Below are 120,932 nucleotides of genomic sequence, written 5' to 3'. Positions count from 1 at the left end.
ACCATGGACAGGAAGCTGGCCGCCTAACAGGTTCCCGCAGGGCTTCAAAGCTCTGCTCTGGGGGTTGGGAGCTGACATCACGCAAGAGCTGAGTGGACAGTTGAGAACACTGTTAACGTATCTCTGTGCACGAAGTTATAGCCAAGGGGCAACGCCACTTGTGGAAAGAAGACACAGAAGGAGAAACCGGCACTGAGTCCAGTTACGAGTTTTCCAGAGTAACAGGGTTGTGAAGACTTGGAGGAACGGTTCAGAGGCAGGTGGGCAGTTGAGTTCTGGTTGACCTGGGCTTGGAAGGCAGGCCGAATGATTGCCTTTTCCTTCCTTCCACATCCAGGATCAGTAGGCAGCCCTTTAGGGGACCCCTTCCCTCCTACTGTCAAAAATGGAGCCAACACCTTGGTACAGAAAGGAGGGAAAACACTCCCTGATTTTTAATCTGACTCCGATCACAGCGCAACGGGCGTCACACATACTTCCAGACCCTGTGGTGGGAAACCGGGGGGGTGGGGCAAGGAGAAGGACAGAGACTCAGAATGGGGGTGAAAGGAATCCAAATCAATGACCTGGGGTACAGTGGAGTGGGTAAGGGGCCAGCCAGGCAGTACATTCCAATGGCTCCCACAGGGGCAGCCAGAGGCCCGGGGCCCCCACCCCACCTCAAGTGCCTCAGAACTGGGGGTGACAGTGATGGAGCAAGTGAGATGCTGCCATCGCTCACCCCATCTCCCTGGTGAGCCAGGGGGCAGGCCCTCTTCCTTACCCTCCCAGCCACCTCGAAGTGTGGGGAAGGGGAGCCACTTCCTCTGTTTCAGAGGGAGGCTCAGAGAGGGCAGGTCACTTGCCCAAAGTCTGCAGCACAGCAGGGACTAGATCCCAGGAGTACAGGACGGCCCAAGGCTCAAGCAGTCCTGCAGGGCTGTGCTCACCCCAGTGGATGGAGGGGGGAATCAGCTGGGGAGGCAGAAGAGAGAATCATGAATTCCCTCTCACACTGGTCTGGATGATAAATTCCCTACCCATCACCCCTCACCCGGGCTGCCCTCCATCGCCAACTGGGCTCCCTAATGGCCTAGTCTGGGTTGCTCTGTCCTCTTCTAACAAGGGACCCTGTCGTCCTCCCACCAGACCAGGGCTGAGGGCTCAGCTTCAAGGAGAACGTGGCCAGGGGACACACACCATTTCTCCCTCTCTCTGTAAGTCCCCCAGAAATCCCTCACGCCACTCCTAGTAGCTTCATTATTTTTTGTTATTTCTAAATCGGTACAAAACTGACAGTGATCAGCTCCGGTGACGAGAGGTAGAAACCCGGCCAGGCGGCCAGAGAAAATGGGGTGGAGTGAATCAGGGCATGGGCCATCTGGTGTTGGGATGAGGGGGTGTCAGATCCTGAGGGCCTCCATCTAGAGGTGGGGATGCAGGAGTGTCTCCTCCAAGCACAGGGGTCCTCATAATGATTTGTCTGGCTCTGCCCCGCCCCCAGATTAATCAAGGTAATCTGAGATTCAAGGCAGGTAGCATCTGGGGCAGTCAGATTGGGGTGGGGTGGGGAGACAGAGATCCTCCCCCTGGGCACCACCCTCCCCCCACACCAGACCCCAAACCCAACATCCCCCAATCTGGCAGACCACCCAATACAAGAGGGAATAGAGGACCGGAACCTGTCACCATGGAAATAAATCTATCCTTTGGGGGGTTCCCTCTCCACACTGTCAAAAAAAAAAAAAAAGTTTTAATCCAGTGGATGATCTGGCTTTGGGGCTAGGAAGGGGTTAAGGGGCACCCAGCAGGGACAGACAGTCAGAGTTAAGGCTGGAAGGTAGGTTGTTGTGTCTCTGGGGTCTGCTGGGCGGGGAGGTCTCCCTGAAAGGGGGAGAGCTCAGTCTTCTCCCCCTGGCTGATCTGGGACCTCAACCCTCAGACCCCGGCTGTGGTCCTCGGGGCACCCGCACCTCTCGGCCCTGTGCCAGGGATGCTGCCGGTCAGAGGGCTGGCCTCGCAGAGAAGCCGCCAGGATCTGCGACAAGGGACGGGGCGGGGAGAGAGCCCTGTGAACGGAGCTGGAGGCGGAGGGCAGGGCGCAGAGAGGACAGGCGGGGTAAGATGGCTAAGGACCGACGGACGCTTGTTTGGCAGACAGACAATGGAACGGAGGACGCGGGGCAGTGACTGACACACTCTCAGGAGAAGATGGATGGGGTCCGGCCAAGGCAGCACCTCCCCACCCCCGCCCTTTTCCACACGCGCACCCCCCAATCCTCCAAGGCTGTGGCGCCGCCCCGGGGAGCCCCGCGCGGGAGAGGGCGGCCTGGGCAGTCGCGGGGGGCGCGTGGCTGCGGGGGCGCCTCAGGCCCGGCCCCCCAGGGTGAGTTCCCGCCGATCCCGCCCCTCAGTCCCGTGGGGAAGGCGCCCCGCCCGGGCCTCTGGGGGTGCAGCCCGCGGGGCGGCGTCACATGATGGCGCAGCGGTTGCGGCGCAGCGCGCCCTGGAAGCGCAGGGCGGCGTGCACGTGCTTGCAGCGAGCGCAGCCGACGCTCTTGAGCAGCTCGCTGAAGAGCAGCAGGATGTGCCAGTTGTACTTGGCCGAGCACTCCACGTAGCCGCACTTCCAGGTCTTGCGCACCAGGTGTGACACGTTCCAGCGCGGAATCACGCGTCCGCGCTGCAGGTCCCGCTTGTTGCCCACGATGATGATGGGCGTCTCTGAGGTGCCGATCACCCTGCGGGGCGAGGTGGGAATCTCAGAGCTGCACCGCCTCGCGGCCGCTGGACTTCAGGAGGGGCAGGCTGTGCCTGGACCCCTACCCCCTACCTGTGTTCCAGGAGAGGCACTAGGCCCTTGGGGTACTTGATATTCTCTTACTGTCATAAGTGATAAGAGGTGGGTACTATTGTGACCCAGCTTGACAAATGAGGAACGTTGGCCAGTTAGATTTACATGTTAACTGGCCTAAAGTCATGCTGTCCAGCGGCTCTGGCAGTCTTGTCCCCAGAATCCCTGCTCTCACCACTGCGCGAGACTAGCCACCCTCTGGTAAGGCATGCACACAGAGTTAAGAGAAAGCGGAGCAGGAAAGTGTGGTGGGTGTGGGCCTGCTGGAGTGTATGTGTGGATCCTGAGGGTCCTTCACCTCTATTCCACCACTGTACCCTTTTCATGGGAACTGGATAGCAATGGGATGCCCACTGAGGTGCAATATACTGTGCCCCCACTGCCCCTCACCTGGTCTCTAGGATCTGCTGGCGGATGGTCTTGACGTACTCAAAGCTGTCAAAGCAGCAGATGTCGTAGACCAAGATGTAGGCGTGGACGCTCCGGAGTCCCCTGCAGCAGGTGTCTGCCCATTCCTGCAACATCCCCCGACCCCCAGGGCCAAGGTCAGAGAAGCTTGAAGGGCTCTGCTTGCCCCTAACCACCTCCAACCACAGGCTGGCAGCACTCTTACCTGCTACTGCTCCCCAAGCCTGCCACGCATCCCCAGGAGACCAGGTCCAGGGGAGAATGGGGGAGGTCCGTGCTGCAGCTTTCCCACCCTGGGCCAGAATAGGGCAGGTCACACTGTCTGGCCTGCAGGGTCATTGCACTGTCTGGAGCTGACATCTGCCTTGTCTCATTTGGTCCATCCACCCGGTCCTTTGTTCAACAGTGTATTTATTAAGTACCTCCAAAAGCCTAGCCCTGATCTAGTTATTGGATCTGCTGAAATTCTCTTCCAAGGCTCAGCTCCAATGCCTTCCTGCAAGCAGGGAACTTTTACCTTCATCTCCTGTGTTCTAAGAAACTTCTGATGTGCCAGTATCAATACCTTAGCTAGAGCTGTTTCCGTCCCCAGCTCCTCGCTTCTGCTGTGAATTCCTGAGAGGGCTGGAGCCAGGTTTTCCTCAATTTCACATTCCTCCTTCTCCTCCCTCAACACAGTCTCCCACTATGCTGGCCTTAATCTAACCACCTACACTGGTGAGCTGTCCATGGTCGGAACCCCATTTGGTGCAGGCTGGCTGTATGCACCTCCTGCCTGTAACACTGCCCTTATAGGGGGTACCTGATATGCCCTTCTTTAGGCCCCACCGTGCCCTCAGGGTTGAAAGGAGACCTGATGAGAAAAAGATTGAGAAGGGGTACATAATGGGGGCTGATGTGGAGCAGTGCTCCAGGGCAGCTGCAGGAAGGTGGAAGTTCCTGAATGCTCTGGCAAATTCTAAGGGAGGAGCTGCAGCTTAAGATGAATAGGCCCCCTGGAAAGGCTGAGTGCACTAAAGAGAAGGTGCTTTAACAGATTAATTAGCTAATTAATTACCCTGCCAGCAGATGGCAATTGCAAGAGTAGGTGAAGGCAGCCAGTGTATGGAAATCAGGGGTCCCTGAAGTTGGAGGGTGAGGGGCATAGGGCTGCAAAGACAAGGGAAACTAGGGTCTTCTCCCTGGAGGGTCCAGGTATAACCTAAGGAGGCACAGGTTTGTCTCCTGCATCAATCTATGCGCTGAGTTGTGGCGGGGGCCAGGCTTGAAGAAGGACTACAGCTGGTTTTCCCTCTCAGAGGAGGAGTAAAGAGGAGAAGATTGGTGACAGTGCTGGCGAGTTAAGTCTGACTCCAGAAAAGCACTTTCCCACTCAAAGGCTTAGAAGCTGCTGCAGTGGGGCTCCCCAGGGAGATGATGTGGCATCTTTTCTTTGTGCTGAGTTTTAACTTTGGTGCAGGGGGAGGATGCTGAAGACAAATCTAAAACAGGAGGAAACCATTAACTATCTTCTGGGTCTGGAGAAGGTTGCATTCTGCTGGACAGGGTTGCATTCTGCTGGGGAGCTTGGGGCCACAGTGCACAGGGTTCTTCCCCCATCTTGAGCAAGGTGTGGAGATTAGTGGAAGCAGGTGGGATGGGGAAAGAGCACAAAGGGGCTGCTACCATCTTCCAGCTCTGCAGGGGAGAGGAAACAGCTGCCAACCTTCAAGGGTGACAGCTCCACCTCTCCCCAACATGCAGCCTCCAGGAAGGGGCCTCAGGGCTGCCTCCCACCCATTCCTCTCTGGGGAGAGGAGGAAGGCACCTGACTGGTTGGGTGGTTCCTTCACGCCTGATTGAAGGGAGGCAGGGAGCAAGAAAGCTCAGCTTTCCTTCCAGCTTGCTCTAATCAGGCTTTCCAATTGTAAAGGACCATCCCGCGGCAGTGTCCAGATAGAGAAGGAATAATGAAAACTGAGTACGTTCCAGAGACTCAGAAGCCAAAGGGAGGTTCAGCCACCGATGTGGCAGCCAGGCATTACTGCTCACTCCTCACTCCTTTGGTGAGTGAGCATATGCCCTCTCACCACCGCTTCCTTCTCTGAAATGCCACTCCCATCTGGCATTGGGAAAAAGTGTATTTTACTTAAAAATGGTGGCTGTCAAGATTCTTGGTTTTAGAGTCGAGGCTTTCAAAGTCCCTTCTTAGTATCTCTTTGCTCAAAGTCCCTTACTTGTGCTCCAGGAGTGAAATATTGGACATTCCTAGAAAGCCTAGAACTCAGGGTCTGTGAGGAATAAGAAGGTTAATAATTCTATAGAAAGGTGGGCAAAGAGCATAAACTGCCAGAAAAAGAAATGCAGAGGCCCTTAGACACATTGAAATGATGCTCAACTTCATTCATAATCAGAGATGGAAATAAATACTACATGGAGACTAGCATATCTCATCTGTCAGATTTTTTAAAAATCTAAAAGTTGCCCATACGCTTTGCTGGCAAGACTTTAGGGAAAGCAGTGCTGATGTACACTCTTCACAGGGACACAAAATGTGCAGCTTCATAGAAGGGGAGGGGAGTCTGGTAACACCTCCCAAATCCAGTTTTATTTACCTTTTGACCTAGCAAAGCAGTTTCTAGGAATCGATCCTACAGATACACCTCCCTGTGTATGAAAAGACTATGTATAAGGCTATTCATTATGGCCTTGTCTTAAATTGCAAAAGATTGGAAACAAGTCATTTATTCAAGAAGGGGGGACTCCATGGTAAATCTCTCCAAATGGACTACTATGAGCCTTGAGGGATGAATGAAGATCTCTAGATACTGACCTGGAAACATCTCTAGGTTATAAAGTCAAAACAAACAAAAAACAAAACAAAACAAAAAAAAGCTCAAGGTGCAGGAGAGTGTTTTCGTTTAATAATGTAGGATGTGGGTGGAGTAAGATTACATTTTCTTATTTGTGTGAAGGAACATTGGAAATACGATAAAAGCAAGGAGAAGGGTTATGGAGAGTGGAGCCGGCATGGGGTGAAGGGGGTGGGGAACACCGAGATTTCTCCAGGTGTGCCTTTTGACAAAGTCTGAATTGAATTGAAATTCAAAATAAATACAGAGCAAAACGTGTATTTTGGGGCCTCAGTGTGCAGGCTTGGCGCAAACTCTGAGCCACTTATGCCACTGATCATGTCCCCCTGGAAGAGAACTCGAAGGCTCTGGCCCTACACTCAACACAGTGATTGGTTCAAGTCTCGCTGTTTCCAAGGGGTGGGTGGGTGTGAGGATCGGGCTTTTGTCTTTGGTGCTGACCTCACCCCCTGCCTGGAATGGGAGAGAGGAGCGTTGCTGGCACACTGGCACGAGTTGGTAACACACTGCTGAGCCTGAATCCCTGCCCAGCCCCAGATTGTATTTGTAACTAGAACTGCCCCAGCCATAGCCCCTGCCTTTGGGTCTCCCGCACTGCACCTGACCTTCATGGAGAAGCCTCTGAACACTGTGTTCAAAGCCTCCTTTGGTGAGCAAATGTCTCTTAGAGCTCAGCCTCCCCACTTACAGGATCCCTCTCAAGCCTGAGGTATGGAGGGGGAAGAAGGCCTCGGTCCCTGCGCAGTGGGTCTGGGGGTGGAAATGAGCACCGTAAGTCACAGAGCTGGGGCATCTGAATCCAAATCCTGCGGGGGGAGTGCCCAGAGGGCCAGTCTGAGGTTGAGGGCAGAGCATCACCTGAGAGCCAAGACCCTTGGTTAGGAGACTTGACTGGGGTCTCCAGAGTAAGGACACACCTGCCCAGGTCACAGCCTTTTCTTCCACAGCCCCTTCTACAGAGGATATAGAAAGGGGGCTGAGACCATGGCAGGTTCAGAATATTAAAAGGATTTTTTTTAAAGATTTATTTATTTATGTATACAAGAACTGGGGTGTAAGCCAGAGGTGCGGGGGGACGGGGTGGCGGAGTGTGTGAGAGAGGATTCACCAGAGAGAGTAGGTTCAGAATATTAACCTGCCTTTCTCTCCACTGCCTCCTACCTGCCCTGATCCTACTTAGTTGAGACGTGGCCTCTGGTGGCCCCCTCCACTCACACACCTCAGAGCAGGCGAGATGTCCCCTTAGGGCTGCCTTAGCAACCTGCTCCCCCTCCACCACACTTACACCATGTAGCAATTGCCTGTTTGTCTTCTCACCTGACACTGGGTTCCTTGAGAGCAAATTGCACATCTGTTTCAAGCAAGCACCATTCTGCCCCAGTGCCCATCATGAGCCCGGCATACAAATGTTCATCAAATATTTACTGGATAAACTACAGCACAAATGAATGGGAATCCAGGTATGACTCAAAGCAGGATTTCCCATAGTGCAGCGCAGAGCTCTCAAGGCTAGCACAGGGGCTTGGAATAGGGCTAGGGGCTGGAGAGGGTTGAAGATCAGCCTCTCCTTCACCCCCCACTCCCCTACCGCCCCACTGCCTCCCTACCTGGAGCGTGTTGACAGGGAAGGCGCTGATGGGCGGGAAGTCGAGGATCTGGAGGTCGTGCACGTGGCCGTTCATGACGACAGCAGGCAGGTAGAGGCGGCGGGCGGTGGTGGGCACGCAGACCTCGCTGAACTCGTTGTACAGGAACTGGCGCACGATGGCACTCTTGCCCACGCCTCGCGCCCCCAGCACGGCCACCCGGTAGGTGGAGACCATGCCTCCCGCCCCGCTCCGCCACCTCGTCCTCACCGCTGCCTGGGGCACCCCCGGGCTGCATATTCCAGGGGCTGGGGGCTCAGCCACCGTCAGGACCAACCATTGCTGCCCCTGCTTGCCCTGGGCCCTCTGTGGCCTCCACCTGGACTGTGGAGACAAGAGATGGGTTTGGTGAGCTGGTTATTCCAGGACATGTCCCACACTTTTCCACCTGGGGGGATTTGCTGAACTGGTAGTGCTGTTTGGAATGCCTTTCCTTTCCCAGAACCCCTATGCGATCCGCCCCAAACTCTCCGTTTTCCCCCAGTCTATCCCTACCAGTGGGAAGCCATCTTTCCTGACTTATACTGTGACCTGACTTTTGGCCAGGTCTGACTCCCAAGCCACGGCAGGCTGCAGGGCAGGGTGGAAAAAGCTCCAACCGCAGCCTTCCCACGGAGCCCAGGACAAGACCGCAACTCCTAGAGTCTCGGTGTTGAGGGATGAGACTAGGCCAGTATCTCAGCAGAGGCGCTCTGGCATTTCCTGGAAAGAAAATTGGGCAGGAATGTCTGAGCACTGCAGGACGTTTCATGTCCCTGGCTGCCACGAGGTGCCTGCCAGCACCCTGACAGCGAATTGAAGCCTCCAGTCACCAGGACCAAAAATGCCCTCCCCCCATTTCTAAATGCCCCTCAATTAATCCCTTCGGCTCCGGAATGCAACACCTGTTGATCACTTACTCTAAGTTAGCATGCCCATGCGGCTACCCTTAGCACAACACCCTGAAGGAGAGGTATCCCCACTTTAGCCAGAAGCCTCAGGAATATGAAGTGTGCCCAAAGTCACACTGATGGGAACAGCAGTTCATCTTTCTCCAGCTTCCAAGTATAGTAATTCTAGCGGCTGAGTGCCCACAGGGCTGTGTCTGAGTCCCTGCATCCTCTGGTGCCCAGAGGGCTGGGTGCAGAGCAGGCAGAATCTTGCTATGGGTTCACGAGTTCCTTGCCTGCTCAGTGTCAGTGGCCTCAGAGCTCTGGGAGAGAGCCCAGCCCTGATGTTTCTTCAGTGGGCAAATCACCTGCCCGATCTGAGCCACACTTGCCTCATATCTAAAATGGGGTGAACAGCCCCTATTTCTGAGAAAAAAATCTAAATACATTACATCTCTTAGCTAGGTGCCTTCTCTTCTGTTGGGGATGGTGACCCGAGAAGCTGGTACAAGCCTGAGACCTCTTATCCGGGGACTGTTTGCAGGAGGATGACACCAGTGTCTGCTAAATGGGTCCAGGGCAAAGGGCTTGACTGGACTCCCACAGGGCCATGCATCCCCATGTGTGTGCATGCATGCTCTCTCCACGTGTGCACAGTTCACATGTGCCCCAGCGTGTCCCGGTTCAGAGTGTCCAATCCACTGGACATACACCTATACTGTGCATATACAGCATACTAAATAAACGGCAGGATTTGGAGTGAGACTCACCCACCAGGGTTGGATTCCCAGTTCTGCCACCTAAAGTGCGACTTGGGCAAGAAACTTCAAAGGGTGTTGCAAAGTTACGCACATAAAGCTCAGTGCTAGCACTGAGTGGGTGCCCGGTATATAGTGGCCGTCATTCACCTATGATTCTTCCATGATCTCAGTGAAGCCTCCTGGCAATCTTGGGCTGGGTCACTAGCCGCTGTGCAGTTGCTCACAGGTCTATAGCGAGTTCAAGTGTGTGTGAATCTGCCCATTTTATTGAAAGTTAAAGCTAAAACCAGATACTCAGGGAACTGAGTCATAGTCAACTGAGCTCTCCACTAACACAAGACCCTGATTTCTTCTGCCTCAAGCAGTGTCCTTTCCCCAACAGGTGTTTATCTACTTCTATGGGCTTCCAACTGGGGCAAGAACCAGGACCTCTTCCCCATAAATCCCTCCAGACCCTGAGCCCCTCGGGCATCCCTGGACATTGTCAGCTTGGCAGCGGGCATCCACTGGGTTAATTACATAACCAACGCAAGCAGGTGGGGAAGGGGCATCCTAGGGGAGAAAATGAGGGCAAGATTGCTAGACAAGTCCCCGACTCTCTCCAGGTGTGGCGACTTAGAGGCATCTAGGACGTACCTATCTACACATTCTCCTGGACATCACACTTCCCGCCCAGAAGCCAAGCCCTTCTGGGGAAGAGCAGGGAAATAAAAGCCTAGCACAGTGCTGGAGCCAGGGAGGGGGTGCCAGAGAGGCCCCTAGTCTGGGGACAGCCTATTGGAACCCACAAGGCCCAAGTGTGGCCCTGTCCCTGACTCGGAGGGGTTGGTGCCTGCTCCCTCTTCTCAGGCAGGGGCCGGGGTTTAAGTGTTGATTAATCCAACATCCCTGGCTGGGTGGGGGTGGAAGGGAGCTGTCTCAAGAAGCAGGGCCCACCCCCTAAGCACTCTCTCCCCAAGGCCTGCGCTCTGCAGTGAGTCTGCAGACAGCGTCTGGCAAGAGACTGGGGACACAGACCGGGGCCAAAGTCTGCTTCTTGTCCCCTCCCCTCAGCCTGGACACCTGAGCCCTGGTCCAGACTGAGGGATGGGGCTCGGCTGTCTCGTGGGCCGAGTCACACGCCTGCCTGCTGTCTGTCCTCGCCACCTTCATGTGGGAGTGGGTGGGTGGGGGCGTCGGAAGATGCTGGTCTCCCCATGACCTGATTGGTAGGAGTTTGGGGGTGGGGGGTGAGACGCCGGGGCCCGGCCTGCGCTCCTGCTCTCGCGTCCAGCACCTCGCAAGGCAGCCCCCCCACCCCGCCCCCAACCCCGCTCCAGTTCTCACGTGGCTGCCCCGCGCCGCTTCCCCGCCACCCAGTTGGCCCCCTCCTCCCTCTTCGCCCTGCCCCCCACCCGCACCCCCTCTCCCCGCCACCCCTGCCCCGGCCCCGCCCGCTCCCCGCCTCACGCCGCTTACCCGGGGCCGTCCTAGCTGCCCCCAACCCTGGCCGGCCGGCCGGCGGGGCCGCGCTCCCCCCGGGCTCCGGCGCTGTCCCCCGGCTCCCCGGCCCGGGGGAGAGAGGTGGGGGCGCCCCCGGCTGCCCAGTCGGGGCGGGCTCAGGGGCGGCGCGGGGGACAGGTGCGGGCGGCGGCGGGGGTAGGAGCCTCCAGCCCTGCTCGCCTCTGGAGCGGCCGCCCGCTCGCCGGGGAGGGAGGGAGCAGTGCGGGAAAGCTGGGGGGGGGGGTGCCCGGACGGGCGTTCCGCTGGGTCCCTGAGCCCGCCATGTCCTCGGGCGGCCCTGCGCTGCTTTCCTCGCCAGCCTCGACCTTCGCTCTCCTCCTGGCTCCCCGCCGGGCCTTCAGCGCCCACCTGGAGTGGGGGGGAAGGAACGGAGGGGCCCGAAAACCTTTGCTTCACTCTATATCCCTAGCCCCACGGACACCCCAACTCCCCTCTGGGTCTCTCCCCTGGTCCTCCCAGCCCAGTGCGACGGCTCCTGGGGAGGGAAGGGCGCGGGAGGGGGATGCCCTCGGCGCGCCCAGCCGCCCTCCGCCTCCGGGGAGCGGCCGGGTGGCCTCGCCTCGCGCGCGGCCGCGGAAGGCTGACCTGCTCTTGCAAAGCGGAGCTGGTTCCTGCCAACTAATGACCTTCACAACGCGAAAACTACTTCTCCCAACTCCTTTGGTGGACGCGGAAACTACCAGCAACTGCCAAGAGTTCAGAACCCCCGCGTATTTATTTGAAAATAAGTCATAATATCATTCATTATCTCTGCTAACATTTTTTTTTTTTTTTTTTGAGCGTGGACTATGGGACAACGTGCTGATCTTTGCCGGCATCCTCAAGCTTAATCCTTACAATTCTGAGGTAGATTCTATTTCAGATGAGATAGCTAGGGCTGAGTAACTTAAGTGCAAAATGTGGAATGCAAAAGTTGGGAGTCTTTAGCTGGACAGGCCCTGAGAACGAGGCATGTTGCTCAGTGCAGTGGGGGAAGCCGAAGCAGATGTGCAGAGCTCAGGCGTGCTGCGGCAAGGTCAAGGTCCTAGGGAGGGCAGAGGCATGGGCCAAAAACAGTCAGTGGAGGATTCAGAGAAGGGAACTTTCAAGGAAGGAACCTAGAAAGAACTGGAGTGGGGGGGGGGGCTGGGGACTGTGGGAGAGGTGGGCTTATAGGCAGGAGAAGTTGGGGTCCACTACAGAGGCTTGAGGGGACTGGAAGAATTGGAGATCAACAGGTTGGCTGAGGCGAGTCCCAAAGGCCTTGGTTGCCAAAGTAAGGAGTTTGGAACTGGGAGTTTGGAACTGGCCCTGTGCTGCCTAGGAATGCACTGAAGAATTTTGAAGCAGACAGCAACTTGGTCAGAGGGGCATTTTAGATGCCTGCAGGGCTGGCCTGAAAGGGGGTGGGGGGAAGAGGAAGCCAGGAGGGTTCCCTCAAGTGCTTTTACTGAGATGCAGCACCCACCCCCCCCCCAATCTACTCCTCGATCTTTGTGGGCTGGCCTCTCTTTGTGGGCTGCTGGGCTCGGCTACTTCACAAACCTAGCTTTCCTCCTCCCTTGTGCTCCGTGTTTTGGGCACTTTCCCAATTGCTCCCCCTCCCTCTCCTGCCCAGACCAAACGCACAGTGATTATGGGGTCTGGGCTTCGGAATCAGGCAGATCTGGATTTAAACCCTGGCCACCACGTGCTGGGTGACTGAAGGGTACTCTGTGACTGAAGGCAAATGACTTGAACTCTCCACATCCTGTTGCCTTATTTGTAAAATGGACATGTGATCTTATGTCCCCAGGGCATAAATGAGCTACGGTGAGTAAAATCCATAATGTGGTGCCCAGCTTGTTGTGAAGTTTCAAAATGTGACCTTTACTTTTTCATGCCTTTTTTAGACACACAGCCATTCTTAGAGGAGGCTTACCGCAACCTCAGGAGAGGTTCCCTTTATTTTAGGTGGACTCCCAGGGGGTAAGGGTATGAGAAGGGCCAGGAGAGTAGCTGGAAGCTAATGTATGGCCAAGGTGAGTTTCCTCTGGGGGGAGAAATCAGATTTACTGATCCCATGGGGTTACAATGGGGTGGCCAAGAGCCTCCTGCCGTGACTAAATGGTCCAAGGCACTATACTGCCTCCATCTGAAAATCTTTAATTCTTACTCTACTGAAGGGTCCCTGCTTTATGTCTGTTACTCCAGGCATGACTCTCCATTCTGGTTCTGTTTCAGCCCAAGGTGGACTAGAGATAAGAAATAGCACATGTGGGCCTCCCTTGGTGGCGCAGCGGTTAATCGCTGGGCTGCGAATCTGCCCGCAGCCTCTGAAGCACGGGTTTGATCCCCCGCTGCTGGCTAGGGTCCCACATGGCATGGTAGTCCTCTCCTGCTGCTGCCCGCTGCTCCCCTCAGCAGTGTATTTCGTCAGTCTGCCTGTTCTGCTCCCTGCTCTGGCTCTGGTGAATCCTCTCACCCTCCCCTGATTCTGACTGTACCTAGTGCTTGTATAAATACATAAAATCTTAAAAAAAAAAAAAAAAAAAGAAATAGCACATGCTCACCCTCATACCTTGGAACAGGCTTCTCAGCCTCAACTTAGTTGTACTGGAGGAACACAGTCACAGGTTAATCATTAAATTTCATACTGGCCTTCAGTGGTAGGTCATTTAAAGCATTATTTTTATATAAAAACCAAATAGCCATAACACTGAAAAACTGCCTAAATTTAAGATTCCCTTAAGCCATTTTGATTTGCTGAGAGTCACTTTTGGTTAAGAACATATACTCCAAGAGTCTATTCACTGTCTATCATTGATATGGCCTTGGTGAAAAAGTTGGGAGAGGCTTGTTCTAGGTCTGCCTGACCTTGAGCCTCACATGGCTGTGGTTCAGCAGAGGGCGCCTGATGGCTGAGCCGCAAGCTGAGTTTAGGGAGTAGACATGTGGGCCCTCCTGCAGCCTGTGAGGCCCAGATGTGGTGGAGTGGGACAGAAAGGATCAAGAACATTCTGCTCCGTCACAGCTGAGGACCCCAGAGGCTGCTGGTCAGATCCCAGGGCCTCCGACCATAAGCGGAGAATGAAGGAAACAATGAAAGGTAAGCCAGAGGCTAGATCTGAGATCTGACTGCCTCCCACCTAGTGGCAGCGCCCGGCCTGTGAGAAGAGTTCTTTCAGAAGCAATGTTGGGGCAGTTATGCCTCAGAATGATACTTTTGGAAGTTAAGACCATCTGGGTCTAACCAGCCCCCAAATTAGCCTTCTCCTGTTGGCAGCATCAAGAACGGCAGGGCAAAAGCTAAATGAGAAACTGATGGCAAGTTTTGAGCCAACTCGGAAACTTTTCAAGAAACATCCTTGTTGCTAATAACATGTCTGGGGGCTGGTTGGGATTCTAGGATTAGTGTTCAGGAGATAGAAATGGGTAACAACGGGGGAGGTGTGATCTTTCCCAAGTGCCACACCAGGTATTAAAATAAACAGGCTCTTGCCTCCTGGAGCTGGGGGTGGCAGGGAAAAAGAAATCTGGGTCCAGGCAAAATCAGAAAAAGCATCAATGCATGAGGTGGGAGTAGGAAGGCTCCAACCTGGGAGTCCTCAGCTGTTTTCTGGTCTCAGAAACAATGTCCCTGAGCTCTATTTCCTAGATGCTTTTCTGGGAAGTACAAGAGGGCCGTGCAACCTCGGCTGGGAGTATCTTGGGGGCTTACCAAGGTCGGTTATTGGCCCGGCAGTGTGCACAGCCAGGGAGGGCCTCTTACAGAACTTTGCGTGGAAAGGAAGGGGAAGACACAGACCGAGTCAGAAGAGTGGCTTTGCCACATCTCACCTGAAAAACAGGGCTAATGCGCCACTGCTCAGTTCACAGGATGGGCGGGAATCATGTCCATGAAAGTGCTTTACCATTTTTTAACTACCACAATAACGTGAGGATTACTGTGGAGAGGTAGGTGGGCAAATGGGGCAGTTTGATTTTTAAAACCGTAGTATACGCATTACAAACACTCATTGAGTTTTTAAATTGCAGGTTCCCCAGGCCCCACCCCAGACTGGCTGAGCAGAATCATTAGCCTTTTTTGAAAGCTCTTAGCGGACATTAATGTACACCCAAGAGTTGAGAGATTTCCTAGTAAGGATTTTCTTTGCTAAACTGACATTAGCTGTCAAACTCAGATCTCAGTGAGGCTCGCCGCTCTTCACCTTTGTCCCTGAACCTCAACAAAGACCACCCAGACTCCACGCCTCCCAGTGTTATTCCTATTAAAGTCTGGACTAACTGCAGCACAGCAACATGGAGACAACCAAAAAGATCCTAGTTGCCAAAGGCAGTTAGTTCATTCATGGCATCTGGACATCCAAGTAATAAAAGCAACTATTATTCTGAGCACCCAAGTGCCAAGCCCGGTGCACTTTACCCACACCCACCCTAGCGGGGCGATTCGGGGCACGTTGCAGTTGGATCTCTCAGTTGCTTTCCCCCGGTCCAGGCTGAGAGAGACTTCAGAAGGTGGTTAGAACCCCGCAGTGGGACCCTCTTGCTTAACACCTGGGCTACATGCCTCCCACACCATCAGGTGACTAGACTTGAGTCCTTGGGAAGCCTGCTTTAAAGCAGCATTAATTCCATCCATTTGGGAACAGGTAGAGAGGCTTTCATAAATTGAGAGATTACCAAAAGGCCCTGAGTAGTAGGAAACCGATGAGCAGCTGCTGTGCACCTTCTGTCCCTGGGACTATCTGCCTGGGGCCCCAGCAGGGGACCTGCCAGGCAAGATGGATCAGCTCCTGCAAGTACTCCCTGCCTGTGGAGCGACGCCTGCGGCAGCAGTGGCAGTGATCTGGGGCTTGGTTACCAAAGCCTCAGTGCAGTATAGGATTCTTCCTCAGGTCAACCTGAGCTTCATCTGGCTAAATCCCTGGCGGTAGGGATGGGGACGCAGGTTAAGTCGAAAGAAAAGTTTCAACGGTGTGTTTATTGTCTCTAGCTAGTTTGGTTTTGCCCTAGAGAGCCAGTATGGGGAACAAAGTACATATCACAAACTTTGTGTAAATGAGAATTTATTGACGAAGACACAAGGTCAAGCTTCCCCCAACCCCCACCCTCCCCAAGAATACAGATCCCAACAACAAAAGAATGGTAAGTATTCTTAGGGCAACACGTACCCACCTCCCACCCCACCCCCCCGCCCCATTTCTCTCCAGAGTCCCACGCTTCACAGCACAGACACACGGAACAGGCTCGGGCGAGGACAGACACTCAGGGAATCTCTGACCAGCAAGAGTTCTGGGTGTGTGCGTGCTTCCCTTGCCCTTTGTATGACACCAGCTGACGGTACAAAGACATACTGAGGCAGAGGAGAGGGGAATGCAAGGGCAATCTCCACAAGTTTCCCAATTCAGCTATGCTGACCAGGGCCAAAAGGGAAGTTGTGGTGGAGACAAGAGGCTGTCTGTCTCTTCAGGGGAGGTCCTCTTCTGTGAAACAGAATCCTTCCCTAACTGCTTAGGGGTATAACAGGAGGCAGCCTCTCCAAGGAGAGAAGAGTTCATGGATTGGCTCAGTCAAATCAGCTGAGAGCAGCAGCTGTTACCGTCACTGCTGAGGAAGGTTGAGAGAAGCCTAGTTTCAGGGGTAGAGGGACATATTCTGGTACAAATTGGGTTGTCTGCGTGCCTTGATACACACTCCTCCTGGAACTACAATTTGCTTTGAGATGAGAACACTGTGTATGTAGTGTGAACCTTCTTCACTGCTTGTAGCCAAGGGACTCCATGAATGAGTTCCCAACAAGGGAAAATTATCAACCTGATTTTCCACCCCACATAACTGTCAACCTACCCACTTCCCATATTCCTGTGCTATTTCCTATTCTCCACCCACCGGCAAGGACAATTCCTTCCCCTACCCCAGAAATTCTTCTCTTAGAGATTCTCCAGGTTTAAGAGACTGCATTGGGGAGCCCCTCCTACCCCAAGTTTTGTGACTGGTATGAATGAGGGTCACTTCAGGCATGACAGGGATGGGGAATAGTTTCTAATCTTGTTTTCTAGTGATTCCTCCTTTTGGACTCACTCTTAGGTCTGAGTCCAACTTGAAGCTTTGGACCCAGAAGTGCCTCTGATTTGAGCAGGGGCATCCAAGAAGAGCAGTGTTGGTCAGGACCCTGAATACCGGTGCCAGGCAATGCAAAAAAGTGTCCACAGATGAAGCAGTGTGAACACTACCTGGTGTTTTAGGCATGAAGCATTCTTTGACAAACCACACCCAGTGCATTAAGGGAGGGAATTTCACGTCTCCCAGTCTTTTCACAGAAGACAAGAACTGCTTAACCCTCTGAGGCAATCTCATTTGCCATGGAGCCTAAGTAACACAAGCAAAGAGCAGATCAGAGAGCTGCAGGGGTAAAGTGAATGTGTGACATCTCTATGCTCACTTCATCTCTGTACCTACCCTGCTGGTCTCAAGAACTGCAGCTCCAGGAGCATATGGGGAAACATTAGCTACTCCTCACTCTGGCATCTGGATTTACCTTCAAGTAATTGAAAGCTACTCTGCTCCCGCCCGATGCCAATGAATGGAGTGCCAAAAGCAATATGGAGTATGAGAAAAGCCACAAAGAAGCAGGTACAGAAAAGGCAGAACGGTATTGAGAAAAAGAAAATTAATGAGACTCTTGCAGTGAAAACATCATTGATAGGGATTTAGAGGAGACCCAGTCCCCCAGTACTGCTACTAAACAGCTAGCAAACAGGCCCCAGGCAGTAACACTCTTTTTGCCTTTTATCTTTTTCCTTTTTAGAAAAACAGGATTGGATAATTACTAAAGTCTGTTTCAACTCTAAAACTGAAGTGGACCTGAAAATTAAATACAGGGAAGGAGCAGAGGAAGGGCATTCTGGCTCCTGCTCCTCGGGCCTACTCACATTCCGTAGTCAGTGTGTTACCGGGTGATCGGAGGAAAGGATGTCGTAAGTTTCAATTTTTCTCAGCTTTGGTGCTGACAGGTCCAATTTCCTGCACCCTGAAACATCACTCAAGGAAGACTATAATTCCCAACTGCAGAGCAGTGAAATGAGATGGAGTAAGGGGAGTCACAAGGAAAAGGGGTTTGGAGAGAAAAAAGTGAAAACGCACATGACCCACAAGGGTCCAGGTTGTCATATGCAAGAGAAGCCCTACCAGGGTGGCCAAGTGGCTGTCTTGGCCCTCCAGGACTGTGCGCTTAATGACAGTCAGTTGTTCTAACACGTTCTACCAGTTACACAACTCTCAATTTCTCATATGTACAAAAATATAAAACAATAAAGTGCAGTTTAGGTTTCAGTGACACTTTTCCTTGCTTTAATATTTTTTGTCTTTTTCTGCTTTTGAAATGAGCTTTCGATTACAAAATATCAAACTACACTCAAAAATGCCAGTCGTTGGCACAGTATGGAGAAGCCCACAAGTAAGACAGATAGCAGCAGGTGGCAAGAGGTGGGAAGTGACTAAAGCAGTGGTTACAAATGTTCACAGGAAGCTATAACTATCCAACAGATCGTGCCCTAATGTTAGCACAGGTTAGACTAGTCACTACCTTGGTGGGTGGCCTCAGTGTGTTTGGGTTCAGATTCTACATGGCAATGCAATTTCTTCCAGTTTAAGAGTTCTTGGCTTGCACCGGATCACAGGGTGGCCGGAGGGCACCAGACCAGTTTATTAGTTTTTCAAAATGCTGTCGTAGACCTGATAGATGTACTGAGAGACTTCAGGAGCTCTACACTTCAGCGACAACTGTTAGGAGGAAAAGAAGAGATATTAGCAGGGAGGCTGGCATTCACTGGAAAGGTATCCAAACATTCAGTTCAAGAAAACCTCTTTCTTACACAAATATCAAACCATTATGTTGTATACCTAAAACTACAGTGTCAATTGCATCTCAAAAAGCTAACCTTTTTCTGATATAATGGGAAGGGAGGTTCTATTACAAGCAGAGATCCTGTTACTAGGTACTGTGAGTTTCAGAATTTTCAATTTAATTAATTTCAAGTTGTGCTGTATTTCCACCTACATTCTATTTGGTCTGTAAGGTTAGGAAATAATCCATACTAAAAACATCAAAGCCTCTAACTGCAGGGGAACAGCTGCTCATATGTTTTGCTAGAGTCATGGGAATGATAAGGGAAGAGCTAAAACCCTTAATTTTCAATAGTCATTTTAGCTACTGGCCTGTTTCTCAATCCAACAAGGATGACTATCTTAGTCCTGATTTTAAGAGACTGTACAATCAAGTAAAATAAAATATTAAGTTAGGTAGGTCCAAGGTACTAGTCCTTTTTGTATTATATTGAGGAGAGCGTAACTACAAAAGACATTTACTTAGTGAAAGTGGACAGCAATTCATGTCAATAGCTTAATCTTTCCTATCGCTAAAAATGGACAAATTAGGGGCCTCCCCGGTGGCGCAGCGGTTGAGCGCTGGGTTGCGAAGCTGCCCGCAGCCTCCGCGGAGCCGGTTCGATCCCCGGCTGCTCCCAGGCCACCGGAGGAGGGTTCCACATGGCGCGCAGACCTCTCCTGCCGCCCGCTGCTCCCCTCAGCAGTGTACTTCGGTCCTTCTGCCTGCTCTGCTCCCTGCTCTGGATCTGGTGAATTCTCTCACCCTCCCGCGCTTCTGACTGTACCCAGTGCATGTATAAACAAACAAACAAAATAAATAAATAAATTAAATAAATAAAGCATGCCTCTATAAAAAAAAAAAAAAAAAAAAAAATGGACAAATTAGATACTTCTACTACTCTATTCATACTTCTTCTAGTTTAATGATTACCAGATTAAAATGGAAACTTTTTTTTTAGATTTATTTACTTACTTATACAAACACTGGGTATAGTCAGAAGCGCGGGAGGGTGAGAGAATTCACCAGAGCCAGAGTGGGGAACAGAACAGAGAGACAGATGAAATACACTGCTGAGGGGAGCAGCGGGTGACAGGAGAGGTCTGTGCACCATGTGGGACCCTCGCACCGGCGGCCGGGATCGAACCAGTGCTGCAGAGGCTGTGGGCAGCTTTGCAACCCAGCGCTCAACCGCTGCGCCACCATGGAGGTCCGTTTACGTTTCTCTTTAAGTCTATGACCATACCACCCTGAATGCACCCAATCTCATCTAACATTTATAGTTTTAATATTTAGTCTCAAAGGCATTTCCAAAATAGCTCCTTGATATTAATTAGGCAGACAACTCTGATAAATGTAAAATCCCTCCAAACTTTGATCAATTTAAGAATATAAATATGCAAAGAAAATAGTTCTCTGCTTTGGACAAAGCTGCAGTTACAGGCATTTCCCTGACTTTAAAACCCCCTATAGAGACAGTTCTTGTACCTCCTCCTCCACAATCTCTCCACTGTCAATTTGTGGAAAATTCTAGTGGGAGAGTATGTGGGTTCAGAAAAGGAGAGAAAACCAGAAGAGTAAGAAAAGTTTATGGGAGTTAACTTGCAGATTAAAGAGGGGCAGTTCCTCTTCTCCCAAATACTGTTCAGTATTAATTTTTACATTTTTGTAATAATACTTGAAGTTCTACTAGTTGGATGTTAATTTTTTTTTGTTCATGACTAAGAAAATGTTAACTTCCTCAACAAAAGCCCAATATTCCAGGGTTGCCACTGCAGAGAGTCTCGAAGGGACTCAGAGTTTCAGACGCTCTTTGGTAGAGGGGAAGGGACAGAGGAAGAATCTCTGGATTCTTAGTATGTTCCCTTCCCTCAACAAAGTGTCATCTTTTGATTTACACCCATCCCCTGTAACTGAATAAGGTGTAGTTAACAGTATTATACCACAATCAATTTCCTTGTTTCAAAAATGGACTGTAGGGAGCCTCCCTGGTGGCACAGTGGTTGAGTGCTGGGCTGCGAAGCTGCCTGTGGCCTCTGCAACGCCGGTTCGATCCCCGGTGCAGGGCGAGGGTCCCAAATGGCGTGCAGACCTCTCCTGCCGTGCCTGCTGCTCCCCTCAGCAGTGTACTTCGTCAGTCTGCCTGTTCTGCTCTCCACTCTGGCTCTGGTGAATTCTCTCACCTCCCGTGCTTCTGACTGTACCCAGTGTGTGTATAAATAAATAAATCTTGAAAAAAAAAAAAAAAAAAGGGCTATAGGTATAGGTGTGAGATGTTACCAATGGGAAAAACTGGCTGAAAGAAAACTGGGAATGATATGTAACATTCAAAAACTTTATGTGAGTCTTTATTTCAAAATTAAAAGCTAAAAAAATTTTTTTTTACATTATATTTAGGGCAGTGAGAGGTTCTTCTAAAAATTCTCTACCTTATAATGAATAGAAAGGGGCCTTCCCTGGTGGCACAGGAGGTTGAGTGCAGCTCTGTGAAGCTGTCTGCAGCCTCTGCAGTGCTGGTTTGATCCCGGCTAGCTGGCGAGATACCCACATGGCGCAGCAGACCTCTTCTGTCTCGCCCGCTGCTCCCCTCAGCAGTGTATTTCAAGTCAGTCTGCCTGTTCTGCTCCCCTTCTGTCTCTGGTGAATCCTCTCACCCTCTTGCACATCTGGCCTATACCCGGGTTCTTGTATGCATGAATAAAATAAATCTTTTTAAAAAAATGAATAGAAAGAATATGATAGTGTCAAGTGATACCCAAATTCTGAGCACAACTTGCCTACCAACAAGTTACGTGATTTTGACTGAGTCGCTAATCATTTTTTTTTAAAAAGACTTATTTATTTATGCATACAAGAGCTGGGGTACAGGCCAGAGGTGTGGGGTGGGGGAGGTGAGAGGATTCACCAGAGACAGAGTCGGGGACAGAACAGGCAGATTGACCAAAGTATATTGCTGAAGGGAGCAGCGGGCGAGTCAGGAGAGGTCTGCTGCGCAATGTGGGTTGCTCCCTGGCTGGCCAGGAATCAAACTCCTGCTGCAGTGTCTGCGGATTGCTTCATAGGTTGAGTCTTAACCCTTGCGTCACCAGGGAGGCCCCACTAATCACTCCTAACCTTGGTTTTCCCTATCTTAAACTGAAGGTAATCAAGTTTCTCTAATCTTGATGAGCCGGAAGTTTGTATACCATAAAATAATTAATACTAAAAAATAAAAACACACACACACACTTTGAGCCAATTGTTAGGAAAATAAATGAAATTATAAGACCTTGATTTTACAGTAAAAACTGCCCCTCTAGGAACAGCACACAGAGGGGTTTTCCTTTCTTAGATAGCTTGAGGTAAATGACAGGGTAGCGTCTGTCCAAAAAGACAAGGGAATGATGGTGGAGGAGGAGCGTGGGAGGAAAGCATACTTTATGGGGAAAGCCTGAAGCCTCTCAGTTCACAAATGCTTGGGTAAAAATCTAGCTTGATAAGATACAGCAGCTCACATACACAAATGCTCTTCCAGCTATGACAAGGGAGGGATCTAGTGGGGAAAACACCAAGAAGTTTCAGTTCTGGGTGGTACTATTCCCTTACTGTCTGCTAATGAAAACAGACTTAGCTGTTAAAAGCAAAGAATGGGGTCACAGATTTTTCTTACCTAAATGGCTAAAAAGCTCCCTTAATCTACTGACTATCTGGCTTCCTCTGTCACACAAATGCCCACTGCCTAGAGTTAACCATTTTTGTTGTTTAACAAGGAAATTGTTGCCACCCTAAAAATATTATCAGAATTTTATTTTTAGCTCAGTGTGATACTGAAGGAAAATATCCAAACTAGTTTCCATAAATAGGCTGCCAAAGGTATGTCCTATTTTGCCTTGCCTTTCACAAGCATTTCAGGCTATACAACGTCACTAAAAAAGGCTCATGTGTCTATGACTGATATCCTTAGATGATGAACCCCCAAAGCAGAAAAGAAGACCTTCTAGAAATGAGCTTGTAAAGCAATCCTCTTAGCATATCGTTACAGTATCATATGCACAGATAGGCTAGGAAGCATTCACTGGTCTTGATGAAGTTGCCAAGTTTTGGGAAGGAGACTCTTTACCAGGGGAGTATGAGACACTCCTTGCTACCAGAGACCTGGTGCCTGTTGGATGGAACAGAGAATGCAAATAGAAGGGCTTCTATGGATGCACCAAGCGACTTTTTTATTGACTGCTTGATTTGGCTACCTGTGGTCTTAAGTGTCTTTACAAGGTGCTAAAAAAAAATAAAAGTGACCTTACCTCCTGCTCAAACTCATCTCACCCATTCTGAGAAAGGCCTTACCGTATAATTGGGGTTTCCTGGCTGGATGCGTAGCTCGGCCAAAATCCAAATGCCATTAGTGAGCTTCAGGGATTGGTACAGCATGTCCTGCCCTTCCACATTTCTCTTGGCAATAGTATAAACATTGTTGTTTTGCAGCTTGCTGGAAACAGTGTCTAGAAATACAAATTCAAAATCCAACACCTTCAGTTAAAATATCAAATAAATGCATGCTAACTCTGCTGACTAGCCTTGTGTGCTTAAGCTCCTGACAAGTACAACCAGACACACAAGCACACCATTTCAGGAAGCTCTTCTCCACACATAGCACGTGGTAAGGAAAAGGTTCTTGAAGAGCCTATGTATCAGTCAGATTTCAGGACAGAAAAAAGAATAAGGTAACTCTAAGCATTAGAGTACGAAATATCTGTGGAGACTACAGTGGGTGTCTAGGAGTTGATAATCCTACACTAAAGTGCCAGGGAGGTAAAAATGCTCTGAAAAGGACAAAGACAAAAAATGGGTCTATGGATGTACCACAGTGACAGAGATTTACAGACTGACAATCAAATCTGTATCACTACTTCCTGAGTCACACTTATTTCTCTGTAAGTCACCCTGGTCTCAAATGCCAGAAGCAGAAAAAAGGAAAAGAGTTACAGAAATCTTGTAAGTAAAATTTATTAACAAGAGTGTTTTAAGATTTTTTTTTTAAACTGAAGCTACACTGCAGTATAACATTAAGTTTCCAATATGCAAGTTTTCTTAAATAGGTAAATAATTTCTTAGAAAATACCATGCCCCCCAAATAATAACGAAACAGACTCTCTCAACAAGTTATGCCAAGGTGACTGCTACAAGAGCATATGGGGGCTTTCATAGTACCAACCCAGGGTAAGAACAATTTGGTGTTTATGCTCCTCATCGAGGTAAGACCTGATATTCCAGAATTAAAGGTTATTTTTTTCCCCTTGTACTCTCTCTTACTATGAATGATGTTGCAGAAGAAAAACCTTAAGACTAGAGATAATAAACTTTAAGGATAGAGAATAGAGATCTTTTGTTGACAGTTTGTTATGTTCATTTTTGATGAGCATTCAAATTACTCATGCCTACTTCAGGAACTAAATTTTCTCCACACAGAAATCTGTCATATTCTATTGTCCTCTCTAGGAAAAGCTTGACATGACAGACAGTCATTCTGCTCTCCCAGGTAGTAAGCTCTCTGAGCACAGGGATCCCAAATTTTTCTTCACTGTTTCCCACGGTATCTGGGACATGACGGATACCTGTTATCAATACTTGGAATAAGCCTCTCACTCAGGTACTAGGGATGCCAATATATATAGGATGTCATAGGCATTAAAAACTGTCCACAGTGAGTGTTCACCTAATGTTGTAGAAAGGTTCCTAGAAACCACATCTTTAAATCAAACTCTGAATAACCAAAGTAGGTCTTGAATAAATAACATCACTTTGCTTAACACTGGCTGATTTAGGTTTTTTCCCCCATCAATGTTATCATGAAATGACACTGAACAAAATGACATTATTTGAGGATCCATCTACTTAGTTGTAAGGCCAATTTGGGGGGCTAATCACCCTCATGTCTTTCTCCCATACTCAAACCAGTGATAGCTCATATTCAAATTTTATAGTTGTGAGGCACAAAGGCCATTCATTAAATATTTTCACCACTCTTAGTTATTATTTACTTTCCCTCTTATTTCCAAGGTTTTCACTAATACCAAGCAAAGTAGTGATAACTTAAGATCTGATTCTTTTGAGGAGTGCAAAAGGATAGTTGTTGGAGGAGGGGACCTTAATATGGTTTTTAATCACTTTCTGGGGGGTCAGGCAGTTCTGGCTGTCACTTGGTTCCTGAAATGAAGGGCCCTTGTAGCTTAGACTGGGTTGCGAGGCAACATCACCAGCTGGAGTTTGGCTAATGCCTTTTGACAGGACTTCTTTAACAAATGGGGGCTTACTTTAAGCTGTAAAAAAACCAATTCTAACTTTCTAAGCTCTTGCCCATTTCCAAGGAAACAGAAAATACACACAGTAGGAGCCTTTGTTTAAACCACCTTGTTGCACAGGCACAATCACATACTAGAATGTATACATATATATCAAACCCCAGATTCCTACTTCTTTTTATGGTAATATTACCACCTATGCAAGAGATGATAGGCTAAGAAATGAAAGCATACAATCACACAATCTCACTCACACACACACACACACACACACACACACACACACACACACACACGAGCGCACTCTCTCTCTCACCCTTTCTCCCAGAATTAGAAAATATGGCAAACAGGTAGACTAAACAAGCTGACACATGTGGAAGCATATGGCCATAACCTGGCTCTGCTTCTACAGAATGGCTGTACTTTGGTTTCTCTAAGAAGACTGAATGAAGGGAGGGCTCTATAATGTACGGATGTGAGTCAATTTTTATAAATCTTAAATATTAGGTTTAAACTTAGGGATGTGTAGATGGTAGGGTAATCAGACTCCGCTAAATGTACATTTTTTTTTTTTGATTAAGAATGCGGTTTTTATTTGTGTCACTAACAAGGGGGCAGCTCTTCTGCTCTTATGAGTGCAGGGCCCGCCACTTGTCCAGGGGGCCTCGATTTGGGATGTATTTGACACCACAGCCATCTGGGATGAGCCACTTTTCAGCTACCATGTCTTCAAACTCATCTGCATTAAACTTGGTAAAGCCCCACTTCTTGGAAATATGGATTTTTCTGGCGGCCAGGGAACTTGAACTTGGCCCTACACAAAGCCTCGATGACATGCTCCTTATTCTGCAGCTTGGTGCGGATGGACATGATGGCTTGGCCAACGTGGACCCTGGCCACGGTGCCGAGGCTTCCCAAAGTCACCCCGCATACCTGTCTGGAGCCTATCGGCCCCAGCACAGGACAGCATCTTGTTGATGCGGATGACATGGAAGGGGTGGAGCTGCACTCGGATGTGGAAGCCATCTTTGCCACAACTTTTCACCATGTACTTGTTGGCATAAATACGGGCAGCCTCCAGGGCTTCGGAGGAGAGCTGCTCATATTCATCTGATACCATGTGGCCACAGAGTGGGAACTCACCCACTTTTGCCTTCTTCCGCCCCAGGTCAAAGATGCGAATCTTGGCATCAGGGACCCCGCGGCAGAAAAGAGACTTTGGGTAGGGCTTGTTCTTACAATACTGGTAACACTGGGTGGGGCAGCAGCCCATAGCAATACCAGGATCTTGGGGGGCGCGCCGAAGGCAAAAGATAAATGTACTTATTAAAAATGGCAACAGGAGGCAGAAGTAAGGAGGTTTCCCAGCTAGACTGAGACAGACTTATTGACAAAATACAGCTTTTTACACACCTGAGCTCCTGGGAAACATGATGGAATCTTAAAGTTGTGAGACTTTGAGATTGAAAATGTAAATTGTTTGAGTTTGTGCTGATATCATGTGAGGCATGAGACCCTGCAATCTGCCCCAAGGATAGAGTAAAAAAGATGATGAAATATGATTACATTTGCTTCAAGATTCATTGCTCGTGGTTGATTTTTCTTCACCAAATGTGGCTCACTGAGTCTAGGGCCTAAAATGTTAGGCAATATGGATGTGGTCCTCCTCTATCTTTTGTTTCAGCTAAGGTCGCACCTCTTCCAGCAGCAATACAAGTGAATAGACTCATATTAGAGAGCGGGAATGAGGGAACTTGCATTTGGGGTCCAGTTGTAGTATACATTAGCAAGCTCAAAAATCACTGATTGCTGAAAAGAACACTTTTTTTTTTTTAAACCATTTGAGCAACCAAACTATATTTAAGTGTTGACTGGCAAAATGTTTCTACTTATGAAATGTTCCAAAGGATATGGAGAACCAAGACAAAACAAAGAAACGGAACTTACCTTTACCTAGTCCCCAGGCTAGAAGTATTTGCCCCTTACCAGTGCCTAAACTAGTGAAATAGATATGCCATTTCTCTGAGCTTTTCAGAGTGTAAAAGTAATAAACAATTTAAAAAACAGGTTTGTAGATTGTTGACCAAAAGAATTCCTTTCTGATATGGCTGGAGATACAACTAGATACAACTATTTGTACAGATAAGGCAGTGGTACCAGACACGTTCTAACTCCACATGTAAATATAATGGTAAAATGCAAAATAGATTCAAATCTCTTGACACCAGTAGAGATGACTGGTGCTAGGAAGCAAGTCCTTCCAGTGCTAGGAAGCAAGAAGACCCATATGTTAGTGCCTTTCTGTCCTAATATTTTCTACTATTTATACAACCAGTGGTACCACAAGCACCCCTATCATATACACCTTTCTATTAAAGTCTGCTTAATTGTGAAGGCTTGGAAAGAAGGCTTCTTTCATCTTTATTCTCTAGAAAGAAATGGAGGAGCAAAAGTAAAAGCTCAATGCTAGGTTGGTAAGTCCTTTGAGCCTGTGACTTCCTACAGCCCTCAGAGTGTTAGTTCCATCTGTCAAATGTCTACTCTGGCACAGAAAAGCTATTTAAAGTGTTGGTGCTATTGTGATTAGGGCAGATCAGCTGGAAAGGATGGTATTTTTAGCTCCCAGCTAGACCCAGGGTGTTGAATCAGAAGGCACTAAACCTGAAATTGTTCATGTTAATAGAGGCCTCAAGACTGGAAGGAAATATAAAAGCTAGGGCACTCTAGATTTTGGGATGGAGGCAGGAGAGGAGCTAGAAAGATGAGTTGCAGGAAGAGATCTTGCAAGTTTTGCAGAGTGTCAGTGTGGGAAGCAATGGCCTTGGGTCCTGGAGAAAATGAAATGACTGCTTTTCCCTCCATGTGCTCCGCTACAATAGAGCAGCTTGTCACTGGAAAACTGGCTCGTTGGTATTTGGAGCACCCAATGCAGGGAGGAACTGGCATGAGGCCATGGCAGGATTTATCAAAACTGAATTTGCTGAGAAACTGTTCCAGGCTTCATCAGAGGACATGGTCCCACTGGGAGAAAGGCCCAGACATCTCTTCTTTAGCAAAATCATAAATGGACACCAAGGCACACCAGGGTTCAAAACTCCAATCTGGAAGGAGGGCGAAAGCCCTCATTTACCCAAACTTGCATTTCCTTTTCTGAAAAAGAAGTCTCTTTCATACTGAATGTCTGAAACAAAAATCATAGCTCCAATTACTCAGGTCTTTCTCTGCTCTCTATAGGCCAGTTTCTCAGATCATCTTTTAGGAACACTGGTGTTCCATAGATGTTAATGAGAAGTATTTTATTATTTTAAATCCAAAGTCAAATAAATTCACCTAGAGCTGAGTTAAACAGGTTTCATCAATGTAGGACTTTTCAGTTTTTAATGTGCTAACGTGCAATGGGAACCTCTATGAGGCATACCGCACCCTGTATTCTTCATCTTTAATAAACCACCCAACTTTAAAAATATATATATTTATTATGCGGTTAATTACTGGACTCAAGATGCACTGGATGTTCCCACAGCTGCCTTCTTGGGCTATAGTGTTGTTCCTTCATGGACATGATGCCTGAATCTGCAGTGTACACTTTTCTGGTGCCTCACTTGGCCAGTCCCAATGGTATCTTGTCTTACAGTCTTGCTCCAATTACACCTGCTCTTCTGCTTGGAAGAGAGCAACTATACTAGCCACAGGTCAACTTCTGAAGGTAACAGAGCCATGGCCACAGGACATGGGTCTTATTGTGATGCTTTCCAAATGGTGACCTTGCCTTCATCCTCTGGTTTCTGTGGCCAAGACCAAAGGGGCTTGGGCCTCCCCCGTGGCTCAGTGGTTGAGCGCTGGGTTGCGAAGCTGCTCGCAGCCTCTGTAGCACCGGTTTGATCCCCGCCAGCCTCCGGGCGAGGGTCCCACATGGCGCGCAGACCTCTCCTGCCGCCCGCTGCTCCCCTCAGCAGTGTATTTCGTCACTCTGCCTATTCTGCTCTCCGCTCTGGCTCTGGTGAATTCTCTCACCCTCCCGCATTTCTGTCTGTACCCAGTGCTTGTATAAATAAATAAATCTAAAAAAAATAAATAAAAATCACATTCCTTAAAAAAAAAAAAAAAAGACCAAAGGGGCTAAAAGAGCCACAACTCTATTCTTGAGGGACAGGGGTTCTCCAAAACATCTATATGAAATGCAGCCACAGGACTAACTGATACCAGGGTGACTATAACAAAGGGCAAGTTCTCTCCTGAGCTGTGTATTGAGACTATATCTTTAACACCACTAGCCACTATGGATTCTGCTCTATAAGCTGTTCTTCCTGAAGAACAGCTTATACCGTGGAAGTTACCCAATACCCCCATATTCACCAAATGAGTTTCATGATAACTGACCAGTGAGTTTCAGAGAGGGGGCAGATAACACTGTAATCCACCTAGAATATGGCACAAAAGGAAGCTCAATTTGATCTTTTTTGTGTGTGTGAAAATTCAGTAAAAACTTTGTTTAATGATACATAACTGATCAGGATGAGAAACACAGATCTAGACTATGTTAGAAAGAAGTTAGATTTGTGGTCCTCCCAAAGAGAATCACTAACTAGTTAATACAATGAAAATTAAAGAAGACTATTGCCTTAAACACTTTAAGCGTTCAGGAGAAGCCCTGTAAGAATCATCTGAAGTATAGGATAAATAAATATCAGAGCACCCTTAAAATTAAAAAGCTGCAATGAGACAAACAGCAAGCTTTTTTTCCCTTTTCTTTGTGTAGCGCCATACTGCCTCTTCCTCCCAGGGCTGTGCTCCAGCTACAGTGGGAGGAAGGCAGCATGCTGAAAAGACGGAATGATGGGCACATGAACAAACTGGGGACAGTGACCAAGCACCTAGACTCAACTGCATTCAAACTGATAAAGTCTTCTACCAACCTAACAAAAAAGAAAGAGAGACTGGGCAAAATCAGCATGATTCTGAACAGCTTAGGGTTCCTTCCACTCCTGAGGAACACTACAGTGAAAAGAAGTGTTAATTCGTGCTTTGGGGTTACTTCTTTGATGTTCTAGTATAGTAAAAAAATAAATATCTCAGAAAAAAAATCACCTTTTCTCCAATATTGAAGGTAGCACTTTCAGTTCTTGGGAGAGGGCATATCCTCATGTGCCACTTCAATTATCTCATGCTTATAGGGTGTTCACTCAAGAAATATGGCTATTGATGAGTTGTAAATGCATACCTCTTAAGTCATACACAATGGTGTAAGCCAATGTTAAACAATCCTTAAAAAAAAGGTTAAAAAGATACATGAGTAACATATGTTCAGTCACTGAAGAACTGGGTAGATTGAGCCATTCTACTTTATCTCTTAAATTTGTTATCTTGTAAGTAACCTACTACCTCTATCAAAACATCCCAAGTTTTAGAAAATACATTTGAAAGTAATATTCCTACTACATATCCACTAGAAACAAGGCAGATGTGGAAAGAAGAGGCAGATAAAGAAAAGACAAAAGTTTTCAAAAATCTAATTTGAGTTACTAGGATAAAAATGAAATTTAGTCATTACTCACCAGCATTTAAATGGCATTCCTTAATCTGAAACTGAAGTTCATTTTCATTGGGAATATCCTTCCATGTTGCAAGAAAGACCTGGCGCTCTGTATGGGGAAGCAGAGGGAAAGGATGTGCACAGTCTGTCAGAGTTATTCTCATTTCTGATGCTTTACATCACTTCGCCTTTAGAGTTCTGGCTCTTATTATACAGCAAGCAGCAGCATGGGACTAGAGCCAATTCTTAGTTATGCAGTAGTGCTATACTCCTGCTTACACAATTCCGTACCAGAAGCACTAAGATAAAGTGGAAGAGAGTTTACATCTAGGGTTTAGTTTTTTGTCCACTGTTTTCCTGCTCAGGTGACAGTGCGATCTTTCTAATCCTTAATTTCATCATATCTGTCCTGTCTACTCAAAGACCCATAGTAGGAATCAAATCAATTAAGTGCTAGTGCATTTATATGTATCAATATGTCAGTTTTATTATACAGTGATTTCATAAGTAAGGGAAGCAAGAATATCAACAACCACATGGTCAGTGCTAATGGTTTATTGAATTCTTATCTGCAGACAGTAAAAACAGTACAGAGCTAGGTGTTAAATTTGCATATATTATCTAAGTTATTGTAAAATTTGTTTCTATTTTGCAAATTTGGAAACTGAAACTCAGAACTAAGTTAAGCACCCTGCCATAGCGACATAGCTAATAAACATCCAAGGTGCTATTCAAATCATCTACTTGTCACTAAACCCTTACATTGTATCCTGGAGTGACTGAATTATTTAGATATAGGCATTGTGATTTAGCAACATTTAGAGACCAAAAGCAAAGCAAGATCAACTGTGACTCAGGCAAATAAATAATTAGCAATTATAAGAGCTTTAGAATGGCCTTACCCCATTTTTTAAAACCTAAAAATAACTTGTACTTCTGGGGCTATGCTCTGCCTGCTACTGAGATGAAGGGCAAAAGTGTATCTGGCAGAAGAACAAGACGACATACCCATTTTGCCATCTTCTACAAAAAGCACATTCAGTGGGATGAGGCAGCTGAAGTAGAAGACATCAATATTGTTTTTAACAGCCACCTGCCAGGAAAGTAACAAGGAAAAAATTAGGACATCACAGAAAGCCAGGTAGGAGGGAAAGAACAGTTAGGTATCTATGAATACATCACCCCATTTCCTTCTTCTTTTAGAAAATGCAGAACTCCCCAAATCAAGACACACTAGAACCGTATACTGCAAGCACATCCTTACTCACTCATGGTCACTTACTCACATCCTTACTCACTCCACGGTGATAACCTGCAACTCTTATACCTGTCTCAGGATGAGCCCCTAAAGGGATGAATTCAAAGCAAAGTTCTATACCCAGAATAATCTATACAAATATTTTACATTTCTGTGTTTACTAACAGTAAATGCCGCTACCACTTATGAAGTATCTATTAATATTTCCAGTCTTCATTGTAACTATCCCAAACAAAATAGAAGTCACTCCCCTCTCATTTTATAGATAAGGAACTGAGATTCAGAAAGATTAACAGCCAGAGGTCACAAAGCTAATCCACAGAGGAAACAGGATCAAAAGCAACTTAATCCTTGATTCCCTCCCCCCATGATAATTGATAATCCTTTATCTTTTTAAAGTTACTAATTTTAAAGTGGTTTGTTTTTTAAGATCTTATTTGCTTAAGTCCTATAGTTGGAAAAAATTTATAATCTGATGATTATAAGAAGGAAAAACCTTTGCAAAAGCAAATAAATAACTTCTCACAGTACAAGCTTTTGATTTAGGCAGACCATGAATCTACCATGCTGTTCAATTCAGAGCCTGCTGTTTATATGTTTTTAAAAAGCTACAATAAGTACTTTTGTGTTCAGGGGCAACAATGATTGGTGTATATATTCAGAAATAGGCAGAGTTTACAGTGGCACACTTCAGAACCATAGACTGTAAAAGGAGAGGAGGAGAATTGCTCTAAACCACTACTTCCCACTGGTTTCTGCCACTAGTGACTGTCCTAGCTATGCTTTGGCACTGCAGGAAAACATTTCTCTGGGCAAGTTCTAAAATCATTAACCAGGTCTTTTTCTCTCTTGTTTTGCTCAAAGACAATAAAAGCAAAAAAAGTACTTATCTAGCACCATTTTTTTCTCCTTCCCCCTTTTATGGGCAAATGTCCACACTTCAACAGGAAACATAGCTCTTCTGACTGTGAATTCTAAATATCATCCTTCTGAAGTACTTCCAGTTCCTTTGTATTTATTTTCAATTTACTTTCCCCACCTTAAATTAAATCGCACCTTTGTTTCCTTCTCTATAATTTGGTATGGTTATGTCTACTCAACAGTAGAGATTCTGTTGTCTACATTTCTGTTGTTTACCCAGAAGAATCCATCAATTTACTTTCCTTGTAACTTGTGCTTTCAACCTTTCAATACCAACTCCCAAAGAGTGTCTGACCCATAATCTGATGCCGAAAATGCTGAGATGGCAGAATCATCAAAAAGCTTGAGTGTGATGAATTTACACAGAGTAACTAACCTCAGGAAAGAGGGACATTAAGACATTATTTAGGATGTACCAGAGCAGCTCTTCAAAACATTTATACCAACTACTGGTTTCTGGAAAAGGTTTTTAAATAATTAGGTACTCAGCAATGAGCGAAGTAGTCTTATTTCAAATAAGGACATCAAGAAGATATTAAGGTAGTGCCAGGCTTTATAAAGAGCATTTAGAAGTAAAAACTGGGATGGTGTGAATGTGCTAGTGTGGGTCATATAAAGGCCTTCTGTGAAATTTGAGTGACTATCATTACTGTCATTGAAAAGCTGTCGTTTCTCACTGTGTGCCATTCAAACATTCATTAAATTTTTTAAGATTTATTTTATCTATTTATGCATACAAGAACTGAGGTCTAGGCCAGAGGTGTGGGGGTGGGGGGTGGGATGGAGTGGATTCACCAGAGACAGAGTGGGGAGCAGAACAGGTGGATCTAATGAAATACACTGCTGAGGGGAGCAGCAGGCAAGACAGAAGAGGTCTGTTGCGCCACGTGGGTGAGTTTTGGGGATCGAACTAGTGCCACAGTGGCTGGTGATAGCTTGATAGTACTGAGACTTTAACCCCTGTGCCCCCAGGAAGGTCCAAACATTCATTAATATTTACTATATCCTAAATACTTGAGATATAAGGAAGAATATAGAAAATATAATGCTTTTCCTCCAGGGATATTAGTGGTTTTTACCAAAGACTTGTAGTAGGATCATCTGGAGAGAGTTTTCAAGATGTCAGGGGTTCATCTATAAAAAAGAGTAACAATTTCTAAATCTGGGATCTAGCATGTATATTTTTGGAAAACTTCCTAGGAAGAAGTAGATAAACAATTAATTTAGAATAATGTTACCCAAGAGGACTGAATGGGTTTGTAAATCTCTCTCTTTTTTTTAAGATTTATTTATTTATGCATACAAGAGCTGAGGTACAGGCTAAAGATGGGGTTGTGAGGATTCACCAGAGACAGAGTGGGGAACAGAACAGGCAGACTGACGGAATTACACTGCTGAGGGGAGCCGAGGGTGAGTCAGGAGAGGTCTGCTATGCCATGTGGGTTGCTCCCTGACTGGCCGGGGATCGAACTCATGCTGCAGAGGCTGCGGATTGTTTCACAGTGTGGTGCTTAACCCCCTGCACTACCAGGGAGGCCCTGGGCTTGTAAATATCTTGCTCCTTATTCCAATTATAGCCTTTTAACAACAGAAAAGACGAGCAAAGTTCTTCTTGGTCAGTAGTGCTAACCCATTCCCTTGAAGACTATTTTTACAAGCAGGTAAAAGCCATAGACTATCTCCCTTAAAAAGAACATATGAACATCTTGACACACAATTCCAGGGGATCAGGGCACACTAAAAGAAGATCCCTAGACTTCAGCTTCTACCAACAATTCTCCAAGAGCTGGGACACCCAAATCAAAAATAGCAGCCACAAGTGGTTTAGAATATAGACTTGGGAACCAGACCAGACCAGCAGATTTCAAATTGACTCCATCACATACTAGCTGTATGCCTGGCTTATAATAAGTACTATAGCAAGTGTTTGTTAAAGAAAAATTCCCTTCTTTTTCACCTTCTGTTTTACCTTTTTACTCAGAATTTTTCATAATTAAGGATAGCCATTAGACTTAACTGAAATCTTACATGTGCTCAAATGTAGTATTACAACTACGCTAAAGAGATTAGAGGAAATTAAAAAAAGGCTATTGGCAAACTCCTAACTTAATGATTCTTCTCCTACTGTGTCTTTGGTAAAATATCATCTCTTTGTAGGATCAACTGCAAAGTCACACCTTTGGGGGAAACATTTCATCTTTTTTACATTAATTTTTCAAAATCTGCATTTTGCAGCTGTTAAAATTTTGCTCTTCATTAGAACTGAAATCATATCAAGAATAAATGGTTCTCTAGGATTCTGGTCCTGCCTGTATTTCCAGTCTTGTATCCTTAATTTCAACCATATCAAAATTACCCTTGTTCCCCAAACACTGAAACTTTGTGCCTTTTTAAACATTGTTCTTTCTTTTCCTAAAACTTTGATTTCTTGGAAAATACCTATTTAACCCTAAGATTCAATTCAACGTTGAGATGACTCAGGAAAGCTTTAATCCCTCCCATTGCACCCAGTGCATATACATTAGTATAAAATAATTGTTTACATCTGTCTCACCCATAATACAATGAGCTCTAAGAGTACATCAGCTATCTCTCATCTCCACTAGCATACCTGCTGCATGAAATTAGGGTAGAAAGATGTAAAGCAAATGACATGAAGTACTGGTTCTCAACCTTTCTTTCTACCTCATTATCATTCATATGCATAACATAATCCCACTTGCAACATCTCTCATTAGGTATGGGGTTACAAAATGAGGCAGGGGTGGGGCAGGGTGGGATGACATGAGGGCTCTTTTTGCTTCAAATCACTGAGCTAAAAAATATCTATAAGCTAAGAAAGAATAACATAGATAGTATAGATCGCAACCTAAAGAGTTCTCTAAGGATATGTCAATCACTCTCTGGGGGCTAAAAAGAATCAAGAGAAAAACACAGTGTGAAGCCAGTTCAATTTCAATCCCGAGGGCACCTTAAATAGAACTGAATCACCTTTTAACAGTTTGATATTGACTGCTTTGGAGACAGGGAGGGGAGATCTCTGTTTTCTTATTTTAAAGTTTACTATCCCAATAGGTACAGAATAAGTATACATAACCCAGGTAAGCTAGAGAATCTTTGTTTAATCTTAATTTTTTTTTGATGTTGTAAACATATTCTTAAAAGATGGCTTATTTGAATGTTTATGACATCTGACTTGTAAAAATAAAACTACCAAAAATGCAAACGTGTAGAATTATCTCTGCATTACCAAAATAACATAGTACTATGGTATACAGTTTAACTGGATTTCACATGTGAAAACAGGAAATCACTAGTCCATTATAGCAACCATTTCCCAAATAAATGTGCATTCCTAGTTTAACTTTGCTTATAGTAATTAGTAATAGAACCATAAGTTGCTGTCTCAAATTCAATGGAAATTCAGTGTTCCATTGAGTTCTCCGGATTGTCCTTTAGACCTCTGGCTTTACAGAGGAAAGAAGGCAGTGCTGGGAGTCCTAATGCAGTTCCCATGCCCATCTCTTCTCATCTTCCTAAATTTCAGCAACTTGGCTGCCAGGGTAGGTGTCACTAGCAGCGTCTTTTTTCAGACCAAGAATTCATGAATAAATTAGGACTTTTGGACATTTGTCGATAATGGGTATCATTCAGTGAATTATTTATAAGACAAAAATACTGGGAGTGTTTCTAACGTGGTGGGGTAGAAAGGGCACAGGTTTTGGGCCCTCTGTCTTTAGCTGTTGCTTACTCTGGGCCAGGAATTGGACTGTTCTGTGCTAGTTTGTGCACTTCAGACCCTCAACTGTAAAGTGGAACCAATGGACTTGCCTTGCCTGTGATAGGGTCAGTATCAGAAATATATGAGGTGGCCCAGCCTAAGAACAAAAGTTCTTTGAAGTTCCAAGCTATTCCATAACGCATCTTTGTTTTAAAATGAAAATGTGTTTCACCCTTAAAGTAAAACTAATGCATGTGCCATGTGCATTCTTCAATTTCAAGTAACTACTAGCATAGCATTTTTTAAAACTGTGGGTTACAATGAATGGTAGTTGCTAATTAGTGGGTTGAAACTGGCATAAAAAATATAAAATATAATGCATCTCATGAAGAATAAGTAATGTTTCCTCAAACTATCAAATTATATGCAGGTTACGTATGTATACACTACGCAAAAAAATTTCTTAATGCAAATTATAGTTAAAAGGAGCAAAAATATGAGTCATAATATTCATACAAATATTCATCTAATTAAAAGCAAGCAGTGAGAAAATGGGTTCAATGAGGTAAAGATCAAAATGCCCACCTCAGCTTCTGCTAGGATGTCTAAAGTAGATGACAGATGGCACCAAGGAGCATATTACCTAATGCTCTGTTCCTCTGGTCTGTCAAGTACATTATCTGGCCATAACAATATTAATTTGCCACTCAGGGACATCAATAGGAAAAGCAAATAGAAATGATTATGAGGCTCTTAGAAAACACAAAAGTGGGCTATAAACGCTTAATAATAATAATGATTTTTAAAAGTTACTTTCAGTGGCTGCTGGGGAAAGAGCAGCCTGTCAGCTTCAGCCTGTAACCTGCAATTAGTTTCTTTCCACAGTATAGGAAGCCTGCTGCCATAGCTGCAGCCTCTTGGTGGTGGCACAGCTGGAGACGAACAGGCTAAATTAATATTCTAACCTTGTCCCAGTGTACTCAAAAGTACTATAAAAAGGTACGAGATGAACTCAGTCTGAACTCTAGCAAATGTATTTTCTCACCACACCTCTCACTGCAGATAACCACAGGAGGCTGTGACACAAGAGAAACCAAGGCAAGTGGTGTACAGCTCACCTTAGAGAGTATATCATCTACTCTTCTATGACATCATTTGTGACCTTTCCAAGTCTCTGAAGAGTTTTTTTTTTTTTTAATTTCTCTTCTCCATTTAGCTTTTGGAAAGATTATTTGCAGGCTAGTCCAAGCTAGGGCCAGGCAGTGACGCCAACCATCTCCAGTTCTCTGAGGAATGATGATTCAGAGGTGTTTTAAGCACCACACCAACTAGTCAACAGATTCTGGAGGAATGGCTCTGAGTGACAGGTTTTTAATGGCACTGACTCCAACTGTGTGATATATGTCATCTGCAACTCTAGCAAAAGTGGTTCTTTCTGCTAGCTGATGGAGTTAAAGCTACCTGTAGTTTTCCTAGTTAATGCCAAAAAATACCTAGCATCTTTAGTGTGAATACATGGTCTTCTACTTCAAACCCTATTTACCAATAAATTGAGACTTCTCAGAGACATCCTGACAAGACAGAAAGGCCTACCTGTAATATTTGACAACATCTATACAGTTAGGAAAATAGCAGAAATAGTCATGAAACATGTCAGTTTACTTTCCTTTCGATTCTAATTGAATTTTAACTTGAAAATAGCATCTCTGGTTTACTTTTAAGGTTAAGATTCAAATAAGAACACTATCATTCTTAGCCTACCCAAGATTGGCTATCTAACCTTATGTAGGCAAAAGGAGTGCATGGTGCTGTCAAGATGACTGGGCATATGGGCAGGCCACTGTGCACAGATACTACCTTTGTATAGTTTTACTGCGGAAATAAGTCATACACAGAAGGAACAGAAGTTATTGTCAGGAACACAAGGTAAGCTATGGAACTGAAAAGTTTTGTGCTTTTTTATTTGGAGTATCTGCCTTCCAACTCATTCAATAGCTCCTCTGCAGAGATAACATACTACCAAACCAAGGACTACCATCCATTCACACACTTTTCAAAAGTGATCAGACAATAGGTTCCTTAGGGGCCTCCCCGGTGGCGCAGCAGTTGAGTGCTGGGTTGCGAAGCTGTTCGCAGCCTCTGCAGCGCCGGTCAATCCCCGGCTGCTCCCTGGCCACCGGAGGAGGGTCTCACATGGCACGCAGACCTCTCCTGCCGCCCGCTGCTCCCCTCAGCAGTGTACTTCAGTCCTTCTGCCTGCTCTGCTCCCCACTCTGGCTCTGGTGAATTCTCTCACCCTCCCGCGTTTCTGACCATACCCAATGCTTGCATAAAACAAATCTTTAAAAAAAAAAAAAAAGTTTCCTTAGTCTCCAAACTATAACTTATTCCAAGAACATTTTACTGGTTTCTCATTTTAAAATTAGAACAATAAAACTGACATCTATTTGTAGTACACACAAAGAAATGTCCTTCCATAAACTTAGGCTTTCCTGAAGTAAAATAAAAGTGAAAATGAATTCAGGTTGAGTATATTTTCATTATAGGCACACCTAACTGATTTTTAGGTCCTGTAAGCCTCGATTCAGAGAAAAACTTGTTCCAAAAAACAACAAAGAAACTCCAACCTATAGAACTAGGACCTACAGGTAGAATTTAAGAGAAGACATGTTAGATCAATATAAATACCTTCCTAACAGTTTTAGGATAATGGAATAGATCATTTTATGATAGCAAATCACTAGTTGCATTCACGTAGATGCTGACTGTCCAATCATCACTGCTGACATAGGGCAAATTCCATTAAAATTAGACAGGGTTTGAAAGAATTATAAAGCTTATTCCTTCTAATCATGAGATTCTAACATTCTTTATGTTTGCACACTCACATGGTTCATAGCTTTCTTGAGTTTTATTTTCAAATGTTTGCGTCTTATACCATTTAGCCTGTGCATTAATACCTGCATTAAAAGTGTGAATAAAGCAAATTCTTTTTCTTTCTCATAAAATGTGATGTTATAGCAAAATGAGAGTTAGTATGAGTAAAGTCAAGACACAGCTCTCAAATGAACTTTAAATGAGCTCAGGAAAATCCCAGTGAATTCCCTTTAACTTCAACCTGTAAGATACCCTAAAGTTTTATATAACTTACACTTCATAACAAAACCTAGGGACTAGAAAGAGGTACCTACTTGGTAGTCCAAGTCCCTTAGCGCATAAAGATCTCATGATTACATCTATTTCTAAATCATTTATCAAACCAGAACCACAAAACTTATTTCCATTTTTCATCACTGATCTCCTACTATCATGATCTAAAGATATCTAGGATTTTAATAGATGAAAACCTACAAATCACTTATTACCATTTTAGAACTACTTGTGAAATTCATTATCCTTTTATCTTATCTACAGCTTAAGCATAAGTTATTCATGCATGGCAGCTGCCACTGACAGATATATTCCTGAAAGAGTCCGGGATACCAGTAGTTAAGTGCTGGTTATAAAAAGACAAAAGATATTGCCTAGTAGAATCTTGACAAAAAGGATAAAGGAATGTTCTCAATAAGGACAACCTAATAAAAAAGGAATATCTAATATAATGAGATACTCTATTTCTCAGATGAGATTAAGTAAGTTTGTAGTCCTGATGTGACACAAAAATACATAAAATTTGAAACAGCAATCACAGAAAGTAATTGCCTCCTTTCTTTTCTTTGATCCTCATCTTTCATAATCAAAATTCCATCATCTACTTGTTGCTAACAGAATATTTTAGGTTCTGTCTTTTCTACAAGGATTACTTGCAGCATTGGTTCTGTTTGACCTGGGAATTTCTCATAGTTCCCATAAGATCCACCATTCAAGAATTCAATGTCTATTCAAGCAAAACATGGTCCCATAAAAACAATCAGAGCACAGAGACCCCCAGTTGTGGGTTTTATTTGGAAGACTAAATAAGGCTTCAACATTGAATTTGTTTGGCTTGCACTGTTGTCAAGAAAAGTCAGCAAATGCCAAGCTCGTTTGCTTCATTTGATGGAAGCTGCTGAAAAGGTCTTCCGTTTGGAAGCATTTACCAGTTTTTCTGGTACAATGGCTACAGCTGTGGACTTTCTGAGTGTGAACGGACATATGTAAGACACAAAATATCAGGAACAGGCACCATCTGCAACTGACTGTCTCACAGGCTGGGACTGCAATGTAGGAGTAGCAAGGGACAGAATTTTCTCAAGGCTATACACTGGCAAAAAAAAAAAAATCACCTTTTGGCTGACAAAGATCTTAAAGATATGAATAAATAGGATTTTCAGATTGCATACTTTGCAGCTAGTGTCTCTGGTACTTTCTGCCCTAATCATTCAAAGATTAAATGAACAGAATTGATAATCAGTGTTGTAGAAGGGACAGTCAAAGAAAAAACCATGAGATAGTATTTCTTTTGCCCATTAGTATTAATCCTCTATGAAATTAATACTTTTGTGGGGTTTAATTGCAACAGATACATTGACATACAAATAGATAATGAAAACTATGTATAGAAAGGACAAATTCTTTATCCATGTATACAACTTTAAGGCTACAAGTTATAAAGCAGTATAAAAGGAAGGAAAGCATTTTTATGAAGGTGCTACCAGACTCTCAGGTAAAGACTGTAGATTGAAAATCTTACTTAAATTTTCTTTCTTCTGGAAGAAACTGTCATAATTATAAGGAAAAAAATTCAAGTCATAAATTTATAGATAAGGGAAGAAAAAATTACAACAATAACAGAATCTTAGTAGCTATAAAGCAGATAATATATTAGTAATAAATCATAAATTTCTCAAAAGCTTAGGATGATATCACTCTGGAACTATATGCAAGGGAAATGGGGGAAGGGAATGTTAAAAGAAAGTACTAGATCCCCAATTCATTTTAAGCTACTTTAGTCCCTGCTTAAAATTAAAGATTATTTTAGGGAGGGATAACATAGTTGGTACTTTGAAGGGAATGCCAAGAATGGTTAATGGGTGGTGGATTAAGTGAATTTATGCATACTGAATACTGAGATTCTCTAGGCCTCTTTTCCAACTTAGTTCACAGAAGGCTAACAGAAAACCTTTATATTCTAGCCAGAAGAGTCAAAGGTAATTTTTAGAAGTATCAAGCCAGGCCAAGAAAGACATGAAAGTATTTCATGTAGCTGCCTTCAATGACAGGCAATCCTGTCCTGGGCTTCACGGGTTAGAGGGCCATATCTGATTCTCCTCTGGCCTCTCTACAACCCAGGACCAAAGAGACATGCCCAGTGAGAACACAGATTTCCTGGTCAGATGTCCCAATACGTTTTCCAGGGCCTGCTTGAGACACTTTTATTGATGGTTCTGAGAGTTGGCTAAGTGGTGGAGGTACAGTAAGGAGGGCTGTGAAACAAGGTTCTCCAGTTATACTCCTGAGTCATCAGATGGTTAATTTTACCAAAGAACCTAATGAAGGGTCTCCCTGGTGGTGCAGGGGTTGAAGTCTCAGTGCTATCAAGCTATCACCAGCCACTGTGGCATGAGACTGATCCCCGGCCAGGGAGCTAACCCATATGGCACAGCAGACCTCTCCTGTCTCGACCACTGCTCCCCTCAGCTGTGTATTTCAGTAGGTCCACCTGTTCTGCTCTCCACGCTGTCTCTGGTGAATCCTCTCACCCCTCTCACCTCTGGCCCACACCCTAGTTCTTGTATGCATAAATAAATAAAAATAAATCTTAAAAAAAAATGAAAATTCTGGAACTGAAAAGTACAATAAATGAAATGAAAAATACACTAGACAGATTTAAAAGAAGGTTGTAGTCTATAGAGTCAGTGTACCTTTTTTTTTTTTTTTTAAAGATTTATTTATTTATTTATACAAGCACTGGGTACAGTCAGAAGCACAGGAGGGTGAGAGAATTCACCAGAGCCAGAGCAGGGAGCAGAACAGACAGATTGACAAAATTCACTGCTGAAGGGAGCAGGTGCGGCAGGAGAGGTCTGCGTGCCACGTGGGACCCTGACCCGGTGGCCGGGGATTGAACCAGCACTGCAGAGGCTGCGGGCAGCTTCACAAGCCAGAGCTCAACCCCTGTGCCACCAGGGAGGCCCAAGTCAGTGTACTTTTAGAACACATCAATAGGAATCATCCAACAGGGAGGAAAAAAAAAAAAGACTCAAAAAAGAAAAGAAAAGAAAGAAAAGCCTCAGTAATCTGAGAGACAATACTGAGTAGTCTCACATATGTGTAACTGTGATTCCAGAAGGAGAGAAGGGAGATAATGGGCAAAAAGCATTTGAAGCAGCAATGGCCGAAGGTTACCAAATTTGGGCAAAACTATTAACTTACAAATTCGAGAAGCCCAGAGAACCCCGAGCTAGAAAAAAAGTACCTAGTCATGTAATAGTAAAATTGCTAAAAAACAAAGATAAAAGAAAAAGAAGGGGAGCCCCGAGATCAGCACTATTCAACACAACTTTCCACAATGATGGCAGTTCTGCTTCTGCACTGTTCAATCTAGTAACCACCACCAATATGTGCATTTTGAAATGTGGCTAAGACAACTCAGGAAATGAAATCTTTAATTTAAAATTTTATTTGGTTTTGTTTTGATCAATAGGTCATCTTTATTTTCTTTTAGAGTACAAGAAAAAATTTAAGGACTCTACTACCAAGTTTAGATGAAATGTGGTAGCTTGGCAACTTCTCATGACAAAGCACCAGTGGTTCATTCCCTAGGGATGCTGTGTTATAAATTACAGTTCATGAACCTACAGGTCTTCTTCACTGTAGGTGAGTGAAAATGCAATTTTGTAGCATCTGGTAACTGGAAATATGGATAAGCTAGCATATACATGTTATCCAGTTGTTATATTAATTATATTTTACTTCAATTAGCTTTTCTCTTTATGTTAAAACAAGATCATCAGCAACAGGATTTAATTAACTTTTATAGGTCTATTCCAACAAATTATGTATCCTATTTTTAATGCTTTTCTAAGAGCAGAAGAATTTGGGATTGAATTACAGCTAAAAATATAGAAAACTGTAGAAAAATGTTATGGGAAAAAATGACCACTTTTATAGCTCAGTTTTGAAGAATATAAACAGGCATGATAATATAAACACTGAATACTGATTAAAACAAATTCTAAGATAGCTCTATCAGGAAAATAGGAGGATGGAAAGTATACATGTACGCCAGGGTAGTGAGTGGGGAAATGTAAAATATCTAAAATGGAAAGAATAGAAGTCGCAATATAAACATGATATTAAAAGACACAGAGGTAAATTTCAAAAGTATCTACTAAAAGAGACAAGAGAGATTGCCTCCATGGAAGGAGAAATTGGGAGCCATGTTGGGGAGAGACCAGGGAGTAGGTTTTTCTTAACTAACTGTAGAACTAATTGAATGTTTAAACTATATTTTTATAATCCTGATAAAGTTAAAACTTGAATGAACATTATTAGTGTTCTCCTAGGAATTTACAGTCCAGTGAAAAAGGACAGTAAGTAGCTGTGAGAACTCTATAGCATCTGTGCAAAGAGAAGGATGAGCACATGTCATGATCCTTTTGCCTTTCTGCAGACACTGTCTTGAAGTAGCAGTCACTTAGGTATTAAGTTTGAAGAAGTATATTGGGAAAATATTCCTAAGTAATTAACACAGATGAAAAGCAAGATGTCAGAGTCAGAGGAAGCACTGCTGGAGATAATTCATTTAGCCATTTTTTAAGGTTTTTGCTTTATTTCAATAGATGGAATCAATTCTCTCTTTAAAGAATATAATTATATGATATAAATAATTTCGAGAGGTTCTCAACGAAGGCAAGCTAAACTTTACTTTGTGTAATAATTATAAGCTGGAGTCACAAAGGCTTTTTACAACCAGTATCAGTACACAATTTGTTCTAGGTTCAAATCTATTCTCTAAGGTATAATCTATTTTATACTTTATTGAAAAATCCATGTCTTCAACCCTCAAACATTGTTTCATTCCTGATTTTATAGTCTAGAGTACTAAAAAAGTACTTTTTTCCTACATGAGCTCTTGAATCTGAATACAATGCAAATATAATATTTAAATGGCAATCAATCTTTACTTGGCCCTATCTAGAGCAACATGATCTAAGCTTGTTGGAGTTAAGAACTGATTCTTTTTGTTCATCCTGGGACAAGGAAGAATATAGTTGAAATCTAAAGTAACCTACCCATCTTTAGCTAGCTATCAGTTTCTATTTCTACTAGCAGACATTAAACAGAGGTGCTCATGGGGGAAAAAAGTTTTCTCTTTTCAAGTTTTTTCCTTATTTTCTCCATTTGAAAATGCCACTTAATGAGAAAATAGCCATCCATAATTATGATATCTGAACTAAGAGAATCTGAGGGGCAAAATAGTAGTTGACTATATAGATGAAAAAAATTTTTACTTTTTATAATGTCAGGTTTGTAAAGACAAAAACTTACTAGTTTTAATACCATGAAGGTATTTTTGAGGGAGGAGTTTGGCTAAGATTCCACTTCTATCATGAAGGTTCCTCTCTAGGATGCTCATTTCATTGAATATGAAATGGAAATGCAAACAGGGAAGTAAACATTCATTCATTTACTTACTACTGCCTCTTTGTTTTAAGAGCAGAAAATTTGCCCTGGCTTCTGTGACCCAAATTCCCTTTCCTATTTCTGAAGTAAAGCATTTCCTGCAGTGATGCTGACTGTCCTCAAATATTAGGCTTGAGGCTCTTTAAGTCAACAGGAGATTAGATTTCAGTGAAAAGGGAACAGATGTAGATTTGGGTTACTTACATACTTACTTCAGGATTCTGTACTGCAAAAGCCCTTTAACACAATACTTTCATCATAGTAACAGCCAATTCCAACTGCACAGTAATCCTTGTTTTATTCCTCAAGTCTGAGCCAAGTTATATTGTGACTCATTCATCTTCACTCTAAATCATTACACCCTTTGTTAAAAAAAAGGCAGTCAACTAGTGACAAAAAGGTAGTGAACTGGCAAACAGGCTTGTACACTGGTATTTAAACTACTGAAGAGTATTAGCTTTAACTCTAAGTAATTTTCCTGGTGATGGCGCCCCATAAGTACTGGTATCTCACACTGGTATTGCCAGCAAATTGAGTAATGGACCCCAGGTGTCTTTTTGTTTTTTAAGATTTATTTATTTATGCATACAAGAGCTGGGGTACAGGCCAGCGATGCAGGGGGTGAGTGGATTCACCAGAGAAAGAGTGGGGAGCAGAACAGGCAGACTGACTGAAACACACTGCTGAGTGTAGCAGAGGGCGAGACAGGAGAGATCTGTTTCGCCATGTGGGTTGCTCCCTGGCCAGCCAGGGATCAAACTTGTGCTGCAGAGGCTGCGGATTGTTTCATAGTGTGGTGCTTAACCCCTTGTGCCACCGGGGAGGCCCCTGGGACCTCTGGTGTCTTAACTGGAAAGTTAACAGTTGATATTTTTCTTTAATTATTTCAAATATATTTTATAATGTCATTCAGACTATTCTATCATTTCAAATTCAAGAAGGAGAATACCAATCCTCTTTGCTGTGTCTTCTGACTGTTCTTTACAGCACATCTTTCCCTATCTCCCTTTTTTTGGGTTAAATTATGAATTTACTTTCAGTGGATTTTCTTTTCAGTCGGGAGTCCTAATGTTCCTCAAATTTAGAACTGTTGCATAAAAGCTGCTCTGCATTTGTTTCTACATCTGGTTCCCAGTCCTGCACCAATTTTACATTAATCTATTGGTTTGGCAATAAATCTGGCACCTACAAAGGCTAGTATAAATTTAGACTATATAGCCAAATATGGTACATATATTGGGTGTTGGATTTCTCACCAAGAATCCTGGTGAGGGCCTCCCTGTTGGTGCAGGGGTTAACATCTCAGAACTATCAAGCTATCACCAGCCTCTGTGGCATGAGTTTGAGCCCCAGCCAGGAAGCTAACCCACATAGCACAGCAGACTTCTCCTGTCTCGCCTGCTACTGCAGTGTATTTCAGTAGATCTGCCTGTCTCTGGTGAATCCTCTCAACCCCTGCACCTCTGGCCTACATCCCAGGTTTTATGTGCATAAATAAAATGAATCTTTAAAAAAAAAAAAAAACAAAAAGAATCCTGGTCAGAGATAAAACTTTCTCATCAATTGCCTGAGATAGTGAAGATGCTTTTCTAGGGAGCTGCCCTTCCTAGGTCTCAGCTTTATTCAGGGATTATTTCTAGCTTCCCATTTCAGGTTTGGCCCAAGGTCATTTATGTTTAATGAAAGCATTAAAATATCCAACTTCTAGAGCTTGTATCTATATTAATATGCCTCTAGGGCTGCTACAGCTTTAGCTTGCAAACTTACTACTCTGACTTCATGTTGCCTGAACCCCAGAAGGCTTAATTTCAAAGAGAAATTAGAAACATATAAAAAGTAAATGAAGGGCCTCCCTGGTGGCGCAAGGGGTTAAGCACCACACTATGAAGCAATCTGAAGCCTCTGCAGCATGAGTTCAATCCCCGGCTGGCCAGGGAGAAATCCACAAGGCAGGCAGACCCCTCCTGTCTCACTCACTGCTCCCCTCGGCAGCAGTATATTTTGGCCAATCTTCCTGTTCTGTTCCCCACTCTGTCTCTGATGGATTCTCTCACTGCCCCTCATCTCTGGCCTGTACCCAGCTCTTGTATGCATAAATAAATAAATCTTTAAAAAAAAAAAATAAAAAGTAAATGAAACTCTAAGCTACTACCTTAAGTATCCTAAAAAATATTGTATTTTAAAGAGCCTCTTATAGACTTGATAAAATTATTCTTAGTTTTTCTAAGATGCTGCTACACTTATCATAGATAAGTATTAATAGGGGTATTTAAAACCAGATATCCTAACTATTTATAATTGTGTTCAAAGATAACATCAACTAAATCTCTACTGAAATTTATCTTTATATAAATGACAAATTCATGATGAAAGTCTTTGGAAAATAGTTTGTAAAAAAAGGTCTTTAAAAGTTTCTAAATATTGAGTAAAATGATAATTTTCTATGCTTCCACGTGACTTGTTTTTTTCCTTAAATAAAAAATAAAAGTCCTTCACAGAGCTATTTTCAAAGTCTACTCCATGACCAAATCCAGTATTAGGAAGAGAGAGGGTTATTTTACATATAAATGAAATAAAAATCGCCAAGATACCCACTTGTAGTCTGACTGAAATAAACCCTAACCTGCAAGTTATTCAGAGGTTCCATCTTCATGACAGGGCCCAAGGTATTGAGAGGCAGGGAGACATCAATGCTCTGGTTTGGCATCAGTGGGGTATGGATGGCCAAAGGAGTGCTGGGGATGACACCAAAGCTAGGAGAGAGGATGAAGAAATACCGGATGTTAATCAGGAACCAGGATTTAGCCACATTTTGGCCAAATTCTAATTTGCTTTAACAATGGTTATAAGATAATTTCTTCTCTATTAGATGGATTTGAGAAAGGAGAAAACATTCCTAAGCATGAATGCTTTGACTAGTGCTCTGATTCTGAACGTTTCTAATGTTTATCATGCGACTAGAGGGACAGATTTAACCCGTATCTTTTTTTAATAGATTTTCCTTTAGCTCACCAATTTCTTCTGCAGATAAATTTCAAGGAAAAAAGAGAGGGAATGAGGAGGAATGCACAGTTTAAAAGAGATGTAAGATATTCATCAAACAACTGTAATACATGGGGACCTTAATAGGACCCTGTTCAGACAAAACAAACTGTACAAAATCATCAGACAATTGCGAAAATGCACTGATTGGATGTTTAATGACATTAAGATAATTTTATTATATTGAACAAGTTTCTGGTTTATTTTTTTAAATTTTTTTTAAGATTTATTTATTTATTTATTTATACAAGAACTGGGGTACAGGCCAGATTCGCGGGAGGGTGAGAGGATTCACCAGAGACACAGCGGGGAACAGAACAGGCAGACTGACAAAACACACTACTGAGGGGAGCAGCGAGTGAGACAGGAGAGGTCTGCCACACCATGTGGGACCCTTGCCAGCCAGCCAGGATTGAACTGGCGCTGCAGAGGCTGTGGACAGCTTCACAGAGTGGCGCTCAACCACCTGCACCACCAGGGAAGGCCCAGTTTCTGGTTTAATAGGGTCATGGTTATGGGTAAAAAAATCATGATATATGTTGTAATATTATAGATTAAAAAATTTAGAAAAATTGTTTGTATGTATATGTACATTTATATACATATCAAAGAAGGGTCATAATTTTCCAAAGAAGAAAATCTAACCCCCGGAACAATGCGAATATTTCAACATATAAGCCCTGAAAACTTTCCTGAAATAAAAAACTTCAGTGTACATTGTGAAACGGCACTTCTTAGTCTAAGAAACCATGACCAAGAATGGTACATGGGAATATCGGGGAATATCCTAAATAAAATCACTGGACTTCAAAGCTTCGGGCAGCCGGACATCCCACTTGTATGGGGGAGAATCAGGCTGGCAGCTGACTTTTTCACAAGAACATTTAGTGATGAAAGATACTGGAGTAAAATGCTTAAAGCATTTGAGTCAATAATCGCCAACTATAAAGGTCACAGTTTTGATCATGTAAGAATTCAAGGATTGTTGTTCAAATAAGTCCTTTTTGAGGAACCTACTAAAAGACACCCCAAAAAAATGACAGTGGAAACTTAAATAAAAGGACTGCAGTAAGCACAAATTCAAGACAAAACAAAGATAGTAATAAAGTAAAATGAAGAAATAACACACTTTAGAAAAATGAGAGGAAAGGGAACAAGTGCGTAGTAAATAGAGTAATTTCCCAGACTCATGTGTCATAGCTGGAGACCAAGAACAAATCAAGAATTTGAAGGTTAAACAAACTAAAATTTAGAGTACAAAAGTAAATCTTAAGAAAGTACTTTTGGCAATAAAATGGGGAGGGGAGAAAATACAGTAGGAAATCAACAGACTCTCTATAGAAAATAGGGTCTGAGGGAATTTTATAAAGGAGTAAGTATAATTATCAGAATAAAATATAAACATTTCTAAGTATCATGCTACTTAAAACAAAAAAAGACAAAAAAGAAATGAAAGTGTGAAAGTAGACTATGCAGACTGCCTTTATTATAACAGATTATAACCCAATAGCATTTGGCCAGTAAAGTGATTAGTTCCCCTCAGAGTGGCTGGGGATATATAACTGTTTTTGCCAGAAACACAGACTTTCTATTCTCTAACGTGATTTCTACTGCCATTGGCAAGTTTTATTAAATTCGCTTTAGAAATCCAATTACTATTTTGTTAGAAGCAAGTGTGAAAATCTTGTACTTTTATGACCATGCAGATATACTACTTTCCATATTTTACATCAAAGTACATTTGTATCCCCCATGTCCTACCCTCCCACCCCTCAAATGTTAAGTTTGGACACACATTTGTTTGGTTCATTATTTCAATACTTAGAAATGACTGCCACACACATGCTGAACAATTTATTTGTTGAATAAGTGGATTTCAATTGAAAGCTTTTAGAAAAACTGCTTTACTGTTTTAGTAAAAATATTCTAGTCCTAGAACTCTTTAAGAAGGCAATAAATAAGTTTTGGTTTCCTCATTTTACATGAATGAGTTTCAAAAAAAATTCCCTAGGGCCTTCATAGTTGAAGCTGGCACCTGAATAGACATGCAGGCGCCAGGGTTCACTTTACATTCAGAATCTGTCAACATGAGTTTTTACGCATTGTTAAATGGGATATTCTCTTGTTGGACACAGATACAACGTTGTTTCAGAATCAAGATTTCTTACCTATTCTTGTTAAACTGAATTGCGAAGTCTGTCATGTGCTGCAGAGCTTTGTTGGTGAAGTTCATTTCCATATATATGTGTCCTTGGCGGTGAGTAAATGTTCCTGAAATCTCCAAGCCTTTAGCCTTTACTGCAGGCAGCCAGACCTGAAACACAGTATAAAGTCCAATGAAACCAGACAGGATTTATCTCGATGCTATTTGTTTTTGAATAAAGAAAGATGAAATGAATATTTCACTTCCTTAGGCAATTATGGAGATTTTTATACCATAAATATCAAGTCAGATGCAAAAGGGCTTAGGATAATGTCATAGTTTCTGAACTTTAAGATCATTCTCAATTATTTAAAAACCAACCAACCAAGCAACTAACCACAGGAAAAAAAAAAAACAGTCTATAGGTAACCCTGACTTCTCCTCCACTTGTGTTCTATTTTGTCATTTTATTGCTTTTGAGTATAACTATCAAACTCACATATATATTGAGGAAGAGAGAAACTCTAATGTCTATAATGTAGTTTTTTCTTAGTAGACTGGTATAGCCTTAAAGGAATATAACTGAATCTACTAGTAAAAATAGTATGTTTATAATCTTTGATGATTTTTAAAAAATTTCTTTTTATACCTGCCTACTATTCTACTGGGTAGTTATGTCACAGTTTATTCAATCAGTCCTCTATGAAATGGCATTGCTTTGTTTTCAATCTTTAGCTTGTGTGCCTCAATGATTAACCTTTACACATGCCATTTCATATCTTTGTCAATGTAGTTTTGAAATGAGTGGTGCTACAGGGATAAAGGACAAAATGATGTATGTAATCTTGCTAAATTTTACCATTCCCAAGTAGGGAATGTACCATTTTATATTCTCATCAGGAATGTGTGAGAGATCCTCTTTCCTAATAAATATACTGTTAACATTCTGGATTTTTTAGAACTGATAAAACAACTAGAGGCATCTCAGTGTAGTCTTTAGTTTGTATTTTTGTATTTTGAGTGAAGTTAAGCATTTTTGCAGATGTTTGAAGGCTGCTATCATTTCTTATTCTATCAACTGCTCATTTCCTCTGCTGGTATTCTACATTGTGTTATTGTGGTTTTGAAGTATTTTAGGAGCTCTTCATGTATCAGGTGTATCAGCCCTCTGAGATATGTGCCATTTGTCCTTTTACTTTCTTTGGTGTTTTGTTTCTTTTTAAATAATTTTTCTTGAGCTGTTTTGATAAGCAATACATTTTACTTCTAGTCAGATTTATCAATAATTTTTATTGCTTTTGAATTCTAAGAGATGGTTAGATTAGGTTTCCTCGTTCCTAGAAATTAGAGTTGTTATTTATGTTTCTTCCAATACATGTTATAGGCACATTTTTTACATTTGGGTCTTAAAATTTACTCTGATTGTGATGTGTGATGGAATTTAAACATTTTTTTTTTCTCATTACCAAAACCAGTACTAGTTACTACTACCATAACTAATAGCCTCTGCTGTAGTTTCTTGAAATAGTAAAAACTAATATATTGCTTAAATAATCTGAATGCCTATTCTCTCTAAATATAATTCATGTATTACCTATCCTTGGTTCTAGAATTTGTGATACTCCAGGTTAAAAAAAAAAAAATCTGGGGCCTCCCCGGTGGCGCAGTGGTTGAGCGCTGGGTTGCGAAGCTGCCCACAACCTCTACAGTGCCGGTTCGATCCCCGGCTGCTCCCCGGCCACCGGAGGAGGGTCCTGCATGGCGCGCAGACCTCTCCTGCCGCCCGCTGCTACCCTCAGCAGTGTACTTCGGTCCCTCTGCCTGTTCTGCTCCCCGCTCTGGCTTTGGTGAGTTCTCTCACCCTCCCGCGCTTCTGACTATACCCAGTGCTTGTATTAATAAATAAATAAATATTTCATAAATATATTAAAAAAAAATCTGGAAATTTGTGTACTATTCTGACCACTTAAGACAGAATACTAAAGAGCCTGTAACATAATACCAAAGAACCAAAGGGTGGTAAAATAACCTGGGATCTCAACCACACTGAAGAAAAAAATGAGAAAGGAAGAAAGGAAATGAACTCAAAGACAAGATACTATCTTTCATCTATGAGAGGGTCAAAAATTCAAAAAGTCTATACAAATAGAAGAAGAATTAAGTTATCTGAAACTCATATTCTGGTGTTAGGAATGTAATCTGATGTCATCATTCGGAGGGAGGATAACACTGATAATGTTAATTTAAAAATGTTTAATGATAAAACAAATTGCATTTTTATCCTATAAATACCTTGTAAAAATATGTTAGCATATATACACACACAAGTGTTGTTTACTGTACCTCATAACAACAAGAAAATATTGGGGGGTGGGGGAGGAGGATCAAAAGAGTAAGCAAAATGTCTACTAACAGGAGAATGGCTAAATAAGTTGTGGATATGGCCATTTTTCAAAAAAACGTGGTAGACAACTCACACCTGTGAGGATGGCCCATATCAAAAAGGACGGAGAAGTAAATTTTGGCAAGGATGTGGATTCACAGTATTGGTATGAATGCAGACTAGTCCAGCCCCTACGGGAATCAGTATGGTGGTTTCTTAAAATATTAAAAATAGATATACCATATGATTCTGCAATTCCACTCTTAGACATCTACCCATAGTAAGCAAAAATTTGAAGGGATATATGTACTCCAATGTTTACTGTAGCACTATTTATAATAGCCAAGTTATGGCAACAACCTAAGTGCTCAAAGACAGACAAGTGGATTAGGAATTTGTGGTGTTGTAAGTGGTCAAAAGAGCACACAAATTTCCTGGCATAGTTCAGTAGTATATTTAATTTTTAAATTAACATTAGCACACACACAGTGGAATACTGTTCAGCTATAAAAAAGGCAGATTTGCCATTTGCAACAGCATGGCTAGAAGTGGAGGGGATAATGCTAAAGGAAATAAATCAGAAGCGGAAAGACAAAGTACTGGCTGCTTTTGCTTATATGTGGAACACAGAGAAACAAAAGAAAGGGTGAGACAAAACCAAACCAATGACAAACTCTAGCAATATGACTGTAGAACAGAGTTTACCTGAGTGGGAGGGATAAAGGGCAGAGCAAAGTTGGGAGGGGGTGCAATGGACTAAGGTGGAGGACTGTGGATCCCTTGGTGATGGATATGACATGGAAATATACCCTAAAGAGTGTGATCCTATATCTCTATATACGATGTTACAAACCAATGTGGCCTCCAAAAAAATTATAGAAAAGAACTAAAAAAGTCTGATAGAGAAAAAACAAGATGGAAAACAGTATATTCACTGACATAGCATTTTTAAAGGATACATATATATGAGTATATGCATGATCTTTTCTGAAAGTTAATAGTAGGGATAGAGGAAGACTTACTTTTTCATCTTGTATTTCTATTTAAATTTATAATTTGCATGTATTACTTTAATGCTAGTAAAAAAGTACATTAAATTTTTTGATCAATAATTTAAAGTCTGTGGGGGCTTGGTAATAAATATATATATTATAATACATATAATATAGATAAATAATACCCAATATAGCATCCAATAATATCCAACATAATAATCTTACAGAAAAGCTACTGAGTTGTGCCAAAACATCACGGCTAAGTTTTAAATCTAATTTTTTGTTACCCTATACAACAGCTTTGCATACAAAGTCGCGACAACTAGTCTACCTCTGTCATAGGGATCCCCCCCAACAAGGAGTCAGGCATAAAATTCAGGAAGTAACCAAGTATGATGTCCTTCAAAAAGCAAGATTATAAGCCTAGACTATCCTGAATAGCACTATTCTCTACTCATTTACAATGAGTTTCTCCTTTCAGATTTCAATTTGAGCATGACATCAAACAAGGCTGAGACTAGTATACCAATCACGCAAACCTAAATCAGAACTCTATCAGAATTACACTAGACTGACTGTAGTGTTGATAAAATTAGACAATATTTCTAAACATGAGAATACAACTCAAAATATTTAGTATTTTCACTTTTAAGTCTAATTACAAAAATGGTTAAGGGGGATGCTATGGCGCTTCCTATAGCTAAATTTGACGTCACCTTTTATCTTCTTCTTAAGTTCTCCAAATAAGGGCCCAACTTGGATTTATTATCAGTGGAAGTAACAGGAATGATAGAGGCTAAGTAATTTGGGTCCACAAAAAAGTGTTGCTTTACTTACAGCCTTAGGAGCCACATATCCACCAGGTGCCATGCCTATCCCTGTGGAGAGTTCAAATAGGTCATTCAGACCACTACTGACGACAGCAGGAGTAGGTGAAGGAGCAAATGTTGCAGGCACTGATGATGGGATGAAGGACTGTCCCACCTGTGGGGGAGAAAGGAGGAGGAGGGGAAATCAGGGAGAAGAGATTAATAGTCCTCAAAATGCTGCCATATATTTTAATAGTATTGATAAATCAATAAGAACACACCATAATTACAATAGCCACTGAAGGTGCATTAGTATATTCTTTGTCCTTTCAATTGTCATTGCTATTTTTCAACATTAATAAGATACACATTCTTTAGAAGTTCTATCAAGAGAATAAACAATAGGATCAGGAAAACAGTGATCCAATTTTTTTCTGTTTGTTTCCAATTTTAGCTTCCATGATTCTGTGCAAAAGGCCTACAGGTATCCTAATGAAGGGGGAGTTTTGTTTTTGTAGAAAGAAGGAAGTTCCATTTCCATTTGGGTCCAGGCAAGTCTTACTCTCCTACTTAGGCATAAATATCTAGTAGGTAACTCTCCTGGGGGAGATGGACATTCATAACCCACCCCCCCGCCAACTAACTCACTTACAAGGAGAGTCTCAATCTAAGTTCAACTGACTCTCTCAAGTTCTTTCTACATGATACCAGAGAAAGAGCATTCTCTAGTCAAGATGGGAGGTTCCATTTCCTTTACCTCTATAATGTCAGGAAGACAAAGATCTCTGTAGACACCAGAGCACCAGTCCCTAAAGATGTCCCTACACCACATGTGGTGTTTATGACCCCAAAGATTCTAAGTAACCCTATGCTACTTTCTATACTTCATATACTGCAATAGAGGTTTTGGTGTACAGTGTTAGATAGCAGCAGTGGATGGTCTGAGAATGTGTGCGCAGGGAAGGCATCAAATGGGGCAGCCCATCCCATGATGAAAAAAATGGATGGCACTTACTGCCGGACTTCCTCCAATGCCCCCGCCAAGGTCACTGCCAAGCTGAAAGAGAGAAAGGAGAGAGAGGAGAGAGAGGTAGAGTTCATTTAACTAAGTACTAGATGCCCATATAGAATCTATAAATTGCTCTATGAAGTTGTTGGGAATACATGCCATTCAAATTGTCTCCCAAAGCCTAAAGAAATTCTAGATTGCAAAGAAATATCCTAGGGGTACTGAGCAGCAACAGTGATGGTGTGTGGGAGTTTTGAGAAAATTTGGAAAGAAGATGGAGCTGGGACATCTCAGGGATGTTTCAGATCCAATCTTTTCTGTATAAAACCTATACAGGCTTTGAAGCACTTGCGTAGTCCAAGAAACTCTATCTCCAAGCAGTCATGCTTTTTTTTTTTTAATGTAAAAAGAAACTTGGGGGAGGGGTCCGGGGAGGGAAAGCAGAGAAAAACTACCATGTGCTTCCTGCTGCCCCACTGAGGTAAGATCGAACTAGTACTGCATTAACAATTTCAAACTTTAAAAATTTTAAGTGGAATAAAATGATTTTTAGAGTTTAGAACTTTCTTAAGAAAGAAAACATCTGAGATAGGAGGCTATCCTATCTGGGGAAGAAGTAGAAAGGCATGCAATGCTTCAAATTTCTTATTGTCTGTATTACTAAGAAGTGCTGTTATTTATTCAGTGCAGATCATTTTAAATGGTGCTAACTATTGGGGAATTAGACTAACTCAGCTGTGTGAATTACTAACTTACTTAGGAAAATAATTCACATAATCTTAATCTGGCCTTTTTTTCTTAAGGGCTCATATATTTCACTCTGAAGTCAATTTTCCATAATAAAAGCATTCAAGAAGAACTTAGGATGAAAACAGCTGGTATGAAGAAACATAAAATGCACATACACACAACCAATGGTGCTGTATATATAGCAAAAACCACCTGTGTTGTTTTGTTTTGTTTGTTATAGTTCTATATTTGCTTCCCCCCTAATTCTCACTGAGTATCTAAAATTCCCTTTTGAATCACCAAGTGCCTTCCACAAAACAGTTTCCTTTACCATCTAGTCAGATCTTTGTGCTGTAATTGTATCAAAACTGTTTTGGCCTTAGGGTTTGGGTAAGATGTTTTATTTATCTTCTGAATGAACAAACACATAAAACAGATATAAAAACAGGTTGATAAAATTTAAAAAATAATCTATATTGAAAAATTGTGAGTGAAACCTATGCTTAAATTCTGTTTCCACTATAACAAAAAGTAACCCTGGTAGGTGCTTCACAACCGGCATTAATAAGCATGCTCTGCACTACAACAGAGCACTCCAAATTGCAGAGTGAACATTTCCAACCCTCTCTCCCTCCTGGTTGGACATGGATGAAAATCACATTGGTAAACAAACAAAAAATGCAATTACAACCAAAAATTTAAATAATTGGAAATGATGAAAGCAAATTAAAAAATATTACACAACTGTTTTCTTCCTGATTCTAGAATAGCACACATCTGCAGCATGACACCTGAAAAGCATAAAATTCCTTTTTATTGAAACTTTTATGTAATAATATAAACTAGATATAAGACATGATGGGGAATGCAAAAATATGAGGCAATAGGGGGAATACACAGATGAATAAGAGCTAGGCTTTGCGAACTAGTATGAGAAATGAAACATGAACATAAAACCACACAGAATATACTAGAGCAGAGAGGGAAAGTTCTGAAGGAAAAAGCCTCCTTTTAAAAGATAATAAAAAGAAGATTCAAAGGGGTGGTGTGTGAGATTAAAAAAAGCAAAATGGGGAAAGAATTATTTCTCAAATAGCATAAACAAAGGCTAAAGGAAACATCAAGAAGAATGAGTCTAATTCAACTGGGTAACAGGATAGATATGTATTTTTTAAAAAAGTCAATAAAGAAAATAAGATTGCAAAGGCAGGCTGACTATGGGGGGCATCTTTAGTTCTAATTTCTCTTTCATAAAAACCTAGAGGTTTTGGGCCTCCCCAGTGGCGCAGCAGTTGAGTGCTGGGTTGCGAAGCCGCCCACAGCCTCTGCAGCACCGGGTCGATCCCCAGTGGCTGGACGAGGGTCCCACATGGCACGCAGACCTTTCCTGCCGCCCGCTGTTCCCCTCAGCGGTGTTCTTTGGTACTTCTGCCTGTTCTGCTCCCTGCTCGGGCTCTAGTGAATTCTCTCACCCTCCTGTGCTTCTGACTGTACCCAGTGCTTGAATAAATAAATAAATCTTTAAAAAAAAAAAAAAAAACCTAGAGGTTTCTTATACTAAGCACAAACTTTCTAAGAGTAATTACTTTAAATTGTGTTCCATACCTACACAATGCAATCAACCATCTATGTGTATAGTTTGTGTGTGCGGGGTGTTACCTTAAAAAATACTGATGCCTGATCTCACCCCCAGAGATAGTGATTTAGTTGTTCTGGGGTACAGCCTGAGCATCAGAATTTTAAAAAATTCCTCAAGTGATTCTAATGTACAGACAAGGTTGAAAACCACTGCCTTTGAAAACTAACTAGTATTTGGAATCATACAAGATTCATCTATTCAGAAGTGATTTTGGAGCTAATGCATGAATAAAAAGGAAGCTAGAACGTAAGTAGAAAGAAAAACCCTTTCCAAGGTAGGGAAGGATGCAAAACGTCTCATCTGTCTTGATGTTTTGATCTGTTTTTATGGCTTCTTGATGGTCTTATCTCTTCTCTGCTCAACCATTTTCCTCCCTATGACCAGGTTTACAATCCAAGCTTGAAAGAGATGAATTCTTTATGGATCTGGTTGGCAGTCAATGATAAGAAAGAAAAAACACACCAGGAGATAAACAGCAATTTTATCAAATATGTTAAAGTGAAAAAAAGGCACTGAGAAAAGGCACTCACTGGTAGTGTTATTTCCCGAGAAAATAAACCCATTTATAGCACTCATTCTCTTAGATTTCATTCATTCATTATCTTTGAGTATTAAATAAACATTAACTTAGCTATAAAAGATCAGATTGTGCTCCCCACCACCCACGATACTTTGTCAATTTTATTCAAAATTACAGATCAAATTGAAGGACAATTCTGATAACTCCTTTGTTTATGCTCAGTATATCACATGCGACTCAGAGTCAAGAACTATTCTCTTGGAAATAGGATCCAAAGGGAGTTAGAGACACATTGCCAGAAATATAAAGGGTCATCTAACTGTGCTATGTCCTGAGCACAAAGGGAAAAGACAATCTCATATATGCTTTCTAACCAGCAAAATTATTTAGACTTTATTCAGTACCTTTCTTCTTGACTGAAAAAGATTCTAAGAAAGATCAGCATCTTCCCTCTGAAAATATGACAAAGGTAATAGCACAGTGATGGGCATGAGTGACTAACAGGAAAATGTCATCAAGGGAGTTAATTACCAAGTGAGTGTCCTCACCTATCTACAGTGACAAACCAAGGAAGAAAAAAAAGCAAGTTAGAAAGCTGAACAAAAGCTAGGAAAGTTGTCATATTAACAGAACTAGCCACTAATCATTTCAATTCAGTTTCTGGTATTATCTGAAGCCTGACAAGATACATCTTATTAGGTAATACTATGAGCTCATACATATCAGATAGGATACAAAATCAGTCTAAAGGACTTATAAAAAAATCAGTGATGCTAGGAATCTACCCAAGGACACAAAAACATTAATTCAAAAGGATACCTGCACCCCTATGTTTACTGCAGCACTACTTACAATAGGCAAGACATGGGAACAACCCAAATGCCCCAAAATAGATGACTGGATCAAAAAGATGTGGTATAGATACACAATGGAATACTATTCAACAATCAAAAAAGATAAAGTAATGCCATTTGCAGCAACATGGATGGAGCTAGAAGGGATTATGCTCAGTGAAATAAGCCAGAAGGAAAAGTATCAGATGGTTTCACTTACAGGGAGAATGTAGGGAAACCAAATAAGGGACCAAGAAAAAGAAATAATTATAATAAAAAACCAAAATTAACAGGCAACTATTAGTCAGAGACACACTGCAGGGGGTGGGGGAGAGAAAGGGATCAAAACAGGGGAAGGAATCTGTTCTTACACAAGGGACTATGGTGATTGGTGCACAGGTGAATTGGTGATGGGAATTTTGCGGGGACTATGCCTGAAAGGAGAAAGAGTGCATTGTACAAAAGGGAAGAATCATGTAAAATACATCTAAAAAGGAAAAAAGAAAAAAATCAGTGATATATTTTATCTGTGTGAGCTAGTAATAAAAAGAGATAGGTGAAATAGTAGTAAGAATGGTTTTAACATCAATTTTAGGAGTCTAGATACTGTGTTTTAAGTGTCTCTTGGAATTGTCTGCTTTCCATCATCTCCAGTATTGCCTTACTTGGTTGTCCTGTTGTCCTGTTCTTAATGAAGGAAATAATGTCAACTATAGGCAAACTAAATGAGCAAATACTGGAAAGCAAAGTAAGGAGAGGTGCAAATTTCATGAAAAGAGTATTCCAAATGCCAAAAACTGATAGAATTTTATGAAGGTCTGTGGTGATACTGAAATCCAAATTTTCGTCTAATGGTATAGGTTCTCAGCCCCCCAATCTACACCACAGTAGCTGCATCCATTAAGTGGCACTGATTAATACTAACACTTGGTCACTGTCAAAGACTGGCCACTTTACCGTGACTGAAATAGTGCTGAAAGGGACTCAGTTCATGTTCAACTACATTATGTCACTGTAATGTTAATCCAGTAACTGGCTGGGAAACAGTGATTTCAAGGTGACTTATGAAAACTTAGTGGCTAAAGGAATTTCAATGTGGTTACACGTGCTCTACATAGAGCTCTATGTCAAAGAGATGTCAAAAGGAAATAGTCTCATTCAACGGCAATTCAGTAGCAGAAATAGAGATCGCAAGACTTAAGTCCTATAAAAGAACAAGTCTGTCTGACTCCAAGAAAGAACAAAAATATTTTATAATATCAACTGAGCCATTTAGCAGACCAAAAAAAAAAAATCACAATGACTGATCTAGGTTAGCCCCTTTGAGGTACATCTGACCAGTCCAAAATCTAAAACTGTGGAGAAAAGTGCTGAGAATCTGAAGACATTCTCTAAATTAGAGGGGTAGATCTTAAACTCAGACATTTTTTGTTTCTGTCTAGAGTTATTTTCTCTTTTATTTGATGCTTTTTAGAGTTGATTTAATTGAAGGAAGACTAAGGAATGCTTGAGGTCACAGAGCTTATAATAAGCTCCACTATCCAGGGATCAAAACAGAATGTAAAATGAAAAAATAGTATGCAATGATTCCCATCACAAACAAAAAAAATTTACACCAAAATCCTATGATGTCAAAAACACCATGTGTTTCTTCTACTAGGGTTTTAGATTATACAAGGTACTCACCATCTCCTAGGTTATATTTTCAGTTATTGGGCTACAGTTAATTTGATCTTTTTTAAAAAGATTTATTTATTTATGCATACAAGAGCTGGGGTACAGGCCAGAGATGCGGGGGGTGAGAGGATTCACCAGAGATAGAGCGGGGAACAGAACAGGCAGACTGACTGAAATACACTGCTGAGGGGAGCAGCGGGCAAGTCAGGAGCGGTCTGCTTCGCCATATGGGTTTCTCTCTGTCCAGCCAGAGATCAAACTCGTGCTGCATAGGCTGCGGATTGCTTCATAGTTGGTGCTTACCTTGTGCCACCAGGGAGGCACTAATTTGATCGTAAAAAAGCTATTCAGAAAAGCATTATAAAATATAAATAATCAAATTGGTGAAAAGAATCTGTAACAATAAACTTGATGTGAAACAGTGTAAATGAACTGAGATCATAAAAAGTCATCAGCTAACTCCTTAGCTTGGTGGAATAAGGCTTATTATCAGCAGAAAAGTCAGGGGCTGTCATAAATTACTTCCTGGGATGGAAGGAACAGAAGGAACAGACTGTGATTTTCAAAAAATCCTTAGAATAGACAACACCAGTTTCTTGTCAAAGGAAACTTTATGCTGAAAATAAAAATCCACAGGAGAAGCTCTGCTTACAGCATTTGGTGTTTACTGTATTTACCATTTAACTATGTATTTGTCATCTGTCTCTCCCTAACTCAAATGTAAGCTTGTAAGGACTCATCACATCTGTATTTCTAGTACATAAAATAGAGTCTGGAATAGAATAAGCACTCAAATATTTACTGAATGAATCAGTGTTCTACTAAGCAGAGCTACTGACAATATTATTTCTTAAGAGTACTGATTTTGAAATGAAGTATTTTATTGGAGAAAATTACTATAAAATGGACAGAAGACCAACGAAACCGTTTTATCAACTGGTCTAGAGCACCGTATCTGCACTGACATTGCCATCGAAAAAGCCAACTGATGAAGCAATTGGAGGGGGAAAGGGACCTCAATCCCTCCCCAAGGCCAAAACCTTTTCTAAAGAAAATAAATTGTCTGAACAGTGTTGATAGCTGGTTTCAAAAGAAAAATGCATTATTAATTTGCCCTGAAAATACCAGTACTTTGTATCAGAGTTCACTGCCAAATAGATAGGAAGACGTGATTTCTGCTCTAACTTAAAATATGGTAAGATGAACCACCTTCTTCCTTTTGCATCAAGACAGATGTACAAACTTACCCAGTTGCTCTTCATAAATGAATATGCTTCTACAGTCCTTTGTAAGACTTTCATATACCTGCTGGTGGCATGCTAGCCAACACTCACACACACAGGGCACCTAGGAAATAGTACAGCAGGGAGAGGACTAGGACAAACAAACCTTGTGTTTTATCACATGTTCAATAAACATCTGAATGTTTATCCTATGCCAGGCTCTAGTCCGTGTACCGGGAATATAGCTGTGACAAGTTCTTACAAGCTTACATTCTAGCTGGGGGGAGACAGAAAATGTGTGTGTGTGTTTTGAGTCTGTGTTTACATCACTTACCATCAAGTAAGACTAATACTACGAGAAAATGAGCCAACTTTATTCTTAGCCTCAAATGCCCCCTGCACTTTGCTGTGTACTCCAGAGATTGTGTACTCCAACTTGAGAAGAAATAAAAGACTGGACTCTACTCTTGAAAATGACAATAACAAACAAACAAAATGGAGGAGTCGTCATAGTATAGGGGAAAGAGTTTAAATTGTTTTTTATTTTTTTAAAGATTCATCCATTTATGCATACAAGAGCTGGGGTACAGGCCAGAGGCGTGGTGGGTGAGAGGATTCACCAGAGACAGAATGGGGAACAGAACAGGCAGACTGACCAAAGTATACTGCTGAGGGGAGCAGCGGGTGAGTCAGGAGAAGTCGGCTGTGCCATGTGGGCTGCTCCCTGGCTGGCCAGGAATTGAACTCGTGCTGCAGTGGCTGCGGACAGCCTCATAGGTTGCTTCCCAACCCTTGCACCACCAGGGAGGCCCAAAAGAGTATGTTTTGAGTTTTGTTTTTTTTTAAACAAATTCTGGGTTCAAATCTGAACTCTGAGAATTACTTATCATGTCAATCAGTTTTCTGTAAAATGGGACCCAATTTCCTTGCAGTTATATTAGATATTACTGTTGCTTTAGCACAGGGATTGGCATGGAAAATGGCATTCAGTAATTGGTAATTATTTCAAAAACTGCCTGAGGCCAGCTTTGACTATATTTGTGCACTGACAAAAAGACAGTGGTTACTGAAACCCTACTTTAGAGTTTACCAGGCAAAATTGGACGATACAAAGATCTCTCTACAATACCATCAGCTCCAAAACATAAATCACTGCAAATCTTTTCTAGAGGAAGAAACATGAGGATGCAAAACGAGTATGTACAATGATTTCCTGTGGGCTAAAAAACTGCAAAGATGACTGCTAAAATATTTCACAACTTAAAATATCAGAAAGGTAAAAAACCTGTAAGAAACAGAGTGGGAGGTTTTGAAAAACACACACCAAAATCAGGAAAAGGCAATTTCTCCTCTATTTCATTCCATTCTAACTGGGCATATTGAAAGCACATTTCTCTAGTAGGAAACCTTTGTCAGCAGGACTGGGCACTATGGATAATGCTTCCTTTCCATTTTTGATGCACAATAGAATCATTTATCTAAACAAAATAAGGCACAGCACTGTAGAGGACAAAAGGCCATAATTTGGCTTGGGCCTCTGTTGACAGCCCCAAAGTAAAAAACAACAGATAATCAAGATACAATCATTACTTTAGTGATCCTCACAGATGTCAGATCCATTAGCATACAGTGTATCTTTAGAACATGTGTTGCATAAGTTATGAACATGGGCATCAGGTCATCTTTCACACTATACCAACCAGAAGGATCTGCACTGTGAGAAAAGTCAGACCACCCCAAATGAGCAGTTTCTTAGATTCAGTACCAGAAGCATCAAATGATACATATATGGTCTCTAAAACAAAGGAAAAAAAGATAAAAACCAAATCCACATGTAAATAGTATATAATATTATGTTCTATACATAGATCAACCATGTAAGTTCCATTACCTGAATTCATTCCATATCGAGGTGACAGTTAAGTTTGCAACAAGGGAAGGAGTAAACTACAGCAAAAGAGAATATGCTAAAGGGCAAACAAAAAGGATGGGATTTTCCAGTAGGGAGACTGAGAAGAGTATGCTTAAAAAAAAAAAAAAAAAGAGTATGCAGGAAATCCATTTTGAGCTTAAAGTATGCCAATTTTGAACTCTGAAGTTCTACCTAAATCAATGATTCCAAAGGTGTTTTTTTTTAAATTTAAAAAAAAAAAAAAAAAGCATACAAGAAATCACCTGGGAGGCTGAGTAAGTAAGTGTGCATGTGTATTTTCTTTACATCACAGCAGTATCTCCACCTCATTCTCCTTTGGCTTAAGCACAGCTGGCATGAGCCACTCTTACGGCATGGAAGAAGGCTGGAGCCTTCACATACGTTCTGGCAAATAATAGTCATGAATAAATAGTTAAGTATTTTCTGAATGGGAAGTCTAGAAAAAGACATAATTCACTAAATTTTAAAATTTCACATTATGGTAATAAAAGAGTAAACAAGAACGAATGGGAGGATCACCAGGATATATAAATGAAGAGCAAGAATATTTTCTAGTAGATATCACAGTTTGAAGGAAGAATAGAAAATTAATAGACAACCTAAAATACAAAATAATTTTCAGTCTTCAATTATGGGAAAGTGGACAAGGGTAAAAAAAAGACACTGGCGAAGGTACACTATAGTGAAGACACCTGAAAGAGGGGGATCCTGCCCTTCCAAAATACCAAGAATAATGTAAATCAATATTACTTCAACTAAAAGTAAAACAACAACAACAACAAAAAAAAAAACCCAAAAAACCCTGGGATTGAGCAACTAAATCTAAATTGGTCAAATTCAACTCCTGGAGGCAACTTCTGAGAGGTGGGATCACCTAATAGCAAATCACAATAGGAAAATACTCTGGGGGGAATGAACAAAGGTAAAGTCAGAGAAACTGTCTTTGTAGAAGGTGCCAAAGAAGTTCACCAGAATATAGTTCTTCTGTGGAAATTACTGTCTTGGCTTTGAGGTCATTTTTTAACATGTCTATCTAACTCTATTTTGAATTTCACTTAGCTCAATGCTTTTAACCTTGGCTGCAAAGTAAGAATAACTGGTGATTGTTTTAAAAATACCAACGTCTAGGTTAGTAGCTGTCATGCTTCATTATAACGGCACACCACTGACCTCTATGGGTAAAGCTCTGCTAGACACCAAAGATAAAAGCAGCAACAATCTAGGAGCCTTGTTTGTTGATAGCCTTTCTGAAATGAACTCTGGGGTAACTCAACCCTGGCCAAATTATGTTTTATTTATTTTTAAATAACTTTTTAAAAAGATTTATTTATTTATGCTTAGAAGAACTGGGGTAGAGGCCAGAGGTGCGGGGGGGTGAGAGGATACACCAAAGACAGAGTGGGGAGCAGAATAGGTGGATCTACCAAAATAAACTGCTAAGGGGAGCAGTGAGTAACAGAAGAGGTCTGCTGCACCATGTGGGTTAGCTCCCTTGCGGTGATAGCATGCTAGCAGTGATAGCATGCTAGCACTGAGACTTAACCCCTGTGCCACCAGGGAGGCCCTGGCCATAAATTGGGATCTGGATCAAATTCTACAAACCCCAGCAACACTATTCTTCCTAGAGGACAAAAGAACCTTCAACAAAATAATTTTAAGAGTTTCTTGCCTTCTATCAATTACTTTGGAGCAGAGAAGGATCCTTCTTTCCAGCAGTATGTTTACTACAAAAGTCAAGAGAAAAAGATATCTGGTTTTACCAATAACTATAGTCCAAACATCAAACTGGTGCTGCTTCACAATGATCAGATATTTTATGTCTTACTACATAAAATGTGGACAAAGGTCTGGGAGCTTGTTAAAAATGCAAATTTCTAGGTCTCACCCCCGAACAATGAAATCAGAATCTGTCTTATACAAGATCTCTAGGACATTTAATGTATAATATAGTTTGAGAAGCACTGCTTCAAAGGATGCATTCATTTAACAAATGAACTATATATACAGAGTAAAAAAGAACTGAGGATTGTTTTCCTCTTGAGATAATATACATAAAAACAAACAAACAAAAAAAGCATTTTAAAAAGTGGCACAGTTTACTGCTGCCTTAGAAACTCATCTTCCACACAGCCAGGTCTTCCTCTGATATTCTCCTAAAAGGAATTTTGGTTCTCTGAGTTAATATATATTTAGTCACTCATATACAGATTCAAATCCAATAGATGGGTTTTTACTCCTCATTTTAACTTCTGGGATATGTCTATATCCCAGAGTAAATTGAAGAAAACTGCATATGAAACACTTTCTGGGCCTACAACACCAAGCATACCATTATATATATTTTTTAAAGATTTATTTATTTATACAAGCACTGGGTGCAGTCAGAAGCACGGGAGGGTGAGAGGATTCACCAGAGCCAGAGCGGGAAGCAGAACAGGCAGAAGGACCGAAGTACACTGCTGAGGAGAGCAGCGGGCGGCAGGAGAGATCTGCGCGCCATGTGGTACCCTCACCCAGTGGCTGGGGATTGAACCAGTGTTGCAGAGGCTGCGGCAGCTTTGGAGGCCAGCGCTCAACCGTTGCGCCACCAGGGGAGGCCCCCAAGCATACCATTTTTAATCTCAAACTCAGAAAAAACCTAAAATTTAGAGTTACAAAGAAACATTACTGGGCCTACATAACAAAAGTTGTGTATTATTTAGAAATCCAACTGAAAAGCAACCCCCAAAAGAACTTCCTGCCACCCCCAAAAGAACTTCCTTTACAAAGAAAGGAAAGAACTACTACAAACTGGAAAGGTTCTAACAGCTTTTCTGTCTGAAGAAATACTTGCAGAAATTCTAACAGATGAGAGATAGTCAAATAAAATAAGGAAAAAACTCATTGGTGGTAGGGAACAACAAAACCAAATGGAAATAATGTATCTTTTTTTCTTCCATGTTAAAGTGAGTGAAGAAACAAAAACATAGCATCCTGGCCCAGGCTACATCAAATCATAGAACCTCTTTCTCCCGTCAATCCTCTAAACTTAATTTCTTTGTCATTCTTAGGTTCATTGAGTCCACCATGTCATAAACCAACAGAGCAGGTAATAAGGTTGTTCAGGCATTAACTTTAGGAGGATATAATGTTTAACTTATGGTTGATATATTAACAGCAGGAAGAGCTATTGTAATGTTTCTAAGGGGATTTCTGGGAATTTCCATAAATATTTAAATATTCATCTGTTAGTCTCCTGAGTCTATAAAGAGGCTATATAGTAATATAGAATAATCATATGAGGAAGCCACCCTTTTTATATGATCAATAATTGCATTCATTAAAGATATGAGTAAGAAAAGCAAATGCCTATATTCCTAAGAGAGAAAATAAGGAGTGTTCACTTGTGTCACTGTAAGCGAGAGTCCAGAGCTTGGTCAGTGTATAGACTTTGAAAGCAATGACTTTCCATTAGTAAAATATGCAACCCACAGAGATGACTATAACCCTATTTCCTTAGACTCTCTGACAGCAGAAAGGCAAATGTACCTACACTGGCTAGCATAAATCCCACATATAACACAACTTACAAGTTGACGAGAAAATGTTGACATATGTAGTAGAAAGTAATATTATCCTGTTCACATAATCTCTGAGAACATATATTGCCCTATCTATGGCATTGGTATTAATTTCTGATGAAGGGAACTAAATCAGTTTGTTGGGCATCCTCATAGTCATCAGGTTGACAAACATCTTATTTGCAAGTATCTAGCTATAAAGTCCCTCCACCATAGTTAAGTATCTAGTTTTCAAGGAGTCATGGGATGACATCTGATTATTTTTCTGTCCTTCTCTACATGGATTTAAGTCATCCTTAACAATTCTCATTTATCTTATATAGCAACAAAAACTAGATTTTGTTCCCGTGGTGGCACATATTTGTAGACTATGGACTTTGGAGCCTTTTAGTATTAGAATCCTGGAAGCTAATTAAATTGGAAGTATGACAGGGTGGAGGTGGCGGCAGAAGAAGCAAAAAAAAGAACCAATCAAGCAGTACTTCCCAACTGAGATTTAGTTTTAGACAAACACTACCTCGAAACTTTTGGAATTAAGGCATAAGCCAACAAAATATAAAAAAGGCAAAGGTTTGAAAGCCTCAAGTGATTTTTATGACATAACTTAAAATGCTGTCCAGGTAAAAAGGAAAATTTACAGGGCTATCTAGAGTTAAGAAGTAGGAGCAGTAACATGGTCTAGAAAGGAAACTAAATATAACAATACTGAACAGTAGGATAGTTAACGTTAAAAGGATAGTTAAACATTAAAAGTTCTATTTAGAGGCAGAACAACAAAATAATCTTACTCATTCACAGATATATCCCATATAGTACAGATTAGCTCTCTAAAGTCATAATCCTGTCCTTTATTAAAGGGCATTGCTCTGCTCATTAAGGAAAGGTCTAGCTCTAAAAAGATGAATAACTTAAAGTTGTTTAGCATACCAAGAATTTAAAATAACCAAAAGAAAGAAGATGCTTACCAGACTATCCAGTCCTCCTCCCAAGAGATCAACTGCCCCCATCTGCATCGAGGATACCTGTGGCACATTGACAGGAGGACCAAGGTCAAGGTTTAAAAGGTCTCCCAGAAGGTCACCTTGAGAGGGGATAACCTGAGGCTGTTCCAGATTGGTGGCAGTGGTGGTGCCAACAGGGCTATCACCTGCATCAGTGCTGCAGTCACACACACAAAGAGAGGAAAAGAGAAAAGTCAGTTTCACCAGGAATATAACAAAGCAACAAGTGAATATCAGACATACAAAACACAGGAGAAAAAAAACCCTCTTATAATTATTTTTTGATGTACATGAAGAGACTGCAATTCTTATTTTTTTTAATCAAACACAATGAACAAAATGAAAATAAGTGCAATCATAAAACTTCATTAATCAACTATAAGAAAGTGGCACATGAGAAACCTGGGGAAATAATTTTTTAAAGGAGAAAATACATTTCCTACCCTCAAATAACTTACTCTGTAACAGAAACAAATCAGCATTCACAAAATGAATGAAAAGTACATTCATGGTGTAATAGCAGATACAAGTATTGCTAAAACAAAACCAGCCGGGGCCGAATCTAAAAAATGTTGTGAGAAAGGTTTTATGACTAGATTTTAAAGAAAAACGTTATAGTGATGAGAAACTACCTTGAAGGGTTTGTGCAAAGGAATAAAAAAAAATAATTTGATTTTAGGGGTGTCAAAAAATTATACTGGCAGCAGAAACTGGGACTGGTAAAATTCCAGAGAAAGAGAAGATGAGGAAATATAACTTTGAAACACAGTTTGGAGAATTTTCTATGACATGCAATGCAGAATCATGTCCATATGTTGAATAAAGAACTAAAAAATAACATTAACAGAACATTACTTTAGCAGTTTGCGTATAATGGACCGAAGTTAGGAGAATGGACATGAAAAGTCTAAACTGCTACTGTCACCTCAGTGTAAAAATATAAAGAAAGCTGTGGGTTCCAAGTGCTATTAAAGGACTAGTTAGGGGAATGATCATTTTAATAAATGGTGCTGGGTCAACTGGACAGCAGTATGGGGGAAAGTGAGCCTTGACCCCTACACCTCAAAATGAAAATTAAGAGATTAAATCAGACACAAATGTTAAGAGTAAATACCTTGAAAAGAACCTAGGACACCTAGACCTTGGAGCAAACAAAAGTTTCTACAAAAAAAACAACAAAACAAAACCATAAAATAAAAAAAAATGAATGAATTGCACTTCATTAAAATTAAGAACAGGCACAGCAGACCTCTCCTGACTTGCCCGCTGCTTCCCTCAGCAGTGTATTTCAGTCAATCTGCCTGTTCTGTTCCCCATTCTGTCTCTGGTGAATCTTCTCACTCCCTGCATCTCTGGCCTGTACCCCAGTTCCTGTATGCATAAATAAATAAATCTCTAAAAAAAAATTAAGAACATCTCTTCAAGTGAAACAATCAATTGAAAAGTCAGAGAAGGTATTCTCCACAGACTGGGAAAAGATATTCACAATACATATATCTGACAAAAGACTTATATATAAAAAATTCCTACAAAGAAAAGACAACTAACTGGGGCCTCCCCGGTGGCGCAGCGGTTGAGCGCTGGGTTGCGAAGCTGCGCGCGGCCTCTGCGGCGCCGGTTCGATCCCCCGCTGCTCCCCGGCCACCGGAGGAGGGTCCCACATGGCGCGCAGACCTCTCCTGCCGCCCGCTGCTCCCCTCAGCAGTGTACTTCGGTCCTTCTGCCTGCTCTGCTCCCCGCTCTGGCTCTGGTGAATTCTCTCGCCCTCCCGCGCTTCTGACTGTACCCAGTGCATGTATAAACAAAACAATCAAAGAAACCAGCAAACAAATAAATAAAGCATGCCTCTATAAAAAAAAAAAAAAAAAAAAAAAAAAAAAGAAAAGACAACTAACTAAAAAATAAGGAAAAAACTTGAATAGGCACATCACAAAATATGTTTGCTATGTATAAACATGAAAAGGTACTTAGAAGCTTTACTCACCAGGAAAATGCAAATTAAAACATAAAGTGATACCACTATACAATTATCAGAATGGTTAAAATTAAAATGATTTTAAAAACCCATTGCTACTGAGGATATGGATCACCTAGAATTCTTAAACATTGCTGGAAGGGTTGTGCATTGATATAAACACTTGCAAAAACTAGCAGTGTCTTCTACAGCTAAATACAATCTTCTCAACAATTATACACCTATTCAACAATTCTGTACCTAAATACATGTCCAAGAATATTCAGGGCAGCTTTAACCACAAAAGGCCCCAAATTGGAAGCAACCCAAAGATACATCAACAGGGGAAGATATAAATTGTGGCATATCCAGGCAATGGTATACCATCTACTAATAGAAACAAATAACCGATAACACAACACAGATTTGTCTAACAGGAATTATACTGAGCAAAAGAAACCAGATACAGAAGAGTATATACTCTATGGTTTCATTTACATGAAATTCAAGAAAGCAAAACTAATCCATAGTGAAAGAAGTCAATAAAGTGGTTATCTCTGAAGGGTGGATAACAGTAAAGGGGCATGAAAAAAATTTTTGGGGTGCTGGAAATATCCTTTATCTGATCAAGGTAGTGGTTATATGTGTATATACATATGTAAAAACCTACCAAGCTATACACTAAAGATTAGTACGCTCAGAGCCTCCCTCATGGCGCAAGGGGTTAAGCACAGCACTATGAAGCAATCTGCAGCACCAGTTCTATCCCCGGCCAGGGAGGTGACCCACATGGCACAGCAGACCTCTCCTGTCTCACCCGCTGCTCCCCTCACCAGTGTATTTCGTCAGTCTGCCTGTTGTGTTCCCCGCTCTGTCTCTGGTGAATTCTCTCACCCCCTGCACCTCCGGCCTGTATCCCAGTTCTTGTATGCATAAATAAATAAATCTTTAAAAAAAATTAGTACACTCAATACTAAGATTATTTTAAGTACTCTACTGTAAATGACTGGGGGACTAGAACTCTTAAACTAAGCTTATTACAAATGATCTATTAATTTGAAAATGGGGAAAAATTCCCATAAAGTTTGAGGCTCAGATAGTTTCACTATGAATTCTTCCAAATATTTAAGGAAAAAAGCAAAAGTGATCTTCGATAAACTTTAACAAAATAACCCACTTAAATAACATTATATATCAGACAATGGTACAAGACACTCATTAAAGATTAATCCCATTAATATATACAATTGTTTCCTTGAAAAACAAAAAACCTCAATGTAAGTTTTAACAACATTTGAACATAAAAGACAAAGGAGAATAAGAATGAAACTAAAGAGAATAAATGGGAAAAAAAACCTAGGACGCAAAAGACTAGTGATAACCCTTATAATTAGAGAAATCTGGAGGAATGATAGGAAAAATACACCATTTCCAATTCTGGTATCAGAAAAGTAAACCAGGGAAGAAATTCATACACATATCGCTGATGAAACCACCAGAGTAACATGTGTGGTGGTAAGAGGGAGTCTAAAATGAGACAACTAAGATAAAGCTTGGTTCCACTAATTACCACTTGCATGCTCTTAAACAAGAGGTAACTTCTCTGAGACAAAGGGTCCATTATCAATAAAATGATAACCAAAACACAGGGTTCTATTTTAGGGCGGATCAAATGAAAACATGGTGTGAACTGTAAAACCTGGTAATATATCAGTGGTGACTGTGGTTACTAGAAAAAGTCCCGAAGGGAATATATAAAGAAACACAAAAAGAGTTTCAGAGCCTGATATTACAACCAAGATTATTGATCAGCAATTGAATGAACACAGAACTGCAAGGAACAGAGAGAGAAAAACAATCTAAGAAAGAAGTCTTGGGAGGAAAGTGTCAAGGAAGCCAAGATGAGAAGTATCTAAGATGAGGGATGGGGGAAAACACAGCCAAAAGTTACTATTCGAAGTCAAAGGAGAAATGATGAAATCTTCAGTAAGGCTATTTATTCTCTGCACATGAAATTCATTATCTTATGACATATGTCATTTAGCAAATTGGTAGAACATATATTAAAACTCTAAACAGAAGGAAGAATAGGTAACAATGCACATAGTTCCTTTACAATGAAGAGTATTGAGAGATTAAAGTGAGTTAGATAAAAAAATAAATGATGCCATAGTTTCTGCAACTTAAGAACATGGTAAATCATTATGAAAGTGTTTTCCATTGTGAACTAATGGGAAATAATTACATAATTGTCATCAAAGCAGTATTTTTAAAAGGTGAGACTTTTCTAAATTAGACAACTATTTACCACCTCACCCCCAGAGAGCAGCTGACAAGTATTACAGTAAGCAATACTCAAGTAAAAGCACTTCCCCTTTTCCTAAGTAATTTTTAAAGATCTAGTGAAATAAGCATTTTTAAACCTCTAGAAGGGACAGAACAAGGTGTTAAAGTGTTGCTGTATTTAATGACAAAGACATATGACTCATTAACCTTATGCTGCAGAAAGACCTAGGTAATGCCAGAGCTATTATGGACATGCCTTTTGGTACAATATATTCTCCTTATTTATTTCAAAATGCATTTTTCTGCATTTGCGCTTCCTTTAAAAACAAAAACAGCACCAATTATCCTAAAAGGAATCACATAAGGAATTGCAAAGGTAACAAATTAAAGGCTATTCATCAAAGACTTTATGTAAGAGATTGTGTTCTTTTTAGTTTAAATATTCTTTCCTTGTATTGTAAAAGGGGCTATTTTGTTTGTTGTTTGTTTTATTCCCCCACCCCTCCCATTTGAGAGTCAAAAGTTATCAGGAGAAAGGTAACTTAAAGGCAAATAATTATGGTTACAGAGGCAAATTAAACAGAAAATTCCTATCTATTATCAAAACTAGAAGCATAGACTGGGAGATGTACTTAAAAGTTAAGTGGTCACATGTAGACAATGTTATTATGTGTTTGCCCACAAGGAGAAATACCCTAATTTATTACAGAGCCTAATCCTTATGAAGTCAAAGCTCTTTGGGTTGAAAACCACAGCTCTTGTCCTAAAACTGAAAATTCAATTAAAGACTAATAAATGATAACTAATAGTTTTCTTGGGTATTGCCCTCTCTTTTTGTTTATTCGTGCCTGCAGTCTGTCTAAATAGAACCCAAAGTGATGATATACCAATTTGTAAGGCAATAAATTCTACATAAATTCATAACCCATTTAAATAACAATATATATTAGATAATGGTATCAGACACTCATTAATGGAAATGCAACTGATCTAGCCACTCTGAGATCAAATTCTACTTAGATTTAAGGTTTATTATGTTTAATGAAGGAAGGAGATTCTATAAAGATTCCAAGATACTTACTGTGAAGAGTTTATATGGGGCCTCCCTGGTGGCACAAGGGTTAAAGTCTCAGTGCTATCAAGCTATTACCAGCCAGTGCAGGGATGGGTTCCATCCCTAGCCAGGGAGCTATCCCACATGGTGCAGCAGACCTCTCCTGTCTCACCCGCTGCTCCCCTCAGCAGTGTATTTCAGCTGATCAACCTGTTCTGCTCCCCACTGTCTCTGAATCCTCTCACCCTTACCCTGCACCTCTGCCCTACACCTTAGTTCTTCTATGTACAAAAAAAAAATCTTTAAAAGAAAAAAAAAGTTTATACTAGTGCTGCTCTTCTCAAAATAAAATTTTAAGCTTTATAGCAAGAGTTCTGTTACCTGAGTACCTATTTATAAGCGAATTTCTTACTGATACAATCAATTTAATCTGCTAAAAAGGGTACAGATAACTGAAAAAACTACATCTACATAGAATTTAGGTTGTTTTTATTAAATATCCTATACCTTTTTCAGTAACAGCCAGCATAAGAGAAGCTTCTCTTTACAACTTAAGAGAAGCTTTATTTTCTAACATTAGCCATAAGTTTCAATGAAAGTTATAGCAAAGGACAAAGATAGCAAAATGTACATATAAGATTTCAAGTTTTTTCATACTGTAGACTTAAGCATCTTTCAAAGGTTGTAAATTTAGAAAGTCTTCACAATTTTCTGAAGTCATAATCTTACCTACTCCTAGATTAGAATACAGAGGGGCCTATTGTGTCTGGGATCACTGATATTCAGATGAAGTCCCTAGGGTAGCACACTTGCAAAAAAATCACAGCGGGCCTCCCCGGTGGCGCAGCGGTTGAGCGCTGGCTTGAGAAGCTGCCCGCAGCCTCTGCAGCGCCAGTTCAATCCCTGGCCACCGGGCAAGGGTTCCACATGGCGTGCAGACCTCTCCTGCCGCCCGCTGCTCCCCTCAGCAGTGTACTTCAGTCCTTCTGCCTGTTCTGCTCCCTGCTCTGGCTCTGGTGAATTCTCTCACCCTCTCGCGCTTTTGACTGTACCCAGTGCTTGTATAAATAAATAAATAAATATTTTTTAAAAAATCACAGCAAGTTCTTTTTCAGGCTAAGAAGATATAAGGAAGACCAACTCTGTCTAAACACATTCACTTCTCCCTCAATCCGAGGTCACCTGCTTACCTTCCATGATGTATTGGCAAGTGTTTGCGATGTATTCCATGACTTCCTTCCACAAAAGCATTCGGAGGCTTATGGTACACAGAGGCCAAGGAACCAATGTGGCAGATTAGCTCATCCAGCAGAGTTGGTTCAATCAGATCAGTCTCCTCAGAGATCAGTGGCTTCTCAGACAAGACTACTTCTTTGGCTGTGACAGGGTCCGTTGAGAGAAGGCGCCAATAAATATAGCCTCGATCTCGAAGGTCAGGATTATCAGAATCCTAATGAAAATCAAAGGCAGGAAGGTTTAAATGGAACTTTTCTCCATACTGAAACCCAAGCTGTTGATTTATTATCAACGTAATAAATGCAGTAGTGGTTTATGCAGAGTTAACTACTAAGAAGATTTTATATAGACTCAATATAGTTATAAAACTCTTAATTCTATAATCTCAAATGTTTTAAGGAGTTTAAATATAAACTGAAATGGGTTAGTCCTAAGACTCAAATTCAAAGGGAAATTGGAAAAAGGAAAAAAAGTTTAAACTGGTAAAAGTTAAATTCTTAAGTGTTTGGTGATTCAGAAAATTTGGTTTTGGATCTACTGTATTGCTAGGCCTTCGTCAGGATCTCAAGAAAATTTGAGAACTGCCAAGACAACCCTACTAGGCAAGTTCTAGAACAGTGATTTAAACTATAATGCGCATCAACATTTTTGACATACCAGTAAAGGCACAAAAAGCGCATATTCCTGCAAAATCTGTGCCAAAGCAAGATATTCGGATTCATCACGTCAGAAGTGCAGCTTTCTCCCCGCACCTCTGGCCTGTACCCCAGTTCTTGTATGCATAAATAAATAAAAATCTTTTAAAAAAAAGGAATTTTTATTTTTAACAAGCAGCACAGGTGATTTTGATAATGGTGGTCTCACATTTATAAATAAACATACCTTTGTACCACCATTTTATTTAAAATTAAAAGCACAAAGATTTCATATATAGTTATTTAATTCTTAGCACATGTAAAGAACGCATTAACTCTACTATAAAGACAGAAGAACAGCAGTATGAAAAAGAAATTTGCTCAATCATGTCTTATTAGACCAGTGAATATGGCAGACATAGAAACCCATACCAAATTAATACAAGTAGATTGCATTACCCTCGACTTAAATTGGTACTTATTAGCCATAATATTAGGTTCTTTTTAAAAAAAATTTATTTTTATTTATGCATAGAAGAATGGGGGTGTAGGACAGAGGTGCCGGGCGGGTAGGAGGGGTAAGAGGATTCACCGAAGACAGAGTGGGGAGCAGAACAGGCAGACCTACTGAAATACACTGCTGAGGGGAGCAGCCAGTGAGATAGGAGAGGTCTGCTGTACCATGTGGATTAGCTCCCTGGCTGGGACTCCAACTCATATGCCACAGTGGCTGGGGATAGCCTGACAGTGCTGAGACTTTAACCCCTCCACCACCATAATACTAGGTTCGTATTTCATAAACTTGAGGAAAAAAATCCCAGAGCAAACTTCCAGTGGAAAAGACTTATATAAATGTGCTTACTCATTTATAATTCCTCAGATCACATCAATTGGAAAGAAAATAAGCCTGGAGAAATCACTTAATAATTTATAATTTACATGTGGAATTTAGAGCTACAAAACAAAGACTCAGATAAAATAAAAAAATAACAGACTAAAAAATTCACTTTAGAATTGAGGCTAGTAGAGGAGGAGGGGGAGGGGGCTCAGTGGACTATGGCGGAGGACTAATGCTACCTCAAAAACAAAACAAAAAAGGGACACCCTGGTGGCATAGGGGTTAAAGTCTCAGTGCTATCAAGCTATAGCCAGCCATGAGTTCAATCCCAGATCCCTGGCCAGGGAGCTGACCCACAAGACGGAGAAGACCTCTCCTGTCTCCCTGCTGCTCCCCTCAGCAGTGTATTTCAGCAAATCTGCCTGTTCTGCTCCCCACTCTGTCTCTGGTGAATCCTCTCAACCCCCTGTACCTCTGGCCTACACCCCAGTTCTTGTATGCATAAATAAATAAATCTTTAAAAAAAAATGCTACCTCAAAAAAAAAAAACCCACCCTTCCCACACACACAAAATAAAAAAAGAAGAAAATATGCCATTTGCAACAACATGGATGAAACAGGAGGGGATTATGCAAAGTGAAATTTCAGAAGGAGAAGGACAAGTCGTAGATTTTTATTCATATGTGAAATATAAAAGAAGGAATATATAAATAAATATAAAACAAAGGAATAGGCAAAACTAAACCAAAACAAATCCCAGAAATCTGAGCATAAAATTCAGCCCATAAGAGGGGGATCCTAGAGGGTGGGGAGCAAACAGATTGCAATACAGGATTATGGGTGCTTTGGTGGGCTTGGTGTAATATAAAATACATAAGAGGAGGTATGAACCTATATCCCTAAGTCCCTACAACGTTGTAAACCAATTTACCTCAATAAAAATATAACACCATAAAAATAATTATTTATATCCAAATATTAAATAAGCATCTATACAATGATCTTAAAAACTAGTAAATTCACTACAGGCCTATGCAATATATTGTTTCAGGCAGGGAATGTACACTCTTGAAGTCATTTTTAACTTTCAGACTAAAGACGCAGCTTAGTATAGTGGCTAAGGGCAAAGACTCTAGAGCCAGACAACCTAGGTTTCAGTTCCAGCTCCAGTCCATATTAACAGGCCCTGTTAGTCTGTTTCCTCATCTATAAAATAGGAATAACAACAGTATTAGCACTTACTGGTATTGAATTAATATGTAATTACTGGAATGCCTGGTACACAGTAGGCACAAAATATATATCATTAAGAATCTATACTGAAAAGTCTGGAATTGGGAATGTCTGATATTTTATTTATATCCTGTCCTAGTCTAAGAAAGGATTTAGCAAAGTTTGCAAAATGCATCAAAGGTTGCAGTGCATAAATTTCTACAGTGGCAGAAAAATGCATGCCACAATGATATACCCACTTTCTACAGAAAATTAAATTTGATTTTAAAGTTCTAAACAACTGGCATGAAAAAGAAATCCAGTTAGGTAAGTCATCCAGAAAGGACAGTTAACTATAAATCCATGTGTAGGAGAATTCAAAACTAGTTAGGATTTATTTGTTTGGTAGAGTCTCATTAAGAAAATATGTCATGGGCCTCCCTGGTGGCACAGTGGGTTGAGCGCTGCTCTGTGAAGCTGTCTGCAGCCTCTGCAGCACAGGTTCGATTCCTGGCTGGCCAGGGAGATACCCACAATGCGTGGCAGACTTCTCCTGCCTCTCCCACTGCTCCCCTCAGCAGTGTTTTTGGTCTGTCTGCCTGTTCTTTTCCCCGCTCTGTCTCTGGTGAATCCTCTCACCCTCTCGCGCCTCTGGCCTGTATCTACCCCAGTTCTTGTATAAATAAATCTTTTTTTTTTAAAGATTTATTTTTTTATTTATACAAGTACTGGGTACAGTCAGAAGCGTGAGAGAGTGAGAGAATTCACCAGAGCCAGAGCAAGGAGCAAACAGACAGACTGACGAAATACACTGCTGAGGGGATTAGTGGGAGGCAGGAGAGGTCTGCGCGCCATGTGGGACCCTCACCGATGGCCGGGGATCGAACTGGCGCTGCAGAGGCTGTGGGCAGCTTCACAACCCAGGGCTCAACCGATGCACCACGGGGGAGGCCCCTCTTGTATAAATAAATCTTAAAAAAGAAAATATGTCATGAAATAAATGACTTCAATGACATATACAAATAAGGCAGTTTCTTATGAAAACCCTTACTGTAGGTTGGTGGTATCTATGTAATTCAATAAAAGCAATTCTATTAGGGGTGAAATACAATGCAATCTAGATATACAGCTCTTTGCTAATCTGGCTTGATTCAGAGGTGAATTTTAAATATCTAGAGTCCTTTCAGCAATACTCCCTAACACTTTATCTCAGGCAATTTTTTTTTAAATAATAAATTTTATTTTTATATTCCCCATACAATTGTAATCCCCTCATTTTGACCCCAATCCCTCCCCTCCCCGCCCTCCACCCCCCATAGAGTGTCTCTGGTTCATAGTTTTTTGTTGATTTTGATTTTCACTTTCTTATAGTTATTCATTTTCCTGGTCCCTTATTTAAGTTTTCTAGATTCCTGCTATGAGTGAGACCATCCGGTATTTTTCTTTTTCTTTCTGGCTTATTTCGCTGAGCATGATCCCTTCCAGCGCCATCCATGTTACTGCAAATTGCATGTGTTTATCTTTTTTGAATGCTGTATCTCAGGCAATTTTTGATAAACATTGAGTATTGATAAATGCTGGGAGGTAATAAGATTGAGTTTGAACTCTTGATAAGCAGGCAAAACCAAATCAAATCAAAATTCACTCTCTCTAATGCTACCTGTTAAGAACAGACACATGGAGACATAAAGAACTTGTGAAAACAGTGGAATTTGCCAAGGACACCTACTTGATTATTTATTTAGAAGTGAGCAGAGAAAACAAGGCCAAAACTCTCTTTAGAAAATTACTTTAAATCCATCTTAACACTAGTGTACACCAGGAAGTTTACAATGCTCAGTTAAATACAATACGTAAGCAATGAATTGGTGGTTAAGAAAATTGCAAAAAAAGATACTTTTTAAAGGGAAGTTTTAAAAACAATTCAAAGACTCATAAATTAAAAAAAAAAACATAAGACTAAAAACAGGAAAGGACAGCTCAGAACTAGGCAAAGTACTAAAAAGGGACTTCAAATATAAAGAAGTAAAAGAGAAGGGCCTCCCTGGTGGTGCAAGGGGTTACGCGTCAGCACTATGAAGCAATGCGCAGCTACTGCAGCATGAGTTAGATTCCCGGGCAGGGATATGACCCACATGGTGCAGCAGCAGACCTCTCTGGTCTCACCTGCTGCTCCCCTCAGCAGTGTATTTCAGTCAATCTACCTGTTCTGTTCCCCACTCTGTCTCTGGTGAATCCTCTCACCCACCCACCCCCATCTCTGGCCTACACCCCAGTTCTTGTATGCCTAAATAAATCAATCTTTAAAATAAGAGAGAAAAATGGTAAACTGATTATCTAGATCAGACTGGCTGCTAAAGCTAGCCTATTCTCAAATCCAGTTAAGAACATTACTAGACAAAAATAATTACTTTGATTTCTGACTTTTTATCTAAAATGGTGACCTAACTTTTAAGCCCAGTTGCCTAATTCCTAAAATTAGAAACCACCCTAGGGAGATCAAAACTACCAAATAATAAAGACAGAGCCATAGCACTTTAAAATTATTTAAAGAGAAAAGCAACCACTCTAGATGGCAAAACAATACATGAAAACTTTGTTGAGGCATCTACCATATTTGTTACTTTCATTTGAAAGCTGAACTTAAAGTCACCCAGAAGGAGGCATGAGAATCAATGTCACTTTTACAGAAGTATGTCCTTCATTAACACTAAAGAATTTAAGTTAATTTTCACAAATTATCGTGAAAGCTGGCATAAGCCGATTCATTTTAAAGTCATAAAACCATTTACAAATTCAGTGAAATGAGATACCTTCTGTATTTCAACATGATCTAAAGGCTGCACTTCTTCCAATTAAAACCTCCCCAAATGAACCTTCTTGGGAAGTGTTTCAAAATTTCCTACCGTTTAAAACAAAATAAACCCCTCACTTTTCTCAGTTTTCTTACCTGTGTTGCCAAACTCAAGACCTGCTGTACCAGTTCTTGTGTTTCTGATGGTTTCTTGAGAAACAGCTTTACTATGGCAGTAAGTAGAGTGAGCTGCACCTAGACACAATTTAGTAGATAAGGTGAAAAGCATTTAGATTTTTCAATGCCATCATCTCCAAAATGGCATTTCTCCAACTATGAATTACCATATGGTCTTTCTGACTTTAAGAGACTAAGGCTTAAAACTAGTTAATATCAATAATAGCATTTAAAGGTATTTATCAACTAAAAACTCACTACAGCCTCCTACTCTCGAACTGCATCTTTGGTATCAAAATAGTATTTGTTTCTGGGCCAGATTATTACCTATATTTTCTTAAAGTATATGCTAACATATTGACAGCAATAAGCTAATTGAATCCTGACCAAATACTTTATTATTTACTTCCAACAAAAGCACTAACCTCAGGAAAATTAGGGAATCATCTTTTAGCTCTTGGGGTAAAAGCTAAAATAGTAGTTATGCCAGATCATCGCAATGAAGAGTAGGACACAGAACCACAAAGCTATTGGCTTATATGTGTTCTTTGTTGCCTGTATGTGTTGCATTACATACATGAACTTCAATTTGCAGCAAGTACACATACCAGGGGAGAAGGGTTTAATAAATTTCTGCTTCTCTGGGTCCATGGCTTTAAGGGCAGGTCTCTCATCTTTGTTAAAGAGAGATAAAAGATGGATAGAACCTAGCCATCCAGAAAGAATCTTTACTGACTGCACATGCCAGCCTGTACGCCAGTCCCACTTGAAAATCCTTGCTATAGGGCCTCCCCTTGTGGCACAGGCAGTTGAGCACTGCCCTGTGAAGCTGTCTGCAGCCTCTGCAGCACCAGTTCAATTCCGGCCAGCTGGTGAGGATCCCACATGGCGCAGCAGACCTCTCCTGTTGCGCCCACTGGTCCCCTCAGCAGTGCATTTCGTCAGTCTGCCTGTTCTGTCCCCCACTCTGTCTCTGGTGAATCCTCTCATCCTCCATGCATCTGGCCTGTACCCAGGTTCTTGTATAAATAATTAAATAAATCTTTTTTTTTTTAAAGATTTATTTATTTATACAAGCACTGGGTACAGTCAGAAGCGCTGGAGGGTGAGAGAATTCACCAGAGCCAGAGCGGGGAACAGAACAGGCAGACTGAGGAAACACACTGCTGAGGGGAGCAGCGGGCGCGGCAGGAGAGGTCTGTGCACCATGTGGGACCCTTGCCCGGTGGCTGGGGATTGAACCAGCGCTCCAGAGGCTGCAGGCAGCTTCGTAACCCAGCGCTCAATCGCGACACCACTGGGGAGGCCCAATAAATAAATCTTAAAAAAAAAAAAAAGAAAAGAAAATCCTTGCTGTAATGAGTCACAGCCATCACTAACAGAAATATGTAATCATCCTTGGATAAGAGAAAATTTAAATTAAAAAGTGATAACAACTACTTTAAGCTAGTACTTGTCAGTATGGTTCTAGAGGAGTAACAGGAGGGGCACAGCAGCAGCAGCATCACCCTGAACCATGTAAGAAATGCAGATGTTTAGGCACATCTCATATTTACTGAGTCAAAAACTAGGGATGGGGTCCAGGAACCTTTAACAAGCTCTTCAGATGTTTCTAAGGGTCAAAGCATGAGAACCACTGGTCTACATTACGCAGGCTTGTTCTACCAGAAATCAACTTAACTGACAGGTCATTCCTTCCAGGAGAAAAAGGAACATACTGTATCTATAGCTCTCTCTCTCTCTACACACACACACACACACACACACACAAATTTACACATACAAAACTACCTACCCTATACATTCCCTGAAATATTTCCCAAAAGATCATCTAGAACATAGGATATACTAAGAACTTACTTGGGTGCTTTCATCATGAAAACCCTCCAGGAAGCTCTCTAGTAACTCATCTGCATTATCAATTCTTTCAGCATATTCTCCCACGATCCAAATCATAGCAGCACGAGCATCTGGCTCATCCAGTGAATCTAAGTTCTCACACAGGGTGGCAATGATACTTTCATACCTGATAAAACAAAATGGACTATAGTTACTGAGGGCAAAACTAAGAACTACATTTAATAATGAAGTCTAAAGGCAAAAACCACAAAGTACCCTAAACCAAACTATCAAACTATAAAGATTTTTGAGTCAAGAGTATGTAGAGAAGGCTTTAGGGCCTCTCTGGTGATGCAGGGGTTAAAGTCTCAGCACTATCAAGCTATCACCAACCACTGCGCATGATTTCTGCATGCGTTCCAAGTCGGAGCAGACCTCTCCTGTCTCGCCTATGCCCCCCTCAGAAGTGTATTTCAGTAGATCCCCCCTACTCTGCTGCCCATTCTGTCTCTGGTGAATCCCCTCAACCCTCCTCTCCTCTGGCCTATACCCCAGTTATGGTATGCATAAATAAATAAAATAAATCTTTAAAAAAAAAGAGTATGTAGAGGCTTTAAATCAGGAGATTATAAATGTCTTAAAATTCCCTTCAATTATGTTTTAATAACTAGAACTTTAAACCGTAATAAAATTGAACAGATATTCTTTTCACAAAGAAAAATTAAACCTGTGGTGTAAGATAATACCACTACCTTATTTTGTAAAAATCTTATCTTTCTAAATCACAGAATTTTCCTATCTACCATTCCATTTTGCCTTAGTGATAGAGGAATTGATATGCCTTTTTTTTTTTTTTAGGAAAATGGAGTTAAGACATCATCCAGACTATAAACAGTAACTTTGTCACTTAATCTACAATCTCTGCTTTTTATACAGTTCTTCATGTCTATGCCCCAAGACAGCCACACTGATGACTACATTCTTTAAAGAAACAATTCAAATTTTTATTTTTATTTTTACAGGTCTATATAGTGCTCTCATTTTTACCATGTTTAATGGATCTCCATGGCTGGTGTAGCTTCAGAATGACACTGTATAAAAAATTAGATGTAGACAACTAAATAGCATGCTTATGTGCCCTACTTCCACTGATTAAACCAGATACTTGATAGTTCTTTCCTAAAATTAAGCCATCATAACCCCCTATTAATATAAACCAGAAATGGGACACATTTCTCTGACTAATCACATTAAGATAAATACTTCCTGCCTTAAAAAACCCAACTCTCCTCTTTTCTGAGAGAGTAGTAAAAGTAAATGGTCCTTTTCCCAAAAACACCATTTTTTAAATGTAAAATAAATATATACATGCAAAATGCTTAATAAATCTTGTTAAAAGTGGGCCTCCCCGGTGGCGCAGCGGTTGAGCGCTGGGTTGCGAAGCTGCCCGCGGCCTCTGCAGCGCCGGTTCGATCCCCGGCTGCTCCCCGGCCACCGGAGGAGGGTCCCGCATGGTGCGCAGACCTCTCCTGCCGCCCGCTGCTCCCCTCAGCAGTGTGCTTCGGTCCTTCTGCCTGCTCTGCTCCCCGCTCTGGCTCTGGTGAATTCTCTCACCCTCCCGCGCTTCTGACTGTACCCAGTGCTTGTATAAACAAAACAAACAAACAAGCAAATAAATAAATAAATAAAACATGCCTCTATAGAAAAATAAAAAAAAAAAAAAAATCTTGTTAAAAGTTCTTCTAATTTTCAAGCCACCTCTAAGCTAACTTACTGCAAATCTCTTAATTCAATATTACCTTTAAAAATGAATCAAAAGCTTCAACATAAGAAATTTCTATGATTATAAAGCAAAATGAGATTTAGGATGTTTATAAGAGCTGCTCTTATTTCATTCTTTCAGATACCTAATTCTTGCTTTCAAAATCAAATCTGAAAAAAGTATTTTTGTTTCACAAACTAAGAGACCTCAATGTGAAAAATCAATGGAGCAAAAAATGTAGAGTTAGTTTATGTTCATGGGAGCAGCTACAATACTTCAAAAAAGGACAGAAACTAGCAATTTATTTTTACATGTTCTACAATTTTCTAAAAAGTAATGACTAACATACAAAGTGAACAGTGTAGCTGTCACCTTCCTAGCCTTTATGATAGAGCTGCCATAAAATAGCATCCAAACTGAAACATTTCTGAGAGAGAAAAGGGGCACAATAATTAATTATGCCTGGTAACAGGTGCAAACTGAGTTTATGCCTGGAATATATGGGGGATCCACCACCAACAAATCTGGTTAAATTAACTTTATTTTTTTTTAAAGATAGATTTATTTATTTATTTATTTATTTATACATACATACATACATACATACATACATACATACATACAAGCACTGGGTACAGTCAGAGGCACAGAAGGGTGAGAGAATTCACCAGAGCCAGAGCGGAGAGCAGAACAGGCAGAGTGATGAAGTACACTGCTGAGGGGAGCAGCGGGCGGCAGGAGAGGTCTGCGAACCATGTGGGACCCTCGCCCGGCAGCCAGGGATCAACTGGCACTGCAGAGGCTGCGGGCAGCTTCATAACATGGCGCTCAACCACTGCGCCACCGGGGAGGCCCCTTAAATTAACTTTAATACATGCCAATACCGTGCATTCTCACACAGAGTTTCTATCCTTCTGAAAGTAATAGAGTGAAACTCAGGTTTTTACAAAGGATCAGGAAAAAGACAAAACTTGCAATCTGACAATAAATCTGAGACATAGAGCAGGGGACAAGGTGAAAGAGGAGTCAAAACAGGGGAAGGAAGAACAAACGGACTGTGGTGACGGATCACAGATGGCAGTGGTAAAGCTACGGGGACTGCACCTGAGGGAAAAAAAATCAAATACTGTCCAAAAATTAATGATACAAGAAAATAATCATGAAAAAACAACAATCCAGGTTGCTAAACCAAGTTTTATGTTTACGATTGTTAGTAAAGTATCCTACTATGACCGGTTACATTACAAAAAATAACTTTTACTTTGCCAGTTTCAAAGTGCATTATTTAAACATTATATGAATGTTCTGAAGAAGGGTAAAATATTTCCACGTACTTGTTGGGGTATTTTCGGAAGATGTCCCTGATGACAACAATCGCCTCTTGGACCACATAATTTACTTTGGTCTGGATGAGATCAAGCAATGTGCTTACACAACGTTCTGCAGATTGCTGCAAAGAGATAAAAGTGAAAAATCAGATGATCTACTCAGTAATATAAAAAAAAAATTTGAAACATATAGGTGCATCAACTAAACTAAAAGCAAAGATCAGGCACTTAATTTGACCAAGATACATGAAGCCTGGGCTATGCAATGTAGATTACAGAAGATACAGATAGCCCCAAATTATACCCATAGATGAGTCAGTTCAAATGAAAAGAATCATCCTGGATAGCCAGGAGAATAGAAATAAGAAAAAAGATAAGCCGAAGTAGGAGGAAAAAATAATAGAAGAATAAGCCAAGGAAGGAGGCCTTTATCTGGAGTTCACGCATGAGTGAAACTGAGCTAGCAGAACCCAGATTGACTTCTCACTAAAAGAAGTCTACTAAATGCTTTATCAATGGTAACTTCATGAAGCTGTGCCGACTTGAATAAAAACAAGGAAGGTCTATTAGGAACTTGGCCATCACCAACTTCTTAAACATAGCATATGTTTCCTTTTGTTCCCATATAGTATTGGTCAATGCAATTTTATTATCCTTGAGAAGTCATATGGTTCAACCCTCTTGACTAAACAGAATTGCATGTAGTCATGGAGCAAGAATAAATATGGAGTGAATAGATGTCATCACCAATTTCAAAACATATCTGAATGAGAAAAAATGGTGGACTGGTGACAGAACAGGGCAATGTAAGCTGTAGTCCGTAAGAGAGAGGGGAAGGCTGCAAATAAGCTAGAAACCAATCTGTCTTCTAAGACAATAGAGAGAATATTCAAGAGGACTTCTAAGGAAAAATTAACTCCCTGCCCTAAAGCAGAGAGCTGTCTATGTACACAGAAGAGTCCTATCAACTTTTCTGTTATCTCACTCTTAAATATAAATGTGCTTCTATCCATGGTGCATATGACAGTTAAATAAAACTGTATATAAAACCATCACCAGATGATACTCCAGAAAATTAAATTCAAACTGCAGAAACAAAAAATTGTAATGATTTGTACTTCATATCCCCAGAGAAGAGGCTATTGCAAACACCTCCCACCCCCGACACACACAAACACACGCACACTCACAAAGGAATACTATGAAAAAAGTAGCAATAACAAGAAAAGGCAAAAAAGACAAGACTGTATGGAATGAAGGCTGTCCAAAGTCTAAGAGAGCAATCAGCCAGATTTAAGCAAGAGGACAGAAGACTGGAAAAGAGAAGGGTGTACAAAGAAAAGAGGTTTAGAGATGTGGTATTATGCTCCAAAAGGATGAAAGAAGATGGAGTGCAAAGAAGACACACAATGCAAGAAAAAAAGAATGGTCATTATAGAAGCTCTAGAAAAAAACAAGTCTTTATGAGAAAGTAAATATAATTATTTGTATTTGAAATAATTGTACTGAAGTCAGTTGTTATTTATTATTTTTGTATTTTGGTCCTACATATTTACAGACATAACATGGAGAGCAAGTTTTGCAAGTCTATAGTTGATAAAACAAAAATAAAGGCCTATTATCTCAGTATAGTAAGAAAAAAAACCTCATGATAAACTACAGTGGTAAATAAGAGAAGTAGGATGATGGGATATACAAACTAAGCTGCTTATCTCCTAGCAGGAAATAAATTATGTCTATGATTGGTAATCAGTAAATAGCACAAACATATTAATTAGAGATGTAGAAGTAATCAAAAGAAAACTAAAAACAGAAAAGAGTTAAAAATGATTCCCAAGGACAATGGTGATGGTGCACTGGTGAAGAAAATTCTATGGGGACTATACCTGAGGGGGTATGGGGAAGCAAATATTGTTTAAAAATGAACAATGATGTAAAAAATACAAAATTAAAAAAAAATTATTCCTAAGAACAGCTGCCTTTCATTAAAATATTTAAAATATTTTAACTATGTGCTTTATTATTTTGTTATACTTCAATGATGTATTTTAAAGAAAGGAAGGAATGCAGGTAACACTCAGAATCCCGTAACGTGGTCATTAACTATCATTGGACACTTGCCTCCACCTTGATGGCACACCGTCCAATGGCCCTCACGGCTTTGCGAACAAAGTCAACATCTACCTCTGTAGCATATTCCTTCAGTTCTGCCAAAACCTGTTAAAAATTCAGGAAGTTGACAATCTTTAAGAATTCTCAAACAATGCTGACAAAAAAAGAAAGAATGAAAAAGAATTCTCAAACAGCAATTTCATGGTCTACCTTTTTTCTGAAAGCCAGACCTTAAGATCTAAGTTACTATAAACTTGAGCACTTAAAATCTGACCTGAGCAATGTTGGCTTGCGATGCCAAGCGAATCATGATGTCCAGCTTCTCTAATTTAACATAGATGGGATCATTGTACTTCACAAAGAAGACTTTGATTTCCTGTTTCAAGATTTCAGGCCTGTGGTACATAGAAGTACAAGATAAGGAAGGTGAGGGATATACTGACATATCCTTCTGAGCTTAGATTAAATCTAATCTGTGCCTCTCTTCTCTCCTTGCAAACCCACCAGAAAAGAAACTCACAAACTTCCTTCATATTCCTTTATCCAGACCCAGCTGGCAGACTATTTTTTACCTTTTTTAAGGTTCAGGGTACACATGGCCAAGAAGTGCTGAAATAACAATCTGGCTCTAAACTATGACTTGAACTATATTAAGCAGGCAATAGCTAGTTTACTGTTAGGAGACCCTTTAGAAAATTAATTTTCGCAACATTAAGTATTTATTACAGGAACACTCTAAAACCAATTTAGCCTCTTGACCTTGGGGCAAGTTGCTCTGTCACAAAACATTTTCATTTTCAAAAATTAAAAAAAAATTTAAGTCTTTTACTGATATTAAGTTTAATTAAAAATTACAGTTTAACCACCAATTCAATTTTCCCAACCTTTTCTGGACAATTAGATTGATGTTCCTCAGGGCAACGTACTGCACCTCTGGCTCCCCAGACAGCAAAGTGACAAGTGGTGGGGCCAACTTCTTCAGCAGCATATTGTAGTAGTCAGAGTCCTTGGGTAACAACTCTAGAAATTTCATAAGAACTTTTACCGCTGAAAGTACCACTGCTGAGTTGGCATGCGATAGCCGGGGAGTTACCCGCTCACAGATGCTGAGGGCAGAAGAGGAAAATTAGTATCTTGAATTATAATTTCTTTGCAGAAGCCTCATCCCCAGCAAACTATAGGCAGAGCAGAGAGATCAAAAGACTTGGAAAACAATAATAAGGGATGTTCTAATAAGAAGGCAACTATCCCCTACCCCGAAACACTTTAAGCTCACACCATTTACCTTCCAGTTCTATAGTCTTTTCTGTCTCCCCATAATATATAAGGGATCCCTGTCTCACAGCCCATTTCTCCTGAACCTACAGGATGTCAAATTAAGTATTCTGAATGTTATTTCATAGTGAGAGGTTACTGATGGTTTCATTTTAAAATATAGGTGAAGATGGGGCCTTCCTGGTGGCGCAAGGGGTTAAGTCTCAGCACTATGAAGCTATCAGCAGCCACTGCAGCATGAGTTCCAATTCCTGGCCAGGGAGCTACCCACATGGCACAGCAGACCACTCCTATCTCACCCACTGTTCTCCTCAGCAGTGTATTTCAGTCAATTTGTCTGTTCTGCTCCCGACTCTGTCACTGGTGAATGCTCTCACACACACCCCTGCACCTCTGGCCTACACCCCAGCTCTTGTAGGCATAAATAAATAAATCTTTTTAAAAAAATGTAGGTGAAGATGGATTGACAGAGAAAACTACCCTTCAACCCCTTGCCTTCAGGATAAGGGAATCTCTGGAAGGGTTGTTTGCTTTTAACAGAACATCACTGCAATACTTTTCCAACCCCTCACCCTTACAGTCACTGCTGCCTATACTTACATGCCTCATGAAATCTTGAATATTTAATTAACTGTTGAGGGTTCATCAGAAATTAACCCTTGGAGCAGTTAACTATATTCAGTTAAGGTACAAGGTAAATAGGCTTTGTTTCTCTCCCTTCTTCCTGTATCTACTTAGCTGACCCTCTGACCCCCTCAAGTTTTTAGATAAATGCTACTTTCTCCGTGAAGCCTTCCCTTACTACCCTTTTATAACACATAACTTTGTACCCCAAAATGCCTAGTATTTCTTCTTATCTCTTCCCTACTTTATCCTTCTTATTAGCATTTATCTTCTATTATTTACTGTATTATATATTATACAAATACATATTACACATATTTCTGCCCCCATTTCACAAAAGAGAAATGAACCAGAAAAGAAAATCTCAGATACATTGCTATAGCCACAGGGCCTAGATCAGTACTAGATCAGTATATATAGCATGGGCTTAGTAAATATTAGCTGAATAAATGAAATAGTTAAGATATCAATGACCAGCAGAAAATAAAATTCCAGAAAGCACTTGCACTTTCTTTTCTTTTAATGTTCAATTTTAAGGAAATTTACTAAATTATCTGTGCAATAATCTTTAATGTGAATGATATTGGAATGTATGCTTCTAATGACAGAAAGAAATCATTAGGTGAGCTAAAGTCCAGAAGGAATAATTTTCCAGACAAGTGAAAAGTACTAATATTACAGTAACCTGAGGTTCAGCAAGTGTTATGAATGTTCTTATCTAACATTATTAAAATATGTCAACTTTATAAGGAGCCAACATGTCTTCAAAAGTACTTTGCCTGTGCCTCCCCGGTGGTGCAGCGGTTGAGCACTGGGTTGTGAAGCTGCCCGCAGCCTCTGCAGTGCCGGTTCGATCCCCAGCTGCCCCCTGGCCACCGGAGGAGGGTCCCACATGGCGTGCAGACCTCTCCTGCTACCCGCTGCTCCCCTCAGCAGTGTACTTTGGTCCTTCTGCCTGCTCTGCTCTCCCCTCTGGCTCTGGTGAATTCTCTCACCCTCCCGTGCTTCTGACTGTACCCAGTGCTTGTATAAATAAATTAATCTTAAAAAAAAAAGATTAAAAAAAAAGGACTTTGCCTAGTACAGAATCTATATATACAAAATGCTCAGTAAAAATTGGTGACAATTCCAACTCCTTAACTAAAGTGTATCTGTGTGTATATGAAATTAAGCAGTTAATTTCTGTTAGTCACAGAAAATTTGCCATTTAACTTCATATACTTTGCTTATTCTAACAGACTTTCTCCAGTAGTGAATTACAGGTATAGTTGAGCTCAGTAACTCATTGCCTCTATAGCTCTAATACAATTAAGTTTATCACTACAGTGAGAGACACTCAAAAACCTTTACTAAATGACTGTATGAGACAACAAGGGAGATTTTAGCAGAGGGTAATTATACTGTTCAAATAAGAAATGAAACGCACATGTCTCTCAGAAGAGTTATTTTTTGTATGTTTACCTCATCGCCTAAAATGGTCCTAAATCTAGTGAGAAAAAACCCTGCACATACCAATATCTGCCCCATAAGCTACTGATCTTCCTTAAACATAATAGGCCTTATTCTAATACAGACACTAAAATTTAATGAACCAGAAAAGAATCCCAGATACTAATTAGGAGAATAGACTCACCTTTGAGCCTCCCGATCATCTTTAGGATTGTAATTAGACAGGCAATCCAGGATGAAAATCTGGCCCCATTCAGTACACTCATTCAGGGCTGTCAGCAGTTTATTAATGTTCTGTGGGTTCAGATCAAGTAAGTTGCTGTTTGGGTGAGACTCACTGATTTCAGACAATGCTGCTACAGCATTAGCGACCACCTGGGAAAGAAGAAAATATAACCTTGATTTACCAAGGATAATATAATTATAGACACATAATCAATCTTCTCTGGATCACTCCATACCTAGATCTCAACTCATAATCATTCCCGAATATTTTATGTTGTTGGCTAGAAACAGATAGTTTTCAAAATATATATTAAACCACTAATTATGATATATATGGCTTCCTAGTGGTCAGGCAACCCAGAATTAAAATGATTCATACATTAGCAGAGAGCCACACATGATTTGCTATTAAAATATTAACAATTTTAATAGCACTCAAAATTATGAATTGATTCAAGACATACAAATAACTATAAAAAGCAGTTAAGTGTGAATTTGAAATATGTATATTAGGCAATGGAGAGAAAAATCTAAGCCAAATAATTTTATGTGTGTAGAGGTGTGCATATGTGAGGGATGATGGTGAAGTGATACTGTCAATCACATCATGAGTTTGAGAGTAAAAAAGTGTGAGCTTGAAATCCTAGTTAACTATTATAGAATATTGGGACAGCACATAATCTGTGAAATTTCCTCATCTGAAAATGAGATAATTTAATCCACTTCATAGATTAGTTTTAGTTTTGAGGATAAAAATCAAACATTATATGTTTAAGTGCTTTCTCCCAAGCTTTATGCAATTTTAGGTGATATTACCAAAATTCAAGACTGAGAGGTTAATTTTACATAATAACATCTCTTAACTTGGGACATATTATATAATCAGTGGCACATCCAATAGGAAGTATTTTTCTATACACAAAATAATACATATTATAATCAACGGCATCTTAGATTCAATGAAATGTTATCTCAAATGTATCCCTTTTTCAGGCAGCATGAAAAATGAAAAATTACTACCAAATATAAGAAAGTATACCTGCATCCTCACTTACAGATCTGGTAATTCATACTAGTTATAAGGGAAAAAGTGAATACTCTATCAAAATCATAGACTATTTCTAATATAATAAATCTATAGCCAACAAATATTTAAAGTAACTTAAAGACTGCAAAAACTCCCAAAAGCAAACTAACACACACACACAAAACCCACACTACAGTCTTATACAAGTGAATTTAAAACCACATTTTGTCATAAGATTCCCAGTGGTTACTAAAAATTATCAAGATAAGGCTGACTACAAATATTCTACAGGTATAAATGAGCTCTGACAAGGTTTCAGCAATTATGTATATTGAAAAAAGGTTAACTCACTGTTAGTTTTACTAGAGTTCCTTCCTAAAAGTTTAAGAAACTATGAGTAATCTTTTTCCTAGCAAGAGAAGAAATACAATGGCCATAAATTTGCTACTGATTTTAATAGACACATTATCTGAGTGGTTTGCAGATATTCCAGCACATGGTATTACCTAGAAATTTAAATGTCCACAGAAGGGACATGTTGTTTTAAATAAGCAATTCTCTTAAGGCAATCTATTATTATGTAAAAGAAAATGCCATAAATAAAATTGCCTTCGACTACAATTATTTTAAGAACAAAAATACTTCCCAATAAATTTCAAATAAAAAGAACAAAAATTCAAAGGTGAAAATCCAAAGGTTCACTTGGTAAGTATTATTATAGACATATTACATAATCAGAAAAAATTATCGAGTCCACCTACCACACAGCACCACAAATGAGGTTCTTTTCTGAATTAAAAAGTGAAACAATTCCCTATATTATCTCAGTGCTTTAATGCAGAGAAAAGAAATTACCTATAGACGGCCTCCCTGGTGGCCCCGAGGGTTAAGTCTCAGTACTATGAAGCTATCAGAATGAGTTTGATCCCCGGCCAGAGAGCTAACCCACATGGTACAGCAGACCTCTCCTGTTTTCCACACTGCTCCCCTCAGCAGTGTATTTCTCTTTCTTTTTTTTTTAAAGATTTAATTTATGCATATAAGAACTGGGGTACAGGCCAGAGGTGTGGGGAGTGAGAGAATTCACCAGGGACAGAATGGGGAACAGAACAGGCAGACTGACCAAAATACAAGCAGTATATTTCTTTTTTTTTTTTTAGGTAACTGGATAATTCTTTATGGAATTTTATTTTTTTTTAATTTTTATTTTTTAAATAATAAATTTTATTGTTATATTCCCCATACAATTGCAGCCCCCCATTCTGACCCCAATCCCTCCCCTCCTGCCCCCGCCCCCCTAAAAGTGTCTCTGGTTCATAGTTTTTTGTTGATTTTGATTTTCACTTTCTTATAGTTATTCATTTTCCTGGTCCCTTATTTAAGTTTTCTAGATTCCTGTTATGAGTGAGACCATCCGGTACTTTTCTTTTTCTTTTTGGCTTATTTCGCTGAGCATGATCCCTTCCAGCGCCATCCATGTTGCTGCAAATTGCATGTGTTTATCTTTTTTGAATGCTGAGTAATATTCCATGGTATATATGTACCACATCTTCTTGATCCAGTCATCTATTTTTGGGCATTTGGGTTGTTTCCAAAGCTTAGCTATTGTAAACAGTGCTGCTATAAACATAGGGGTGCAGGTGTTCTTTGGAATTGATGTTTCTGTGTCTTTTGGGTAAATACCTAGGAGTGGAATACAAGCAGTATATTTCTGTTCTGCTCCCCATTCTGTCTCTGGTGAATCCTCACACACCCCTACCCCCACACCTCTGGCTTATACCCCAGCTCTTGTATGCATAAGTAAATAAAATAAATCTTTTAAAAAAAAAAAGAAATTTCCTATGGATAATAAATGTGATAGATCTGATTAAAGTTTAAAGAATTAAATACACTGAAAGACCAATGCCTATTCTCACCTACTGCTGTCAAAACATACATGACCAGTTTTGGTTACTGGTTGTCCAAAATAAACATCCTCCCAAACTTATTATTGCTGCCAGTTAAATCCATTTATTGCTTTAAAAAAAAAAAAGGGAAATATATACGGTCCTTTAATAGGAAATGTGGAAAAGGTAAGAATTGAGGGAATTTTAAAAAGCAATGGGGAAGTGAACAGGACAATGAACAGAAGAACACTTAGTATTCTGTTATCACAAACAAATGGAAATCAAACCAAGTGTGTATAATGTAGCTACCAAAGTATATGTTCTGGTGGTACAGATAGACAATTCCTACTTATGAGACTAAAACAAGAAGGAAATAGGGAAAAGTCTAATTAAAAGACTCAGCAACAACCTTCAAGGTCTGAACAGATTTATGCTTTAGTTTTTACAATTCTTTTGGTTGGAGCCCCTGAAGTCTCGAATAGAAAGTAAAAATAAATTAACCAAAGCTATCATAATGAAATACATAGGTGGTTTCTATATTTTTATCCTCCTAAAAACCAGCAGTTTGGAATCTTTTTTTTTTTTTTAAAGATTTATTTATTTATGCATACAAGAACTGAGGTATAGGCCAGAGGTGCGGGGGTGTGTGTGACAGGATTCATCAGAGACAGAGTGGGGAAAAGAACAGGCAGATTGACTGAAATATACCGCTGAGGGGAGCAGTGGGTGAGTCAGGAGAGGTCTGCTGTGCAATGTGGATTAGCTCCCTGGCCGAGGATCGAACTCATGCTGCTGTGGCTGCAGACCGCTTCACAGGTTGCAGTTTAACCCCTTGCACCAGGGAGGCCCAGTTTGGAATCTTGACTTCTCCTTTTTAGAGGTACCTCAAATGACATGTTAAAACCACAGAGCAATATGTATTTGTTCTTAGTGTATTTCTGTCATTTATCATCCCCTTAAGGATACAATGACTAGATAGTACCTGTTATATTTTTTCTCCTCTAGTAAAACTTAAGAGCTCATGTTTTAATCCAAGCTACTCCAAAATGCCAACTGATAATATACCTACAATATTACATTCTATAATGGCCCATTTCTGTCACCCCCCCCACCCCCATCTTCTTCCCTAGAGTGAGATTACAAACTACTCATTGAGTCAACACATCTCATTGTGGCCAGATTATAAGCATTATTTTCACTGCAGCCCTATTCACAATAGCCAAGTTATGATTTGAAAGTGAGTATGTAAAACAAGCCAGCACAAAAGTGACACGAGAGGCACTTCCTACACAAATTTAAGGAGGCACCCCATTTGTGCAAGCACCAGGTCAGCATTGGAAACTTAAATTTTGTATCCTGGGTGCCAGGGGTGCCTTGTAAGCAATATATCCAAGTGTAGCAGGGAAAAGTTCTGCTACTGAGAAATATGAGAAGAATCAGAAAGATTTTCTATTTAGAGGGCAGAGGTCCAACAATTTGATATCTAATATTGACATCTGCTCTTGGGAAAACTATAATAGAGATACAATTAAAAAAAAAAAAAGACTAAAATACAATAAAAGAAAGTTCCTAAAAACATATTTCAAAACTCTATTAAGTAGTCTTAAATTACCATTGGATTTGAATCTGCTATGAGATCCCGCAGAGAATCCAGAAATCCCTGATCTTCCACCATTTGGGCATTGATATCATGGAGTTTTGCCACACAGACTGCTGCTGTTTTCCGGACATAAGGGTCTTCATCCTTCAAGCACTTGCGGAGAGGCTCACAGAGATATTCTGTGATTTTGTCCACCCGGATGCACCCCATGGTTCTGACTGCCAAGGCTCGAATAAGAGGATTGGGATCTTCACAGTCCTATGAAAAACAACCATTGACAAGAACAGATGTACATGGTAACTAAGAGTAGAAAGTCTAGATTACATAAGACACAAAAGAATATCTCATTAATTTGAAATATTCATTATTATTACTTAATTATTTTATTATTGATTAATTATTAATATTTCATTAATTTTAAGTTTCCCTTTAAGATTATACATATCTCCCATGCTACTTCTTTCTCAAGCACGAATCTTAGTTGCGTATTTAATCTTAGGAATTCATTTAACCATTTTATATACACAATGGAGGAATAAATGCCCAGTAGGCCTCATTCAGGGCTGGGAAGAAGCCTAGTGACCTGCTGTTACCAACCCCATAGTCATTAGTAGACGTCTCTGAAAACAGAAAAGGCCTTACGGTTTGTATCCTAGCACAGGAAAAAAAATAAAGAATTGGAAAAATGTGTCTCACACCTCTGTCAGTCTACAAATATCAAATAGGGAAAAAAGAGGACTGGATTTCTGAGGTCTATGACAAAGGAAGTAAAGGAGAGCATAGAAGGTAGTTTTAGTCTTACCTAAGTTCCTGGAGTTAAGCGTCAGAGAGGGTGCTCTGAGATCCAATTAACATACTCTTCTTTATTAGCAAGTATATTCAAATACAGTACAAATACTTAACTGAGAACGCTCCTTGACTTGCCCTACATTAAAAATTTTCTTTAAACAGGGTCTTCCTGGGGGCATAGGGGTTAAGTCTCAGCGCAATCACACTATCACTGCTGTGGCCAGAGTTCGAGTCCTGGTCAGGGAGCTAGATCATATGTCTCGCAGCAGACCTCTCCTGTCTTGCCCGCTGCTCCCCTCAGGGTATTTCAGTAAATCCGCCTGTTCTGCTCCCCACTCTGTCTCTGGTGAATCCTCTTACCCCACCCCGCACCTCTGGCCTATACCCCAGTACTTCTATGCATAAATAAGTCTTTAAAAATTTTTTTTTCTTTAAACATTATAAACCTATGGATATACTATTTCCAAAATATATAAAGCAAATCATTTCCAATGATATAGTCTATATATGAACTGCCAGGTAGAAAGAATGAAATGTTATCTTTTCTGAGTCTATAAAACATAATTTAACATGGAAAAAAATTCCATAAGAAAGCATGTTATTTTTCAAAATAATTTAATAGAAGCTTATTTTTAAAGCTGTCTGATTTTTCTTTTTAATGCAGACTAAACTGCAAAGGAAGAAAATTAACTGAAAAACTTTTATTATTATGTCCATCAAATCTAATGACAGGAAAAAGTAGCCTGGCTACTCAATTTCAAGCAATTTTTTAATGGTCATATTTTAAGATGTAACTTGGGGTCTTAATCTGACAAATGTAAAGATGGGGTTTGTTTTAAAATTATCTAGTGGTAATACACATCGGAGATATGAACCTAGTTCCTCTGAATCATGTACAGTGATACAAGCAAATGTTACCTCAAATAAACAAATTGTCTAGTAGGAGAAGGGATACAGTTAGGAAATAAAAAAGACTGGTGATGACTGACTGGGAGAAAATTTTTGCACACAACACTAATGATAAAGGAGGGATCACAAAAATCTACAAAGAGCTGATGAGACTCAACAAAAACAAAAAAAATAATCCAGTAAAAAAATGGGCAGAAGAGCTAAAAAGAAACTTCTCCAAAGAGGAAATGCAAACGGCCAACAGGCATATGAAAAAATGTTCAACATCACCTGTAATCAGGGAAATGCAAATCAAAACTACAATGAGATACCACCTTACACCAGAGAGAATGGCACATATTAAAAAAACTAGCAACAACAAATGTTGGCAAGGATGTGGAGAAAAAGGAACTCTCCTGCACTGCTGGTGGGAGTGAAAACTGGTCCAACCACTATGGAAAGCTGTGTGGAGATTCCTCAACCTGTTTCCATATGATCCAGCAATTCCACTCTTAGGTATTTACCCAAAGGACACAGAAACATTAATTCAAAAGGGCACCGCACCCCTATGTTTACAGCAGCACTATTTACAACAGCTAAGCTATGGAAACAACCCAAATGCCCCAAAATAGATGACTGGATCAAGAAGATGTGGTACCTATACACAATGGAATATTACTTAGCAATCAAAAATGATAAACACATGCAATTTGCAGCAACATGGATGGAGCTGGAAGGGATCATGCTCAGTGAAACAAGCCAGAAAGGAAAAAAAAAAACGAATGGTCTCACTCATAGCAGGAATTTAGAAAACCTAAATAAGGGGCCAGGAAAAAGACTAATTATAATAAAGTAAAAACCAACAAGCAACTATAAACCAGAGACACAACACAGGGAGGGGAGGGGAGGAAGGATTAGGGTCAAAATAAGGGGGGTTGGGAATTGTATGGGGATTATAACCAAGATGAAAATGCATACATTGTGCAAAAATGAAAAATGATGTAATAAATATATAAAATAAAAAAATGAAATTTAAAAAAGACTGGTGATGAGTTGGTAACTACTGAAACTATAAGATGGACATTTAAGAATTTATCATACTATTATTCTCTCTACCTGAATGTGTTTGATAATTTCCACAATTAAAACATTAATCATCTGTTGCACGATCTAGTAAATTAAACAAAGTAGAAGCAGTAACTTGTGTAGTTTCTAATACTTCTAACCCCCATAAGCTTAATGTCTAAGATAAAATAGGTAAAGTCCCAGATTACTGGTAGAACAATATGATAGGCCCAATTGTTGTCAGTTCTGGAAGATAAACAGGTTTCACTGGTTTCTTCTCCCATCCTCTGGCAAGGATGCAGCAAGCCCAGCTAACAGAAGGCTCACCATATGGTATGAACTGGATGTTAACATGTTGGCATATAGAATACTTAAAATATGAACATTCCAGTCATTGCCAGTATATCTCTTGAGGTCCTCTTTTAGAAGATACTGCTTATTTCCAATGCAAATGCTAATAATTACATCAAGAGAAACTTCTAAAAAGATTATTTGAGGTAGAAGAGACTGCTTTTGATTCCTCAGGGTAAAATTACCTTCACAAAGCTGTTGACAGCCATGATAGCCATGTCTGGCTGACTCTTGGCATAGTTCATCAAGTAGAGATACACTAGCTTCTTTAGTTCCAAGTTGTCAGTCTGCATACAATTCACAACATCTGGGAAGAGAGAGCTAAGAAGAGAGGAGAAAAGGAAAATAAATAGATGATGGTGCCATGACAAAACACAAAAGAAGTAGCCATATTTTAGAGACTGATTTGATGCCAGGACAATGTTCCCATAGAGATGATAATTATCACAAAGATGAATTACTAAAGAAAATGGTCCCAAGATCTCCACACAGATTTTTAGAAAACTTTTGATTATGCAAATTTTCAAACAAAAAAAAGTAGAGACCAGTATAATGAACCCAGTGTATCCATTAACCAGCTGTAAAAACTGATCTGTGTCCAATCTCAGATGCTCAACCCATTTTTCCCTTGCTCCAATCCCTACCCCTTCCAGTTATTCTATATTATTTTTAAACAAACCCTAGACATTATATCATTTCATATATAGTATTTTAGTATGTATCTTTAGGAATCTTTTTTTAAATCACTGTCTTTATCACCCCCAAAACTAATAATAACTCTTCATATTTATCCACTGCAGCTTCAGAGCACTACCATTATACTTTGAACAATCACATTTGTCACATTTATACACACTTGACCAGTAGTGGCAACTTATCCAGATCCTGAATCCTTGTGTTGTTACTGTATTTTTAAAAGCTTCCTTGCAAGATGCTCATTCTATACATGTCTAACCCTAAACTGGCAATTAGTAATTGCCTAAGAGGTCCCCATTACTTTTTATTTATGTTTAACACTGCACATTCAGACAAATGGAAACCTGAGTGTAATCAAATACAAAAGTTGGTATTTTTCCCAAGTTTTAATCAAATTCATGATTTACCATTCTTCTGTAAAGCTGTAGGAAATTTGTTTCCATTAGCAAATAAGTACCAATTAGCAAAGAAGAGTTGAATGTGTCAAATAGTAAAGTGTAAGCTAAATATTTAAAATACAGATTAGGGCCTTCCTGGTGGCCCAGCAGATTGAGTGCAGCGTGTGGAGCTGTCCACAGCCTCTGCAGCACAGGTTCGATTCCCGGCTGGCCAGGGAGATGCCCACATGGCACGGCAGACCTCTCCTGTCTCGCCTGCTGCTCCCCTCAGCAGTGTTTTCGGTCTGTCTGCCTGTTCTCCTCCCCACTCTGTCTCTGGTGAATCGTTTTTCCCTCCCACACCTCTGGCCTGTACCTGAGCTATTGTATAAACAAAAAATAAATCTTAAACAAAAAAAGAGGACGATTTATCACAAAGTCAAAACTTTACCATATTACCAATGACTTCTGCCCTGGAAAGCAAATTATTTAACGTGCATCTATGTAGGTACTTACTGTGTTTCACACACATGTAAACATTTAACAAACACTAATAAACACTCTTCAAAAGTGTTCTATCCATTTCCTCAGGGACTAACTCATGTTACAAACTAACCACAAAACCAGTAAATAAATAAATGTGAAACATTAATCAACAGTAAATTTAAGATCTTAAATAATTAAATTCCCATACCCTAAACAAGAAGATCTTGATCAAAACTAATTAGGTACCAACCTAGAAAAGCTAGAAACCTGAGCTTTCTAATGTGATAGCTACTGTTCACTTGTGGCTACTGACTACTTACAAAGTGGCTAATCCAAACTGAGGTGATATAAACATAAAGCACATTTTAGATTTTGAAGTCTTAGAATCAAAATTACAATGTAAAGTATCTTATTAAAATTTTTATATTGATTTCATGCTGAAATGATACTATCTTTGATATACTGAGTTAAGTAAAATATATTAATTTCTGTTTTACTTGTTTAATACAGCTACCAGAAAATTTTACCTATGTAACTTATCACCTATGTAACTTATTTTGATGAGTGAGCACTGATCTTAAAGAGTGGACAAAATTATGACAACCTAGAGAGGAAGGGGAAAGTTAAGAGCAAATTGTGGAGGGAGCCCAATCAATGGTCTCATGGTAGAAGACTATGGATGCCCTGGTGGTAGGTGTGGTAACATACATCTAAATTATACACATCATTGTAAACCAGTGTTGCCTCAATAAAATAAATAAATATGACAGCCTATAAATACCTACTCTTTCTCTATCCGCTATTTTCCTTTTAGCTATCTCTCTAGGCACAAGTCAAATCCATCTCTTCCAAGGAGGGTTTTTCAACTATTCCTATTTACAATAATTTCCATTTTGTAGAATTGTTACTGCCTTTAGAAAGACATATTAGTACTTAATTACATAACCATATTTTATTATTTCCTAATTTGGGGTATCTTCAATTAGTAAGTTCTATGAAGGCTAAAAGATCTTATATATCCTTTTGTTTGAATTTTGATATACGGTATAGTGCCAGGCACAAACACACACAATTAGCAGATTAAGATATTTATTGAACATACATAAGAAACTCAAATGGCTTTCAACTTTTCTGTAGGATGTAGAAATAAATTTGGTAAAAAAACAAAAGCCTCACCAGCAAAGTTTACTAACTTTCACTGACTCCTCTGTACTGCTCTCACTTTACAATTATTCCTCAACTGAAAAAGCCCATTAGAGGGCCTCCCCTGGTGGTGCAGTGGTTGATCGCTGGGCTGCGTAGCTGCTCGCAGCCTCTGCAGCGCCGGTTCAATCCCCAGCCACGGGGCGAGGGTCCCCGCATGGCACGACAGACCTCTCCCACCGGGCCCGCTGCCCCTCTCAGCAGTGTATTTCGTCAGTCTGTTCTGTTCCCCGCTCTGGCTGTGGTGAATTCTCTCACCCTCCCGCACTTCTGACTGTACCCAGTGCTTAAATAAATAAATCTTTTTTAAAAATTAAAAAAAAAAAAAAGAAGCCCATTAGGGGCCTCCTTGGTGGCACAGGGTTAAAGTCTTAGCACTATCAAGCTATTGCCAGCCACTGCAGCATGAATTCAATTCCTCTCAGCCAGGGTAGCTAACCCACACGGCAGGGCAGCTTCCCCTACTGCTCCCCTTAGAAGTGTATTTCAGTAGATTTGCCTGTCCTGCTCCCCACTCTGTCTCTGGTGAATCCTCTCACCCCCGGTTCTTCTGGCCTATAACCCAGTTATTGTACTCATAGATAAACAAAAATGAATCTTTAAAATTAAAAAGCCCATTAGTGACTCGTTCACAGGTAGGCAAGAAACAGACTGTGGGCCAAATTCGGCCCACCAATTTTGTATAAGCCATGAGCTAAAAAGTGATTTTTATAGATGAATATTTATAATTGATTTGATAGAGAATACCAACTTTGAACCACAATCTTCTCAGTAGACTTATAGTACAAAAATTTATACTTACTTTATTTTCAATGTCAGCAACAAAAAAATTGTGAAAAATTGTTACTTGGTCATGTAATTACTTTACATAATATCCTCATTTTTGTCTCTTGCCTTGCTAAATCTAAAGTACTTACTGTCTTGCCTATTACAGAAAAGTCTATAGACCTGAGACAGATGTTGCAGAACAAACAGCAAATTAAGAACCAATTGTTTGGGGCCTCCCCGGTGGCGCAGCTGTTGAGCACTGGGCTGTGAAGCTGCCCGCAGCCTCTGCAGCGCCAGTTCGATCCCCGGCCACCGGCAAGGGTCCCACATGGCGTGCAGAACGCTCCTGCCACACGCTGCTCCCCTCAGCAGTGTATTTCGTCAGTCTGCCTGTTCTGCTCTTCGCTCTGGCTCTGGTGAATTCTCTCACCCTCCCGTGCTTCTGACTGTACCCAGTGCTTGTATAAATAAATAAATAAGTCTTTAAAAAAAAAAAAAAAAAGAACCAATTGTTTGTTTCTGGGTTTTTGGTACCCCCTGCCCCCAAAAAATAAGAACCAATTAACAAAACTCCACCTCAAATGAGAGCCACCTAGAGCACAAAAAATTACTGGGTCATTTCTTATTTTCATAAGGCTCCCCACCTGGCTAGGAGAGCTGCTCTCACTTTTCTGGACCATGAACCCTTTATACTCTTAAAGTTTTCTGAGATCCTTAGAGATTTTGTTCATGTGGGTTATACCTATTGTTAGGAATTAAAACAGAAAATGATACTCCATTTTAAAATAACAATAAATCAAGTTCATATTAACACATCGCCTTTATATAATTTTTTTTCAATAATTAAGATGATTGACAGTGTTTTACATTTTTGAAAATCTCTTTAATATTTAATTTAAACAAAGACACCTGGATTCTCTAATTGCTTCTGCTGTACAATGTTGTTTTGGTTAAAGTATAAGAAGAAAATCCAATTTCATACATATTACAAAATGCATGGAAAAAAGAAGAGCATTTTAATAGTTTTTTCATATAACTGGATATTCTTCTTTGACACATTAAAGCTAGACAAATGGTTATTTTCCTTTTCTCTTTTTCATTCCTCAAATTGTATCTTTTTTTTTAAAGATTTATTTATTCATGCATACAAGAACCAGGGTACAGGCCAGATGTGCAGGAGGGTGAGAGGATTCACCAGAGACAGAGTGGGGAGCAGAGAGGGCAGACTAACTGAAATACACTGCTGACGGGAGCAGCAGGCAAGTCAAGAGAGGTCTGCCACGCCATGTGGCTAGCTCCCTGGCTGGGGATCGAACTTGTGCTATAGTGGCTGCAGATAGCTTCACAGTGCTGACACTTAAACCCTTGTGCCACCAGGAAGTCCCCTGTCAATCATTCTTTCACAAAAAAAGCAGTGCTGCCATCTGAAAAATCACATGGGGCATTTTCTCAAGTCAACCATGTCTCCTTGCTACACAGAAATGCTTTTTATGCATGATTCGTATTTCATCATATGGAATTTAAAAAAAAAAAACACCTGTACTCAAGATTCAAGACTTAATAAGATAAAATTTTAATGTTTCGATAAGGACAGTTCTAAGTGAAACTGCCCCTTTACCTCCAAGTACATGTTAGTTAAGAATACAATGATACTGCCTTGATTCATAGTAGGCACCAGCAGTGCAAATGCTAACACAATTAAAAAGTCAAATAATACCTAAATATTAACCCTCCCATGCATCTGGCCTATTTTTATGTTAATACTTTGACTTCATGGACCCCTTGAAAGGATCTTGGGACTCCAAAAGGGTCTGTAGACTCTAATTTTTATTTGCTTCTAAATGGTCCTGCCAAATTACAAGAAAAAAAAAAAAAACCAAATGGACTTCATTAACATTGATTTTCATCCTGAATTCAGCAACTGAATTAGTTATTATAAAGCTGAAGGCACTGGCTTGAGCCAATTAAAGAACATGTGTATACTTCTCAGTATATTTTTTGTAATCTTCTAAATACCTTGTAAAGGGCAAGAATGGACACAGTGCAGGTTTTCTGATCCCATGAAGACCGGGTGAAGGAGGAGTCAGAGCCCTTAGTGGCTTTTTGCAGGTCTTTTTATTGGGATTTACCCAGTACACAGCAGGCAGGGGTGCTGGGGGGCTGGGAGGCCTGCCAGCCTCCCAGTCCCCAGCAAGTCTTCACTCTATCTGGGTTCTCCGGCCTTCTCTCAGCTTCTGCTTCTCTTGCTTCTCTCTCGGCTTCTGCTCATTCTTGGCTTCTTCTTCTGCTGCTGGCGTCCCCGTGATGCCGCCCTTAAAAGCATAGTCTCAGCCCAGGTGAATCTCATCTACCTATGCCCACACCCTACTCCAGGTGCCCGCCATCAGGCATGCATTCAGGACCGCAAGGATCCATCATCTATCCTGATGGTGGGAGGGCAGAAAAGCCTGACATTTTTCTTTACCCTACGTACCTCAACAACAGATTTGTAACTGCCAGCTCTCAGAAGGTTTTATGCTGTATCTGTATGCAATAAATCAAAACAAGTTCACTACATTTTCCTAATCATGTTTTCAGTGGGAAAACCCATTCTCATAGGCGCTGTAATTACACATAAATCTTAAAAGGAAAGCATAAGTGTGATATGGGTCTAAAGTAACCAACAGCAGGATAGATCATCCTTACCTAACATCCTTCCCCACAGTCATAGCAGCAATCACTTTCTTCACAGCCTCCTTTCTCTTTTCCTTCTTTTCATTGTTGAGTTCAGCTTTTAATTCAAAGATTTCTCCTACAAGAAAAGAGAACAAATGGGTGAGGTCCCAGGACTAGCAATCTAAACAAAATATTGCACTATATAATAACTAATACCACAACAGCTAACCAAAGGCTGCAACTGAAATAAGATCATTTAAAAACTATACAATAGGTATGACCCAAATCCCAGAATATTAACTGATTCACTGATGGTGACACTATCTTCTAGGTTATTGTCAGAGAGCAATGTGAATTCAGATCTCTAGGAACCACATGAGTGGAAAAAAAGCAAATCTCACCATATCTAACATCCGTGGTGAAAGAATGGTGATCTGAGGGATGATATCCCATCAGAATTTTAAGGTCATTAGGAAAAAAAATTAATGAAGACAGGGAACAGGTGCACACATCAATGTTTTCAAGTCAGAAGAGAATCTAGTAACCTCATTCACCCACTATCAATTTTATAAAGAACTGAGGCTAAAGGTCAAAGAATGAGGAAGTGATAGAGCTGGCCTTAAAACTCTTTCTACTGATTATTGATTCCAGCGGGTCTCAACCTTGGCAACACACTAAGATTATCTGTAAAGTATTTTAAAATAACAACGTTTAAGATCCCTCGGGGAACAAATAAATCAGCATGCCAAGGACGAACTCTTAACATTCATTTTTAAAGTTCCCCCAAGTGATTCTTGGAGGACAGAATCACTGCTCTAATTAGTACTTAAGAAGTTAATATGTTTTAAGGGCCCATCTTACTTAATCAATCTAACAAGAATAATAACTTGAAGCTTCAAAAATGGTACAAACTAGATTCATTTCTTTTTTTTTCCCAAATATTTATTTATTTATGCATACAAGAGGTAGGGTACAGGTCAGAGATGCAGGGTGGGGGGGGTGGTGAGAGGATTCACCAGAGACAGAGTGGGGAACAGAACAGGCAGACTGACTGAAACACACTGCTGAAGGGAGCAGAGGGTGAGTCAGGAGAGGTCTGCTTCACCATGTGGGTTGCTCCCTAGCCAACCAGGGATTGAACTTGTGCTGCAGAGGCTGCGCATTGCTTCATAGTGTGGTGCTTAACCCCTGTGCCACCAGGGAGGCCCCAAACTAGAGACATTTCTAAAGGTACAATCATGAGTGACTACTCAGGGCCTGCAATGTAAATCCCACTATTTTAAGGAACAAGCTCACATATCTTGGGAAAGTTGGAACTAAAAATAAAGGAAAAAAATGACAACTCTTACTAGTTTTAAAAGAAAGAAGAAAATATTTAAAAAGAATATTTTAAATAAATATTTAAAAAGAAAAAAATATACCGCTAAGTTCATGAAAAAGAAGTTGACTATTCCCACTTTGACTTTCCATTTATACCCTTAAAAAATTCTACAACTGTGTCTCATTTTCCTTCACCTTTGTGATTTTCTTGATGCTCATTTTAACCAAACTGCATTCACCATCATAGAGAGCTTGGGAGAGCAAGCTATGTGATCTGCTGAAGCCTCTAGATGTAAAGAATGAAACAGGTAAGAAAGAGAGGTTGAGGCCTCCCTGGTGGCACAGTGGTTAAAGTTTCAGGGCTATCAAGCTATTGCCAGCCACTGCAGCATGAGTTTGATCCCCCGTCAGGGAGCTAGCCCACATGGCTCAGCAGACCTCTCCTGTGTCGCCTGCTCCTACTCCCCTCAGCACTATATTTCAGTCAATCTGCCTGTTCTGCTCCCCACACTGACTCTGGTGAATCCTCTCACCCCCTGCACTTTTGGCCCGCACCCCAGTTCTTGCATAAAAAAGTAAATCTTTAAAAAAAAGAGAGAGGTTGAGCACTATAAAAGCAGTATCAATATCCACTGCCCACTGCCAATAAGGCAAACAATTAACATTACAAAAATTGCTGCTTTATTTCACTGACAACTGAAAAATAGCACAGCCAGAAAAGTTGGGCTCTTTAAACAGTCATTTCTCATCTTTCATCAAGTCCTCTGCTGCCAAATCCAGCCCTTAGGGTTCCCATCATTTACTTCTGGAAACAGTAAAGGACAAGCATCAGGGTTTCAGAAAGTCTGATTACGAACAGCAGCAGGAGCTGAAGAATCAAAACAGGATGTAATTGAAATTATTCCAATTCCAACAGCATAAACGTAAAGACTATGTTCCCGAGGCAGTTCTGGTGGGTGTTGTAGGAAGTAAAAGGGACACAGTCTATCCATTTTTTTAAATGTGGTATTTACCCAGCTGTGATTCAATCTCTAAATTTCAAATTTTTACAAATCCCTGAATTTAAAACTAAAAGGTTACCAGGACCCCATTATGAGAAGGTTTGAAAAATTAAATGAGCTTTTACATCTTTTTTATGCCATTATAGACAATATCTTGTTACCAAATCAAGTTAATAAAGAAATGTTAGTAGAGAAATAAATGAATACATTTCAGAATAAGATAATTTTAAAAAGCTAAAAGTGAATGACAAGGGGCTGACAGTTTTAGTGAGGTGTAAGTAATAAAGACAGTTGGAGGCAAAGAGGCACCCTAATTGAGGCAAGCAATCTCATGCATACTACAATTTTATTCAGTTCTTATTTTTTTCCCCTTCCTTCCCCTAATCTAATCTACCAAGCACTAACAGCAAATGTTCTCAACCTTGGCTAAAGGTTAGAAAAATGTGGGGAGCTTTAAAAAACTCCCACACCTAGGCCATATCCCAGACCAAGGACACCAGAACCCAGGAGTGAAGGGAGGAGTAAATGTGATCTAGACATCACTGTTTTATATCTCCCTGGGTGGAGGAAAGGCTGAAAACTACTGAATAGTTAATAAAATTAAGGAACTCACTATCAAGTTTTCTATACAGTAACAGAAAAGCTTGTTTACCCTTATATAACTCCAAACGATAGAACGGGACAGATATGCTTAAACTTTGTAGAAAACATACTGGTGTTTCTTGCTCACTCCAAGCCATCATAGTGTGCCCTCCTGCTCTTTTTTTTTTTTTTTTAAGATTTATTTATTTATTTGTTTGTTTATATTTATTTATTTATACAAGCACTGGGTACAGTCAGAAGCACAGGAGGATAAGAGAATTCACCAGAGTCAGAGCGGGGAGCAGAGAAGGCAGAAGGACCGAAGTACACTGCTGAGGGGAGCAGCGGGCGGCAGGAGAGGTCTGCGCGCAGTGTGGGACCCTCACCCGGTGGCCAGGGATTGAACCGGTGCTGCAGAGGCGGCAGGCAGCTTCGCAACCCAGCGCTCAACCGCTGCGCCACCGGGGAGGTCCTCCTGCTCTTTCTTAATTTTAATTTTGAAACCATTTCAATCTTAAAGTTGCAAGATTCCCAAATTGTTAATATTGTGCCATATTTGCTTTATCATACTTTCTATATATTTTTTTTCCCCCTGAATCACTTTAACAGTAAGCTGCAGGCGTGTCTCTTTAGATCTAAACAGTTTCTAAACCAAGGAATTATTTCACATAACCAGAAGATTATGATCAAAATCAGGAAATTTAACAATGATAAAGCTAACCTCGAGACCTTTCTTAGAAGTCTTAATAATGTCCTTTAAAGTAATTTTGCCCCAGGCCTCCCCTGGTAATTTTGCCCCAGGCCTCCCCAGGCTGCCCGCAGCCTCTGCAGTGTGGGTTTGATCCCCGCCCACCTGTGAGGGTCCCACATGGGGCGCAGACCTTTCCTGCCCCGCCCACTGCTCCCCTCAGCAGTGTATTTCGTCAGTCTGCCTTATCTGTTCCCAGCTCTGTCTCTGGTGAATTCTCTCACCCTCCTGTGCTTCTGACTGCACCCAGTGCTTGTATAAATAAATAAATAAATCTCTAAAAAAAAAAAAAAAAATAAAATAGAAAAAAATAAAATTTATAAAGTAATTTTGCCCCAACCCCTTCAGTCATTGAATTCAATGCACTGCATTCATTGTCCAGTCTCCTTAGTCTCTTTTGAGGTTTAACAGTTCTTCTCCAGCCTTTGTCCCTCATAATGACATTTTAAATAAGCCTAGGGCAATTACTTTTATAGAATGCCTTCAGTTTTGGGGTTGTTATAGATTGTCCCTCCTGATTACACTGTGGTTATACAGTTTGGCATGCATAATTCATAAATGATGGTGTGTTCTTCTTAGTGCACACATCAAGAGGAAAAATTATGTTAATCTGTATTATTACTGGTTGGAACAATGAATACTTGGCTAAGGTGGTAAATGACAGGTTTTGACACCATTAAACCACTATTCTTTTTCTTTTTAATTAGTAAATAATTTAAGACTATTAAGTATCTGGTTTCTCATCAAACTTTCACCTGCTAGTTATTTCAGGATTAATTTGTGACTCCTGCCTGAATTAACTACTGAAATGATTTCTGTGTATACTTATTATTCAAAGGGTTATAATCCACTACTGTTACCAATTTTTTTTCCAAAAATATACATGTAGTTTCTGTAGTTTCTTTCTTTTTAAGATTTATTTATTTATGCATAGAAGTACTGGCCAGAAGTGTGGGGGATGAGAGGATTCACCAAAGACAGAGTGGGGAACACAACAGGTGGATTGACTGAAATACACTGCTGAGGGGAGCAGCAGGTGAGACAGGAGAGGTATGCTGCCCCATGTGGGTTAGCTCCCTGGCCAAGGATTAAACTTGTGCTGCAGTGGCTGTGGTTAACTTCATAGTGTTGAGACTTTAACCCCTTGTGCCACCAGGGAGGCCCTACTGTTACCAATTTTTAAAATTCTCAAATTATCTCAAATTTGGCCAGTGTGAGTCCCTTCAAACAAAGCTTTTCCTTGATACAGGATTTTTTTTGAGCATTTCATAACTTTCTGGCACAAGATATTCATGTTCATAGTGTTCAACTTTCCCTTGACCTAGTCCTGAAATCACTGATTTCTCAGGGGAGTCCTGATTCCTTTAAGTGCGAAATATTAAGTAACCAAGATTTGGGTTATTAGTAATAGTATTGAAACTACACTGACTTGGAGGAAATTAGGACATTTATCAGAAACTTCACAAATGTTTGGATGTTGAGAAAATGTGATTTGTACATAGTAAGCACTCAAATATTTACCGAATAAATGAATATATAAAGGTAGAGGTATTTTGCTGAGTGTTTGTCAAAACAAATCTTAGTTAAATCTGGAGACAGGGTCTCCCTGGTGGCATAGGGATTAAGTCTCAATGCTATCACCACAATGGCCTGCATTCAATCCCAGCTAGGGAGCTAACTCACATATGCAGACCTCTCCTGTCTCACCCACAGCTCCCCTAAGCAGTGTATTTCAGTAGATCCGCCTGTTCTGCTCCCCACTCTGTCTCTGGTGAATCCTCTCACCCCCAGGATCTCTGTTCTACACCCCAGTTCTATGTATAAATAAATAAATCTTTAAGAAAAAAAAATCTGGAGACAGTTGGCAGGCTGAGCCCAGGAAACATTACAGGGGAAGTAAGAAAGAAAACTTCTGGGGAAGAGAAGTTTTCATATTTCAACCACCGGAGAAGAAAAAAAGGTACATTTGAGAAGGTGAATTGTTGTAAAATAAGTGGAATAGTTGGTGTCATTCCTAAATACTTCAGTAAACATACGGACTGCTGAATACAAACGCAAAGAATTATGATCTTGCAACATAAACTAAGCTTAGCTGAGGGGCACAACGGGCTATAAAAAGCTAGCCCTGTTCGTCTTTGATGAGAAGGTCATCTATACCACTAGAGATAAGCTATTTTATTTAGAACAATTTTACAAAAGATGAAGAGATTGAAGTTTCCCAAGAAAAATTCTTAATTCCTAGGCCCAACCCATATTAAAAACCAGTATTACATTTCTGAGTCAATGATGTTAATAAATTCAAAGCCATTCAAATATTTTATGACCTAAAAATCACAGAATTGACTCTAGAGATATCCTATTTTAAGAACAAAGAATATATTTAGACAAAACCTCAACAAAGAATGAGGCAGAGCTATATCGAGGGATATGAAAATATTAAATTTCTGTGCATGGTTTTACATGAGCCTTTTTTCATTAAAGAGAAAACCTTTCAAAAACATATATTAACAATGCACTTACACACATAGAAAAAGACTGAGGACACAGACCGAATTCCCCTCGGGATCAGAAGTAGGGAAAAAAGGTTTCCTTTTCATTATTTTACATATCTATAATACTTAAATAATACTCCTTTTATGAAATGTTTACTTCTAAGTAAAAAATTAAAAGATTAATGTGCTCCTTCCTGTTTTGATCTCTCAGATCTATCTTCTATGGATCTACGTTGGATCACTTCCTTTCACTAAAACAGAAACTTCAGAATGATATATATCACAGCCCCATCTTAAAAGATCTGTACTTTTATAATACTCAAGCACATTTCCATAGATCCCCAATGAGTACATGCATAACATGCATGTCTGAAGAGATCAGACATTCTACTTGGAACACTCTTAAAACAATCTTTTAAAGGATCTCAAAGCTTTAATAGGTTTTTATACTAACCTTTTTTATTGGTTGTGAAGTACTTGGAGTCAGTCATGGTTTTGGATCTTTAATGTGCACCTACAGCAAAAGAAAAGAATTCCTTTATCCAAGTTACTTATGTCCAGCAAGACATTTATTAACTTTAACAATATGAGTTCCATCTCCAGCCAGGAAACTGACCCACATGTCACAGCAGACCTCTCCTGTCTAGCCCACTGCTCCCCTCAGCAGTGTGTTTCAGTAGATCCACCTGTTCTGCTCCCCACTCTGTCTCTGGTGAATCATCTCTAGCCCCTGCACCTCTGGTCTACACCTCACTTCTTGTATGTATAAATAAATAAAATAAATCTATAAAAAATAAAAATAATGAGTATCTTCTTCCTTACCACCATCACTGGTGACTCACAGGATGTAAAGATAATTAAGAATCTAACTCTTGCCTCAAGAAGCTAATTGGAGCAAAATCCAAAGCAATAATCTGAACCTACCACAGTTTCATAATTTTATCTGCAATTATCTCCTCAAAGCCTCCAACACCTAAAGCTACACCTTTTTGTATATACATCTTCAATTAGTCATTCAAATATTTAAGCAAAAGTTTGTTTAGAAAGATCTCCCCAGATCTTTCCATTCAGGAAAATCTGGTTCACTTCCCTGCTTAAAGAGAGTCACTCCAAAACATGTATGCATTCTTCAGTTGCACAAAGTTAAAAGAGGAAACAATTCTGCTAACCTAATCACCATTACATTTTACTTTCTTTTTTTTTTTTTTAAGATTTATTTATGCATACAAGAACTGTGGTACAGGCCAGAAGTGTGTGTGTGTGTGGGGGGGGGTGAGAGGATTCACCAGCGACAGAGTGGGGAACAGAACAGGCAGATTGACTGAAATACACTGCTGAGGGGAGCAGCGGGCGAGTCAGGAGAGGTCTGCTGCGCCATGTGGGTAGCTCCCTGGCCAGGGATCGAACACATGCTGCAATGGCTGCGGACAGCTTCATAGGTTGCGTCTTAAGCCCTTGCGCCACCAGGGAAGCCCTACATTCTACTTTCAATGAAAGAAATCTCTTTCAGGAAAACAAAGCCTAATTTAATAGAATATTCCTTCATGACAAACACCCAGAGAGGCAAACATGCCTTACATATAGTTATTTCCAACAACCTACACTTAGCCTAACAGTATTCTAAAAGAATAAATTATCAGCTTACAGTTTAAAATAAGACAAAAAATGGAGATAACTATTCAGTCTTATGGAATGTAAGAGAATCAGAACTGCATTAAAACTTAAAAGAACGTGGATCCGAGCCTCTACTGACTGTTCTGTTCAAATTTCAAAAACTGACATAGCCGATACATGGCTTCCCCCTCAAAAATAAAAGTTGCATGAACCAATCACATTTTTCCAAAATAATGAGATGTTTTCTGATATAACAATTTTTCTTAGGTACTTCACCTCTTTAAAATACATTAAAATTTTCTTTTAATAATATTTCCTCTGAACTAAAAAATCAATTTCTTCCTCACCACCATCATTAACAATACTTATTACCAGATTTAGTACAGATACCCTGGCAACTGCTCATTACCATCAAAATAACACAAATGATAATATATTTGGCAAACTTGAGTAATAACACACTTGGCAAACAATAGTAAGAAATGTATCTGGAAGCACTAAACAAATCAATGTAATTAAGGAAAAGGAAAAAGAGCCAGATAAACATGAAATAATGAAAAAAGTCTGGCTCAAATCTGCTCTCTAAAATGTGCTACTTGGACAATCCAAGAAGTAGCCTCATTTGCTAATATCCTTCCAGGCAGCTCTATACTGACCCTTACGTAATACTGATTTAGGTTATACCATTATTTCACTGAATTACCTTGTTTAGAAATGTGAGTTAAAACTTAAAAATGAGAGAAAGCAGAAATCTGTTTTGGTAGTATTTATCATTAAAAATTAACCTATAATTGGTGCCTACCTGATGGCACAAGGAGTTAAGTCTCAACACTATGTAGCTATTAGCAGCCACTGCAGCACTAGTTTGACACCCCAGCCAGGAAGCTAACTCACATGGGGAAGCAGACCTCTCCTGTCTCACCAGCTGCTACCCTCAGCAGTGTATTTCAGTAGATCTGCCTATTCTGCTCCCCACTCTGTCTCTGGTGAATCCTCTCACCACCACCACCACCCCACCCCCCTACACCCAAGCTCTTGTATGCACAAATAAATAAAATAAATCTTAAAAAAAATGTAACCTGTAACACAAGCTTGCCTTATGCAGAATCTTCATAATTGCCTTTCTAGCAAAAACTCAAAGAATGTTATAATCATTTAATCCCATTGACAATGTAAACTATATATGTCAGACAAATTAAAGAAAGGAGCCCTTCACATAAAAGACCTGGTATAAAGTCACCATCTAAGAATTTATATACATAGAAATGAGACTAAAAGCTTAAGGCCAGTATAGTCTATCTAGGATGCTATTATGCCATTCTAAATCCTATGGGGTCTTCAAAGCTTAAAACTTGATTAAGATTTTTAAACAAAATATGCTTGGAATTTTTCATCCAGTTTCTTTGAAAAAGGAACAAAATATGTTCTGTTTTCTAGCTCCTTTTTTTTTTTTAAGATTTATTTATTTATTTATACAAGAACTGGGGTACATGCCAGAGGTATGGGAGGGTGAAAGAATTCACCAGAGACAGAGTGGGGTACAGAACAGGCAGACAACCAAAAACACTGCCTAGGGGAGTAGAGGGCAAGACAGGAGAGGTATGCTGTGCCATGTGGGTATTTCCCTGGCCGGCCAGGAATCGAACAGGTGCAGAGGCTGCGGACAGCTTCATAGCGCTGTGCTCACAGGGGAGGGCACTGTTTTCTAGCTCTTATACACATGTCTATGAAGTTCTTAAAAGGCTTCATCACCATCTCCTAAACATTACATTAACCTAGTCTTAAATCCTACCTTATTAGCAACTCACATATCATTGCCTATCCTAACAAATTTCATTGTCAAAGAATATATTTCTGTTCTATTCATTGTGAACATTAAATGTTCTTAACTAGAGACTAATGTACCCAATCACAAAATTTCAGAGAAGAGAAAGAAGTGAAGTAATCTAGAAGCCCAATTAAGAATCCCCACTCTTAAAGAAAAGGAGAAGAAACATACTCTCTTAGCTTGTACAATTGTAAACAAAGATAATGAAATGCCCGTTACCCTTATTGGTAGAAAAACTTTGTATGAAGTGAGTTTCTGCCTTAAACCAAAAGCACAGGGCCTGCCCGGTGGTGCAGCAGTTGAGTGCTGGGTTGCGAAGCTGCCCGCAGCCTCTGCAGCACCGGTTCGATCCCCGGCCACCAGGTGAGGGTCCCACATGGTGCAGAACTCTCCTGCCGCCCGCTGCTCCCCTCAGCAGTGTACCTCGGTCCTTCTGCCTGTTCTGCTCCCTGCTCTGGCTCTGGTGAATTCTCTCACCCTCCCGCGCTTCTGACTGTACTCAGTGCTTGTATAAATAAAATAAATAAATCTTTAAAAAAAATAAATAAACCAAAAGCACCAGCAAGAAGAAGGAAAATAATCTTTAAAAAAAAATTAGGGGCCTCCCTGGTGACACAGGGGGGTAAGACTCAGCCTATGAGGCAGTCCTCAGCCTCTGCAGCACGAGTTAGATCCCCAGCCGGCCAGGGAGCAACCCACATGGCGCAGCAGACCTCTCCTGACTTGCCCACTGCTCCCCTCAGCAGTGTATTCCGGTCAGTCTGCTTGTTCTGTTCCCCACTGTCTCTGGTGAATCCTCTCACCCACCACACCTTTGGTCTGTACCCCAGCTCTTGTATGCATAAATTTTTTAAAAAATTAGAAGAGGCAGTGGGTTGCACAACACTGTGAATATACTAAAATCACTGTGTAAATAATTATGTAAATTATGTAAATTTCACCTAAAAATTACGTATGTATATATTTTTTAAATAATTTTTTAATATCAGTTGCAGTTATTTTCTTTGTCTTTTTTTTTTAGATTTTTATTTATTTATATAAGAACTGGGGTACAGGGCCTCCCCGGTGGCGCAGCAGTTGAGCGCTGGGTTGCGAAGCTGCCCGCAGCCTCTGCAGCGCCAGTTCGATCCCCGGCTGCTCCCCGGCCACTGGAGGAGGGTCCCACATGACGCGCAGACCTCTCCTGCCACCCGCTGCTCCCCTCAGCACTGTACCTCGGTCCTTCTGCCTGCTCTGCTCCCCGCTCTGGCTCTGGTGAATTCTCTCACCCTCCCGCGCTTCTGACTGTACCCAGTGCTTGTATAAATAAATAAATCTTTAAAAAAAAAAAAAGAACTGGGGTACAGGTGTGGGAGGGTGAGAGAATTCACCAGAGACAGAGTGGGGAGAACAGGCAGATGGACAGAAGACACTGCTGAGGGGAGCAGTCAGTGGGTGAGACAGGAGAGGTCTACCATGCCATGTGGGTTTCTCCCTGGTTGGCCAGGAATCGAACCCGTATATACATATTTTTTTAATGAGCACACCTATTCACATGCCATAGATGAAAGCCAGATTATTCAAAATATAGGATGTTGGAAACAATTGTCTGCATTAGAAGTCAAAGATTTTTCTGAATGCAGAAGTCACATAGAACTCCAGAAGAAGATCAAGTATTTGCTGAAAAGTCTCATATATAGAGCTCCTCCTGAAGGTCACTACCCTCCTACTATACAAACAAGGCAAGTCACTGGCTTCTGAGGACTTCTAGTATGGCCTAGGGACACTCAGACAACAAAGCAGCCACAGTCAAAGTCCAAGTTCATTTACTACTCTTAGCCCAGAGTGTGATGTCACTTCCTTTCTGAGAAGGTCCCCCTTGCACAGGATTTTATCTCCAGCCTTAACATAATCTAGTTAATACCAAATACACATTGTATAATAATCCCTTCTCTCCTATTCTTCCCCTCTCACCAGTTCCCCAAAAGAAAATAAGGGCAGAAAAAATACGGTCTTCATTTCAAATGGCTCTCTGGGAAATGGCATCTAAAACAGAGTAGGCAAGGCCATGAAACCCTTTCACATAAAGCTGGACTGAACAGTTTGGTGTTTATAGTGTAAAACTGGCTTAAAAGTCAACCAAATTATAAAGCAGAAAGGTCATTCCAGCAATCTTTTATTACAGGGTGGACAGTGACAGTCATATATTCAATAATAAAGCAAAGTCAATGGTATTTTCAGCTATCATTTAAAGAAATTACACCTAGAAGCTAAAATCACCTGTGACTGCTATTTAAATATGACTAAAATTTGTTAATATTACACAGTAGAAAGCAGCTCGAAAGGTTTATATCCAATTCTTACCTGATTTCTAGAAAATATGAGCTGGAAAGGAGAGGAAAGGAGTCTGTTTTACCAAATTCATTCCTTATTCACCTTGGTTCATTTTAACCCACTGCCTAAAATGTACTATTTTGAAATATAGGTATATTTATAGGAGAAAAATGGAAGAACTGGGCTTCTTTGAGTCTTTAATCCACACAATGTTAGCTTTATATTAATGTTACCACGCAACTTTCAGTGAGTCTATCTTCAGAACACACTTAACTATCCTGTTTCCTTGGGAGTTTAAACTGTTAAGATACCTGCAAACGGTTCTCACCTTACCACCTCGCTTAGTCATCACTGGAATGTGTTACACGTTTTCTTGTACAGCTTCACCTGCTGCTTTCTATTATTACTTAGTAAGTGTACCCCGAGGCTAAGCAATACAAGGATACCAGGAAAAGTAATTAATAATTTAAATTGTACTTCATTAAGACCGCCTTCTTAGTCATTCTGCCTTTTCTGAATGTTTTTTTTTTTTTCTTTCTTTGAAACCATAATGACAGTTTGGCATTTAAAAAAAATACTTCTTTTAAAAAGGCAGAAGTTTCATAAAGCATGCACAGTTTCATAATAAAGCAGCCACAGAAGTTCAACAAAAACCTAACCCCCGAATAGAAAGCTGCTTTGAAACAAACAGCACAAATAAATTCTTTGGGTTCAAAGACTATGGAAATAACAGGAAGTTCCAGTTTCTTCATTTCTGCCTCGTTCTACAGCCTTTCTCATACCAGATCATTCCTGCTAAACCCGGAAAGAAAAAATTCCTGGCTAAGATTGATCACTCCCCTCCCCTTCCCCTTCGCTTCCACCTCTCCCATCGGGTCAATTCTGGTTTCTCTCTACTTCCCGAGTGTCAGGAATTCCTTCCCCCCCACCTCCCCCCGCCCCGTCAGGTGTTCATGATTGCAGGGACCTCTGTTCCTCCATCACAAGGCGGGGGAGAGGTGTCTCTTAACCTCAAATTACGGGAGGCGGGCGAGGTTTGCCCCTATGGCCAAATCTTTGAGGGACTCCCTTTTCCCTCTTGCTAGCTGGACACTACCCAGTCTCCCAGCAGACGCCGCCGAGAGGAAGAGGGTTCTCCTGTCCGCCTCCAGCCTCCACCGGCCACACCCCTGGCCGCCGGCCTTCCTACCCCGCGACGGCGGGCATCTCACTCCCCCACTGCCCAGGCCCTCCAACTCCCACAGCTGCCGCCCCCGAGGGTTCCCTCGGCCCGCCACAGCCTGCGTGGAGTCCTTTCTCCAACCCTCGCCTCACAACGGTCACACCCGACGGCTCCCTTCATCCCCAACGGTCACGCTTCTAAGATTTCCTTTCCTCCACCCGTGTCCGACTCAAGCTGGGGTTCTCCCCCCACCCCCATTCATGAGGGACACACCCCAAAGTTAGCCGCCGTGAACTCACCGGAGGCTAGGGCGGGGGTGGCGGCGGCAGGCAGAGAGCACGGCCCGAGTGTGTTGTAATGGTTTCCTGCACGTCACGACTCCTCCAGATCTAAGCCACTGCGCAAAACCGACTTTGCCAGGGACAAAGATGGTGAACAGGAAGCCTGATGTCAGAGTACCTCGCCGTGCGACGTCATCCCCGAGCGCGAGAGGAGGAGTAAGGCGGGGGGAGATCTGTTGCCTGGGAGACGGAAAGGCGTTTGCTGTTTTCGCTGGTCTGTTTTTGCTTGGGGGAGGAGACCTGCGAACTGAACCTTAAAGACTGGTCAGTTTAATATATGTTAAACAAGCTGACATTGTTTCCTCGCACAAGAGTCCTCTAACGAATGCAGAGGATGAAATACCCTGTTCCTTTTTTTAAAATAAACACAACAGCTGATTTCCCTGTTTCAGGGAACAATGGACATCTAGCCTTAGACTACACACGGGGAGTAGGATCAAAGGAGAGTGCTCAAGAAAGAGGTTGAGACGGTGTCACACCTGAATTCCAGCCCGTGCCCTGAACGTGACGGCGAAAGTACTTAATTGTCTTCTCAACTTTGTCTTCTTACTGTGAAATGAAGTCAGTGGTATCTCTCTCTGTGGCTTGTGAAGTTTAAAAGGGGTAAAGTAGGCAAGCGCCTAATATGTAACAGGTGTGCTTATGCAAAAGTACATTCCTTTCGGAAACCAAGACAGATTCTAGGATCTGGAACTGAACAAGATTGATAGAGGTAAATGAAACTAGCTGTCCCTATTGTAGGTGAGGAAAGAAGATGAGGCGGTGGAGAGTCCACGAAGGGATTTTTTTTCCCTTCTCATAGATAGATATATATATATATATATTTGCCGATCAACTAACTCTGTGAGTTGAAAGTTATGTATTTAAAATTTTATTAAGAAAGTAATCAGAAATCTGTAAAATAGTCATATATTATTCATGTATTAGTATTTCCCTTATTAAATAAGAAAATTGAAAACATAGGTGTAAAACAAGACAATATAAACATTTACGGTAAATCAAAGTTGTATAATGTAGAATATTTTGACAGAAAAATTACGATAAAATGTTAAGTGAAAAAAGATAAAGTATATATCACATAGAAAGATAATTATGTTAAAGGCTAGATTTCAATAGAATGAGTGGTTATTGCTGGATGACGAGAGTTTATAATTTTCTTCCTAATATTTTTCTGTACTTTTCAATGTTCTATATTGAGCATATATTCATTTTATTGCAGAAAGTTTTTAATTTTTTAATTTTATTTTTTTTAAGTTTTATTTATTTTTATACAAGAAGTGGGGTACAGGCCAGAGGCGTGGAAGGGTAGAGGATTCACCAGAGACAGAGTGGGATACAGAATGGGCAGGCGGACTGAAACACGCTGCTGAGGGGAGCAGTGGGGGAGGCAGGAGAGGTCTGCCGTGCCATCTGGGTATCTTCCTGGCCGGCAGGGAATTGAACCAGCGCTGCAGAGGCTGCAGACAGCCTCTGTGCTCAACCTGCTGCACCCCTAGGGAGGCCCCTGCAGAAAGTTTTTTAAATCACATTTTTTTAAATAGTTTCCTTTATTTTTTTTTTTAAGATTTATTTATTTATACAATAGCTGGGGTACAGGCCAGAGGCCCGGGAGGGTGAAAAGATTCACCAGAGACAGAGCAGGGAGCAGAACAGGCAAACAAACCAAAAGCACTGCTGAGAGGAGCAGTGGGCAAGACAGGAGAGGTCTGCCACGCCCTGTGGGAATCTCCCTGGCCAGCCAGGAATCGAACCCGCGCTGCAGAGGCTGTGGACAGCTTCACAGCGCTGCACTCAACCCGCTGTGCCACCAGGGAGGCCCTAAATCACATTTTCTGAATACATATAATGGACATGTAAAAATGCTTTGAGATGGTAAGAAAAAAAAACCTACCAAAATACATAAGTATAAATCCAATCAAGCCAGAATATATACTGATTACTGAAACTCTCTCTGGGCAGATTACAAATAGTTATTAGCTTCCAAGTCATTCTCTATGAAATGTATACATTTTAGGGAAAATGAATGCCAAAATACACTTAATCCAAGAATTTTTCAGACCTCTTACTCCTCCACTTTTGGGTGAAACTGTTGCCCAATCTCCCCCTTATTAAAACTTCTGTGTATATATATACCTCCCAAGTACTTCTATCTCCTTTCTGACTCCACTATCAATGAGATACCACTAGGCACCTATTAGAATGGCCAAGGTTAAGAACACTGACAAATGTTAGCAATGATGTTGTGAAAAAAATTCATTGCTACTGGGAATTTTAAATGGTTTTGCAGTTTCTTACAAAACTAGATGTACTCTTACGATATGACCCAGCAAGCAAGTAAACTCCTTGGTATTTACCCACAGGAGCTGAAAACTTACATCCACACAAAAATCTACCCAAGAATGTTTATA

General features: G+C 40.7%; 2 protein-coding genes and 1 pseudogene across 8 annotated transcripts; all 3 read right to left on the bottom strand.

Annotated features, from left to right (window-relative positions):
* Positions 1-2,419: 2,419 nt before the first annotated feature.
* RASL10B (RAS like family 10 member B) lies at positions 2,420-10,870 on the bottom strand. Of its 3 annotated transcripts, none has more exons than XM_037493781.2 (4): positions 10,828-10,870; positions 7,701-8,063; positions 3,224-3,348; positions 2,420-2,720 (listed from the first exon to the last, which is right to left on the bottom strand). In XM_037493781.2, exons 2-4 carry the CDS (start codon positions 7,914-7,916, stop codon positions 2,450-2,452), a joined length of 612 nt encoding a protein of 203 aa, XP_037349678.1. In that variant the 5' UTR covers positions 7,917-8,063; positions 10,828-10,870; the 3' UTR covers positions 2,420-2,449. The 3 variants fall into 3 exon arrangements, with proteins under 3 accessions (XP_037349678.1, XP_037349675.1, XP_054545209.1); XM_037493778.2 differs by having other exon boundaries at positions 7,701-8,441; positions 10,828-10,862; XM_054689234.1 differs by lacking the exon at positions 10,828-10,870 and adding an exon at positions 8,276-10,604.
* Positions 10,871-16,028: 5,158 nt separating this feature from the next.
* On the bottom strand, positions 16,029-118,684 carry AP2B1 (adaptor related protein complex 2 subunit beta 1). 4 transcript variants are annotated; one of them, XM_037494108.2, is made up of 23 exons: positions 117,350-117,448; positions 117,052-117,072; positions 111,721-111,780; positions 105,154-105,259; positions 99,124-99,259; positions 95,858-96,103; positions 91,292-91,482; positions 88,644-88,865; positions 88,034-88,154; positions 87,769-87,864; positions 85,654-85,769; positions 82,579-82,744; positions 80,698-80,796; positions 75,017-75,276; positions 68,497-68,689; positions 55,424-55,465; positions 54,437-54,583; positions 50,247-50,392; positions 47,660-47,789; positions 31,538-31,622; positions 30,552-30,638; positions 23,042-23,196; positions 16,029-18,615 (listed from the first exon to the last, which is right to left on the bottom strand). In XM_037494108.2, exons 3-23 carry the CDS (start codon positions 111,755-111,757, stop codon positions 18,541-18,543), a joined length of 2,856 nt encoding a protein of 951 aa, XP_037350005.1. In that variant the 5' UTR covers positions 111,758-111,780; positions 117,052-117,072; positions 117,350-117,448; the 3' UTR covers positions 16,029-18,540. The 4 variants fall into 4 exon arrangements, with proteins under 4 accessions (XP_037350005.1, XP_037350004.1, XP_037350006.1 ...); XM_037494107.2 differs by lacking the exons at positions 117,052-117,072; positions 117,350-117,448 and adding an exon at positions 118,483-118,684; XM_037494109.2 differs by lacking the exon at positions 117,052-117,072 and having other exon boundaries at positions 117,350-117,447.
* LOC119232187 (60S ribosomal protein L10-like) lies at positions 25,559-26,332 on the bottom strand (annotated as a pseudogene). The gene has a single exon (XR_005122027.2). The product of XR_005122027.2 is annotated as a 60S ribosomal protein L10-like (transcript).
* Positions 118,685-120,932: the final 2,248 nt, after the last annotated feature.

The sequence above is a fragment of the Talpa occidentalis genome, unplaced genomic scaffold (assembly GCF_014898055.3).
Source record: "Talpa occidentalis isolate TD23 unplaced genomic scaffold, MPIMG_talOcc4v2.1 talOcc4.7, whole genome shotgun sequence".
Taxonomy (NCBI): Eukaryota; Metazoa; Chordata; class Mammalia; order Eulipotyphla; family Talpidae; genus Talpa; species Talpa occidentalis.
The sequence above is the reverse complement of the archived record's forward strand: the minus strand, read 5'-3'. Positions and strand labels throughout refer to the sequence as shown.

Excerpts from the sequence above, each read along its gene's own strand:
- AP2B1 (XM_037494107.2), bottom strand. The coding sequence starts at position 111,757 with ATGACTGACTCCAAGTACTTCACAACCAATAAAAAAG. Across the intron at positions 105,260-111,720 it reads CTTCACAACCAATAAAAAAG|GAGAAATCTTTGAATTAAAA; the intron begins GTTAGTATAAAA and ends CTTTTCTTGTAG. Across the intron at positions 91,483-95,857 it reads TAGCAGATTCAAATCCAATG|GTGGTCGCTAATGCTGTAGC; the intron begins GTAATTTAAGAC and ends CTTCTTTCCCAG.
- RASL10B (XM_037493781.2), bottom strand. The coding sequence starts at position 7,916 with ATGGTCTCCACCTACCGGGTGGCCGTGCTGGGGGCGCGAGGCGTGGGC. Across the intron at positions 3,349-7,700 it reads TCCCTGTCAACACGCTCCAG|GAATGGGCAGACACCTGCTG; the intron begins GTAGGGAGGCAG and ends GGGATGTTGCAG. Across the intron at positions 2,721-3,223 it reads CAGCAGATCCTAGAGACCAG|GGTGATCGGCACCTCAGAGA; the intron begins GTGAGGGGCAGT and ends CTCGCCCCGCAG.